The 144,179-nt window shown below is 34.8% G+C and overlaps 11 protein-coding genes and 1 long non-coding RNA gene across 13 annotated transcripts; 5 read left to right on the top strand and 7 right to left on the bottom strand.

Annotated features, from left to right (window-relative positions):
- Positions 1–2,051: 2,051 nt before the first annotated feature.
- LOC132642813 (uncharacterized) lies at positions 2,052–8,228 on the bottom strand. The gene is made up of 5 exons (XR_009583347.1): positions 7,943–8,228; positions 3,397–3,467; positions 3,234–3,304; positions 2,469–2,568; positions 2,052–2,356 (listed from the first exon to the last, which is right to left on the bottom strand). It is a non-coding gene; the product is annotated as an uncharacterized LOC132642813 (long non-coding RNA).
- A 33,533-nt stretch (positions 8,229–41,761) lies between these two features.
- On the bottom strand, positions 41,762–44,667 carry LOC132641841 (piriformospora indica-insensitive protein 2-like). Its single transcript, XM_060358933.1, has 2 exons — positions 43,742–44,667; positions 41,762–43,110 (listed from the first exon to the last, which is right to left on the bottom strand). Exons 1-2 carry the CDS (start codon positions 43,952–43,954, stop codon positions 41,899–41,901), a joined length of 1,425 nt encoding a protein of 474 aa, XP_060214916.1. The 5' UTR covers positions 43,955–44,667; the 3' UTR covers positions 41,762–41,898.
- Positions 44,668–52,134: 7,467 nt separating this feature from the next.
- On the top strand, positions 52,135–58,643 carry LOC132641840 (protein decapping 5). The gene is made up of 8 exons (XM_060358932.1): positions 52,135–52,444; positions 53,865–53,965; positions 54,861–54,932; positions 55,008–55,949; positions 56,844–56,909; positions 57,634–57,816; positions 57,922–58,032; positions 58,107–58,643. Exons 1-8 carry the CDS (start codon positions 52,276–52,278, stop codon positions 58,293–58,295), a joined length of 1,833 nt encoding a protein of 610 aa, XP_060214915.1. The 5' UTR covers positions 52,135–52,275; the 3' UTR covers positions 58,296–58,643.
- Positions 58,644–59,230: 587 nt separating this feature from the next.
- LOC132642812 (uncharacterized) lies at positions 59,231–61,595 on the bottom strand. The gene is made up of 3 exons (XM_060359841.1): positions 61,381–61,595; positions 61,169–61,282; positions 59,231–59,750 (listed from the first exon to the last, which is right to left on the bottom strand). Exons 1-3 carry the CDS (start codon positions 61,381–61,383, stop codon positions 59,589–59,591), a joined length of 279 nt encoding a protein of 92 aa, XP_060215824.1. The 5' UTR covers positions 61,384–61,595; the 3' UTR covers positions 59,231–59,588.
- Positions 61,596–61,942: 347 nt separating this feature from the next.
- On the bottom strand, positions 61,943–63,234 carry LOC132639892 (uncharacterized). The gene is made up of 2 exons (XM_060356276.1): positions 62,508–63,234; positions 61,943–62,026 (listed from the first exon to the last, which is right to left on the bottom strand). The coding sequence occupies exons 1-2, from the start codon at positions 63,099–63,101 to the stop codon at positions 61,943–61,945; spliced, it is 678 nt and encodes a 225-aa protein (XP_060212259.1). The 5' UTR covers positions 63,102–63,234.
- Positions 63,235–64,470: 1,236 nt separating this feature from the next.
- On the bottom strand, positions 64,471–67,248 carry LOC132642811 (clavaminate synthase-like protein At3g21360). Its single transcript, XM_060359840.1, has 3 exons — positions 66,654–67,248; positions 65,942–66,195; positions 64,471–65,111 (listed from the first exon to the last, which is right to left on the bottom strand). The coding sequence occupies exons 1-3, from the start codon at positions 67,017–67,019 to the stop codon at positions 64,766–64,768; spliced, it is 966 nt and encodes a 321-aa protein (XP_060215823.1). The 5' UTR covers positions 67,020–67,248; the 3' UTR covers positions 64,471–64,765.
- Positions 67,249–72,545: 5,297 nt separating this feature from the next.
- Positions 72,546–81,440, top strand: LOC132641839 (probable transmembrane ascorbate ferrireductase 4). Its single transcript, XM_060358931.1, has 4 exons — positions 72,546–72,861; positions 72,955–73,006; positions 73,456–73,652; positions 80,862–81,440. The coding sequence occupies exons 1-4, from the start codon at positions 72,709–72,711 to the stop codon at positions 81,180–81,182; spliced, it is 723 nt and encodes a 240-aa protein (XP_060214914.1). The 5' UTR covers positions 72,546–72,708; the 3' UTR covers positions 81,183–81,440.
- A 5,277-nt stretch (positions 81,441–86,717) lies between these two features.
- On the top strand, positions 86,718–96,510 carry LOC132641838 (uncharacterized). Of its 2 annotated transcripts, none has more exons than XM_060358930.1 (11): positions 86,718–87,196; positions 88,281–88,367; positions 88,733–88,906; positions 91,928–92,043; positions 92,175–92,263; positions 92,373–92,470; positions 92,788–92,890; positions 93,021–93,096; positions 93,192–93,306; positions 93,797–94,328; positions 96,130–96,510. In XM_060358930.1, the coding sequence occupies exons 1-11, from the start codon at positions 86,947–86,949 to the stop codon at positions 96,218–96,220; spliced, it is 1,731 nt and encodes a 576-aa protein (XP_060214913.1). In that variant the 5' UTR covers positions 86,718–86,946; the 3' UTR covers positions 96,221–96,510. The 2 variants fall into 2 exon arrangements, with proteins under 2 accessions (XP_060214913.1, XP_060214912.1); XM_060358929.1 differs by having other exon boundaries at positions 86,719–87,196; positions 92,367–92,470.
- Positions 96,511–99,629: 3,119 nt separating this feature from the next.
- LOC132641836 (protein CHUP1, chloroplastic) lies at positions 99,630–105,707 on the top strand. Its single transcript, XM_060358927.1, has 9 exons — positions 99,630–100,251; positions 100,441–100,532; positions 100,819–101,571; positions 102,057–103,430; positions 103,518–103,649; positions 104,106–104,287; positions 104,492–104,603; positions 105,136–105,279; positions 105,407–105,707. Exons 1-9 carry the CDS (start codon positions 100,140–100,142, stop codon positions 105,497–105,499), a joined length of 2,994 nt encoding a protein of 997 aa, XP_060214910.1. The 5' UTR covers positions 99,630–100,139; the 3' UTR covers positions 105,500–105,707.
- A 447-nt stretch (positions 105,708–106,154) lies between these two features.
- LOC132641837 (uncharacterized protein At1g26090, chloroplastic) lies at positions 106,155–111,854 on the bottom strand. The gene is made up of 7 exons (XM_060358928.1): positions 111,500–111,854; positions 109,180–109,323; positions 109,003–109,077; positions 108,713–108,906; positions 108,133–108,304; positions 107,655–108,056; positions 106,155–106,574 (listed from the first exon to the last, which is right to left on the bottom strand). Exons 1-7 carry the CDS (start codon positions 111,734–111,736, stop codon positions 106,443–106,445), a joined length of 1,356 nt encoding a protein of 451 aa, XP_060214911.1. The 5' UTR covers positions 111,737–111,854; the 3' UTR covers positions 106,155–106,442.
- A 4,749-nt stretch (positions 111,855–116,603) lies between these two features.
- Positions 116,604–117,098, top strand: LOC132639891 (uncharacterized). The gene has a single exon (XM_060356275.1). The coding sequence runs from the start codon at positions 116,604–116,606 to the stop codon at positions 117,096–117,098; it is 495 nt and encodes a 164-aa protein (XP_060212258.1).
- Positions 117,099–133,871: 16,773 nt separating this feature from the next.
- Positions 133,872–134,735, bottom strand: LOC132642809 (uncharacterized). Its single transcript, XM_060359839.1, has one exon. It carries the CDS (start codon positions 134,670–134,672, stop codon positions 134,235–134,237), a length of 438 nt encoding a protein of 145 aa, XP_060215822.1. The 5' UTR covers positions 134,673–134,735; the 3' UTR covers positions 133,872–134,234.
- Between the last annotated feature and the right edge of the window lie 9,444 nt (positions 134,736–144,179).

The following is a 144,179-nucleotide window of genomic DNA, read 5'->3' as shown; positions in this document are numbered from 1 at the left end:
TCACGATGCGACTTAAACGTGCGAAAATTCCAGGGTGTAACATTAAACCTGTGTGGATTTTAAAGTTATTTGGCGCTATTGGTGGTCTCCTTATGCTTGACTCTCCTTCAAAGTGATTTGGCCTTGCATAATCTCTAAGTATCCTACCATGTCGTGGTACCACCTCATCAAATTGTTCTTCCACTTGATACGGTGGAAGTGGGTTGTTCTCATTGTTCTCTATGTCTTTCAGTGAAGAAATTAACGATTTTTCAATTTCAGGATCGCATTTAACTAGTTCTCTTGAAGAGGAACGGGTCATACACTTCCAGAAGTTTTTTTTTCTTTTCTTAAAAGTTAAAATAATAATAATAATAATAATAATAATAATAATAATAATAATAATAATAATAATAATAACAAAAGTAAAACGGTTCTCAAATTAGTAGTAAAACAATTAATCCGCCAAAAATATGACGAGTGTCTGGCATATATAAAGTTTTAGCTCGTACTCTGTCAAATTATAGTATAAAAAGATGTCGAACCCACGGAGATTGATTTATCTATTCTACAGACGTTTCTTATACTGTTTAAGAGAACTAGAAATAGTGAGTTGTGAGAGAATTAATTAAAAATGCGAAAATAGAGCAATGAATATATATTTTGTTTTTTCACAATATAATAAAAAGTGTTGGGATCCTGACTTCTCTTGATATTTCTATTATAAAGTAAATTCCTTAATCTTCAATTTCTATTTCTCATAATTGTATAAATGCCTCTCACGATTACATTTATATATTATTACTTAAGTTGAACAATCAATTGCACTCCTTTCAGTTATACAAATTAATTATCAAAATAGTACTATTAGAGAACCAGAAATATATGTTTGAACTGAAAACATGCTCTTTATAGTAAGTCCCTTTCGGTTACCTTACTTGCTATAACTAATTATTGCACTATCCGTCTCTCTCGATTACAAAATTAGTAATACGTTAATATATAGTATAAAATAGATAAATGCTCACAAATGAAATAACATCTAACTGTAAAGCGGATAAAAAATAAATAAAAAGATTCAGCTCTAGCATGTGAAACTGAGGAATAGTATCTACTATTATATAGAAATATCAAGATCCGTCATTTTCCCAACACAAAAGAAAGTTACTCCATATTGGAGCTAGTACAACCAACGGAAATATAGATGTCCATTAAATAAGAAAATAGAAGAAATATTCAAGAAGAAGAATTCCGCTATTTAATTAAAAGCAGAAACTAGAATAATATCCTATACCGAATAACTACGAAATAGGCTAAGCAATAGAACAATGTTTTTTTAGCACTTACTCCTTTCCTCTCCGTAATTGCCCTTCAAGCAGCTGCATGTTCAATTTATAGATTCTTCCAATGCCATGTAAATCAATTTATTTTTCTTCTTTTGGCAAGTTGTCAGGTTGCCTTGAAATTGAGCTCATATCCTTTAAACAACAAATTGTCAAGTACCATTTGACTTTTCTCTTGTTTTGTCTTTCTTTTGTTTTTTTTTTTTTTTTTTTTTAAGAAACAAATGGTACATACATAGCTATTTTTACCGTGAGCTTATGTTGACATTTCTTTAAATTTCAGCATGTGGCCATTGTAGTTGTACGCTAATAGTATTTCACCAACAAATATGTTCAGTTGATACAATCTTCTTTTCCTCTTCTTTTTGCTCACATGCTGCATTAAGTTATGAGTTTTTAATATATTAATAATTTATGGTATTTCCTGCAAAGAAAATAAAACTATTAGTATTGAAACTTAAATAATAACTTAGCTTATACATGGTTTTTTTTTCCTCTTATCACACACGATTCAAATGGTATTTTTAAATATTTACACTGTAACAAATCCAAACTCCTCACCATATCAATAAGAACGGGAAACAACCCACAATACCATGACTGCATCAGTTCTTTCAAAATCAACAACCCAACCAACCAGTAGTGCACAACCCCTAAACGACCCTTTAGATATGCCCAATGGAAAAGATAAAGAACAGAATTATGCAAATCTTTTGAAGCCTCCAACAGCAGTACAAAATACACAACAGATTAATATCCCATCCAAGACTGTTATTTTTGTAGATGGTGAACCCTACATAACTTGGAATTCTAAGGAAATACACCAGATGATAATCAAAGAAGATTTACAATATGCAATCTTGGGCAAATTCTCTTATGATATCATAGACATAAAGAAACTAAGAGAAGTAATTTCAGTACAATGTGCAATCAAAGGGAATGCCACCATTGGCCTTATTGATGAAAGATACATTCTGATTCGATTGTCTCTCTTTGAAGACTATGTGAAGATGCTATCCACTCCAGCATATTACCTTAAAGTACATGAGAGATATTGTCAGATGAGACCATTAATTTGGGACCCATGGTTCAAACCAGAAGAAGAAACATCAGTGGCAATAGCTTGGATTAGCTTTCCAGACCTACCTCCAAATTTTTTTGCAAGAGAAGCTGTTTTCTCCATGGCAACTGCAGTAGGAAAGCCGTTGACAGTGGATTTGGCTACGGCAAATAGGACCAGGCCTAGCTGTGCAAAAGTGAAGGTGCAAATTGATTTATTAGCAACTCATCCTTATAGAATCAATATTGCAGAAGTAGATGAAAATACTGGAAAAAACAAATCAAAATGGATCAAGATAAATTATGACTATTTGCCAAAATATTGCAAACATTGCAAATTACAAGGGCATGGAGAAACTGAATGCAGAATTTTGAATCCAGAATTGCAAAAGAAACACAGAGAAGAGATGAAAGCTTTTCAAGCAGAGGAGTCCACAGTAGTACAACAGAAAAGGGATAACAATAACAAAGGGTGGAATTATCACGGTAAGAAGGAATGGATGCAAAGGAGAAACAATAAATACATCAAGGATAAGTCAGGGGTTATTATTGCAGAAGTGGGAAAGGAACAACATGCAGTAGAAGGAATGAAAACAAGCAATACATTTGCAGTTTTAGAAGAGAAGCATCAGGAAGACATAGCTAAAACAGAAGAAAGGGAGGAAAGCAAAAGTGATGAAAGTGTTCCAGCAAACACAAAGGAATGGATTGAGAGGGTTTTTCATTCTGATAAAAGGCAGCCAATAAGTTCATCCCTTAAGAGGTTAGAAGAAGGGGGAGATGAAAGCCATGAAGAAGATGATAGTAGCAGCCAGAAAAATATAGAAGAAGCAAAAGAAATAGATACATTACCTGATCAACAAGCAGATATAAGGGAAAAGAAAAGCTCTATCATAGGAGAGAAAACATCAGAAGATGAAAACCTGCAAGTAACAACAATAATGAGTGAATCATCACATGCTACCAATAAAGACAGGTTACAAGGTACAGAATTTAATGAAGAAAAAAGAGGTACCAATAGTTCTAATGGGGATCCACCATATAATATGGAGGACACTGGACAGAGCAAGGAGGATATACATGCACCTGTACAATATACAAGCCCAGTCAGCAGTGGTAAGAAGTCACAGCAAAATACGGAGGATGGGGATAGCAACTTAAATAAACAAGTAGACAGTCAGGGTAACATGATACAATACAGTGATGATAGAAATGATATGGATGGCCAATCACTTGAGCAGCACTATCAGTCAGCATTAACGCAAGGGGACATCTCACCAAAGTGTCTCAAAGGGGGAGGAAGAGGCAAAAAGAAGCAACAAAGAGACTCTAGTGTTCCACCTGGAACTGGTATTCAAACTAGAAGGGCACTAAGTAAGACTAATGTTTGAGTGATGAATGCAATGATATGGAACATTAGGTCAGTGAATACTATGGAAGCTTTTCCAAGGCTAACAAAAATGAACCTTAAGTACCATTTTGGTTTCATAGGGATTTTGGAGCCTTTTCAAGATCCTGATAAAATGGAAGATTATAGAAGAAGAGTGAATATGCATACTGCTGCTGCAAATACATCTGGCAAGATCTGGATCTTTGTGGATGAGATGTTTGAGATGGAAATAATTCATGATCACATGCAGCACATTACTATAAAGATCAAAGCTCAAGGAATGCAGGAAGCTTTACTCATCACTGTGGTATATGCAAAATGTACCCAAGTGGAGAGGAGGGTTCTATGGGAAAGCTTAGAAGACATTGCAGAAAATTGTAACAGTCCCTGGATGATAGGAGGGGATTTCAATGTAATTACTTCAGAGGAGGAAAAATATGGAGGACTTTCTGTCAGTTTGCAGGAGATACAAGATTTTAAGTCTTGTATTAATAATTGTGGGATGTATGATCTAGGATTTAAAGGGAGCAAATTTACTTGGTGGAATGGTCAGAGTGGGAGTGATTGTATTTTTAAAAGATTGGATAGATGTTTAGGAAATCAGTTTTTACAAACTGTTTACCCTAATATAGATATCCAACATCTGGTTAGATCAGGGTCTGACCATGCTCCTATGCTTATTTCATATGCTGGAAATTCTGAACCTATTAGAAAACCTTTTAAGTTTCTAAATTTCTGGGTGAAGCATCATACTTTTTTGGATATAGTGAAAGAGAACTGGGATGCAGATTTCATGGCTAACCCTTTTTCATTATTCCATTTTAAGTTAAAGAAGTTTAAAGCTGCTTTGGTGATTTGGAGCAAAAACACTTTTGGAAACATATTTCAGCAGATAGAGTCTCTGGAGGATATCATAAAGGCACAAGAAGTCCAGTTTGAGTTGCACCCATCTCCTCAGAATAGGGAGAATTTACACAAGGTACAGGCTGAACTAAATAGATATTTACACCTTGAGGAGGCTTTCTGGAAACAGAAAGCAGGGATGCAATGGTTTGATGATGGGGACAGGAATACCAAGTTCTTTCATACTTATGTGCAAGGTAGAAGGAAAAGATTACAGATAAGGAGGATACAGGGGCAGAATGGGGTATGGTTAGAAGAAAGAGAAGAAGTTGCAAATGAAGCCATTAGATTCTTCCAAGATCAGTTTGCAAAGGAACCAGATCCTTCTAATTTTGGCATTCTAGACCACGTACCCAGAATGGTCACAGAGGAGCAGAATGACAGAATCACAGCCCTGCCAAATAAGGAAGAAGTTAAGGAGATAGTGTTTAAACTTAATGGTGAAAGTGTTGCTGGGCCAGATGGTTTTACAGGATTATTCTATCAATTCTGTTGGGATATAATTGGGGAGGATGTAACTAACATGATGAAAAGTTTCTTTTGTGGTACAGAAATACCAAGATTTGTGACTCACACAAACTTGGTCCTCTTACCAAAAAAGGAATTGGTGAATACTTTCTCAGATATGAGACCTATAAGTCTGAGTAACTTTAGTAACAAGATCTTTTCTAGATTAATCCATGAAAGGTTGGCAGATGGGCTTCAAGGAATGATTTCTCTAAATCAGGTTGGTTTTGTTAAAGGGAGGAGTATAGTGGAAAATGTGTTGCTAACACAGGAAATTGTGTCAGATATAAGGCTAAGGACTAAAACTGCAAATGTGGTACTTAAATTGGACATGGCAAAGGCATATGATAGGGTCTCTTGATTATTTCTGACAAAAGTCATGAGACAGATGGGATACTCACACATGGTTGTGGACATGATTTTCAGAATAATCAGTAATAACTGGTATTCAATCCTAATAAATGGGCAACAACATGGTTTCTTTCAATCATCTAGGGGGGTAAAACAAGGAGACCCCTTATCCCCCACTCTGTTTATCTTGGTTGCAGAAGTTCTTTCAAGAAATCTAAATCAGTTGCACCAGATACCACATTTCAAAGGATATGGGCTTCCTAAATGGAGTCCTAGATCATTTTTGCCTCTGCTGATATCATATCCTTACAGAAAATCATGGAAGTTTTGAAAAGATATGAAGAAACATCAGGTCAGAAGGTTAACAGGGATAAAAGCTCTGTGTACATGCACCATAATGTCACAGGTGATATAAAAATAATTGTGGAGGTGATAACAGGAATTGGAAGAAAGGATTTCCCATTCACATATCTTGGTTGCCCTATTTTCTATAGTAGGAGGAAAAAGGATTACTATAATTCTATTCTGGTAAAAATAATGCACAGATTGCAATCTTGGAAAGGAAAAATGGTATCCTTTGGAGGAAGAGTTGTTTTAATAAAACATGTGTTACAAGGTATGCCCATTCATCTTTTATCTGCTTTGAACCCCCCAGATTGTGTAATTACACAAATGCACAAGCTTTTTGCACAGTTTTTCTGGAATAACACAAGTGGAGGTAAAAATAGACATTGGTCAGCATGGCATAAGTTGTGTATACCAGAAAATGAGGGGGGACTGGGTTTTAGATCACTTCATGATGTATCCATGGCTTTATATTGTAAAATATGGTGGAAGTTTAGAACTTCACCATCCCTGTGGAGTGTTTATCTCAGCAATAAATACTGTAAAAAAGAAAATGCAGTTGTGGTACAATGGAAGTATGGGTCACAAAATTGGAAGAAGATGCTTCAAGCTAGGGACTTGATAGAACAACACATTTGGTGGCAAACCAAAATGGGCAATGCTTTGTTTTGGTTTGATAATTGGACAGGTTTAGGGGCTTTATACTATGTCACAACAGGGGACACATATGATGACAAAATTCAAAATGTTTCAGAAATGGTGATTGATGGGAATTGGGATGTGGCAAGATTGGAACTAATATTACCAGGAGATGTAGTACAACACATAAGGGATACTATTAAACCACCTGTGATGGCTGAGGAGAAAGATATTCATTGGTGGCTTCTGGATAGCAAAGGGGATTTTACAGTTAAATCAGCCTGGGATTTTTTGAGATTGAGAGGACATGAGAATGAGATTTATAAATACATGTGGATAAAAGGACTACCTTTTAAGATCTCTTTTTTCATGTGGAGATGCTGGAAATTTAAGGTTCCATTGGATGATGTGTTGAAAAGAATGAATATTAACCTAGCATCTAGATGTTGGTGTTGTTCAAATCCTAAGGAGGAGACAATTCAACATCTTTTCGCTAGGTCTTTTTCTGCTAACAGGACTTGGTCCTTTTTTTCCTCTCTTGCAGGTATTAATATTGAAGGACTTCAACTACAACAAATCATAGTTAAATGGTGGCAACAACCTGTTAATAATAGGTTGAAACCAGTGTTTTATGCTGTGCCGGCTATAGTTCTGTGGGAGCTATGGAAAAGAAGAAATGCATATAAACATGGAGAGAGGAAATCAGTTGGAAGATGCATATATCAGATCTATGTTACAATTCAGAACTTGGTTAGATTCAGAAATCCTTCAATACAACAAATTCCTCACAGTTGGAAGGACATGTTACATTTTTTGGAAGGATACAGAACACAGGTGAAATACAAGAAAGTGATTTGGAAACCCCCTCTTAGGGGTTGGATTATGTGCAACACTGATGGTGCATCAAGAGGTAACCCTGGGAGAGGGTCTTTTGGTTTTTGTGTAAGGAATGAGGAGGGCAATTTAATTTTTGCCAGAGCAGCAGAGATAGGACATGTTACTAATAATGAAGCAGAAACAGTGGCAATCTTAGAAGCTATCAGGTGGTGCAACAACAATCAGTTCAATAGAATCATAATACAATCTGACTCACAATTTGTTCAAAAGATTCTAAAGGAAGGCTGGAAACCACCCTGGAGTTTAGCAAATTGGGTTGACGAAATAAAACGTATGGGAGAGGGGAAACAGGTAACATATACTCACATTTTACGCGAAGGAAATCAATTAGCTGATGCATTAGCTAACAGAGCTTTAGACAAAGGAACAACAGTATATGAACATTTCAATGAGATGGAAGTGGAGCTAAGAAAGATTCTAAACAGCGATAAATCCCAAGTTCCATACTTAAGAGTGCAAATCAAGTAATAGAAATGAAATACACAGCGTATGAGGAACGAAATAGAAAGCTTGAATTTTGGAGACATACCTGAGTTTGAAAGGTTCAAGAGTTGATTTGCAGATTCAAAGGGAGATCAATTTTCTCATAAGTCAAATTCATGATTCCAGCATATACATGAAAACAATTAGAATGTTAGCAGCTATAATGGTCAAATTCGACAGATGCGTACAAGATTCAAGAAACAAGGAAAATACCTGTGATTTCGAGGACACAATGAAGGAGTTTGAGAGCATTTGCAACCTCATTAGCACAGCAACGATGAGAAGTGATGACAAGAAGAAGAGGCGGATGTGCACCTAAAGGAAAAGCTAAGGCAAAAGTGATAAATGAGGCAACAAAAAGCAGATAGGGCAAATCATTTTTTTTGTTCTATTTGGATGTTTATTGTTGATGTGGGGCTGGGTCACTTTTGGGCTCAGCCTTTTTGGTTTTTTGGTTTTTTGCTTCATTTTAATAAAATGCCCAAACGGGCTTAATTTAAAAAAAAAAAAAAAAAAAACAGGAAACACGGTTGTGGCTTTGGTATCGTAACTGCAACATTCAAACTACTGAACTATCATGGAAAATTAATAAGTAATAAAGGATAGAGATAAGAATAGAAATGAGAATCTTAGACTCAGCGAAAAGTGACGAGGACCAATTATTTTGTCAACAACACGCATTATCGCAAAACCACCGTCCCCTGCCCTTTTTAACAGAACAGTTCTTTTTGTCAAGAAATTAACTCGGATCCCAAATCCCAAATCAACTTGGCCCTTGCTTCTTCTCGGTCCAATAGTAATTTACGTGACATCCTTTTTGGTATCCTAATTGGGATGGGGCTGATTCATAACATAACATACACACATTTCATTTAGTAAATAGCATGAGATGCGAAAAAATTCTTTATATTTTTAAACTGTATTCCCGTTAAAAGACATATAAACGAGCAGATGCCATTCAATAACAAATTCTAATATAAAAAGAGTTTTAAGTTTTATGTACTCAATGTAAAGTTTAAAAAAAACATTCTTTTAAAGTTTAAAAAAACATTTAAAAAAACATTCTTTTGCGTGGATTTCCCTTCTTTTGGGGTGATATTTAATTCTTGTCCCTCAAATTGCTGATCTTTAATTTTTGTCTTTCGCTTAAAAAGGTGGCCAAAAATACTCTGAAATTCTGGGTTCAAACCCCCGCTCAGTAAAAAAAAAAACCGCAAGGCAAGGCTTTGCAAAAAGTCTGCCGCATAACTAAAAGTCTGTCAGAGACAACAGACTTTTCCTTATAAGGTAAAACTAAAAGTCTGCCTTATAAGGCAAAGTTTTTCGTCTCCGGCAGACTTTCAGCTATGCCTTAACCAAAGTCTGCCCGCGTAAACTAGACTTTTCCTTAAGGCATAACTAAAAGTTTGCCTTATAAGGCAAAGTCTACCGTATCCGGCAGACTTTTTACAAAACCTTGCCTTGCGAATGTCTTTTTATTTTTATGACTAAGCCGAGATTCGATCCAGAACCTCGAGATATTTTAAGCGAATGGCAAAAATTAAAAACCATCAATTTTAGGGACAAAAGTTAAAGACCACCCCCAACGAATGACAATCGTGCAAATTGCCCTTAAAAAAATGAAAAGTGATAGTAGTAACTTCTGGAATATGAAAGGCTTGCAAGGGTGCTTGGGTTGTAGCCCATTAAGGCTGTAGCCCAACTACTTATAAGGCCCAGCATCAAAGAGTTCTCTATGATTTATGGTAATATGGACCTTGATAATTTCCTAAGGGGTCGTTTGGTTTAAGGTATAAGCTGAGTTATCCCAGCACTAATTGTTATACCACGTTTGGTATAAGGTATAAATTAGTGCTGGGATAAATTTATACCTTTTATCAAACATGGTATAAAAATTAATGTTGGGATAACCTAGCTTATACCTTCTTAACCCACTTATACTGGAATTATTTTATACCATCTTTTAGATGGTATAAAATAATCCTAATAGATGGGAAGAATTAGTCCCGGGATTATAATCCCGGGACTAATGAGTCCTTAAACCATACGACCCCAAAGAGAAATTTATACCATGGGTCAGGCTTATAGATTTATAAACATAATTAACACAACTTTTAATATGCAACAAAAATAGCAGATTTTAAAACTTTTTCAGTAGTTTAAGATAAATGGGTACAGTTAATAATCCCACTAAATTAGGGGTTTAGTTTTATTCTCTTGCTCTTTATTATTGTTTCTCTGTCTTCTTTAAATGATATACCCCCATTTTTCTCACTTATCTCTTCTCATTATTTTCTAGCTTCTTCTTCTTCAATCTTCAACCAATTCACCCTCATGTTTTTCTGTATTTAGAAACGCATAGAAGAGGATGAAAGACACATATTTCAATTCTGAATGTACTTTTAATTCATATTTTGTCTAGGTTGATCTATTGCTAACATTTGAAATGTAATTTTTGTTATTTTCAAAACCAAAGTTTTTCTTAACAAAAGTTTTACTTTTATATTTTTAACCCTTAATTAAAACATAATGTGCATAATTATACATATTACTAATTATACTCATAAATATATCTAATAATATTAGGAGTCTAATAATGTATAGTATTAATTGTATCAATAATTATACTGGTAATATTATAGTATAATTAGTAATATACTAATTATACTCATAATATTATTAGTATAATTAATTATAATCATAATATTATTAGTATATTATAATTATACAAATAATATTCATAGTATAATTAAACAGTAAATTATATACATGACGAGCATAATTATATCTATTACTAATTATACCAGTAATATTATGAGTATAATAATGAATATTATTAATTATTAATAAGACTAGTAATATTATAAGTCTAATAGTAATAATAACAATAAGGAAAACAATATATATATAATTAAAGGCAGAAGGCTAAGGGAAGAGAGCAAATGGTAAAATTACCATTACCAATAAAAACATGGTTTATGCTAGTGGACAAAACCATATTTTGAAAGAAAGAGAAAAGATAAGATTCACGTTGAGCATAAAATCAGGAGCTGCACGAAAGTTTTGGAAAAGAAAATACCTGATTTTCGGAGGGGATTGTGATGGGGACACGAGGATAAAAAGATAGAAATGTAAATAAAATAACTCTGCTAAGAAATTGTAAATAGTTTTAAAATTTGCACAATTATGTTTTTTTTTTCCCATTTCCTAAAATAACCATACCCATTCCCTGCAATTGTCAAGACATAAAATTGCACGTTTCCCCTTAAAATGGCCTGGTCTTTGATTTTACCCTCAAAATGGATTGGTCTTTAATTTTTACCTTACCAATAGAATTTATGCCTAGTGTCTAGTGTAGCTTTAGTACTTTAGAAACTGAAGTCATATCAAGCATAACTTATATGATATTATGATTCAATATAAATTTATGCCCTACAATTTATTGGAATGCGCGACATAAATTAAAGAACATCACAAATATATAAGTACAGAAGTGCAAATGACCCTTGTCAAGAAGGTTCCAAATGGGCGAAGTTGCAAAAATAGTTGTGTCTAGGACTCCTATTTTAAGGAGGGTAAAGTACATGTGTGTATATATATATTAAGGAGAAATATTTACGAAACGTGACGATAGTTTTCTATTAACAAAACATAACATTGCAAACCCTATACAAAACATACTTTTTAAAAATAAAATAAAAATTATTTTTTAAAATTATTTTTATTATTATTATTATTTTTAAAATATGTATATCTCACTCAAGGCTTAAAAAGTTCGCTCAAATTTTAGTGTATGAAAACAGTATGAAAAATGTATGAAATGTGTATATCTCGTTCAAGGCTTAAAAAATCCGCTCAAAATTGTGTGTATGAAATTTGTATCTCGCTCAAGGCTTAAAATTTCGCTCACATTTTCGTGTATAAAGTTCATGTTAGATTTATGTAAAATTAATAAAATTACAACAACATTGTATGCAACTTTGATACAACATTCAAGACTTAAAATAATCGCTCAAATTTTTGTGTATGAAATGTGTATATCTTGCTCAAGGCTTAAAAAGTTCGCTCAAATTTTGTGTACGAAATGTGTATATCTCAATCAAGGCTTAAACATTATGCTCAAAATTTTATGTATGAGAATGGTATGAAATGTGTATATCTCACTCAAGACTTAGAATTTCATTCACATTTTTTGTATATAAAGTTCATCCTAGGTTTTTGGAAAATTAATACGACTACAACAACATTCTAACAACTTTCGTACAATATTCAAAGCTTAAAGTTTTCGCTCACAATTTTGTGTATGAAAATTGTATTAAAAATTTCGCTCACACATACAACTTTCATACACAAAAATTTGAGGTAATTTTTTAAGCCTTTGAGCAAAAGAACAATTTTTTTTTAAAAGTTTAATTTTTTCTAAAAAAAAATAATTTTTTTAAATATATATTTTTTTTAAAAAATATTTTCTGAAAAAAAAAATGAAAAATATATGAAAATCCATCATGTTTCATAGAATATCATTATGTTTTGTAAATAAGTAAAACTATCTATATATTTTGTAATAAAGAATCTTAAGTAGGTACCTATGACATTTTCACTTTTAAGAATAGTCAAAATATATATTTTAAAAAAGTTTAGCTACCATATAATCAGCTTCAAACATGCGGATGTGAAATTGACAACACGAGTTTGAAGTTTCAAAATTCACCCTTCCAGTGTTTTTGGTCTCTATCAAACCCCAATTTTTAACCTCAAGTTTCAAGTTCAAATTCAGACTCGACTGTCTAAATTTAAATTTTAACTTTTCAAACTTTAAACCTTCGGGTATGAAATTACTCTTTAGCAGAACGCGACTCAGAGCGGGGAAATTGAAGAAGAAATAACGATAGATTCAGTCTAAAATAGCCAAAGCATGCTAAATTTTAAATAGTTTTTAAGAAATGGACATAATCCTCATGTTATATCGAGGTGCTACAAGCGGCTACTTTCTAGTTTCTGCCATGGATTATATTTTAGAGGCTTATATGCTTCTCGTGATTGATACAATAAGCTTAATTTTGTCTCTAGTGTATGTCCTTAAGGTGTCGTTTGTTTATATAATATGCGATCAATGTCCTATTTGTTTTTGTTAAGATGCGAGTGTCTGAATACAAGTATGATTATTAAGATGTTATATCTAAATCCTTACGTTGAATAACTAAAATTGCTTGTTTCTTGTCATTAAAATGTGCATAATTTATTTTTATCTAAAATTAAACTAGTAAAAAGATGATTAAAGAATTAGCAAAAACATATTTGAGAAAATAGTTAATACCATACAGCAAAAACGGTTTGTTTGATGACACACTTGCAACGAGTCCGAAGCCGGGTATAAAAATACACGGCATAAACCAAAAGGGGATAGCCAAAAATTTACATACCAAAACCCCAATTTTTTTTTTTCAATTGTCAGATCTGATCACCGAAAAATTAAAAAAAAAAATTAAAAGGTATAACGTGGACTGATCCACGTTATACAAATATCAGTCCACGTTATACCTTCATTAATTTTTTCCTAGCGTTTTACAAATACTTTGTAACGTTGCCTCTATTTAAATCATATTCGACTGTGTTTTTAATAAAAAAAAATTATTGATTTTTTTAATTTTTAAAGCATATAGTTAATTTCAGTGATTAACTCAAATAAATATTTTAACACATGCAATAATTAAATATGTGTTATATATGCGAACAGAAATAAAAAATAAAATATAAGTTAAATAAACGTCACACATTAACTGAGTAGTAAATGTTAAATTACATACTAACTATTAAATGGCACAAGATATGTTATATATTCTTGGAAGATTACATAAGGAAACAACAATCGTACAACTTAAGAAAAAACATAAAAATCAACAAGCAACAACAACTACTGATTTCTGTCGAGGCAGCGATTCTTGTTATGACCTGTTTGTTTGCACGTACTACACTTTCTAGCCATACGAGCAGGAGCTATATCCATTTCATTCCTCCTTCTAGTTGCAGTCCGCGCTCCTGAAGTTCGCTCGTATTCAGTGTTTGCAATTAAACTGAAGGGAGAAGGTGGCCAATATGCCTCATCACCCAACGGTGAAAAATTTCCACTATACGTTTTCTTGTAAAACCTGCAACTGTAGTACTTGCTAACATAGGTCTTTGGTTGAATTCCGCGGATATCACAAAATTTAATTGCATGTGAACATGGCATATGATAGTTTCTCCACTTCACACACGAACACTTTTTCCCTTCAGCAGAGACTTTATGGATATTTCCGCCCTTACCTTCGTGTGCAAATGTCAGAATCTCAAAGACCCCTTCAGTTGCATTGAATTGTTGCATGTCAGTATGCTTTAGAGAGCTCTCCCAGTATTCATCAAACTTCTTTTTAACAGCACGCGGCCAAAACTTTTTATCCGCAATCAACAAATCAGCAAGGGTGCTTCTCTCAACAAACCGATCAACAAGATTTTTAAACGTATAACGAACCATGGCAGTAACGGGCAATCCACGAGCTTTCTTCAATAAACCGTTGTAAGACTCGGAGACATCCGTTGTCATAGCCCCCCACCTATGACCGTTGTCCTTATGCAATGTCCATTTCTCCTACGGAAGAGCTTTTAACCACATATGCGCTGGAGGTGACATTGTTTTGATTTGTTTCATCCTCATTTTATACTTCTTCTTCTGGTGCTCTGTAGCCGCCAACCACATTAGCTTCTCAAGGTCACTGCTGAGGAACTTTTTATTGAAGTTGCTTTTCAAATGCCGAACGCAAAACCTATGGTGTGTGGATGGTGGTAATAACCAATCATGTGTTTGGACACATTGCAAGATGCCCTGATGACGGTCAGAAATAAGTCCAATTCCTTGTCTCTCACGAACAATATGTCTCCACAACAATATAAGGAACCACGTCCAGGACTCAAATCTCTCACGTGCAACAATAGCATATGCAAGTAGAAAAATGTTATTGTTCGCATCAATTCCAACAGCAATTAGCAGTTTCATCTCATACTTACCGTACAGATGATTACCGTCTATTGAGATGACAGGCCTGCAACTTTTGAATCCATCGATGCTTGGTTTATAAGCCCAGAACACAAACTTGAAGATGTGTTCACCTTGCATTGTAGTTGATTGGTGCTCCCACTCAACAACGGTCCCCGGATTGAAATATTTTAAGGCAGCCATGTATCGGGGCAATGTCTTGAAAGAGGTTTCAAAATCACCAAATACCATTTCAATAGATTTCTTACGCCCCTTTTGTGTTTTTCTATAACTAGGAGTAAACGTATGCAATCCTTTTATTTTTTGCTGAACTGACTTAATACTGATGTATGGATCGACCATAATATATGGTATCAACGTAGTAGAAATTAGGTGATTGTTCAAATTGGAATGATCCTTTCTGTAATCATCCGTGAGACAACTGTGGTGGAGAACCGCTTTGCCTGCCTTCCACATACCACTTGAAATTTCTCTAAAACGGATCATCCACTCACATCCCAACATATGATGCTTGCAAATAACCCTCCAAAATTTACCTTTGGACTGATCATAAATGAACTTTTTCTTTTCTTTGAGACAATATTGTCTCACTGCGCCTTTCATTTCCTGCTTGTTCTGAAATAACATACCTAATTGCATAATACAAGGAAAATTATCAACCCCTTAAAAATGGGCCAACAAATAAAAAGAATATTCATTGCCACCATACTATCCTGATCTCATAAATTCAGATTTTTTACAATCCCAAAGTGCAGATCGAACTGGACCGTCATCTCTCATGAAGGCAAAATCATCCGGGCCTTCTTCTGTGTTATCCAAATATGGAATCGCATTAGAATGGTAGCTAACGTTACCATCACTTTGAGTAGTAATGTCTTCATAAGAATGACCATCATCATCAGATGAGTGATCATCGTCTGTTTCTGTGTGATCTAATGGGATATCACTATCTGACTCATCGGAGTGATCATTAGCTACATCATTATTGCTCACAATTTGTGTGAGCTGAGTTAATACGGGGTTTTCTTCAAAATCGTTACACCTACAAACATAGGAAAATTCAAGGGGTTCAAATCTCAGAAACAATTAGTTAGAAGTCTCCTAGTTTAAGCGAAAAAAACATCGTTATATTTATCTTTCTGTAAATGACTCCACTTGAGTAGGGCGATATCGAACTATACTCCCGCCACCTAATTCACTTGTATCTGGAGCACTACTCGGTCCAGGACGCCATCTCTCTATAAGTGCAGTGATGACTGCCCAATCATATGATACACATCCTACCTCTATTACTCCCCTAAATCCACACAGGCCAAAGTAGTCAAGGATGCGAGGATGAAAAGGATGACGCCTTACGTGCTTCCAAAATTCGGTATCCGCGCGGCGAGGAAACAGGCATCCGGTCGGTCCTCTCAAGGCACCATCCCACACAACCTGTGATCGATGCTTCTCTTGGAGTGTTAACACATCGTACACTTCTGGCCCCGGATGTACGCATACCCGTGGAAACTCCATACCTTAGATAAAAAAAAATATGAAGTCCAGATCAAGCTATTTGGAGTAACTTACTATTAAAAAAATATATATTATTCCAATTTTAGCAGAACAAATATGCACTGGTTAGATAAAGCCAACTTCCATACGCCTTATTTAGAAACCACTGATAATGGACCACATTAATACCTATAAGGTATAGACAAAATAATTGTGCACCCACTTAGACTTAGGTTCCATATAATAAAACATTATCATGACATTTTAAGTATATTTTTTTTTTGGGCTACTGAGGCATCAATTAAGTTTCACTTTTCTGGCTATATAAATATCACATTAAAGGTATAATGAAAAACAATTAGTTATTCAGATCTTTTATATAACAATCCACAAAAATAACGTAACATAACAACAAATTTGTTCAAAAGTGCTACTAAACAAATCGGACCTTTTATATAATAATGTTTCTAACAATCATAGCTTAAGTTCAAATTAAAATAACACCAATAACACAAACATATATCTTATACGTATTAAAATAACACAAATAAAAAATAACAATTAAGATATATAAGACAAACAGATATCTACATCTACTATAAATATACAATATTAAATGAGTTAGAAAAAATACCTAAATTTAAATAGCAACAAAAGATAAAGATGAAGAAGTTGCTCCAAAAATTAGACTGTAATGCAGGGTTTAAAAAGAAAATAAATGGAGGAGAAGGAAAAGGAGAAGGAGATGGAGAGGTTCTGTAACTTCAAAAATGGAGGAAGAGGCGGAGGAGAAAGAGCTGAAAATTTAGGGCAACAAATGAGAGTGAGTCGTGGACAGTACCACACTTTACAAATATATATTGTAAAACGTGGACTGATCCACGTTATACAAATAATTTTGTATAACGTGGATCAGTCAACGTTTTACAATTTTTTTTTTAATTTTTCGGTGATCAGATCTGACAATTGAAAAAAATATTGGGGTATAACGTGGACCGTTTTGGTATGTAAATTTTTGGGTACCCCCTTTTGGTTTATACCGTGTATTTTTATACCCTTTAGGCTCCGGACTCCACTTATAACTATGACAGTGACGCTATGGTGTTGGCGGTCGAGGTGGTTATTGTTGGTTATTGGGGATTGGGTTCCTCTCCATTTCTCTTCTTTCCATTTTTTCCAAATTTTACTTTAGATTAGAGACACATGGCATGGGTTAGAATTAATGGCTAAGATTTAATTGACTAAAACAAAGCTCTAACCATGATTTATATAATTAATAACTTATCCATAAATATATTAAAATATCTTCTCTCTTTTCCTTTTTTAATATTCCATTTTTTTTCAATTATGACAACACTTTAATGGAGATGTTTTTCAGAATAGAGACAAACTCTTTCAGAATTATACTATTACCGATTGAACAATGGGGTCTACATTATGTGAATTAGTAAGCATCATAATTGAAAAAAAGGGAAAATATCACCAATTGAATAATGGGGTCTATTTCTGCGTAGGAAAAAAAAAAGATAAGTGGCAAAAAATAATCGAATAAATCAGAAAAGATATTTTTAAAATAGGAAGAGAGAAAATATTCTAATATATTTATGGATAAGTTATTAATTATATAAATCATGGTTAGGGCCTTGTTTTAGTCAATTAAATCTTAGCCATTAATTTTAATTCATGTCATGTGTCTCTAATCCAAGGTAAAACTTGGAAAAAATGGAGAGAAGGGAAATGGAGAGGAGCCCAATCCGGTTGTTGGAGTTAAATTTAAACCACATTTTGTTAACGCGCTGACTTTCTCAAAGTATAAAGTTTTAAAATGTTGTTTCAAGAAAATGTCAAGGAATACTATACCCTATGAAATTGCTTAATTTCACAGTTACTCGTTCAGTTAAATTGCCAGCAAAACACACAAAGCTGTTCCAAATATAATATGTTTGACTCTATTATGTTTATCTTCAGGTTGAAGTATCATAAATAACTTGTTGGCAAATTCCTAGATTTAAGGTTGACAATTTCCACCAACATGCTCCTTTGCCGACACTCGTGATTCAGAATTCATCAGATTACTATTATTCTTATAAAATAAAATAAAAACAGCTTGTAATAAACTATTTCAAGCAAGACCTGCATGCAAATTCAAGGAATGACCGATTCTGTGGAAAACATGAAAAAACCAGATCCTCCAAAAGCATGTGGTAGGTTAAATTTTCACATTGGGAATTTGAATTAGTCTATACTAAGAAAGATTATAAACCTTTTAGATATTGATAATATTTGGTTATATTTTCACGTTGAAATATATTACTATGTAAATAGATGAGGACTAATATATATGCGTGTTTAATGAAAAACTAGTTGGCTCTGATTACCTTGCAGAGTAAATACAAATTCAAATTAAAATCACAAAACTTATATTTTTAAACAAACTTTAAGATACGTAGAAAAAAATTTATATTCTATACCAGTAGATTCGTGATATTCATGTATTGGGTTATCAAATGAGACACATTAAGAAAGTTAGACCTATACATACTAAGAAAGTCAAATTTACTAAATCTTGAAATTCCATTTTATTTTAACATGAATTATGGGTACCCTTTCTTTTCCCTTTTCTTGAACCTCTTATTTTAGCAAGAAGTCTTTTTCTACTTTCCAATAGTTTGGTGTCAATTCTTTTTCTTTATGAGAAAGGCAACACCCTAAAGATTTTAAGCAGCTGTGGACAATTCTTGATTTCTCTATAGGAATGATATTTCCGAAGTAAGCGCATAATTAGAAACATAGTATCGTAAGTTCAAATTTCAATTTTTTTAACCTTTTGGAAATCCTCATTCAATTGGACCTTTCTTAATCTAACAACCAGAGTTTGTTAAATATATATTTGATGAAGACTAGAAGTGCTCAGTTTTAACAAATATAGAGGAAGAAAATTGTTGATCACGAGTATGTTTAAGGCACCATTTTGAACCAACTCCCAAACATAAGGGACCATTTTGAACCAACACTCAAACAAAATGGACCAATAATTTGGTCAAATTTTCACATGTGGACATGCTCATTTTGTCACCCTTAACTTGTAATCACAAATAAAAAGACGCCAAAAGTTTGGCTGTGACATTCTTGGGGGCTGCCACACACAAAGTGTAGAGTTTGACCAGCTAGCCTGAAAAATGTGGCATTTCCTCTGTGTGCCCGATTCCCCTCTCATAAGGGCCAAAACGGTTAGTAGGTTAAATGATAAGTTATGCTATTTTGTGTTTTGATGATTTGACAAAACTTATTCGAGGAACCAGATATGTTTACGGAGGGAATAGATGAGGGACCAGATGCGATCATGTATAGTCGTACAACAAGTCAATTCTACAACTGTAAAGCTGCTGACATTGTAGTAGTACAACAGGACATCAGCAGAGTTGCTACAGCTCGTCCAAGGCTTATGTTACGAGGGACCAGATGAGGAACCAGATACGCTTTTAGAGGGACTAGGATCAGGTCCCCTAACCGTCATACATTCAACCTTACAGTTATAAAAGCTACTGCACTGTATCGACTGGCAACAATGTAGCAACACAACTGTATTTTGCTAGAGGCCTAAGCAAACAATGAATTGTCCCTCTCACATCTCAGTTGCACAGCTGTAACATGAACTCTTTGTAACTTGTCTTAAATTACAAGTGCATTATTTAATGTTAGAATATACGAGTCCACCAAATAATGTAGAGAACTAGGTTCTCTAACTATTCCCTTAAGTAAAACGGAAAGTAAATAACATAAGATATTTATATGAAAAACTCCTTGCTCCAGGGATTGAAAGCCACGACCTACAGCAGTAGGATTTTCTCAAATTCACTATAAACAAACAACTTCAGATTACAACCTATTGCAACATACGAATTAAACTCTTAATTCCTCCCCCTTACAATAACTCTATTGCAAGACCTTTACAATAACTCTATTGCAAAGAACACAACTTGACTAACTCTAGCCAAGTGAACAAGCTCAGAATAGTTGTAGATCTGTCCTACTATTACACTTCTTGGAAGCCGTGTAAGAATACAAGTTAAGAACAAAAGACAAAGACTCAACAAACCTAAGGACTTAAGATATATTCAGAGGTTGGGAACTAGTCCTTATGTTTGTTAGAGCTTTGTTCTTGTGAGCACCTTGAGATGTATAAAATTTTATGATTTGCAAAGTGTTGGGTTAAACCTAGTAACAGGTCGTAGAGTTCATGGAAATTACACATTAAGCTTTCACTATGATTTTGGTGATAATAATCTATGGAGAAAAGAGGGCAACGACAAATCAACCAAATATCTTACTCCTCTCAGAAAGGGGCCAACAAAAGTCCCATTAATAAAATATGGGTAAACTAGTTTAGGTTGTGGCACTTAGTTCTAAAGTCAGGAGTTTAGGAAGTAGAAATAACTTGCAAGCAAAGAAAACACCACCCATTGTTTGCTTGGACAAGAAATGGAAGTTTGAAGAGACAGAAAAATAGATTGATCAACCAGTCAAGGTCAATGCCTAATGCCTAATGCCTAATACCTTTATACCAAGCCAAGCCAAGCCTGACCACAAGCTAAGGCAGATTTTATGACTATTGTTATTAAATTACTAATTCCATTGGCCTTTTTCATCAAATTATGAACCATATAATATAGGACCTTTTACACTCAACAATGACATGAAAAAGTCAACACCCATACAATACTATACTCTAAACCAAGAAGATCAAATGAATCTCTCAACGACAGAAACAGATTAAGAATTTGAAATCTATGGTTCCTACAGTGATAATAACTCGGTTTACAGTCAAATTTATAAAAATATTTAGTGAATTTCTTGATATATAATTTGGACAAAGCTACTGAATATATTCAACACCGCCAAAAAATCACTATTTTCGGATAGACATTCCGTCAGAATTAGGCTCATCACTAAGCTTACCACAGAAAAATCCATTTGTTATTATGTATATATCCGCCTCCGCCTATTGGACAAGCTGGTCTTCAAAAGGCTATGACGTGTTCTCTGTCCCGCACATCTAACCAGCTCGTGATTCATCAGCTCCACCAAATAGACCAAAATAATCATTCAAGCATCAAAGCACACAGCCAAATTCAAAAGATCATACTAGTTCAGGACTGCTGAGTCCATATTATCATTATAAACAACGTCGAAATTTACAAAAAGAAAAAAAGAAGAAGAAAGATTCCAGCATGCTCCATGAAAGACCATTCTATATATATAGTAACATATATATCAATAAACCAATGGTTATATACATTTCAAACGAAAAAATCACAAACCAAACAACCTAGACTAATGTAAACAATTGTCTATCTTTTGCAAAACCCTTTTAATCAATCCAGTCTAAGGGAGAAGGAGGGAGGGGGGAAATCTTCTATATGAAAACAAAAAAAAAAATGCGAATGAAATAGCTGCTCTCATTCCGACAAGATCAGGAATTCTTTTATCTAGTTTGGAGCCAAGCTTGGGTAGTCGGTCTTTTGCAAGCCTATACAGCTAATAGATTTCTTTTAATTTTGAGGTGAAGAGTCCACAATAGCATTGTGCCTCTTAGATGGAGCAGAAGGAGGAATTGGAACACCTTTTGGTAGCATCGTGAATATCAAATTTTCAGTCTTGTATGCATTTTCTTTTTTGTATACCTTCATATGCTGTGATGAAAATATTCTTGAATTTGCTTCTTGTTCCTCCATTATCATTCTCCCAAATCTTGCTTCTACTCCATAGCCAAGAAGAAGAGAAATGGCAAGAACCAAACAAATTAATTTCCTTGAAAGATATAGGGTTTTAGAAGAAGAAAAAGAGGAGGCCATTGAGAGGATTTTCTTAAATTTTGATCAATGTGGTTTTTTTTTGGACTTGGTTTATATTTTAAAGCTACATATGAGTTAGGTATATTTATATGTGCATGGGGAAGTGAGAGAGTTGGACAAATGGGGATTGTAAAATGTTGAGAAAGGAGTGGGGGTTAAGTAATTCACACGGCAATTGACTAAACTAAATTAATTTTTTTATAAGATGTCAACTGCTAAAGAAAAAAGAAAATACTAAAGGAGACTTTAAATGCCGGCAGAGAAAATTTTCTTCTTTTATGTTTTAATAATAAGGCCGAAATCCACTCACATACAATGTTTTAATAAATATACGGTGAATGTTTTTATATAAACTGTTGCTTCTCATTTAATCATAGTAACTTAACACACATATTGTTACCTTAATTATTTTTGTCCCTAGCCGATCGGAGCCGAGCTAGCTTGACAAAGGGGGTTCGATTGAATTCCTTCATTGAAAAATTAACAAATAGCATAAAAGGTAGTAGCTTTTTTGTGATGTATAAACTGGTGAATTCCTCTTGATGGAAAATTGTAATAAAGTGCTAACGAAAGGAGTTCAAGAATTGTTCTCGGGCACAAGTTCAAATTCCAGTATGACGACATTTTTGTTCTTTTGTATAATTCTGATTCCGCCATTACTAACCGTGAAAAATTAATATAAGTTGGTGCAACATCACAACAACAACAACATACCCAGTGGAATCCTACAATGTGAGGTCTGGGGAGGGTAAAGTGTACGCAGACCATACCCCTATCTCGGAAGACAGGGAGGCTGTTTCCGAAAGACCCTCGGCTCAAGAGAAATCACAACGAGAAAGGTTAGATAAGCACAAGCAGTTCAAAGCAGAATGCAAATGAAACTAAAGAAAGCGAATAAGTCAAAATAAAGCAGTCTGGAAAAAAAAAAAGGAATAGTAACTACCACAGATAAATAAGATAATCGAAGTCAAAATCGAAGTTGGTGCAACATCGAATGTTGATTATTTTTCCTTGTTTAAATAGTGTCTTTTCTTACCTTTTCAAGTCAATGGGAAAGAATTTCCCATCAGTTTCCCGTACGTTAGAAATTTATCGCTGTGTGTGGTTTGGTTTGAAAAAATAGGTGTTCAGAATTTGCAAGCATTTAATAGTAGTTAATTTTATATTCTGCCACATGGTGTACTTAGAATTTGTCAAATATCAGAAAACTACACTTCTAATTCTTGTCCAAGAAGTGGCAAAAAAAAAAAGGAAAAAAAAAAAGGAAATAGTATATCATGCTATATATGTTTCATCGGTGTTAGGTGTACTTGATGTTGAAATCCTAAGATGGAGTCTGCAAATTTAAATATCTCCATTTGGCTAAAAATTCCCAAGTGATTAAGAACATTGTTAAAACAGAACAAAAAAACTTTTTACTATTTAGATTAACAGACTAATAAGCTTATTGTTACGACAATCAGTACATATAGTATTTAAGAAGTGACATTGGAGTAGACGGGTAGAATTGCAGACATTAACCCTACCCAAAAGAGGTTGTTTCTGATAGACCCTCGGCTCAAGAAAAAGCAATTCGGAAAAGGAAATAACATAAATGAAGAAGCCACGGCAAAAAATTATAGAAAGCATGACAAAGCATTCTTAACAGTAACTGCAACAAAATAATATGATATTCGAAGTACAAGAAACAACATATACAAAAAACGATGGACAAGAAACTACAGGTGTAATGATGCGACTTACTAGTATGAAAGGATAAACGAGACAATGCTCTACTGCCTACTAATCTTGTACCCTAATCTGTGTCATCCACAATCTCCTATCTAAGATCTTGTCTTCGGTAAGCTAAAAAAAATTAACACGCCATGGGAAATACTATAATAATACGTAAGATATAGTAATAACATATCTAATATGAAATATAATTACAAGGAAATAGTAAAAGATGTTTATATGGTTTTGATCTAGTGACCAAAGAAAAGATATTGAGTTTAAAGGTGTACGCTCAAAACTAAATTACCATGAAATGTACTGACCAAAAACTTAAAATAAAAAAGTAGATTAGACGAGCATTCAGAGACGAATTCAGGATTTTAAATTGATGAGTTCAATCATTAGGTTTATAACACTGAATTCAGTATACTTTTGAAATTGTAATTTCATAAATATGTAACATATTTGTCAGTTTAATCCGACATATCCTATCCGTCACTACCCACTGCGAACATTTAATTTGTGGCTAATATTTACAATTGTTTATTACCAACGCTTAATTTTTAGTACCTAATGTTAATCAATAATTAATGGTCTAATCATGCTAATAATGCTTTCCTCATATCACAAAAGAATTATTCGGCCGGTGCAACAATTTTTCTACTTAAGCTAATATTGCAATTGGAGTATCTTTAGCGTGGGAAGCTAGAATAAGAAACCAATTGGTCCATTCATCTTTAATTACTTTTTCAAACGCTTTCGTCAATGATTGACATTTAAAACATAATCTCAGTGTTATTAACTAGTTGTAACATTTTTTTAATCAATAATATTTGTTCCTTCAACTCCCATAACTTAATTCGCTGGCAACTATGATACGGGGAATAAAAATAGGCTGAGTCATCGGTAGTGTATCAATGCAAAACTCTCTCTCTCATGTAGGAGGTAATCTTGGAAAAGTCTCTGAAAACACATCAGGATACTGTCGCACCACAAAACACTGTTAATAATAACAATCTTTGCACTATTGTCCCGAACTATAGCTATAAAGCCCAAACAACTCTGGCTAATCAACCTGCAAGCCTCGAAGCAAGATTTTTTTTTTCTCTCAATAATAATGAAATAATTAATCAAACCGGTTTTACTAAGTTAAAATATTTTATGATCTCACTTTAGGATGATAACTGTAGTTTATTAAACCCTTTGACTAGAGCAGTTGAAATTTGAAAAAAAAAAAAAAGCAAAAGATAAAAGTTTGCCACGTCACCTATTTGACAGAAGGTTTGTAGGACCATAGGTGTTAAGAAGTCACAAGTCAACTATTTATATAAAATCTTGACCGTATATTAAGACAACGTGGTGATGAACGGAACAAGACCGACATTGGACAATGATGGTTAATAAGATAGTTGTAAAAGTTGGACTATAAGAAATCCTATTTTAGGGAATTAGGGTTGTTGAGATTTGGAATTGGTCTTTCTTGATTATGAGTAAATTTCATATCCAATACTAACGAGGGATGTGATCGGATAAGTGAAATCCTTATACGTTTAATTAGAAATTTGGAGTTCAGTTTTCTGTAAAATATGTTTTACCTTTTAGTGGACTGTAGCGGAAACATGATTTTCACCAAGAGAATGTAACGTCTACTATATATACATAAAAAGTTCTTTGTTTTGTATACAGTGTGATTTTTCTTACGAAGGGAATTCAGATGATCCTCCTTATGTCTCTCTAGCTCCAGGTCCCTATTAGTGACCTACACGAAATGAACTTAAAAAGTGAAGCTAGTGACCTATGGATCATACCGGATGGTTAAACCGGAAAAAGATTAATATTTGATTAATATTTTCATGAATTGAAAGAAGATATTGCTTCAGAATTTTTAGAACTTTCTTCTAATTTTGGTTTCAATGGAGATTGTTTGACAATTTAAAAGCTTTACTATGACTTCGTGGTCATACGAAAATTTATAAGCTCTACCAACCCAAGATTTTTTTTTGTTTTTTTGTTTTTTTGGCAACAAAACCTTAGTCAATTATTTCATCCATATATGATGCAATTGCGTTGTATTTTGCTTCTATACTGTCACAACCTCGAAAGGGTCGTTTCCCATTCGTTTTAATTGATTACACAAATTAGTGTTCATAAGTTTTTAAAAATATTTCCTTTTAACTTTGATATGATTTTTTTTCTTGCTATTCCTATTTTCATGTGGTGTTTGAATCTCAGTTTCAAAAGTAGATACATTTTTTGCGGGTTTATCAAGTTTGCCTTCCACACAAGATTATAATTCATAGGAATTATTTAAGCTATCTTCCTCTTTCCTTTTTTTTTTTTTTTGTGAAGGCAAAAGGAGAAAAATGGAAGTCGAAAATAATTTATAATTCATGATCAGGGGTGGTAAAATTAGCCTATAAAAATATGACCCGCCCATTTTGATTATTTTTTTATTTGATATGTTATATATAATCATAATAGAGATGAGAAAATGTTATTAGGTAATTATATTAAATTAGAGAAAAACAACCATAGAAATTAAAACTTAGGTAAGTGTTTGGCAGGCTGGATTATGATCCATTGTCTAGCTCATTCTGGTTCAGTCCATTTCAACCCAATTAATTATCTCGAACGGAATTAATGATCTGCTCATTTACTAACTGAGCAATTTTGACCTGTTCAAATTCAGTCCAACAGTCCTAGCTTGCCATTTGACGTCATATCAATGACTAAAGAAAAAAAAAATCCATGCATGGACTTAGACTTGGGAGCCGTTTGGACATGGTTTGAAATCATGAGATGAAACCATGATTTGAAACCATGTTTGGACATGCAATTTGAATTTCTTAAGTTGTATTGTTTCTTATAGACATAAAAACCCTACAAGTTGTGAAAACTATCAAAATATTCTCAATTCTTATACAATCTTACCAAATGAGCAAGTCATAGTTCATAACAAAATTAATACGCTACTAGAAGGCCTTTCTAAAAAATATAACATCAATTGATCAAACTTTAGTTCAATAAAAAAGAAAATTTAACATGAATAGTAATGTAACTACTCTTTAGTATAATCCTCCCACATGGTAGACATAAATAAAATTTGGTAAATGATTAGGAGTAATTATTAAAAATATCTACTAACCTATGGGTCTTTTTTTAAAAAATATAAACTTATAGATCAAGTTTTATATTTAAATTTTTTGAAATCATGATTTAAAACTCCAAATCATATCTTTTTGAATGATTTAGGATTTGAAACCATGATTTGAAATCATGAGATAAAATATATGTCCAAATTCCAATTTCAAACCATGATTTCAAATCACATGTCCAAAGGCCTACTTGGACTTTAGAAAAAAGGGTAAAATTGAAAAAGATTACACATGGAAAAGACTTGAAGGATTCAAAGAGGATGACGGTGGTCCCTTACGATCAGCCATATCTTTGCTTCTCATGCCTCCTGATTTAGGACCTTTTTGCATATGATAAGTCAATTACTTAATTAACTACTCCACTAAATAATTTAATACGAAAAAATTTCGACTTCTAACTACTACTTTACTACTTAATCAACACCTTTGTTTGTCTTCATTCATAAAATTTATAATTGAACAACAAAAAGCTACTTTGTCAATTCTTTGTCACGTAAGCCACATATATTTCTCATTGCCTAGTCATAGTAATGTCTATCATACCATTCACATAAATTATATTTTCAGATTAATTAGCTCAACTAGTGCATTTTAGTTTAAGTAATTTTGCTACTAAAGTGTTAAGTAATAAACATGCATCAAACGGTTTTGTACAGAACAAGATATATCATACTAGTGCATAAATTGCAAATTTCATCGTGATTTCAAGTGACGAAGCTAGGACTTTCATCGAAGATGTTCAAGATTTAATATATGTATCTCTGTGCATGTGTGTAAAAAGTATTTTTTCGATGAAGTGTTCAACTGACCATATACCCTTCGGTCTATATATGTACAGCTCCACCGCTGATATCAACCCCAAACATATTTCTAGCCAAAGTAAATTAGAAGGTGTTAAAATAAAGAAATTGTTGGAATTATCTTACTATCATTTTTACCTAATCCCAATATAAATGCAATAATTTCTGTTAGTTATAGGATTTAATATCTAAAGCAACTTGATGGACTAATCCGAATTCGTGCCGGAACAAATTTAAATGCATAATATTTCAGTTTCAGCAAAGCTATTTCTCTTCTATTCTTATCAATTAGTTCAAAGGTTGAATGGTGAATTCTAATCAAAGTAATTGCATCAATTTGCTCCAATGCTGATCTTCTTCTTTAATGTCATTTATATTCAAAGTCTGCTAGGATGAGTAAACGACCTGGCATTGAAGAAATCTTTTTGATGGACGACGACGAATGTGAATTTGAATGTATCAACGGAGGCATTCAATGCCAAATATGATATCAATCCGACGTCAAATGAAAGTCATCATAGCATTCATTGGTCAATTCAATTTAAAGAAAATCATTAAAAAGATAACAGGAAAAGAAAAGCATTTTGATATGATGGTTTCTAGGGTGAGTTGAGACCAAATTAAACTCCCACGGGTCATTTAATTTGACACAAAATTTTTAAAAGGATTTTTTTTTTAAAAAAACTTATGATTTAAAACAAGTTATATACACTTGTGTAATCATAAATCTTTTCATTAAGTGTAAAATGTGCAATTTAAACTTACATTGTTTGTAAATAAAGAAGTATGATATTCTCTTTTTGACAAACAAAAAACGAAAGTATGATACTTTTTTTGGGGGGGTGGGGGGGGGGGGTGGTGGTGGATAGCCGGATTTCTTCACCATTAACCAGAGATCTTATGTTCGAGTTTTGAGAATGGAAAAAAAATTCCAAAATGCAACATTTTTCTTTAATGGGCTATACTACGACGCCTATGACGAACTCGATGAGGGCGGGTCAAAGAGAAGGATTGTCAGGCATCTAGGCTGGCATGCTTCTAATGAAAGGGTGCACGTGATATCTTAGGCTAATTCCACATCAGAATAGGAGAGGAAAGTAAAGAGTTTTATATGGATGATATTAGTTAACACGATACACACGTTTTTTTGGCTCGATCATGGCATAGCCTAAGGGCATTGGGCCAATGGAATAATACATGCCATGGACCTAGTTTATCACACTTACATGGTGCAAATTCAAATTAATCACGGCACAAAGCAGATATCTGACATCTAGTGAGCAAAAAGAAACAAAACTAGTAGAACAAGATAAGCGAGTCCGGAACCTAAATGACCCAAAAAAAGACAAAGTGAATCAAAATACCCCAACAAAAATAGAGTTACCAAAGTACCCTTAGCGCGGTAAGTTACTGCGTTATTGGACTTAACTATAACGGCTCAGTTAAGTCCAATAACCCAATAAATTACTGTGTTTTTTTTTTTTTAACTACTCTCTTTCGTTTAAATTTTCACACTTTTTCTGTACTTCGGCCATACATTAATCATGTTTCGAAACTCTGGAACTTCAATATTTTATATAGAACCCGTTTTTTTTTTGTGCAATTAATAATGTAGGCTCAATAAATGAAGGATACACAAAACTTCGGGTCGTCGCTTTAGTGGTTGAAAAGTGTTCGAAGTAAGTTTTTGTTTGAAAACTTGTTATCATTAGCTTTAGGTTTTTTATTTTTTAGGGTTTAGATTTAAGCGTGTCATTTTTTAGTTAATGCGTAACTTTTTTCGAATATTTTGCGATTTTTTTATAATTATCTTAGGATGGCACACGAGTTAGTTATAAACGATAACAAAGAGTAAAATAAGTTTTATCATTAAGAAATAGATACGCAAAAAATATAATATTCACTTAAACTATACAACTTATTACATATAGACAATCGTCAATCCGTCCCACATGTAGTAGACTTTAGAATACCTTGAGGCCTAAGCCATATATGATCCCCACCACCCTCGTCATCGTCCCCGTCCCCCTTTCTCCTCTTAATAATAGGACGCTTTACGTCATGATCATCCGCCCTTCTCTTCTTTGTGCTCTTGACGATAAAGTGCTTCTTATTGGGATCTCGTACCGCAGTACGCTCAGAACGTCCAATTAGATGGGCTCATCCTCACAAGGAGACGGGACCGCAACAGAATCATCTTCATCGGGAGACATGACTGCAGAAGCCGAAGGATGGACGTGAAAAAACATATAAAATTTAGTACTAATTTTAATTTATATTGAATACATTAACGTGTGTTAAAAATCAAACTTGTGTATCGACGGGTGCATGAGTAGGCTCCTGAGAGGGCCCCTGAGGTGGGTCTAGTGCAGAATCGGAAGTAGTCTTATGGACGGGATGCTGAGAGGCTGAAGCTAGAGCGGTGTCCTGTCAATATAATTTATTCAATATAATTAAAAAAATAATTATTTTGAATACATTAACGTTTGTTAAAAATTAAACCTGAGTACCGACGGGATTTAGCTTATCGTTCGTTATTCATTTTATGATTGTAAAGATTATGAGAATTATGTTGTACTATATATTTTTGAATAAGAACTTACTTAATTAAGTTCTTAACTATAAGTTTATTATTAACTCCTCTCTCCTCTCTGGTGTACGTTAGTGTGCTGCTATCGTGCGCCTACTGGCCAAATGGCCAGAGCGAAGCCAAGGAAGGATGCTACAGCCATGAATAACGCGATGAGAATGCGAAAAAGCAGATCGAGAAAGGGAATGGCGTTAAAACGATATCGCAAGTGGAGGGAAGCACCAAGGAGTACGCCTCTAAAACACCTCTTGGTACCGGAAATGGCACAGGGACACAACGACCAGCTGGACTGGGGCCAAAAACACCGGTCATAACCTTGGGTAATCTAGTAGGGTCCAATGATGGAAAGGGTGTTTCTAGATCTGGGTCAGTTGTTAGGGTTCAAGAGAACCCAAATCTAACTCTGGGTGAAGCATACCAGCAAATTGATAGGGTAGAGACAAGCAAGGAATTGAAACAAGTACCAGTTGAGCGACCATGGAACACACTTTTCCAAACAAATAAAATGGCTGATAAGGGTATGAGTCTCACATTTATTGCGCCTACTATCCGCGATGGGGAGAAAATTGTTATACTTGAAAAAGGAGCGGTGGATGTAGGTAGTGAAAAATGGAAGACTGTTGTTATTCTATATTTGGTGGGTGCCTCCCCCACTATTTCTAGTATATCTAGGTTTGTTGAACACAATTGGGAGTATGTGGCTAAACCCCAAATTTTCTATCATAATGATGGGTATTTTGTGTTGCGATTTGGGAGTTTGGATGATAAGAATGAGATTCTGTATTCAGGGCCTCAAATGTTGAACAACAAACCGGTTATAATTAAAGCATGGTCTGCTGATTTTGATGTTGCTGCAGAAGTTCTTAAGACAATACCTCTGTGGGTGAAGTATCCCAACCTACCACTAAATTGTTGGGAAATGAAAACACTAAGCAGGATTAGTAGTGGTTTAAAGAACCCTTTGTATGCTGATGAATGCACCACTGTTGTTGAAAGGATTTCCTATGCGAGAGTGTTGGTTGAAATGGACATTACAAGACCACTGCCAGGAAAGGTTAAGGTTCAGGACCCAAATGGAAAGGTGTTTGACCAAGTTGTCACATACGATTGGAAACCATTGTATTGTGGTACATGTTGTCAGTTAGGTCATTGAGATTGCTCCAGAGATAGATTAAAACCACCACAACAAAGCCTCGAATAAAGGAGCCACAGGAAATAAAGGATAATACTCAGCCAAAAGAGATTGTCCCTTTTCCAAAAAATAAAGAGCCAGGACAAGCACCAAAACAGAAAGAGGCTGGTCTAAAAGCTCAAGGCCAAATGAATAAGCAGGAATGGAAATCAAAGAATGAACAAGGAAAGGTGGTTGGTCAGATAGTTAGTGTTACACCTCCACCAAATGGGGTTGACTGGCCTGAAATCCAGCAGAGGATCACTGCTAGGGGGCAGATGTTTCCAGCTAGTAACAATGCAGTGGCTACAAAGAAGGGTGCGAGTGAAGTAAGTAACAACACTGAGCCGAGTAATGTGGGACCTGTTATGCAGATTGATGGCGGCCAAACAAGTACTGCCGAGGTAGACTTGGATCTAAAACCCCCCAATATTTCTCAATGAGGCTGGTTACATGGAATGTGAGGGGTTTTAATAAGCTTTATAAGCAAAGGGATCTGGTAAAGTTTGTTAGGGAGAATAATGTACACATAATAGCAATAATTGAGCATAGAGTTAATAGAAAATTTGCAGCAAAAATAGTGAAGAAAGTTTTTCCAGGGTAGACATGGGCTGATAACTATAATAGCAATGACCAAGGCAGAATCTGGCTGTTGTGGTACCCTGCTAGAGTCTCAGTAACAATAATTCAGTCTCAAGACCAATTCATACATAGCTTGGTAACTGTTGGAACCATTCAGTTCTTATTTACAGCAATATATGGTTTCCACACTGCTGCTACAAGGAAATCATTATGGTTGGAGTTAGAAAAGATACATGCGGGTGCCCAAGCCCCTTGGGTTCTCATGGGAGACTACAATGCCATAACTGAGGTTGATGACAGGGTGAATGGTACAGAAGTCCAAGAAAGTGAAGTTAGAGATTTCAGGAATTTTATTCAAAACACAGGCCTTAATGAATTGAAAACTGCAAGGTATGAATTCACATAGACCAATGGCACTGTCTCTAGCAAAATTGATAGGGCTCTGGTAAACTCAACTTGGATGATGCAGCTACATCTAACTAATGTGAGTGCCATGGAACCTCTCTTCTCAGATCATTCCCCTTTTAGCCTGTCCATAGTCGAGCAAAGAATGATTCATCATAAACCTTTCAAGTTCTACAACTACATGGCTGATCATGAAGGTTTCAAAGAGGTTGTAAGAGGTTGCTGGACTAGGAATCTATATCAACCCACGCTAAAGCAAGTCTGGAGCAAACTCATGCACGTCAAGAGTGGTTTAAAAATGCTGAGGAAAAAAGAATTTCAAGGGATAAAAGAGAAAATCGATGCTTTAAGGAAAAAACTCACTGATATTCAGCTGCTTATAGCTGATGGACAACACCAGCACCTCGTGCCTGAGGAGAAGCTAGCGAGAGCTGAATTTGAGAAATGGACAAACATTGAGGAGAGTATCTGGAGGCAAAAGTCCAGAGTTCAGTGGCTGAAGTTGTGTGACTCAAACTCAAGTTTATTTTTTGCAATCATGAAAGGCAGAGTGGCCACAAATAAGATCAATTGTTTAAGAACTGATACTGGCAGGTGGTTGTACACTTAGCAGGAAATAGAAAAGGAAATATGTGCTTTCTATAGTAGTCTGTTGGGTTCTAAAGCAAGCTCTTTGCCAGCAATTGATCCAGGAGTTATGAAAATGGGAAATGTCCTGGATAGAGCAGATCAAATGAAACTTACTAGTCCTATAACTGCTGATGAGGTTTCGCATGCATTAAGAGACATTGATGACGGGAAAGCACCTGGACATGACGGATTCAATGCTTATTTTTTCAGGAAGTCTTTGGAGATCACTGGTAAGGATATCACTGCTGCTGTTTTACTATTTATCCAAAACCATGTCCTACCTACTGAAATAAACTGCACTAGTGTCACATTAATTCCAAAAGTCAAGAACCCAGTGTCAGATAAAGAGTATAGGCCCATTTCTTGTTGTACTGTCATATACAAGCTTATCTCTAATATTATCACTAGAAGATTACAGTGTGTCATGGCAAAACTGGCGGAAAATAATCAGACTGCTTTTGTGCCTGGGCGGCTAATCAGTGATAATATTATATTAAGCCATGAATTGGTCAAAGGTTATGGTAGGAAGAACATCTCACCAAGGTGTATGTTAAAGATCGACATGCAAAAAACATATGATTCTGTGGAATGGCCCTTTCTAGAGCAAATTCTCATCAGCCTGAACTTCCCTGATCAATTTGTCAAATGGATTATGGTATGTGTTTCTACTGTCAACTATGCTATTGTGATTAATGGGAAGCTATCACAGGCCTTCCCTGCTAAAAAGGGGTTAAGGCAAGGGGATCCTTTGTCCCCTTTCCTTTTTGTGCTATGTATGGAGTATCTAAATAGAGTATTGAAGCCTCTGGGTACTGATTCTGATTTTAACCACCACTCTAAGTGTGAAAAAATGAATATTGTCCAACTTGGGCTTGTAGATGATCTACTCCTATTTTGTAGGGGTGATGAATCGTCCATCTATAAAGTGTATGAGTGTTTCCTAAAGTTTTCAGCAGCATCCGGGCTAATAGGAAACACTAGCAAAAGTTCAATCTATTTTGGAGGGGTAGACATGATAACTCAGCAAGCTGTCCTGGATAAACTGCAGTTCAGTAAAGGGAGTTTTCCTTTTAGATATTTGGGGGTGCCCCTAAGCACTAAAAGACTATCTGTTATGCAATGTATGCTCTTGATTGATAAGATGATGGGAAGAGTCACTCACTGGACTTCAAAACTGCTAACATATGTTGGCAGATTGCAGCTTATTAAAACTGTTCTTTTTGCCATACAAACCTTCTGGGCCCAAATTTTCATCCTTCCAAAAAAGGTTTTAAAAGCAGTGGAAACAATATGCAGAACATTCCTTTGGACAGGAGATACAGTTGCCTCAAAGAAGGCTTTGATAGCATGGGAGCAATTATGCTTACCCAAAGTAGCGGGTGGACTTTATATACTACATGCACAGACCTGGAATAAGGCTGTTGTCTGTAAGCTACTTTGGAATTTGTGTAGAAAGGCAGACAAACTATGGGTAAAGTGGGTACATGCATACTATATCAAGAATCAAAGTGTGTGGAACTATTTTCCACAACAGGCCTCATGGATGTTAAAAAAGATTTTTAAAGCAACTAGGACTTTGGAGTTAGCAGGAATTGACACTGAAGAATTTACGGCTGCTCCTACCTTCTCCATTAAGCAATTATACCTCAAGCTTAGAGGATGCCACCAGAAGGTAAGTTGGAGAAGGCTTATTTGCAACAATCACGGCTCCCCAAAGTGGGTATTCATACTATACTTGGCACTTAATAGAAGGCTTTACACCCGAGATAGACTAAAGAAATGGGGCATAACAAATCAGGTTGCTTGCCCGCTATGCGGAACTGAACCGGAGACGATAGACCACCTGTTCTTTCAGTACTCCTTCTCTGCAGCAATTTGGGAGAAACTACTGATGTGGCAAGGGTACCAACGAAAAGCAATGGACTGGACAAACGAGGTGCTATGGATGTGCGCACAGGTAAATGGAAAAGCTGCTCAATCTCAAGTATGTAGAATGGTGGCTGCTGGTAGTGTCTACATCCTATGGCAATAAAGAAACAACAGAGTTTTTTAGCAGAAGGAGAGGACACTAGAGATATTAATTAGGATGATAGTGCAAGAGGTGATGGTTCGAGGAAGCTTGCATCCACGGTTAGCGTACAGAATGGCCTAACTGGACTACTATCCCATATAGAGATTTGTGGTTGTAATAGTTGTTGAGCTAATATTGGACCAGGACCTTGGGACTTTGTCCATGTGACTGGATTAAAACATTTTGAGCTCTGTACATACTTGCTTTTGGTTAATAAAAATCTTATTTACCAAAAAAAAGTTTATATTAAATAGGAAATTATGTTAACTAACTAATCCTTTATCGGGAATAAATTTAACTAACTAATTTATAATTAACAATTGCTAACTAATTATTCTTCTAATTATAATTAAAGTAATAACGAACTAATTCATTTAACGAGAAATTATATGTATATTAACTAACTAATTATTCATTAATTAAATAATTAACACATAAATTAGATAACTACTTAGCACATTAACAATTAACATATGATAAACAATTTGAATAAATAAATTAGCAATTACATAATTAACAAATAATAAGAGATTAATTTTCTAATCTATATATAATATAAAACTAGGAATAGACAAGGTGATATGACACCTCTCTATGACCTCCATTAGTATTTATCTTTTTTCTCCTTTTTTTGAATTTTGTTCCTTCTCATTTTGCTCCAAAAATGTCCAATTAATTAAATTATTTTTACTATCCCCTATTAATTAAAAATGAAGTCTCCTTTATAAGATCTTAAATTTGTCAATTACCGGATGAAGACAAAGGGTCAGGATGATAGTGGTTAATTAAGGAGAATAGGTAATTATGTACACTCATTACAATTATTCAGTATAATTATGTAAACTCATTACACTTATTATAATTATTCAATATACCTTGTTTCTATTACAACTTCTCACGTTACTCTTTATTCTTTTTTTAATGTCGACTATTTACATTCATCTAGGCCATTATTGGTAATTTTTTTTAGTCAAATTTTTGACATTTTTCTTTTATATTTCCCTCAAAATATTTGATTGAAATTAAAATCATTTTGTCAATAAGTCTATAATTATCCACATTCATTGCTCAATTAAATTGATAAAGCATTTAAGAAAACTGGAATTAGAATATTTACTTTTTTTTATACTTCCTCTTATTCTTGCTTGAGTTATCCATGCTTGCCAGTTTTAAAATATATACTTTTATGACGATTAATGCATTTAATACTTATTTTGTTACAATATATAAAGGTATATAGACGTTTGTTCCTACTGCCATAACTTCATGCAATAGTTAGTGAAATAGTTGTGGTTTCATTTTTTCCTTCTTCTTTTTTTAGCTTTTTCCTTTTACTTCCTCTTATTCGTACTTGAGTTATCATGCAATAGTTAGTGAAATAGTTAAGAAATACTTTTATGACAATTAATTATGAACTTAATACAATTTTATTACAATCACTCAACATAAGTTACTCTTTATATTTGTATTACTCATAAGTTACAAATTGTATTGGTTACTATAAGTCTATAACTAATAAAGCATATCCTATTCATTGCATTTTCCTGTATTCTTCATTTAGCATTATCATTTCTTTCCTCGCATGTCAAAATCTCTGCACATGAAGATTCTTCTCTTTTTTTGTTGCCTTTTTTTTTTTTTTTTTGCCATTTTTGTTAGTTTTGCCTTTCATTTTCTTCTTAGTATTTCTATAGTTAACTCATCTACAATCGATATTATAGTGAGTTTTATCGTATAGGAATTGATTTCGTTTTTGAAAATACAATTTTTTTTTTTTGTTTTAATGTGAATGAATGATGGTTGTAGGTTGGTCGGAGGATAAATCACGGCAGAGAATAAACGTTTACAAATTGAAGGTAAGAGTATTTTGAGGTAGTTATTTTTTTTGTAATGTACATTATGGTAGAATCTATGTTAATTGTAGGTTGAGTCGGAGGGTAAATCACACGTGATACAGTGAAAATTTGCAAAATGGAGGTAACTCTTTTGAGTTAATTTTTATGATGCACATGATTGTAGAATCTTTCGAGTTTGTTTTTTGTAATGCACTTTGATGTAGAATCTCTTTTACCATTTTTGCTTTTAAGATGACATTGAGTTTTCGATAGATGTCATTAGTATGAGACGAGAAAGAAATTAATTTCTCGAGATCTCGACAGGAAAAAGATAAAAATTGTATGTATTAAATTTGTTGTTACTCTTTTAGTCTTTTTCAGACTTTTAGTTATGGTGTTAATTCATATTTAATAACTTTGCTTTTTGCTAGGCCTAATTTAAATGCCTATTTTGAATTTTAGAAGTCATTCTACCGAGTTCTCATTGAATTTGGTTATTTTTCATTGTTTAAGTAAAAAAGACGAGAGAAAGAAAATTGCAAAAATATTATTATCTCTACATGCTCCCAAAACTAACTACAACATTTGAAATTGTGATTATTTGTCTCATTGCACAAAAAAAAAAATTGAAATTTTTTACAATAGAAGAAAGAAAAAGAACCACAAAAAGGACTTAACTCCCTCAAATCTGTTAAGTGGGATTTGAGAGGTTTTAAAGAGGTTATTCCAGCAACAATTTCAAAGTTCCTATACTTCACCATGTGGTAGCGGCTATGTATTTCTCAAGTAGCGTTTTCTCTTGATTTCTCTCAATCGAATTTATACTTAAAATATATAAAAAATCATAGTGATAGGAGGAATTAAGCAAAATAGTGATTCTTGGTATTTTCAATAAGATTATTAGCAGTGAGGAGAACAAGGAATTGATTTGGTTAATCAATGAATGGTACCAATTGTCGATATTCTAAGAGAAATTAAGTGTATGAATATGAAGAAAAAAAGAAAAGTTTTTTTTCTTAGAAAAATTTGTATTATGATTTACGTGTAAACGAAATTAAAAAATGTCAAGATAATGGAAATATCAAATAAAAAACTTCTTTTTGATTCTCTTTATTTCAAAAATTAGAAAAGAAAATATTGTTTTACACAAGGAGATGTAAAACAACACTTGGATATATATTTATTAAATTTATAAAATGGTGAAACATACATTTTTAACTTAGTATTTACTAAAAATTTAAAAAATAATTGAGACGAGAGTACCAAAATTAGACATTTACAACTATCCCTTTTTAGCTGAAACTGTGTAAATTTGAAGGAAGAATATTAAATAAAAATAACTATGAAACAAATGTGACTAAATCAATAGAAGTATTATTTTTTATTTTGAGTATTAGCAAAATGACCAAGATAATGTCATTAATATTATTGAGCGAAGCGTGGATATATTCGCTAATTAATAAATTAGCATAGAATAAAAAATTAATAATTTATTAAGCAAATATTATATTTTTTGCATATCTATTTCTTAATGATAAATTTTATTTTACTATTTGTTATCGTTTATAATTAACTCGTGTGACATCCTAAATTAATTCTAAAAAAAATCGCAACATATTCTAATAAAGTTACGCAGTAACTAAAAAATAACACGCTTAAATCTAAACCCTAAAAAATAAAAAATTGAAAGCTGATGATAACAAGTTTTCAAACAAAAACTTACTTCGAGCACTTTTCAACCACTAAAACGACGACCTGAAGTTTTGCGTACCCTTGATATATTGAGCCTACATTATTAATTGCGGAAAAAAAACCTGGTTCTATATAAAATATTGAAGTTCCGGAATCTCGAAGCATGATTAATCTATGGCCAAAGTACGGAAAAAGTGGGAAAATTTAAACGAAAGAGAGTAATTAACCAAAAAAAGAAAGAAGCAAAATAACGCAGTAATTTACTGCGTTATTGGACTTATCTAAGCTGTTATAGTTAAGTCCAATAATGCAGAAAATTATTGCTCTAAGGGTACTTTGATAACTCTATTTTTTATTGGGGTATTTTGGTGTACTTTGATAGCTCTATTTTTTATTGGGATATTTTGGTTTACTTTGGTCTTTTTTTGAGTCATTTAGGTTCCGGACTCCATATAAGCCCGGATGAAGAACAGGCCGGTGGCTAAACTGACACATCTTTAAATTCATCAAACCTTGAAAAAAGTGTGTAGACGTACTCCTTCCCTTTCATCATCATCATCTTGCTCCCTTTGGCTTTAACCACAAATTTATGCTAGCTAGGACCACACTCAAAATTGTACCATGTATGCACTACATATATTGCAGACTGTTGAAAATCTACTCCATTATATTAACAAGATTGCTTGCACCTGCTAAACACCACAAATTCACTGCCACATTCTAACTTCTATAGCAGCCCTAGCTACCCTCTATTTTGTTTCCTAACATTCAATGTTCGAAAATTTACTGATCTGTAAGTTCAGTAACGAATATAAAGGTGTTAATTTCACTCCATAGTCTATTGGTCTTGTGTAATTTAGAGTGCAGCCACTTTCTTAAAAACTTTGTATCTGTAGCCGGTTAAGGGTTTTCAACATTAAAATTATTACTGTTGCAAGTTTGAAGAAGTGAGTCTTGAATTTCGAATATGAAAACTGTTAAATTAAGTAGGTGCTGTTGAAAAAGTACAAAAACATTAGCAGGGATGATGTTGGTAATTCAAACTTTAGAAAAACAACTTTCAGTTTCAGACACACATGTTTAAAATTTGACCTTGACAAGCCAAACTTCAAGCATTGTCGAAGTTAGACCTCAAACTTCAGGCAAAATGTTGAAAGTTTGGCCTTGACAAGCCAAACATACTTCATGAGTGAATTTCCGAAATTGCTAAACTCATAAATTTTATACATGAGGTTATGATTTAAATGGTGGTCTCAAAATCGGCTATTTGTGTACTTGCCCCAGTATAAAGTGCTCTCTATTAAAAGTTACATATTGTATGTTTTAAACCTGAGATGTCTGATTAGGATGGAAAAATTCTGGTAAAGCTCCTCCTATCACTTCATTGTCAAACCAATTGAAACAAAGGTTGAAAAGAAACCACAGAGCAAAAGATTACAAACTTCCAATGAAGACTAATCCAAAACTCGAGTTAACAATTTTCTGACTTATTCATTTTCCTTACCAGAAAAGTGAAGTACATATTTTGGAGCTTTGTGATGTTGGTCTGCGTTGCTAACTAGCAAGTTGCTAGAGATAGAAATGTGAACCTTTTTTTTTTTTAGGTAAAAATGTGAACAGTTACTCATTACCGTGGTTCGTTAATGTTTCGTTGTTTACCGTACTAACAAAAACAATTCTAATAAAAGATTTTACATAAGTTATTGCAACCATATTTGCTTGGTTGTACACTTGTACGATAGAGGTGGAATCATGATTTTTGCTAAGAGAATTAGAATATAAAAATTAAACACAAAAACAGTAAAGAGACTCAACATATATACACACACACATTTTTCAGCGATGAAACAATTGATATCCATTGGACATGGGTGGCCCCGACGTTGTTGCAGAATATATAAATCATTGAATAATTTAACACATCATTTGGTTGATTTTGATAAACCCCACATTACTAGTACCTACAAAATTTATGTGGGAATTTGTATACTTATTGTATTTGAAATAGAATAAGAATCAGAGTCAATAGATGAACAAAAGTATCTAAAGACCAAATAAAAAACTTAAGAAGTAATCAATCACCGTGTAATAAAGCTACATTATGCGTAACAATCCTTGTACTCTTATTCACCACATAAATAATTCCTCCAAAACTACTCATTGAACCAAATGACCACTGATTTCTTGGGTTTGGTTTTGCTCGAGGTGAAGGTGCAATTAGATCAATATCGTCACCAAACTGATGCAAGATATGTGTTTTCATATTCACTCCTATCATTTAACCGCGATTAATTAATATATATTATTATTTTATCAAAATATTAAATTATGATAAGTTGAAATTGATTTGGTTTAAACACCTGATGTAAGGATTTTCCTCTCCTGCACCTCTATTATTTTAGTAGTTGAAATGAATCCAACTAATGTTGTACAAGATGTACCCACAAGGGTGGCTCAGTTGGTTGAGCATGGAGCTTCCATAATGGAGGTCTCAGGTTCGAAACCCCTTACCTATAAAAAGCAAGAAATTTGCCTTCGGGGTTTAGCTCGTCGCATGACACTTGCCTAGTGCAGGTTATCTCTTCTGTGTGGTTTGCGAGCTATTGTATAGAAGTGGGGTTTACCCTGTGCACACCTGAAGGGTAGCGGCTACGGGTTCTCTTGTGAATAAAATTATGTACAAGATGTGAAAGTTTGTATATTTCCATAGCTTCTTGAAATTTAACCTTCCATGATTTCTGACTCATCTCTAAATTTCTAGTAATACTCATGTTATATACCTCTATTGTACAACATTGAATTGAATATCTAGTAATCTCTATTTCTTGCAAGTCCAACAAGAGTCAACTATGTACATCCATTCATTCATATGTTTAAAAGACAACGGAATACATTTGAAGAAAGAAACAAAAAATACAAAAAAAGGTTGATCACTGTTGCCAATGGCATCTTTTCTCACATCCAAATTCCCATTTTTCAATTCAACAGTAGGAGAATGACCATAAATAGCTCAACTAGAAAACATCTCCAAATCCCATTTAAAGATGCCATTGAAGAATGAGAATTCTGATCAACCACAAAATTCCCATTTGCCAACTTTGACTTTGTCTCATCAAGATGAATAATAAAATTTTCTTGCTGACATGGTTTTACCCCAAATGGGACGTATCTTGTTGACATCAAACCAAAAGGGTAACAAATATTTGGATTTCCCCATACCCCAAATCTCCTTCCCATTTTCCCATAAAACCATTCAGAGAATTTAAGTTCACCTGTCAGATCGTTACCATGTAGGTAAATAGCACTTGCATTAGGAAGATTTTCAAGACTTTTTGGTATTTGTCCATTGAGTTTATTATCATTAAGACCTAAAAATCTTAGTTTTTTTAGGTCTGCTATAGACCCTGGTATCCCACCTGTCAAGTTCATGTTTGACAGATCCAAAGTTGTTAACTTTCTCATGTTTTGCCAATCAAGACTCTCCAAGAATCCACCCATTGGATTTTTTGACAAGACTAACTCTTCCAAACATGTCATTTCTTGAAGTGACCTTGTCAATCCACCTGATAAAAAGTTGTTACTAAGGTCCAAAAGTGTCAAATCGGTCAGTTTTGCAATCTCTTCTGGAATTTTTCCCTCTATTCGGTTGTAACTCAAATCAAGTTTCAAAAGTGAAACCAACCCTCCAAATAATCCTTTAGGCAATACACCAGAAAGTGAATTTCTGCTTAAATCACATATCAAAAGTTGAGTGAACCCTCCGAAACTGTCCGGGATTTTACCATTAAGTTTGTTTCCAGCAAGAACTAGTCTCCTCAAGTTCACTAAATTCCCAAGATTTGGTGGCATTTCACCAGATAATCCATTTTCTACTAGTACTAAAGATTGGAGCTTTATGAGCCTTCCAAATGTTGTGGGGATTTGTCCAATGAGACCAGGATTTGATCGAAACTCGAGTGACTCCAAGCTACCAGCAAGAAATTCCCAGCTCTCTGTAGGGATTGGAGTTGGATGGTGGCGAGGCGAAACGAAACAATTGAAGAATGAGAGAGATTTAAGGTGCTTTAGAGTAAAGATATTGGGACTGAATTCCACATTTGGTGCACAACTTACAGAATTATCATGTATAGGTCCAATATTTAAGTCAGTAACATACCAAAAACCATCAAACAGGTCACAAGATACACCCTGCAGAGGAAATAGAAATTTAAAAATATACATATGTAAGCTAAAAGATTTGAAGGCGTCAACAAGATTACAAGAAACTAGTCATAATTATTCAAAAATATTAATAAGCTCTGTCTAGCCCTGTATTATCTTTGTGTTTTCAAGCATATTCTTTTTCTGTTGGTCTAACAAAACTGCTAAAACAAACAGGACAAGAATGTACATGCCATTATTGAAGTTGGTTCATCAAATTCTTTTTATGGCTATCATTCCAAATAACGTTAGATCTGAAAAAATGATGATAAAATAAACAACTTATTCATATTCTTGAGCATCTGTCATAGGAAAAACTTCCAGAAAATAGCAATTCCACTTCAAGCTTTAGAACAACCTTTACAATGAGAAGTCATTTCTAGTCATGTATACCACAAAATAATAAAGGACAAACAACTCACTTCCTTTCCTCTTTAGCAATATTAGAACCTTATGCACAAAGATTCTAATTTCTTTTACTTTCCATACATAAGGAATTCACTAACATGGCAGCTAAGACACAAATAGTTAGTTCCTTTTATTTACCCCTTTTCCCAAACAGAATCCATAAGACAGAAAAAGTAACTAAAAAGTGAGAACTTAATGTTTTTTTTTTTACCTGTATAGGAGTCCAACCACAAGGATCTGGATAAAGATCTGAACCATTCCACCATTTGCCCACAAATCCTTGAATAGCAGAATAAAGTGCATTTATCTCATTTTTCTCCATTGGAGCTGCCATACTTTCAGTATCACCATTGCACCAGACACCAAAATGAACGAGGTAGAAGAAAACAAACACACATAAACTTGAATTCTTGAAGCTCCTCATCTTTCTTTGAAACCAAAAAAACTCTTGAATGAGTTCACCAAGTGTTAAGAAAAAAAACTTTGTCACACAAACAGACTAAGATTCTTGAAGCTCCCCATCATTTTCTCAAGCCATAAATTCTTGAAAATGAGTTCACAAAGTCTTGAAATAAAAACATGGTCACACAAACAAACTTAAATTCTTGAAAATGAGTTCAATTCAACTTTGTCATACAAACAGACTAGATTTCTTGAAGAACCCCATCACTCTTTGAAGCCAAAAAAACTTGAAAATGAGTAGACAAAATCTTGAAAGTAATAAAATTTGACAACCATGCAAGAAAGTGTATGAGCCAAACTAGAACTTATAACTTTGAAGTCATTTACCAAGAGGGCATGTATTGAAATGCTTCATTTAATTGAAAAAATGTGTACATTTATAGTAGGGGTGGAAAATCCTAAAGAATCTAATCAAACAGGGAAATGGAGGGAACAAAGAAGTAAAGGAGGAAGGTGCTTTAAAAATGTTTATAGAAAGCTAAGGTAGAAAAGGAGGAGTAGAGTGGCAGAAAGCCAAAAGGGAAGCAGAGGACATAACACATAAGTCTAGGATGTCTCAGCAGCTAAAAGGCTATTATAGCACAGTTCCCAATGCTCCACATTAAAAGCAAATTATGGTAATGTCAATAATAAGAACTGCAAAACTGTGGTTTTTTAAAGTTTTTGAGAAAGAAAAGAGAAACTAAATTCATTCTCCTATATGAAATTCTTAAGTGTGGCATTAGAAACTAGTCTAGTAGAGTAGTGAAGTTTGTTGAAAGGGATGTACTTCCTCTATTCCATAATCTTTCCTTTTTAATCTTCAAGTGTGGCAATATATGAAATTCTTAACATGTATATGATCACAAGTTAAGGATATTTTTGGTATGTATTAAAATTCTTTCCTACTTAAATTTCATAATCAATCTAATACTGACTCAATTTTATCCCAATTATGCCGAGGAGACAATTATTTTTCACCTTGAATGGTCAAAATATGCGGAAGTTTTTGCATTTCATGGAGGATTAGGGTAAACTGGAGATATATAGTTGACTGATATTTCTCATCACTATTTAGCTATTGCAATTTTTTTCTTGCCAGGGGGTCACTATCATTTTTAAGTAAATTGATCTTATGGGTTCAACAAGTAATTAATTATAACAAATATCTAGGTTATAAATATGGAATGGAGGGCATACAAGCTTTGTAGGAAATTGTTACTCCTATTAGAGTTGGGATTTATCCAGGGGGCAGACTTATGGAGTTGGCTCAGACTCTACATTTATGGTTAAAAATTTACAAACAGGAATTTACTATTTCAAATTCTCCGTATGAATTTACCTATACTTGTAGTTAGGATTTCTTTTTTACTTTCCTTGATCTTGTTGGGGCTAGGGGACCATCATGTTAGGAAGGTGCATGTAAATACATGCAAGACAAAGGTAGTTTTTGGCTTTGGGTGAATACCTTTGTGTTGTGTTCTTCTGTTTTTGTGCTGCTGGATTTTCCCTTTTAACAGATTGAAAAGACAATGCATAATTGCATAACCTTGGAAAGTGCCATTTAGTTTGATTACTTTCTTTGGAACTTGATCTTGCGTTGACATATCTAGCTTTAGTTAAAATATTCCCAAGAAAATTGAGATTAATTTATCGTTTTACATTACCATCCCAAGTCTAAAACTTTACTCTCTATAAAACTAAAAAAGTCACTTATTTAATTCTATATCGTTTTGTCACTATTTCCGTCTACTTTCCTATTTGGTTTGTTTCAAAAGAATATCACAGTACTTCTTATTTTAAAATAATTTAATTTTAAGTTTTTTCATTTTATTTTTAATAAAATGATTTTCAACCATGTAAATCTCTATCGTATGTTCTAGACCACAAGTTTTGAATCTTTTTTTCTTTTTTTTTTAAACTTTGTGCACACCGCCCGATATAAGAACTTTTTATAGAATAATTTATTTCTATTCAAATTGTAATAATTTATTTTCATATATTTCCTCCTATTTCGTATATATATATTTAAAGTAGTCCTAATGATTTCAATGAAGTCCTTTATATTCTTTTTCCTTTCTTAAATGAAAGTAGGGCAAACGAATAAATAATGAACTTCAATTATGCAAGATAAATATATACATTAATGACCCTAAGTTAATAAATCTACTCCATTATAATACTAGCATTAGGAGTAGGACTGTAGTATGAACATAGAGTCCTCCATTTTGCCCACATGGCCCTCAGCCCAATTTGCAGTCTGGTCCCGAATAATTTTCCTTTAAAAAAAAAAGTATTGTTATTCTTTTTTCTCTTATCCATAATAAAGTGATTAACACTGGAAATAGAAGTTTAAAACTTTTACTTTGAGTATGTGCTCTTGAAAGGACAGTTATTATAGTTATTAAAGATATAGAACCCCCAATATTTTCTTCGAAATAGATCTTTCTTTTACTTATAATTTGAAAAATATCTTTTTAAAATATATATTCTCTGCCAAAAGTTAAATAATTACTTCCTTCACTTATGGACGAAAATCAATTTACTAACGAATAATCCAAACTCATTCTACATTACTTATTTAAACCAAGAGTTATTAGTCATTCACTTTTGTATCCAATCAAACGCCGGAAAAATAACTCCTTCTAAGAATGATCTGTCAGATTCTAATTTAGAAGAGTAAAATAGAAATAAGAACAAAGAAGTCTCTGATCAAAAGCATGTGAGTTTTAAATTTTATACGGGTGATCCTCATAATTTTATGGGTCGAGATGATGAGGTTGGTCCCTGAGAGGATTGATGAAATTGAGAGCATGATGCCGAATTTTAGGTAGCGATCGGAAGAGAAGCAATTGGGCTTGTGTAATCATATTAAATATTTTAACGATATCTTATGTATCTTGCTAAAAGTCGTTCGTTGTTTACCAACCATATATTGTCAAATCAAATCCCAATGATAAAAAACAACACTTTAGAAATTATTATCTAGGAAAGACGTTCTCTATTACATTAATTATGAGATATTACAAACTTGAAATTTCTTTTTTTTTTTTTATTTATTATTTTTGTATGGGTGAATTTGTCTTTATAGCTACAGGGGGAAACAGGATGAGAAGATATATAAATGTAGGATAGGAACTTGTTGGGTTAGGACCACAATATATTGTGAAGAATGGGACAGCTATATAGAGAGAGTAGCCCACACTAATTTTTGCTAGCCAGGCCTATTTAGTTGATATGTCATTTTCTCTCTTTCTCCCTCTCCTTTTCCACCATATTTGGCCTCACATAGTAGACAATGTTTTGAAGATGAATGTTGTTAGTGTTCAAAATCCCTCATTTGTACAAAAATCTCTTAAAATAACTCAACTACCTCTGTAGACTATGAGATGGTAAAAATTTATCCCCACCCAATGTATATAAGTCAATTGATCATGCATACTATGAATTTGTATATAGATTTCTATCAATCAACCATGGTTGATTGATGAGTATATATTATCACCCTATTAAGTCAATTATAATTTGGTGACAACATTGAGTATGGGTAAGTATTTATCATATAAAGACCTACATAGATTATTTGTTATGTTAGTGCTTACAAATTGGATTATTATTATAACTTCTTTCAAATTATTATTCCAAGATCTTTTTATGATCTAGAAAGTGATCATTACTTTTTTCATCCTCTCACCCATAATTTACCCCAGATTCAACTTATTTACTCCATGGAAGAAATTCTACACCTCTAAATATGAGTTCTTTTATCCTCGTGTTGGTGCAAGAAAAAGCAAGGTTGTGTTGTGGAATAAAAGAGAATTATGAGAAACAAAAAAGTATTTTATTTTGTTGAAGGAAATTGTTCTTAATATCAGAGGTTTGGACTCAACAACTTGTCTAAAGTTTGTTCTAGTCGTACGACATTACCGGATTATTATATCCTAGAGGAGACAAGTCAATATTATTACTACTGAACTGGTAAATACTGTATTGTTGTGGGTTTGAATCTCCCGGTGAGATATAGTGAGAATAGCGTTCACTAGCCACTTTTCTATTTAGCTTTGGAAAATAGTCATTATCATGGAATTTCAAATTTCACAGCGTAAACTTCATGATAATGTCCTAAAATTTAAGTTATAGAATTTAAGATATAATAAAATAAGGGAATTTTACATAAATGACTACACTTTGGGGGTTTCAAATTTGCCATAGCTACAGTTTCAATATTTACATTGCGTAGCTACAGTTTCCCCGCTGTATTCAAAAAATGGCTCGCTGTATTCATAAAACGACCTAGCGAATAAAAATTTTTCAAAAATTCTTTTCACTGTATTCAAGTCATATGTATTCAACTCAGTTGTATTCAACTTAGTTGTATTCATTTATAGCTACTTTTACATTGTATTCACTTTATTGTATTTGAAAATCAGTGGTATTCAAACAACATAAATACAAAAAAAGTTGTATTCAGCTCGCACAATTGAGTTGAATTTTCCCAAAACAATTAATGAATACACTCAAGTACTGAATACAAAAAATAAAATTTACTGTATTCAGTTGTATACACTTCAATATGTATACACTCCAATTTGAAAAAAAAAAAAAAAAAAAGCTCTGATCTGTGTGTTCGTTGATTTTTGTATCTACGTCGTTGCACGATTTTTCAAATCCGGCATCGGAATCTGACCGGAAAAGCCACCGGCGGCCAGATCTGATGAATACATAGATCTCACCGTCGTCATCGTCATCAACAGTGGATATGCAATCCAACGTCCGTCGTCACCGCCATCGTCATCAACACCGGCGAACAATAACAACAACACAACATCTTCCGAAATTTTCCAATCAAATAAATAGAAGGTTGCATTAAGAATTCAGGAGTCGTTCACAATTACCCAATAACTGATTCATCAAAACCTTAGCACCAAAAAAGTTAACAAATTAGCCTGCAGTAATTCTACAAACAAAATCAACTGTGTAAGATAAAAAAATATATATATATTTAGATGGGTAAATTCAGAAGGGTTGCTTTTTTCATGGAAGAGAGAGCAGAAGGGAGGGAGGAGAGAGAAAAATGTGGATACAAGGGTTGTTTTTTTATTTTAACCTATTTTGTATGTTTTAGTTATAGAGTGTAATTGATATACACCTTTTAACTATGAGGTGTAAATTAATTAAAGTATAGCTACTAGATAAAAATAAGGTCTAATATTAGCTACACCATGTAGCTTTCCCATAAAATAACTATTTCTTAATTACAAAACTGAAAATGGACTACTTATGAATTTTATCCCACAATACTATCGTTTGAATAGAAAGAGGCCGTGGAAATATATCTAGCCTTTCTTGGGCTCTTTTTTAGTATCATTTATGGGCTTCCATCATTTATTGGGTTCATGTAGATATGCAACGACGGCCTGATATTGTGGCCCATCGAGAAACCTTACTAGTATTATGGTCCATTTGGTACAAGGGTACTCTTCTAGGGTCATTTGCACTTTTGTCCCTCTTTTGTGGTGGTCTTTAATTTTCATTCCTCAAGGCAAACAATTTTTTTGCGAGACATAAGTTCATGTTTTCACATTATAATATTTCATAAGTTATGCCAGGACCCTAAAGAACTTATGCCCGCTTGAACATAAATTCAATTTTGAAGGACAAAATTAAAGACCAACCCATTTGAAGGACAAACCGTGCATTTTCTTTACTATTCTGCTTCAAGCGGATTTGTCAATCGAAACACAAACGTTCTCGATCAATTAACATTACTTGTCCGTTTCCACGTTGTTACACCAATATTATTAAATGCTGTTTACTATGAAGTAGAGTAGGAGTTTTGACATGGTACCTGCTAAATAAATCAGGATAAAATGATTGATTCAATGGAGAGAACGGCGAAGAAAACAAGTAAAACGATAATCAACGTACAAAAGCCTCTAATTTATTATTACAATTTCACTTTATGCTTCAATTAAGCTTATATTCACATTTGAATATTATCAATCAAGATGAATTTTTTAAGAACCAGTTGAAAACTTGATAATATTGATTTACTAAATTTGAAAATATAAATATTAAGTGTGGACTTTTCAAGTAGTCTGCAACTCTTCATTTTTTTTTGTGATGTGACACTGGATGCCTCGACGCCCATGTATTCCAAATTTCCAATCATGGCAATATACTGCTTGTTGAAATTATTGCTTTTACCAAATCATTAGAATTTGTTACTCATAAAGTTGAATATTGATGCAATTTTTCTCGGATAGTCCATATTTATCCTTATTTGGTGGGGCCATCTACCTAGTGATGCACAAGTAACTATACATTAAAACACAACAACATATTAGTGTAAGTCTCACAAGTGATTTTAGAAGAGGATAGCAAGTACAGAGATCTTATTCTTATATACAGAGATCTTATTCTTACCTTTGTGAGGTTGAGAGACTCTTTTCGATAGATACTCAGTTCAAAAGAGAAATTTTTTATGCAGAGAAAATATGATGTTATTTCATTTCTTTAGTAGGAGGTTGATTTATAATTATACTACTGCATGACCAATTTCTTCATTTACTTAATAATGATTGATCATTTTTTTCGGAGATCTTAGTAGCTCAGTTTTGGCTACCTTAACTTTCACTTATTGATGAGGGTTCGATTTCCTACCTTATAATTTACTCCCCAAATTTCCCCTTCTGCATCCCCATGTAATTAAAAAAAAGCAAAAAATTGATCATTTTATGATAAAATTACCTATTGCCCCCTCTTGGCTTTGACTCTCAAGTCCAAGATTAATTATGTGTCAGCTATTCATTGGCATTTCCATTTATTCTCCAAAACCAGCCAAAAAAAAAAAAGTAGGCGTTTGGCTGTACAAATCAAAAACTTTTTCACTTTTTTTTTTGGCTTAATACCTAGATGGACCCTTAAACTTGGCATGTTTTGTAAGATAGGCATATAAACTTATAAGGTGACCAGATAGACACTTAAACTTACTCAAAGTGTATTTTTCAAGTTTTTCAGTTGTTTTGAAAACAAAAACTATATTTTTCAAACACTCACAATTTTCATGGCCAAACAAGCCCTAAATATATCACAAAATATTTTTTTTAAAATGCAAAAATAAGGCAAACGCATATACATGAGACTACAAATGTGCACTTAAACCAATAAATACTCGCTAATCGTAATTTTGCAGCTTTCAATTAACTCGAATTTTTTTTTTACACTTGAATAATTAAAAAACAATAACTTTAACCAATAAAAATCCTTAAAAAAAGAAATTTCAAATTAAGAAATTTCTATGTTCAGTATTTCAAGTGTAAAAGAAATTTCAAATTAAGAAAATTGTAAAGCCGAGAAGAAAATCCTTAAAAAAAAGAAATTTCTTAATTTGAAATTTCTTTTTTTAAGGATTTTTATTGGTTAAAGTTATTGTTTTTTAATTATTCAAGTGTAAAAAAAAAACCGAGTTAATTGAAAGCTGCAAAATTGCGATTAACGAATATTTATTGGTTTAAGTGCACATTTATAGTCTCATGTATATGCGTTTGCCTTATTTTTGCATTTTAAAAAAAATATTTTGTGATATATTTAGGGCTTGTTTGGCCATGAAAATTGTGAATGTTTGAAAAATATAGTTTTTGTTTTCAAAACAACTGAAAAACTTGAAAAATACACTTTGAGTAAGTTTAAGTGTCTATCTGGTCACCTTATAAGTTTATATGCCTATCTTACAAAACATGCCAAGTTTAAGGGTCCATATGGGTATTAAGCCTTTTTTTTTTTTAGAATTTTGGAGTTAAAGTTGTGTTTGACCATAATTTTTACAAATAGTATTTTTTAATTGAAATGTACTTGTGTTGGCTGTGAAAAAAGAAAAAAACTTAAAAAATAAATTTTTCTTATTTTTCAAATTTCAAATACAATTTCAAATTATATTTAGAATTTTATGGCCAAATACTAATTTTTTTAAAAAGTGAATAATTCTTATGGCCAAACGGGCCCTAAGATTTCCCTATCCATTAAAAAAAGCAATATCTCTCCATTTAATAATCCTCAATAGCCAGATAAACAGAAAGTACAATCTACCTTACTCAACGTACAACACTTGACTGCTCTTAAAAAGAACCCTATATATACTAATAATTACAGCAAAAAAAAAAAAAAAAGCAAAAAAAGGAAAAAACCCTACACACAATAATCTCTTGTTTCCGCCATCATCATCATCTTCAAGCCTAGTCAACTCTTTCTCTCTCTAACATCTTCGTTCTCTCTCTAGATATATGAATTTTTAGGGTTAAAGTTATGGCGGCGGAGAGTTCATCGGCGGGTAGATCTAGTGGCGGCGGTGGATCAACAACGGCGGATTCATATATCGGTAGTTTAATTAGTTTGACTTCAAAGAGTGAGATCCGTTATGAAGGAATTCTATATAATATCAATACTGATGAGTCCAGTATCGGTCTTCGTAACGGTATACTTTATTTAATTTATTTTAGTGATTTTGAGTCCAGTTAGATCCTTGTTTATTTGATTGATGATTCAATTCTATAGCTAATTTTGTGTTATGTTACTTGCTTAGTTTTTTTTTTTTTTCAGTTTTAATAGAAAAGTTATGTTGAATTATATGCGTTAATCAAAGTTATTGAAAATTGAGATTTTTCCTGTTTAAGAGCTTATTTTGAGTATGTTCTTTAGTTAGTCACAAAGCTGGCTGGATTTTTTTTTTTTTTTTTCAGTTTTAAGATAAAAATTGAGTTGAATTATGTGCTTTATTCAAAGTTTATTGAAAATTTTACTGCAATTTTTGGTGATTTTATTGATTTTCTAAAGTTAGATCCTTGTTTATTTGATTGATGATTGACTTCTCTAGCTAATTTTTTATTTTCAGTTTTAAGAGAAAAATTGAGTCGAATTATATGCTTTGTTCGAAGGGGAGCCTTGGCGTAACTGGTAAAGTTGCTGCCATGTGATCAGGAGGTCACGGGTTCGAGCCGTGTAAACAGCCTCTTGCAGAAATGCAAGGTAAGGCTGCATACAATAGACCCTTGTGGTCCGGCCCTTCCCCGGACCCCGCGCATAGCGGGAGCTTAGTGCACCGGGCTGCCCTTATATGCTTTGTTCAAAGCTTATTGAGAATTGAGATTTTTCCTTTTGATTTTTATCTGATCTAGAGAAAACTTGAGTTGAATTATGTGCTTCGGTGTTTTACTGGGCCCTATTACTATATTAATACATGATTTGGTTTATCTCTTAATTTCATCATTTTTGATGATTCCGGATTTTTTTTTTTTTTTGAAAATTCTGATCTGTGTTTGTGTGATCCATCCATTACTGCTTGTGTGCTTAGTTCAAAGCTGGTAGAAAGTTGAGATTTTTATTGTTCGAAGAGCAACAATGATCTGAATTTGGTGCTTTGGTGTGTTTTTGAGAATTTGTATATTGCATTTTTTGAGTATGTTAGTGTAAGGATGTGCTTTTGCATGTCGAACCTTAGGTTAGATTATGGAATTTTGCTGCTGGTATCTGGTGTCAGGGCACTTGTGTCTTTGTAACAAAATTGAACTTATGATGGATGAGTTAAGATAATTCATTGCAGAATTTTTGGAAATAAGTTAACTAATTCAAAGTAGCATTGTGAAAATTGATCCCTACATAGAATCATATCTGTAGTCGTACTTCTCTACTTTGAAATTCAAGGAAAAAGTTAAGCTTTGGTCCACTAAAGCCTAAAGGAGGAGAAAGATTGATTTTTGTTGTTGTTGCAAAATTAAGTTTTGTTGTACTTGTACCATGATAGAGTTTTCTAGGTTGAGCTTTTGTTATTAATAGTGTGTTCACTGAAGTGTAAAGTAACTTATAGGATCTGGCAATTGGTTAATTTGTCATTGCAGTAAGATCATTTGGAACAGAGGGAAGAAAGAAGGATGGTCCTCAAGTACCTCCAAGCGACAAGATTTATGAATACATACTTTTTCGTGGGAGTGATATCAAGGTAATGTGCTCTGACCCTAGTCTGCTATGGACTTTTATGTTGTTTTGGTTGCCTTGTATACTGAAATGCTTTCACCTAGCTCTTGGCGTCGTATTCTTTTTGTTCTGTCAGATCTCTCTCCTGTCTGTAGATATCTTTAATGCATTTATATCTTCAAAGAGTTTCTTGTATTTTAATTGTTCAAAAGCTTATTTTAGAAGTTGGAGCATGCTTCTCTTTATATTTATTGTATTTTGGTATCCAATTTTATCCATTATATGAAGAGCCGTACTTTGGGATTCGTTTAGGAAAGAAAAAAAGCACTTAATAAAAGTCTGAACTTGTTTTCCTTTGTTTTGATATTTGTGATCAATAAACAAGTTAATTACATTATGTAGCTCCTGCATTTGGTTGTATGACCCTTAAGTCTGAGTCTCCCTTTTTTTTTTTTTTTTTTTAGCATGGTCCTTAGGTAAGAGGATAGTGTCGATATCCTTTTGATGTGATTATCTGATCAGCAAATCATGTTCTCTGGAGAAGAGAGAAGAAGAGGCCATGTGCACTGTATTCATTAAAGTCACTTCCTTTGTATCATTTTGAGTTGGCATTAGTTGACGAATTGTCTTGGCTAGATATACTTGTTGAGAAACGTGGGAATTTAAGTATAAAAACTTGGTCTCCCTACTTAAAGTGGCACCTACTAATTGAGAAACATGAGAGGAGGCAGAAGATTTTCATTGATGGAAGTTAGAATACTCAGTTATAGGGTGAGAGAAAGTTATTTTATCAAAAGAGGGTGAGGAAAATTATCAATCGTTTGTGCGTCATATTGTCATCTGTTTGCATGCCAGGTCAGTATCTTTAAATGCAGACATTTTGTGTTCCTAAAATTGATAAAATGTTTTGCTTCTTGCAGGATTTACAAGTTAAGTCTTCGCCACCTCTTCAACCTACACCAGCTATAAACAACGACCCAGCTATTATCCAGGTAAGTAGAAAGAAGTTGCACCGATGTTTAATATTATGTTTGATTGAATCCTAATTCTTCTAACCAACCTTTCAGTCTCACTATCCTCGACCACCTTCCACATCGGCAAGTTTACCTGCTGCTGTTGGTGGATCTTTGACGGATCTAAGTTCCCATTCTGCTCAGCCGGGACATCCTGGCTCAACATTCCAAAGTGGCCTGCCTTTGTATCAACCTGGAGGGAATATAGGATCTTGGGGTCCATCACCTCCTCCTCCAAATGCCGGTGCTGGTGGACTAGGTATGCCAATGTATTGGCAAGGTTTTTATGGTGCACCTAATGGACTACCACAAATGCAGCAACAAGCTTTGCTGCGTCCTCCTCCTGGACTTGCCATGCCTCCTTCCATGCAACAGCCTCCTTCCATGCCGCAAATGCAGTTTTCTGGTTTCAATTCGTCTTTGCCAACTGGAGGATCAAGTCTACAAGCGTCTAACTTGCCAGAATACCCTTCTTCATTGATGCCTACAACTACCAGTTTAACCTCTAGCTCTTTACCTACTGCTACTTTGCCTTCCAGTGTGTCTCCCCTGCAACCTGTGGTACCTGCGACTGAAACAATATCCAGCCTTTCAAAGAAGGCTTCTGTATCTGCTATCCCCGCTTCGACATTAAGTGCTAGTTTACCGACTTTACCTCCTTTGACAACAAGTCCTGATGTAAATCCTGTTGTTCCGCCAGTTTCTATTAAACCCAACCCAGTGCCTATCCCAACTTTGTCTCAATCTGTATCTACTGTTGTGGGGCCATCCAGTTCTCATTTAGTGGAGTCACCCACACCGTCGCTGGTAACTCCAGGGCAGCTGCTGCAATCTGGACCAATTGATGTTCCATCAACTCAATCTACGCAGACAGCTCAAAAGGATGTAGAAGTGGTTCAAGTATTGTCCGCACCATCTTCAGAACCTCCAGCTCCTGTTAAAGCAGAAGCTCAGCCACCAATATTACCATTACCACCTCAGACACGTCAACAGAAGGTGCTCTTTTATGATTATTCGTTTTATACTGAGTGTTCGAAAGTTTTATTTACTTATTTGTTTATTTTTATATTTTGATCTTCCTGAGTGGACAATATTAGGCTAATCATTCCTATTTCCCAGGGTATTATAAAATAGTGGATGCTTGTGACGTAAGGGGGCTATCTGTAATTAAGTTGGGCTACTTGATTAAGTGCTTAATTAGCATATATTTAGCTGCCTTTTCTGGCAAAAATTAATGAAGGCGTTTTATTCCACGGTTTATTTGCTTGTAATAATGAGAGAAGGAGATAATTCTTCAATCTCAAAAAAAATTAAAATAAGGAGACAATTCTGCGAACATCGGGTTAATCTGGCCAGATGTCGCTGTAAGGTTGCTATGCAGCCTGCTCTAGATAATAATCACGGCTGTTGTCTTTTAAATGGTGTCCTGTGCTTCAGACTTTGAAACATGATGGCAATTAACAGTGGATGGGATGATAAAAAGTTTGGTGTCAGTTTAGTTAAGCCATACTATCTACTACCTTTATGTGTATTTGACGCTTACGTTATGACTGGAGCTTGTTAATAATATTACAATGCTGCTTGGTTATGAAAATACTTTAAGGTGACCAGTCTTCTGTCAGTCTTTACATTGCAATGTTCTGAATGCCTCTTTTGCTTTCCCTCTATTGCTTCCATCTCTTCATTACGGATCTTTGGCAAGAAAATTAGACCCCTGACTTAAAAAATAAAAGGGCAGGACTCGTGATGATGTACTTCACAATGACGTGGTGGCTGACACTTGTGTCATCCTTTGCATTATACATATGCCAAAAATTTCCTAACTGATGGCAAAATCATATGATATTGATTGGGAAGCTAATAATCTCCTTTCATTTTCTTTTCTTCTAGACAAATGGAGCTCCATATCAGCCGCGTTACAACAACTACAGAGGGCGTGGTGGAAGAGGAATGGGGGTAATGGATTATGTTCATATTTAAGCCATTATTAACCTAGATCTTTTTATGGCATTGTAGTCATAGCTGTATATGATGTCTTATAGTTTAATCTATCTGTTCTTTGTAATTAGTTTCAGTCTGGAGTTATAAGTCCTTTTATGGAGGTCACAAATTCCAAATGTGGCCCTTTCAGTGATAAAAGCTTTCTTCTGTGATGAATGGCCAAAAGGGGATTAGTCCAAGATAAAAGGGGATTAGTCCAAGATTCTTGCATTCAATCTAAACCCTAATAGTAGAGTTAATAGTTGTGTATAATTCAAGCTATGCATTCATTGTAGGGTACTCTGTAGGGAGAGTATTTCTTAGAACATTGATTTGCTAATATCTGTTATTAGCATTACCAAACATTTGAGTGTGCATGAACATACAAGTTATGTAGGAAGGTTTGATACCAAAATACAAGTAATGAAGATTGGTACATGATGCCGCTTTTGTCTGACCGCTTGAGTTTCATTGTCGTTGACCCTATTTTGCAGTTCTGATAGCTGTTATAATAGTTGGACTTGTATGTTTGTTCAAGTTTCTGCCACATTTATGAACATGACAGCTAGCTCCCATATTTCTAGGATTTGCTATCAGTGTTTTGACTTCGCCGTTCAATATTTTCATTTGCTTAAATGATTAGTAGACGACCGTTTCTTGGAGTAGTCAATGATGATAGATTGATTGACTTCCTTGCCAGGTTTCAAGACCGGTAACAAAGTTTGATGAGGATTTTGATTTTATGGCCATGAACGAGAAGTTCAAGAAAGATGAAGTATGGGGTCATCTTGGCAAAAGTAACAGAGAAGGAGATGGAAATGGCAGTGATGAGGATATCTCTTACATCGACTATGAGGATGATCTTCCTAAGATTGATGTCAAGGTGTTTATTTAAATTCTCCTCAACCTCAATTTCTAATACATAGCCTTTTCCATGCATTTTGGACATATGTTTGTATTTATGCTTAATTTACCTTTTTTCCTGCAGCCTGTTTACAATAAGGATGACTTTTTCGACTCTTTGTCAAGTAATGCACTTGATCATGACTCAAATCATGGAAGGACCAGGTTTTCTGAGCAAAGGAAGATAGATGTTGAGGTATATCTGATTCTTATGCTCTCTTTCTTGACTATGAGTATTCTTCAACTAGCTAATCTGTCCTATGGGTGCAGACATTCGGAGATTTCTCAAGATACAGGGGCGGTCGTGGTGGTCGTGGTCCTGGACGCGGTGGACGTTCTCGAGGAGGATATGGAAATTATGGAAGAGGAGGATATGGAAGTGGAAACGGAAATGGATATGGATATGGTTATGGCTATGGTGGTAGGGGCAGAGGCCGTGGTGTGCCATACCGTGCTTAGTAAAAGCAGTTGGTGTATTTTCAATGTTGACTAGAAGCAAATATCTGCCTCTTGTAGGCAAGGATATTGTTAGTACTACTATCTAATCCTGTAACGTTTGTGCATTGTCTAGTTTCCGAAGAATAATTTCAGGCTGTAAAAGTATGCTCCATTTTCCTCAGGCTAGAGCTCAGTCTTCTAGCTGCAAATTTCACAATCACAATGGCTGCAGTCATTGGATGTAGTTTGCTTGTCGAGTGCAATGTGAAAATTCGACATTTCCTTTTTTCCTTCAGTAATGTTCTGTGTACAACTCCATCAACTTTGAAGAAGTTTTATGAAATAACGATATGCGTTTGAAGTTGAAAAGAGTATTCGAAAGTTGTACGTTGGGACATGAACTTCACCTGGAAACAAGGTTTATGAAAGTTGAGATTTGTGAATACTTTTATTTGACTTGAAATATTCAAATAGACATTTTACATTAAACCAGTATTTGAATTCGGCATGTGCAAAAATTGATAGTCAATACCAGTGTTTGCAAATATTCTTATATGGATACAGTATGACGTAGTGAATTTTCCTAGGGAAGCCAAATGGGTAGCATACTTTTAGCAAGTCTTAAAGTCCAAAGTTTTGAGGGATCAATTTGGTTCATCTCACTTTAACATGCCGTTCTCTCAAAAGGGCGGATTATAAAAACTTGATTAATTTTGATACCTCTAATTTGAACTTCTTTTTTCTCTAAAACTGCTTTTGGAAGTTGCATACAAAGTTAATCTGCACACCTCTAGTTTAAATAGCAAAAGATGTTTCATATTTCATAAAATCTGAGACAGCATTTCGTGAGATAAATTAATGATACATGTACAAAGTATCTTGATATATTGAAATTCTACTAGTACATTTACTTCAAAATTTATAAACGAAAGCTTAGTAGTGCATAAATTCTATGCTTAACATCAGTTCATTATATGCAAACATATCCACAAAACCCTGAATTCACAAATCCAAAAGGAATGAAACAAGTTTACAGTTTGGCTAAAAAACTGACTAAAGAAGACTGGCAGTTCTTCACTATGCAAACATATCCACAAATCTAAAAGGAATGAAACAATTTTACACATTGACTATAAGCAAACTAAAGAATACCTTTTACCAAATTGGTAAAATGAATACTGACTTAATGTAAGAATACTAAAGAATGCAGCTAACCTATACTGAATTAAATGGAAGTTAACTAGTTCTTTTATGACTAGTGAATCTAATCCAGTTAGTCCTTTTTTTCACTGAATTGACTTGAGTAACAAGGTCTCAGAAATTGGTGAGTTTATAATAGCAATTATTTCCACTTAGCAGAATCTGATAGCCTTTACCACAGGGACATTTGAAATGAAGTATCAGACAGCTTCCCATTCTCTCAACCCACACTGCTTCCTCACACAATGGTTCTCCTCCACTCTCTGTCTCATCATCCTAGTGGAAAAAAAGAAAGAAAAAAACTCATCAGCAAACAACACTAATTTTAAGTGTTTTAAAAGGTAATTCTCTTTTGCTCTATCATGAACATTAAACACAACAGCAAGAATCCCATCACAAATTCCACAGTAAACAAAATCAAGTGTTTAAAAAGTAAATCGTTTTTGCTCTATTAGTGAACATTAAACAAAACAGCAAGAACCCCATCACAGTAAACAAAACAGCAAGAACCACGTCACAGTAAACAAAACAGCAAGAACCACATCACAGTAAACAAAACTAACACTTTAAGTGTTTAAAAGGTGAATCTTTTTTGCTCTTTTATGAACAATAAACAAAACAGTAAGAACCCCATCACAGTAAACAAAAGTAATTCTAAGTGTTTGATAGGTAGATCATTTTTACTTATATATGGACATTAGACTCAACAACAAGAACCTCATCACATTAAACAAAACTAATTCCAAGGGTTTAAAAGGTAAATCTTTTTTGCACTATTATGAACATTAAACACAATAGCAAGAACCCCATCACACGAAACAAAACAAATTCTAAGCATTCAAGAGGTGGATTAAATCTTTTTTGGTCTAATATGAAATTAAACAAAACAGCAAGAACCCCATCACAGTAAACAAAACTTATTCGAAGTGTTTAGAAGGCAAATAATTTCTGCTCTGTTATGAACATTAAGCAAAACAGCAAGAACCCCATCACACTAAACAAAACAAATTCTAAGTGTTTTAGAGGTAGACTAAATATTTTTTGCTCTAGTATGAATATTAAACACAACAGCAAGAACCCCATCACGGTAAACAAAACTAATTCTAAGTGTTATAGAGGTAGAATAAATCCATTTTGCTCTATTATGAACATTAACCATAACAGCAAGAACTCCATCACAGTAAACAAAACTAATTCTGAGTGTTTTAAAGGTAGAATACATCCTTTTTGCTCTATTATGAACATTAAACACAACAGCAAGAACTCCATCACAGTAAACAAAACTAATTCTAAGTGTTTTATAGGTAGACTAAATCCTTTTTGTTCTATTATGAACATTAAACACAATACCAAGAACCCCATCACAGTAAACAAACTAACTATAGGTGATTAAAAGGTAAACTTTTTTTTGTTTTGTTGTTGCTCTATTATGAACATTAAGCACAACAGTAAAGAATCCCAACACAGTAAATAAAACTAATTCTAAGAGGTGGAGTAAATCTTTTTTGCTCTAACATGAACAATAAATAAATCAGCAGGAACTCCATCACATTCACAGTAAACAAAACTAGTTCTAAGTGACTTAAAAGGTAAATTTGTTTTTGCTCTATTACATTAAAAAGCACATCAGCAAGAACCCCAGTAACACAGAAAATGAAAATTTCAAAGGTAAAGAAGGCAAAAATGTTGAATACCTTTACAATCTTGTTTTCTTCAGGTTCAGTTTCTTCTTGAACATCTTCTTCTTGAATCATAAGGTCACACCATTGTCTCATTTCTCTCATTCCATCCTTCATTCTCTTCAGCCTCTGCAAATTACACAAACAAAACAGTAAGATCCCATCATTGAGAAAAAGAAACTGAAATTGGAAATCAGCTAAAAAATGAATAAGTTATAGAAACAAACCATTGCAGTAGGAGATTTAGGAGATTGTCCATTGTTAATAGAGACACCTAATTCTTGAACATTTGGTGACCAACTAGCTGTTCTTGTGAGACCGCAGTGATTAGGAGATTTCTGGAAATTGAAATTGAAAGAAAGAGAAATACCTCAATCTTTATAGACTAGAAATCTCAATATAAAAAACTGCACAAATACAACTATAACATAAGTTGTACCTCAAGAATTTGCATCAAACTCTAGAAAATAGACAAAATAGCAAACATGACAAAAATTGCACCTTCAAATATGAGTTATTAAAGCTAAATCTTTTTTATAAAACAACTTCCGTTTGGCATAATTTATTAAATATTTGAAGAAAATCATAAGGGATCATTTTTTGTTGTCTTTTCAAGTGTTTGCTCCTGTCATATTATTGCCAATTTAAATGCAACACCAAAAGAGTGCTAAAATACAGAAATTGGTTAGTTGAAGATGCATATTGGTGGCCACCATTGATAATAAAATCAAAAGAAAATTTAACAAATTGAAAACCCAAATATGACACAAAGAAAAATGACCCAAAGATTTAGAAACAAACCATAGTAGTTGGAGATTCCACATTTGGTGACCAACTAGCTGTTCTTGTAAGAGCACACTGATTAGGGGACTTCTGGAAATCAAAAGAGAAACACCCCAAGATAAATAGAAACAAAATTTAACAAATCGAAAACCCAAATATGAAAAAATGAAACAAACCATGATAGAAAAAGTGCGTACTACTAATATTGATAATCTTGAAAAATGCCAATATTTTGACTCAAACACGTTATACATGTACTTACTACTATGATTTATATATTTATCAACAAAATCCTTTAATGTCAGTAACTATTAAGCATTCATCACAAATAACCATTACTTCTTCATCATGCAAATGACTATGATCAACTAAGCATTCTAAGAAAGACACTATGTAATTAGTTTCTAGTAGTATGCAATTATGGGCCTAAGTGAACAAAAAAAAACGCTGTGTAAACTGTTACTAATTCAAAGATAAGGACATTAGGTATAACGACAAAACTAAAACATACATGATATTTCTAACGATTTAGAAACATACCATATTTCTAATTAAGGATTTAGAAACATACCATAGTAGTAGGAGATTCCCCATTTGGTGACCAACTAGTTGTTCTTGCAAGGGTATGGTGAGGTGGTGGTGGAGTAGGGGATTTTCTCTTGTAAGAACAAGAACCTGTCGGGTCAGAAAAAGTCCGATAAAGTGGTGGAGGTAATGGTGGCTTAGCCGGAGATGGAGTTGTTGAATTTTCGAACAGTTTGGGTTTCAAGAAAGCCTGAGATTCAAGATTATGGTGGTTTTCAAGTGGGAGTTTGATGAATCCTTGCAAATGGTCGTTGTGGTTGGATGTGGTGGAAATGGTTGGTAAAAGGGTGACAGTGGCAGTTCTTTTAGGAAAGGGTTCTTCAAGAGATGAAGAGAAACGAGTGTTTGAATATCTCTTCTTTGTCTTAGTAGTGGAGATGGGTGGTAAAAGGGTAGTTTTTTCAGGTGAGAAATGTGGTTGTTGTTGTTGTTGTTCATTCTTGAGGGAATCACAAGAATGGCATTGTTGTTCTGTGGTGGAGTTGTGGTGGTGGATGCCGGTGGTGGTGTTGAGATGGAGCATGGCTAATTGAGAATCAACTGAATGTTGTTGTTCGTCTTGTGGTTCTTGAAAATTCATTTCTATGTGGAAGAAACTGTATTAACTGAATTGATGTGAAGTGATTTAACCGCCACAGTATTATTAGGCTGTGTTTGTTTGGATATTTATACAGTAAAGTACAAGTTTTTTCGCTTATTCTACTTTTCTTCTTGGGATTTCTGTAGATTATGACCTTTTTGCTTATTCATTTTTTTAATAATCAATTTAGTTGTGGTATGTTCAATTTCTAAAAAAAAAAAAAAGATTGTTTAATCATTTTGTATTCAAAATTCATGACCCCTACTAATTCAAATTCGAGTCGCGTAGAGACAGTGGGGAGCTACATGCATCCAAGGGTGTCAACTGACACCCCTTCGCAAAAAAATTATACTGGGTAAATACGTAAAAAGAACTTTTTTAGTATGTAAATATACTATGTGTTGAACTCCCTTAATTTTGTCGTATTTTTACTTTTTTTGTATTTTGACACCCCTTAGTAAAAATTCTAATTCCGTCACTACGTAGAGACCAATTTAAAGGGAAAGCATTTTCTATTATGAATCGTTTTATTCCTTTGACTCAAATTCGAGACATCTAATTAAAGATGAAGTCCGATCAATATTGCCTTTACGTCCCTTAGTGATAATTTTCTATACCTATTTTTTCTTCTTTTGCTCCTCTTTCGATTTATTGATCCCCCGGCCCCTCCCCCGTGTATCATTTTTTACTTTTGTATATGATGCATAAGCCTATTGTTACAAGTCTTTAATTGAATAGATCAGTACCGGTTAATTAAAAGTACGAGCCAATATTGGTTGAGATAAATATAAGTTGAATGTCATGATATACCACAATTCTCCTAACTCAAGGTTAATATTTTTTCCTTTAGCCATTTTTTGTGGACCTTAAGTTTAATCCAAGGATGATGAAAAAAAAATATTTCTATAATTTAAATTCTACTCTTTGATATGCGGAATTCATTGACCCGACTAATTCAGATTTGTGTCTTGTAGGACTCATGTAAGAGCGAAATGCTCTCTGCTCATGATTTTTTCATTTTCAAGGCTCAAATTCGAGAACTCTAATTAAGGATGAATGCATGTCATCCATTCCACTGCACCCCTTAGTAGTCCTAGACAAAATTCAATCTTTATTTCGTTTTCGGATAGAGACATAAGAAACTATTATAGTCAAAATAAAGTGTAAAGAATCAACAATTGTGTAATATTATTTTGGCAAATTTTAGTCGAAAACTTTGGATTTAACTCATTTTTGACATCTGATTATCTGAAACTTAGATTATTTTTGACAATTTGAACACAGTGAGCTAATTTGGACACCTCTAGTTCGAAATACATAAACAGATACTTCATATTTCAAAATCTAGGAAGACTCAGGTGAAACAACATAACGGTACATCTCCAAATTACATTTATTATGAAATTCTACTAGTACATTTTATTTCAAACTCACAAACAAAAGCTTGATAATACATAAAACTCTAGGAAGAATCTGGTGATGTAGCAAAATGATACATCTCCAAAGTATCTACTTCCCTTATTTTCATACTCTAATAATACCAACTTAAAATGATTAACTTATTTTTCGACGCGCCTCCTCGCGTAGAAACCATCCCGATTATTTTTCATGAGCTGAACACGTGAAAATTCTCTTCTCAGCTCAGCTCAGCTCAGAAATTTAATTTACTTGCAAGTAGCAACAAGGACCTTCCTAGGTGGAAGAGAAGGCCTTCTACCATGAAGTGTAGCTAAGTTATCAAGGAAGAGAACATCATTCTTTTGCCATTTGAATTGTATGCTTTCTTCTTCAATTATCTCTTCACATCTTTTTACTATTTCCTTTGGTATTTCAGTTCCATCAAACATCATGGCTGAGCTTATATCTTTACCATACATGCCAACCAATGTGTTGAACCACATTCTTCTTCCTTTTCTTCCATCAAACACCTTTGTTAAATATCTTGGTCCCAAGATCGTCGTTACACCACCATTGGGTAGCCATTCCATCTCCATTCCAAGTGCTTTAGCCCTGGAAAAAAAATGCATCAAGATTGAAGGCATGGAGTTAAATAATGGATGTTTGCTTAACAGTTTTTATGAGTTAATTTCACGTATAATTACTGAATTGCACTCACTATAAAGTAAAGTTAGAGAACTATTTGTTGTAACATTAGAGTAATCGAACTATACTTGTGAATTGCTCAGGAAATACAGAATGACTAGAAGGTTTAAAGTCTCTTATGGTTAAACTAATTTTTTATGGTCATCTTGTATTGTTCGTGCAATTTGCACGTAATTTAGTTACTTTAATGTGATAAGGTATCATGATCTCCATGTGATCGCCACACCATAGTTTGTTCTTTTTGGATAAGAGTAGTGTTTACGCTCGTTTAATTTGCAGACACGTACATCTCGACTATTCCTCCAAATACTTGCTACCTTCTACTAGCATAAATATCGCATGACTCTACATGCCAAAACTTAGGCGGTTCACAACCATTGTTTCATAAATTTCACTAATTGTTACTTATTGATTAAGTTGGGGAAAAAAAATCATATTCATTCTTTCCTTGGGCTACTAATGAGAACTCAAGTTGATAAAGTATTGGTAAGGATATGGTGTAATTAGTGCAATATTTATGTAATATACAGTATATGTGAACAAAGGTTGTGGTAGAGAGGTAAGTGATCTTTCATCCTTAATCAAAAGTTTCGAGTGTAGGGAGTTAGCACTTTACTCTCCGGTGCGAATCTAGATTAGTCGGCCATAAAACGAGTACCGACCACCGGATAGAAACCAAAAAAATGTACCAGTATATATGTTTACCATTGGATGAGGTAGAAAAATGATTTACTTACCTTCTTTCAGCTTCAGCAGGATCAGAAGTACCAAAAGCATCCTCCCAGCCTCTGCCTCTCATGGAACCTTCGTCATTCTTACTTGGAGCACTGAATGTATATTTCAGTCCTTTCTTTTCTATTTCTTCAACAGCTTCTGGGAATTCCTCTATCATTCTTTCTGTAACTCTAAAACTTGGAACAAAGGGTGTTTCCCCACCTTCTGGTGGTGGTATTTCACAGTACAGTATCACTTTCTTTGGGAATTCCTTTATCTAAAGTATGTCATACAATAAAAAAGTTAGTTTAATCACTCAGATTTAACTTATATACTGAGTGTGTAAATATAACTTTAATATCCAGTTATCCACTGGAGCAGTCATGGATCTTTAAAGGAAAATTTCCTAATAATTTCCTCCCTATGTTAATTAATTAAGTTGGAGGATTTAGAAGAACATCAATGTTCTGGCACAATATTAGGCTTTGGCAAACTAAATTTGTTTTAAATATTTGACGTTTTATAAAAAATAAGACGCATTTAGTGTACTTTTCCCCAAATATACACCCTTATTGTTTAAGTGAGACGTTCAATGAGAGATAAAGGGCAGTTTAAATAAATATTGTTATGTGATTAAAAATCTTAAACGTCTTTTTTAAAGAGTGTGCAAATTTTTTGAAAGACAGATAATACGAGCAAAGGAGTGAAAAAATTGAGAATTAAGAAAATACTTACAAGGACCATTTCATGATGATAATATATGAATTCAGAAAGAGGTCCTTCATTAGCAGTCCATACTCTCTTGTAAATATGTGTCCTTGGTGCTGGTCCAACATATCTAATATCTTCCCAACCAAATGTTTCAACAATGTCATTGAAATTTTGTGCATTTTGCACATCAAATCCTCTTAGAAGAACAGCACTATTTTTTGTGATCATATTATCAAACCATTCCTTGTTATTGTCCAAAGCTTCAAGCAATGATTTGATGTCATTCTTGTTTGGTTCAATAGGGTTTAGAACTAATGGCATAGTTTCACCATCTACCAATTTTTCTCCTTCACATTTGCCCACCCTAAAATCCTTGCAAGTGTATTCCATTTCTCTCTTAATTTTTTTTGTGTTTATTCTTCTTGTAATTGGCTCTTTGTTTTCTTGGGTTTTTTTTGGCTATGGATTCTTGAATTGGAATGGAAAGGGGTTATGGTATTTATAGAAGAAATGAGAGGTGAATTATGGTACAAAGGGAATTAATCAAAATAATGACTTGGTGATAAATGGCCAACTTTGGTCTTGGGGTTCCTCATTTGTCTTTGTGTGGTTAGTTATTTCTAAAATGGTTCGGTGTTTTGTTTGTGCCATTTTATTAATATTGCTAGGTATTCACGTACTTTGTAAACAACTACAAGATTAGTTAGAAAAGGGGACAAAACCAAAAGAGGTAATCTTGCTAATTATATATATTCTTAATACTCCATTTGTTCCTTGTTACTTATTGTCCAACATACTAAAAATAAGTTTTTATTTTACATGTCTACTTTAGCAAATTGGGATAATTTTTTTCCCCAACTTTAAACCATTTTACAATCTAATTGGAGTATCAATAATCAAACTTAGATTTTCAAAGTATCATTAGTAAGGATAATTTCGTAAAATAAACACTTAATTAGTGTTTTTTTAAGGAGTGCAGAAAACAAATTGGATAAGTAAAAGAGAATGGAAGGAGTATTAATCTTACTACTTGCATCTCTACGACACTTATCTTGTACATATTTTGAACATTGTTGGGACTCTATAGTCATTCAACATATCTACAAAACGAGTCTCATATTAAGATTAGACAAAATCATAAATCATCACATTCGGCAAACGGGCAAGCATAGCACATATAGAAAATATAAGATAAAAGGACGTCGTTCGAGGTAAGTTTGTCATGTCCTACGTTGACAACCAGGTGCATTAATCTATAGGTGTACGTGAAACTCATAGTGAATGAAGATATTAAAGTGACAGACCGAAAATCACATGAAAGAAAGTTATCTCAAATAGTATAATCTCTTGAATTAATCCATATAGACTTAGTGAAAAATACGCCACAATAAAAACGAAGATCTATATAAGCAATACCATTGAACTGTGATTAAATTTCGCCATGTAACTATATTTTTAGGTCCAATATTTGCTAGAATTTAACAAAGCGTCACTCGTCAGTCAAAAGAAAATTATTAAGCTTATGAATAGCTGTCTCTAAAACATAAGAAACTAAGAGGACCAATTTGTCTTAATCCCGTCCTTGTAATTAGCTTGACTTTGACCTGAAAAACTCAGTAACATTGTTGACATCAAACTGTAATAAAGAAATGTGATGAGAAATCTTTGTGGTAACGAAAAAGTTCTTACATATGCTAGTTAATTATTTAATTAATTAACTTATGGAATTATGGACAACTACTAATGGGCATATGCTGCAAAATTGGGGGCATCGACAACTGAGGCACTTCATTGGAGATATAACAATGACCTCAAGAGAATCCCCGGAAAATGCTGTTACAGTCAAACCTTTTCATAACGATATCTTTTGTTTGAATATTTTTTATTGTTATATTGAAATGTTTGTTATAGAAGACATATAATATAACATAAGATAAAAAGTTCGATTCCAAATAAAACTTGAGTTGTAATGAAATGTTATTGTAAAGGAAAATTATTATAGATAGTATCTTACAATACTATCCATCTTCTCAATTGAAAGAGCTTGAATTTTATAACTGAAGCGACTATATTCATTGACATTAATATAAGAGTGTATTTGGAAAGCCACATGAGAATTGGATTTGCTGGTCATTACGAAGTACTAATTATAAGTAATTAATTACTTTCATGTTGTGGCTTGTTTGTCCAATCAACTAATTATGCGGTCAAGAATAAATTGAGTGTAAGTAATCCAAGAAGTGCACTTCTATTTTATTTTATTTTTAATTCTCAAGGGGGTTAAAAATTGGTGGTAACTATATCTCGTAATTACGTAACTATTTAGATATTCTTTTAAATGAAAAAATATTCCTTAAAACTACTCCTGGTTTGCTGAACCTTCTTAAACATCTCCTAATCTATTTTTCAGCTGTGTTTTAAAAGGTGGGGTCGTAAGACGAGACGTTTCACATATGTCTCGGCGAGGCGTAAACCCCAAGGCACAGGGCGTAAACCCTATGGGTGTGTGTGCGCGCGCTCGCTTGGTCCTCACAAAAAACTAATCAAAACAATCTATTATACGCCACTTATACCTTGCAATTATATGTCACATAATTTTACAAGTATAAACAATACAATGAAATAAAAACTATTATGAAATGCAAATCAACTTTAACATCTTAACTTTCAAACAATGAAAAAATCACAATTTCTTAAAACAATATTACTATCATATTATGCAAAGTGTGTATAATACACACAAGAGAGGCGCATGACACTATTTACCCTATTTTTTATTATTTTAATTTCTTCTCCTTCTTCTTCACCTTTTCTTCTTACCGCTGACACCGCCGCCACCGGCAAACTCTAGTCCCTCCACTACGTACGAACCACTGCTCCCTCATCTCCCCCTCTCTTCATTTTCTGTCATCTTCTCCGCCTTCACCAGAGAAGCCATCTCTGTCGAACCACAAGCAACCACGACACCACCACCACCGGCAAACTCGTCTTCCTGCTCAAACCGTCCCGCAACTAATTTCCCATCCCCCATTCCCCTCATCTCTCTCTATCTCTACCATTCTTCTTCTTCTCTCTTTTTTAATTTCTTCTTCTTCTTCTTCTTCTCTCTCCATCCCCCATTCTTCTTGCTTTGCCATCTCTCTCTATGTCGTCTTCCTTCTTTCTTTTTTAATTTTTAATCTCTACCCTTTTTAATTTGTTTTTATTCATAATCAGATCTAGATATTAAAAATCCGGCAAAGCTCCATGTTTAGGAGTGGGAGCTGGTGGAGCGGGGAGTGGGCCCGATGGAGAGGAAGAAGAGTGTTTTGGGGGAGGAGGGGGGGGGGGGGGGGGGGGTTGGAACGCAGATGATTTTTTTTCTTTTTTCTTTTTTACTTATAACTATTTTTGGACCCAATGTCACATGTCATTTTTTAATTAGTTATTTTGCCATGTCATCGCGAGTGTATCACACACACTTTATATTTTTTGCTGATTATCAAAAAGGTGCTTAATGGGTTCAAATGTGTACTGATTTAAGTGTCAAATTAGAACAAGCGTCAGTTTAGGTGATCACGAGGAATCTCAGGATAAGTTTAGGGGCCGCTTATGACTTTATCAGAAACTAATGTTGCACATTTGTTTTTTTTTTTTTTTTTTTTTCTCTCTCTTTACAAAACTACGTGACAAGAGGGGCGCATAAAAAAGAATTAGTTTCACGTAGATCCTCTAAGGTATTTCTTGAATTCAGCAATGACTTAACAGTTGTCACGAATAGTTCTACTACTGCATCCTGAAGTCAACATTATTAAAAACGCAATGGAACAATTTGATTTCTTGGTACAGAAAACGTAGATAAAAAGTGACATTAATTTGCAAGAAGTTAAGACCTTCATTAATGCAATTTAAATTACTCCACAATACACGGGTTTGAGTTTACTTGTAAATTATTGTTAGTGACATACTCCCTCCGTCCCATAATTTGACACGTTTGGCTTTTTCAAAGTCAAATTACATAAACTTTGATTAATATTTGACTCTGTTAACTAATACTTCCTCTGTTTTAATTTATGTGAACTCATTTTGACTGGACACGACATTTAAAAAAGAGGGAAGACTTTTGAAACTTGTGATTCAAAATAAGTTTTGAATATTTGTGTGGTTGTAAATCATTCATAAAGTGAATTTGTTTTCAAATTAGGAAAGAAGTCATTTATTTTGATACGGATTAAAAAGGAAATAGGTTCACATAAATTTAAATAGAGGGAGTGGTAATTAATTTTGTAATAACTCCCACCTTTCGCTGCCCCTATTCCCTCCTATTCACTTCTTGGCCCTTTATCATTCTTATCGCAAGGGACTAGAGTGAGCCGTCTAACCTTTCAAGCTAGACGCTCACCATTTTTGTCTGGGTGGAAGCTGGCGGACAGGGCTTGCTTAACCGGATACACAAAATTGGGATCTTTGTTGCATGCAAATCTTTCTATGTTCTTTCACCATATTGATATGAGAATAATTGCAATTTATAATACTTTTCTTATAGTTTTCGAATATATAAAATTTAATTTTAAAATATTAAATTAATCTAATCCAATCCAATTAAATTTAGAAAATTAATCAAATTGACTCTCAGAAAGCCACCCTAGCCCATTGAGTGCTCTACCTCAGGCTATCGACATCATATGCTTTACTGAAATAGATTTCGTGAAAAAATAGCTATATGCGATCTTGGTTGGCCTTTCACCCCCTAGCCAGAAGTAATCCCCGTATTTTTCCACATACGTGAATTCGATCCTCCAAGGCCCGTTAAAGCTCTCTTTTTGTTACAACTATTTTGAGATGAAGGGAGTGCATTTTTAAGTCGTGGTGCTCAATTGCCTTAAATTTTGAAGTACATAATACTGTGAGGATAAATTTGGATCTTTTGCTTTATTCTATTTTTGGTATAGAGTTTTATTTATTTATTTATTTAGGAAACTATTACAACAAAATATAAAAAGTGATCATCAAAAGTGTCCCGTTTAAAAGAAGGTGACCAATACATAAACTCAATGATATTAGTGATAAAAAGTAAAAAAGGAAACGAAAAAAAGGGTCAAGATGTGATTGAATGAAGGCCTAAAATAAAGTTGTAACGTCTAATTGGATCAACGCTTGTGATATTAGCCTCTTTTGTAATTTGTAGTGACATGATTTGCCCGCCCCACACACTGTTACTACTAAATAATGCCGATTTAATTTAATCCTCAGAAAGAATAAAGTTACAATTTTTGACAGTGACAACTACTGAGTGTGTTTGGTAGCTGGTTATGAGTTATATTATTCTTGTTTTAAGTCCAACATGTCAAAAATATTTATTTATTTTGAAAAATGGTTAAAAATATTTTCCGAACTTATTTGGATAAAAAGTATCCCTCCTGTCTTTAAAGTTTTTAAATATATCCCTGCCTTGACGGAAATTATTCCCCCAAATAACTCGATCTTTTTTTAAACCTGTTTCATCATTTAAATCCGACCCAACTAAATAATAACCTATAAGATTTCCTTATTCCCCCAATACGTAGGTATGAAGTTTGAGGGAATTCAGGGAATACGAGGATCTTATGGGTTATTATTTAGTTGAGTCGGGTTTAAAAAATGATTTCGGGTTATTTTGGAGGAAAATTTCCGTCAAGACAGGAGTATATTTGAAAACTTTAAGAATGAGAGGGATATTTTTTACTAAAATAAGTTCGGAGGATATTTTTAGTCCTTTTTCCAAAAGAGATAAGTATTTTTAATCTTTTTCCCTAAATAATATCATATTTAGTAGTATTTTTTTGCTATGCGTAAGTTACAAGAAAATGGCAGGATATGGAAGTATGTGAATAACTATACCTGCATAATTAATTTATGTATAATATAATAGATAAATTTCTTCACAATTAATACCCGAATAACGCTACCCAAGCTACCAAACGACTCCTATGATTATTAGCATACAAACAATTGTAATACATTAAACAATTCTATTTCTAGGCGTTGCATTGCTTTATTCAAAAGTATAAAAATCAGTGTCGGTAGCTCAGTGCAAATAGCATAAAACACTACTACTTCCATGGCTACTTCACTATCACTTTCACCATTTTCACTACTTGTCTTAGCAAGATTTTCAGCTTCCATTGTTGCTCTTCTTGTTCTTACTTGGGCTCTTCACTTCAAGACTAGCTTTCATTCTCATTCTTCTTCTCAAGAAGACCTTATTTATGCTGTAAAGTGACCTTTTCTTCCCTTTAATGTACTGCATTTGAGCTAAAATTTGTTGGTTTTGAGTTATATGATCCTTTGGTTTTTGGTTTGACAGGTGCTTCATCCATTATTAATGGTAATTGGGTTCATTCTTGTAAGTGGAGAAGGTGAGCTTAACTTCCTTTTTTTTCTTGAAGTAATTTTAGAAAGTGGGGTTTTTTTTCTTTCTTTCTTTATTTATTTTGTCAAAGCTTTAGTGCATTTTGCATAGATTACTTAACTTCTTTTTATCTGGAAGTGATTTTGGAAAGTGGGGTTTTTGTTTTCTTTCTTTATCTTGTTAAAAATTAAATCTTTTTTTTTTCTGGTATTGTAGCCATTTTAGTGCATTATGCATAGACTACTTAATTTTTTTTTCTTTTCTGGAAATGATTTTGAAAAGTGGAGGTTTTCTTTCTTTATCTTGTTAAAAATCAATTCTTTTATCTTTTTTGAGTATTGTAGTCATTTTAGTGCATAGAGGACTTTTTTTTCTGGAAGTGATTTTGGAAAGTGGGGCTTGTTCTTTCTTTCTTTATCTAGTGAAATCAATTTTTTTTTTCTCTTGGTATTGTAGCTATTTTGGTGCATAGATGGTTGCCAGGTTCAAGAAATTTGAAGAAATCAGTGCACTTGTGTCTGCAAGGGCTAGCTTTGGCTTGTGGGATTTTTGGGATATGGACAAAATTTCATAGTAGAGATGGGATTGTGGCTAATTTCTTCAGTTTGCATTCTTGGATGGGTCTCATTTGTGTTTCCCTATTTGGTGCTCAGGTATTTCTTCTTCACATTTTGTCAGCAAATTCCTTGAATTAAAGAAAAAAAATGAAGAAGTGAGGATTCATACGGTCGACCCCGACTTATTTGGGATTAAGCCGAAGTAGTTGTTGTAAAGAAAAAATGACATTGAAAAGGCAGAAAGATAGAAAGGTTCTACATAGAGTTTCAAGAATGTCATTGAAACTGATTCTGAAAGTTGCCTTATCTTTTGAGAATGTAAAAATTACTTATCATACATGATTACTGTTTATCCTATTAAATTATAGAGTATCTTATGAGGTACTCTGTTTTTACTTCCTATTTGAGTAGTTTGGTGGCATGTCACATCTTTCAAGTTAGCATTAAATCACTTATTTGTGCAATAATTGTGCATAGAGAAGCTTCGACGTGACCTAGAGATTTGATAGCTGTACTACGTGTTTATTTGAGCAAAGAGATATTTAAGGGCATTTAGAAATGGTCCTACTATTGGGGTCTTGAAAACTTGATAGTTGTGTGTTGGAATGGACAGTGAAAAGAAGGGTAACTAGAGAATATACCTACAAGGAAAGTGATCAAGCAAAGAAGGAACCAGCGGGATGACAACTAGTTCTTTTGGGCTATGTTGCTCGGATTCTTCAAAAATGCCGTTAGGTGTGTGTCGTCAGATCCGCTAGAAGTAGTGCATCTTTGGAGGATCCAACATGAATGCGGAGACATTTTTGGCGAGTCCGAGCAACATAGCATTTGGGATGCTGAGTCTCTTCTATAACTTGGTAGTGCCGGTAAATTTATTTGGTCGAATCTACATTATCTCCTGGGGCAATAGGCTTAGGATTTTAATGGACTACACATGCTTTTGGTTAGAGCATTCATGAGCTATGATGCTTGGATCCTTCAATAAATCAGATCCTCCAAAACTAATGCCAATATTGGAGGGATCCGACAGGGGTTCAGCAGTATATTTTGGTGGATCCGAGGGACATAGCTCATGAGCACATGCTTCAGGTTAGCGCAGAGAACCTTTTTGAGTAGCCAAGACCACAACAAATTTAGCACATACCTTACTGGATTCACAACTTTCTTCTGCTCTAGAGTTGAAAAAGAGTGCAATAATGGATTATGGAGTAAACTCATAGGTACATCAATCAGCTTCTAAAAGAAATTGTTCCGATATCTGTGTGCGAGATCATACACATTGTACTGTGCTCAGGAAAAGAAAAATTATGTGCTTTGTACCTGCATTGTGTAAGTGGGAGGGGGTTAATAGGGTAATCTTTCATAAGGCGCAGACTTAATTTTTTGACAGAGCAATTGGTTATATATCATTGCTACTATTCTTGTTCACATTACAAATTCACCTAGTCAAAATCCAACTCCTACAAGTTACATTTCTGCTCAAGGAGATCATAAAATAAAAATGATTAGCATGAAGTAAAGTATAATTTGGGCAGAAATTTGGGGACAACTGTTTAGTAAAATGACGCTCTTTTTATTTCTCTTGCAACTTATGGACCTTTTAGACTGCAGTCTAAAGATCCCTTTTGAGCAAACTGAAAATCTTATAAAGAAACACTAGACCACGGTTTAAAATTTTGTAGATTTTAATTAATAGTCTGATGTTGACAGTCCCAAGGGCTATATTTACACAATTTTTTAAAAGAGAGACAAAATCTAAAAGGTGGCGGTAGAAAGCACATTTGCTTAAATCACCCGGAATTTAGCGGTTTTGCACTGTAGAATTGTGCAGAATAGTTTATTTATCTGATACATGAATTAGTATAAGCAGTTGGAAATGAGTTAGTTACAGTGGAATTCCAAAAGTTAGTTGGTAGTTAGTTGAATTAGCTATTGGCAGGAAAGTTAGTTACTGTTACACTAGTTAGTTAGAGCAAGTTGTTAGAAGTTAGTTAGTTGGTTATGACTTAGATTCAGTTTAGATTAGTAATCCATTCTCTATAAAGCATTGTAATACACTACATGGGAATCATCTATGAAAATACAATACACAAATTCTATTCTACTTCTATTCCATTTTCTCTCTTTCATTTCTATAGCTGATCAACTCGAGTTATCTCTGAATAACTCCTGTATTGGCACAGAATTACTCGAATTGTATTGAATTCCTGCAATTCTACTAACATTGGTATCAAAGCAGTTAGATTCTCGGCATAAATGGCTAAGGGAACTAGATCAAATGGAGATCAAGTCCCCACTGATTCTGCCCAAGAAGGTGGAGATGTGAGGGAAATGTTGCAGAAACTGATGGCAGAAATTGGTACTCTTAATGGAGAAATGGCATCCTTGAAAAGATTGGATCAAACTGTTGCCCAATTGAAGGAACACATCGAAGGAACTAGGAGTGATGATTCACCTGTGATTAATGGAGTGGGAACTTCAAGAGAAAGGAACTCAAGGGAGAGACCAGTAAATGAAGAAGAAGTTAGGGAGAAATCAACTATGAATTACCAGAATTACCCAGGAATATCCAGGTATTCAAAGTTGGATTTTCCTAAATTCAATGGGGAAGATCTGAAGTCTTGGTTGTTCAAAGTTGATCAATTCTTTGATTTTGACAACATTGCTATGGACAAAAGAGTGGGATTGGCTGCAATTCACATGGAGGGTGAAGCAATACAGTGGCATCAGTCATTTATGAGGTACAGGCAATATACTTCTCCTCCCACCTGGAATGAGTATGTTATGGCACTAGTAGAAAGGTTTGGGGCTGATTATGATGACCCAATGGAAGAAATTAAGAAAATTAAGCAAACTGGTTCTGTGAAAGATTACCAAGCAATTTTTGAAAGTAAGTTGACTAGGGTAAATCTCTCTCAAGAAAATGCAATTAGTTGCTTTATTGGAGGCCTTAAAGATGAACTAAACCTTGCTGTGAAATTGACAAATCCAACCACCTTATCTCAGTTGTACAGAACTGCTAGGATGCAAGAAGCATTCTTAACTGCTCAAGCTAAGTTCTATAAACAGTTTCCATATCCAATAGCAAATTCTGGACCTAGTTATAAGAGAAGTAGTGATCAGAAATTCCAAAGTAAACCTTTGTTGTCAACACCTACAATTGAAAGTTCTGTAAGCAATAAAGGGTTCACCAGAAGGAGGCTTAGCATAGAAGAAATGAATGATAAGAGAGCACAAGGGTTGTGTTATTTTTGTCCAGAAAAATATGCTCCAGGCCATAAGTGTAAAAACTTAAAACAACTTTACTTACTAGAAGTAGAGGAATTGGAGGAAGAACACACCCAACAAGAAGGGGAATTGATAGGTGATGTAGGAATGGAGATGGTAAAAATGAATCAACCTTTAGAACAGATGGAGATTTCTGTTCATGCATTGAATGGGTCACTAGGGTTCAGGACTCTTAGAGTGACAGGTTATCACTCCAAGAAACCTCTGAATATTTTAGTTGACACTGGCAGTTCACATAATTTCATGGATCCTGAGCTAGCAAAGACTCTAGGATGTGCTACCAAGTCAACTACACCTCAAATGGTTACTGCAGCAAATGGTAATATGATCAGAGTGGATAAGGTGTGCCATGTCACATGGTTGCTGCAAGGAGCTGAATTTGCTGCTGATTTCTTACTATTACCATTGGGGTCTTGTGGAGTTGTGTTAGGGGTCCAATGGCTGTTAACTTTGGGTGATATCAAGATGAATTTCAATAAGTTAACTATGGAGTTTTGGTACAAAGGGAAGAAGCATTTACTCAGAGGTGCAGGGAAGCAAATCACTTCTGCTAATGCTGGCAAATTGGAGAAACATTCAGGTAATCAGTCTCAGCTATGCATGATTCAAGTAGTTCCTACCATGTGTACTGAATTATATGCTTTGGAGACTAAAGAAGAGGCAAATACAGACCCTAGAATCTTGGTAGTCATACAGGAATTTAGGGAATTATTTGCAGAACCAACTCAACTGCCACCATCTAGAGGAGTATTTGACCATAGAATTGTGTTGCATAATGGTACTGAACCTATAAACAAGAGACCTTACAGATATCCTTCTGTTAAGAAGGACATTATTGAGAATTTGGTGCAACAAATGTTGGAACAAGGTATTGTTCAACCAAGCTGCAGCCCCTTTGCATCACCAGTGGTCTTAGTTGGTAAGAAGGATGGGACTTGGAGATTGTGTGTAGACTATAGGGATCTTAACAAGCACACTGTTAAGAATAAATTTCCTATCCCCATTGTAGAAGATCTACTAGATGAACTGGGCGGTTCTACAATCTTTTCAAAAATTGACTTAAGAGCTGGTTATCACCAACTAAGGATGGCTGAAGAGGACATTCCCAAAACTGCATTCAGGACTCATTCGGGCCATTTTGAGTACTTAGTAATGCCTTTTGGTTTGTCTAATGCACCAGCTACTTTTCAAGGCTTGATGAATACTGTTTTCCAGAAGTTTTTGAGGAAATCAGTGCTTGTGTTTTTTGATGATATACTCATTTACAGTAAAACAGTAGAGGATCATTTGTTACATCTTAGAAGTGTTTTTGTTGAGATGAAGAAACACCAGCTTCTAGCCAAAGAGAGTAAATGTTTCTTTGGAGTAGCAAGGATTGAATACTTGGGCCATTTTATTACAAAGGATGGGGTTTCTACTGATCCTCAGAAGATCAGTGCTGTTCAGAAGTGGCCCTTACCTTCTACTATCAAGCAACTGAGAGGCTTTATTGGTCTGGCTGGGTACTACAGGAGATTTATTCAAGGATTTGGGATTATCAGCAAACCATTAACTGATCTTTTAAAGAAGGATAGTTTTAAATGGTCTACTCTTGCTACTTCTGCATTTGAGAAGTTGAAAGAAGCACTTACTAAGGCTCCTGTTCTGGCCCTAGCTGATGCTAATAAAACTTTTGTAGTGGAGACTGATGCTAGTGGATTTGGTATAGGTGCTGTATTAATGCAGGAAGGTCACCCTATTGCATTCATTAGTAAGACTTTATCTAATAGACATGCTGCAATGTCTGTTTATGATAGAGAATTACTGGCAATTGTTCATGCAGTTTCCAAATGGTCTCAATATTTGCTTGGCCAGAGATTCATCATAAGAACTGATCAGAAGGCCCTGAAGTTCTTAATGGAGCAAAAGTTACACACAAACTCCCAACTTATGTGGTTAACTAAGCTCATGCCTTTTGATTATGTTATTGAGTATAAAAAGGGGGTTGAGAATAAGGTTGCTGATGCTTTGTCAAGGGTAACTAGTGCTGAGTTACTCACCCTTGTAGTTTCAACAACTAGTTCTCAGCTAATGGGTGATATTGCTCACAGTTGGGAAACAGATGCTGATTTGAAGGCCATTGTTGCACAATTACAGGCTGGTCAGGGTCATACTCACTTCTCATGGGTGCAGAATCAGCTGAGAAGGAAAGGTAAACTTGTGGTTGGTAGAGTACCACAACTGAGGTTTTCCATCATTTCACTATGGCATTGCACTCCTCAAGGTGGTCACTCAGGTGTAGAGGCCACATTGAAAAGGGTTCTTACCTTGTTTTACTGGAAGGGCATAAGGAAAGATACCAAAGTGTTTGTGCAGGAGTGTGACATATGCCAAAGAAACAAAGCTGATCTTGCAGCTTATCCAGGTTTATTACAACCATTGCCTATTCCGGATGTGGTTTGGTCTCAGATTAGCATGGATTTCATTGATGGATTGCCTAAGTCCAAAAGTCATGAGGTTATTTTAGTAGTTGTGGACAGGTTGAGTAAGTATGGTCATTTCATACCTCTCAAACACCCATATTCTGCTCAAACAGTAGCCAAGGCATTTCTAGATAATATTGTCAAACTACATGGTTTTCCTGATGCTATTACTAGTGACAGAGATGTTGTTTTCCTAAGTTCTTTTTGGCAAGAGTTGTTTGCCTTACAAGGAGTGCAATTAAATACTTCTACAGCTTACCATCCTCAGTCTGATGGACAAACTGAGGTCTTGAATAGGTGCTTAGAGACCTATCTCAGATGCTCATGTAATGAGAGTGCTACTGATTGGTTTGACTGTCTTCCTATGGCTGAATACTGGTACAATACATCATTTCATAGTGCTATACAGACCACACCATATGAAGCTTTGTATGGTAGACCTCCCCCTCTACACTTGCCATACCTTCCTGGTGAGTCTGATTCAGCTGAAGTGGATAATACCTTGTTGAATAGAGAATTCAAGTTGCAGTTAATGAAGCATCATTTAATGAGGGCTCAGCTTAGAATGAAGCAACAAGCTGATTCTCATAGAAGTGACAGAAACTTTGAAGTTGGTGATTGGGTTTATTTCAAGCTTCAACCATATAGGCAGGTGTCTATTGCTACACACCCTTATCATAAACTTGCTGCTAAGTTCTATGGTCCATTTCAGGTTACTAAAAGAGTTGGTCAGGTGGCTTATACTCTCTTGTTACCAGCAACAGTCAAGATTCACCCTACAGTTCATGTGTCCCTGCTTAAGAAGTGTTATGCAGTACCTGCTCAAATTTCTATTCCACCTTCTGTTGATATTGCTGATCCTAATTGCCCTCAACCTGAAGCTATCTTACAAAGGAGGATGGTCAAGCGTGGGAACAAAGCTGTGGCTCAGGTGCTTGTTAAATGGCATGGTTTATCTGCAGACTATGCTACTTGGGAATTTTTCAATAGTCTCAAGACAAGGTTCCCTCAATTCGATCCTTGAGGTCAAGGATCTCTTGATGAGGGGAGTACTGATACATGAATTAGTATAAGCAGTTGGAAATGAGTTAGTTACAGTGGAATTCCAAAAGTTAGTTGGTAGTTAGTTGAATTAGCTATTGGCAGGAAAGTTAGTTACTGTTACACTAGTTAGTTAGAGCAAGTTGTTAGAAGTTAGTTAGTTGGTTATGACTTAGATTCAGTTTAGATTAGTAATCCATTCTCTATAAAGCATTGTAATACACTACATGGGAATCATCTATTTGAAAATACAATACACAAATTCTATTCTGCTTCTATTCCATTTTCTCTCTTTCATTTCTATAGCTGATCAACTCGAGTTATCTCTGAATAACTCCTGTATTGGCACAGAATTACTCGAATTGTATTGAATTCCTGCAATTCTACTAACATTATCAGAGAGAAATTTTGTTCTGCTCAAGAACTAGTGAAAAAGTCAAGCATAATGTTTCTGTTTGCATCTCAACTTGTTTGTTTAGATTTATTTATGTGATGCTGTTTCATGTTACTGCAGTGGTTGATGGGCTTCTTAAGCTTTTGGCACAGAGGAGAAGTGCGAATGACAAGAATACGTATTCTTCCATGGCATGTATTCCTCGGCCTGTACACATACGGCTTGGCAGTGGCAACAGCCGAGACAGGACTTCTCGAGAAGTTAACCTTCTTGCAAACAAAGGGAGCTGTGCAGAAACGTTGCACTGAGTCCATGATCGTAAATGGTATGGGGCTCGGTTTAGCTCTTCTTAGTGGCATGGTAATATTTGCTGCTGTGTTGCCAAAGCATCAAACGCCACATTCGAAGAGTGTTTACTCTAGTAATAAGTTACATTCTTAGTTTTTCATACATGGCTATACCGATAATTCTCATGTAAATACGCTCTTTGTCGGTGCTGTTTATAAATGAAGAAGGTCCAATAAGTTCCTTTTTTCAATCTTTCTGGCAATTTTGGTAGGCCAGAATCGTCTTGCTGGTTCTTCTTCAGTGTGCTTGGCATCTTCCAAGGGTTGTATTTGTGCTTTTTGCTAGGTTTTGTATATTTGATTTTAAGAAATTTGCCTAAACATAGGTCAAAAAAAGGGTTGAGTTTGCCAACTTTGCGTATGATCTAAATTTGACTATAGCTGCTGCCATTAAACCAAATTCAAGCCATTTTGGTAACGACTGTGGGTAGGAATGAGACACTTCTAACGGAGGGTAGAATTGTTTCATTTAGCATATTTTGGGAGTATTGTAGACCCTTTACCCTTTTACTTCTAGTAGGTGTTTGGACATGCGATTTCATGTCATGATTTCAAGTCATGAGATGAAATCAGCGTTTACATGCGATTTCATAAATCCCAAATCAGCCAAAAAGGCATAATTTGGGATTTCAAAATTTTTAAATGCAAAACTTGACTTATAAGTTTATATCTTGTAAAAAAATTCATAAGTTGATATATATTTTTTTAACAATTACTCCTACCAGTCATTTACTAACTTCATTAGCTTCTATCAACAATTATTTATGTTCGTATCATGTAGGAGGATTATATTAAAGAGTAGTTACATTACTATACATTTTAAATTTTTCATTTTATTGAAATAAAGTTTGATAAATTGATGTTGTATTTTTTAGAAAGGTCTTCTAGTAACGTATTAATTTTGTTATGAATTATGAATTGCTCATTGGGTAAGATTGTATAAAAATTGAGAAAGTTTTAATAGTTTTCACAACTTGTGGGATTTTTATGTCTACAAAAATAAAACTTAAGAAATCTAAATTGCATGTCGAAACATATTTTCAACTCACGGTTTCAAATCATGATTTCAAATCATGTCCAAACGGCTCCTAGTATTGTAAAACTTAGTAAAATTCTTTATCGAGTTGCGAGCTTCCTTTTTTAAAGAAGACATCATACTATAAGTTCAAGTGAAGTCCATCTTTTTTGGTTTGATAATTGCTATGTATGAGCCTTTGATGGAATTCGAACCTTGGTTATCATTCCAGTTAGTACCATCTTTTACACTTCACCATGCGATAAATTCGCGTTGGAGAAGCTTTGGCTTACAATATGCACAAGTATACACTGCATTTCAATGCCTTAAAAAAGTAAATCTGACCTACAAAAGATAAAACAACCAAACAAAAAAGGAAAAAGGGAGAGAAATAGTCTTTCCTTTCTATTACTATAAAAAATTATATCAAAATTAAAATAGATTTATAAAATTAAGGGAAAAGAAAAAGGAAAAAAAAAGAACAAGAGCATTGCACCTTTTCTTTTCATCTTTTGTTGTATTTCAAAATTGAAATCTATTGACCGATTAATCTACATTTGCATCAATAGACAAATTAAATTGTGTAAACAAATTTTAATTCAAACCTCAAACAAACTAAAAGTTTTTTTTTTTTTTGTTACTTAACCATCTGATATCCAAAATATACTAAATACGATCATAAGGTCTCATATTTAAATGACATAATATATAAACAAGTCTTCAAACTTGGCCTCAGCTGGCAAGTATGCCCTTCAACTTTGAGTGTGCACAAGTAGGCATCTTAACTTGTACAAAGTTGATGTAGCAACCCCCTAGGGAGGATACTGCTAATCGAAATTTATCCATACTAACTAAATTAAATATTCGTCATGAAAGTATTTTTGCAAAATAAAAAAAATAACTAAATTTAAGGATAAAATTTATGACAACATGTTCACGAGTAGAACAAATTAATAAATACATATGTATTCAAGTGTACCACAAAATGTAGAAGAAACAAATTTAAAACAATGACTTTATCATGTGGTAGAGGGAAATAGGCCCATATGAATAAGTTTCGAAATACGACATATCAACATAGTAGGATCTAAAAGAAACCTCTCAAAAAAAATAGAAATATCCAATCATAAAAATGGAAAACACCTATTTTGAGTTAAATCAACACTTTAGAATTCATCAAACACGTAGTGGAGGAATATTTTTCATGCTACAACATATAAGGCTCATACCAAGCATGAAATTCAACTCCAAATCTCAAAATACAAACTAGTTAAGTTCCCAGGTTCAACATAAGTACTGAATTTAAAATATTACAAGACTTGGGCATGGACACTCCCAAAATAGTCGAGTCATTCATCAAAACTAAGTTATAACATATTAGCATCATGACCCGAATTTCATTCAAAAGTGCATATCTAAGTGTATCACATGGATCACGTACAAGTCCCCAAAAGTATACAAAATGAACGTGCTCATGCAAATGTGATCTTCATCTATATTCAAAATCTCAAATATCAAGAAGCTTTCCAAAGCAAATCCAAGAAATCTCACCATTTGGTTAATTTCGCCCAACACATACATCATGCAATTACATCAAAGCATAATCAAATAACAAGAAGGACCGGAGTCCCAAATCAAGTAAGGTCGTCACCCAATAATCAAGAGAATCAAGAACCATGTTGAAAGTGGCTTCCCCATTCATACTTAAGATGGACCAAGATCCATAATTAAGATGAAATGTGAATCCAAAGTCAAGATGGGACAAGATCCGAATAATCTCAATAGGCATGCCAATATAAGTGACAAAGTCACTATCACAAGAAGGACAAAGTCCCAACGAGAATGCAATAATGCTCAAGCAATCCGTATATGTGGGCGAGTTAGTTTGTCTTACAAAAGCATTCCACATGATACCAAATGATATTCAAAGTTGCCAGTGACTCAAAGTATTCATACTCAATTAAACATAGCAAAATAAGAATTTAATTAGTAACAACCGAATAAGATAGCAAATTAAAGTAAAGACAAGTTTTACCCAAGCTTAAGATATTCAAAATACTTCAACTAAATAAAATGTGAAATTCAAGAATATGTGCAAACCTTGGAGCTTTAGAGGCACTAAAGCTCAAGAAAAACACCAAGAAGTTACAATTCCCAAAGCAACGATCAAGCAATTATATCGACTTCTTTAGCTTTTACAAGAGCCTCTTGTACATTAAATACACAATGGAATACTCACTTAAGGTCTAGAGTTTAACGATATAGAAGCTAAATCATGACGAACAAAAACGGGGCTAAATGGGTCACTATTATTGCAAATTTTTAAGTAGAAAAATTTCTGGACAGCAGCTATGTGCTGCCTTGCAGCCCATTTTTGACATAGTAAACAGAGAAATCAGAATTTTCGCAAAACACGAAAGTTGTGGGTAATTTTCTTATCTTTCCACGGCCTTTTGAATCACCAAATTCCAATTTATAGATAAAAAGTTATGGTCAAAATACTAACTGCTGCCAGCTCCAAAAACGTGATTACACTTTCTTACTTTAAGATTTCAAAATCTCTACAAAAAACTTGAATATTTCACCCAATAAAATGTGGAATAACAAGCTTACCACAAGATTGATTGAGCTTCTTCACAAACCCAAAACCTAGGATTATCAAAACAAGGCTTAACCTATTTGATTCTTGGTGGCAACCTTCCAAAATATATACAAAGAATGAAAACTAGAAGGATCTTGATGATATTTGGAGAGTAGTTTATGTAGATGAAAACTAAAAGGATCTTGATGATATTTGGAGAGTAGTTTATGTGGATTGAAGTCTCTAACGGGGGTTTAGGAGAAGAAGAAGAACAAGTAGAGAGTTTTTTTTTTTTTTGTTTTTGAAGGGTGATGAAATAGTCTTTACCCTTTTGATATAGGAAGGTAATACCCCTTTTAATCAAGTGGGTCTAAGAGCCTGTTTGGATGGGCTTAAAAAAAGCTAGGCCAAACAGGTACAATTATTTTTTGGGGCTTATTTTAAGCATAAAATGGCTTATAAGCTGGGCAGCCAAACACTCAAAAAAGCTGAAAACAACTTATAAGCTGTTGAACTTATAAGCTGTTTTCACCAACTTATAAGTTGTTTTCACCTACTTATAAGCCAATCCAAACGGGCTCTAACATATGGGCTTCATCCAATAAATATGACAAGTCTCAATTTTTTTTTTCCAAACAAAAACGGGCAATTCGCAGAATTGCCCTTCTTTTGGGGTGGTCTTTAAAATTTACCCCTCATATTTGAAATCTTTAAATTTTGCCCTTCGGCTAAAACCCATGGATTCCAGGTTCGAACTCCCATACAGTCAAAATTTTTAAAAAAAATCGCAAGACAGAGTTTAAATTTCGTTATGCCCCCACCGGCATACACTTGTGAAGGAATTATCAAAGTTATGCCGGACCCGACATACTTTTGCCATATGGGCAGACTTGGCATAAGTATGCCGGGTCTGACATAACTTTGGTAATTCCTTCATAAGTTTATGCCGGGTCCGGCATAAAAGTTTGCCCATTAAAAGTATGCCCCCACCGGCATAAACTTGTGAAGGAATTACCAAAGTTATGCCGGACTCGGCATACTTATGCCAAGTCTGCCCACAAGGCATGAGTATGCCGGGTCCGGCATAAATTTGGTAATTCCTTAACAAGAGTATGCCGGGTCCGGCATACACGCGACTCAAACCTTGCCTTGCAATTTTTTTTTTAATTTATGCTTGAGCGGGGGTTCAAACTTAGAACCTCATGATTTCTGCGTGAACGCTCAGAGTTGCAATGCGAAGGGCAAAAATTAAAGACCAGCAATATGAGGGGCATAATTTAAAGAACACAAATATGAGGAGCAAAATTTAAAGACCACCCCAAAAGAAGGGCAATTCGCGCAAAAAAATGAACAAAAACTAAAATTTTAAACTCAAAAAAAATAATAAAAGTATTTACTACAAGAGCAAGATTATTTAAATGCCAATAATAAATTTAGGGTGTTACAGTTGAACACGTAAACACAAATGTTAACGTGGCACTGACGTAACATATAAATTTTGGAGGTGTCTAGATAATCATTTTATAAGTTGGAGTGTTCAACTGACAAAGTCGAGACAAGCTGAACTGCCTACTTATGCACACTCAAAGTTGGAGGTCATACTTGCCAGCTGAGGCCAACCTTGAGGGCCTATTTATGTATTATGCCTATTTAAATTACAGTAGATGCAAACACACTAGATGATTTCTTCCCGTCAATCTTAGTTTGGTGGATAAAATTACTCGGTACATGTGTTGACCGGAGATAGCAGATATCTCTTAAAAATTTAAAATTATTCCATACCTAGTATTTATACTAATCCGATTAACATTTGACACACATCTTGAAATACAATCTTATCATTGGATTATACTTGACACATTCTCACTTTAGTTTATACCTTAATAATGATAAACTAATATAATTTGATATAAATATCACGTGTAAATAATTTTTTATCCTTACAAAATCAATAAAAATGTGCACAATTATAAAATAAATAAATAAAAAATAAAAAGGAAAAATCAGTACTCCAACTTATTCAAATTTGCATAATAGTACATCAAAAGGAACACTAAAGAAATTGAGAGCAGAGATTCCATTGATAAGAGCATCATCACAGTTAGGTGTCTGCATTGATGCTACTTCATACTCAACTCTCCTCACTTGAAGAAATGAAGAACAACTTCAAACTCCAAATCTAAACCCTAGAAAACATTACATACATAACCTAAAACCCTAATTCTATGTGCTGTTGTACATAGAGAAAAATACAGTCAAGAAATGTGTTCTTCTATAACCCCATTTTCACTTACTTTTCCACCAAAATTCCCTTTCATTAACCATCAAGATTTCATTTTTCCCTCACACCCTTTTCTCCTAAAGACTAGAAATCCTAAATTTTCACTCTCAAATTCAGTTTCAGAAAATACTGAAAAAGTTTCTTGGAATATTTCTGATCCAAATGCTTTTGATGAGTACAATGGTTGGGACTTTGTGGAACCTCCAGTTATCAAGAAAAAGAAAAAGAAAGGTAATTTTCTTAGTTACAATTTGCCCCATGTAGTTTTGGATTAAGTTGTAGCTGATTGATTGGCTTTTTTGAGGTTTGATATGAATAAAAACTTAATCTTTTGTCAAGAAGGAAAATAAAAGAAAAGTGTTTTTGTTAGTTACAATTTGCCCCATGTAGTTTGGGATTTCTTTTTGAGGTTTGATATGAATAAAAATTTAATCTTTTGTCAAGAAGAAGAAAAAGAAAGGTATATTTCTTAATTATAATTTGCCCCATGAAGTTTGGGATTAAGCTTTAGCTGATTGATTGACTTTTTGAGGTTTGATATGAATAAAAACTTAATCTTTTGTCAAGAAGGAAAATAAAAGAAAAGTGTTTTTGTTAGTTACAATTTGCCCCATGTAGTTTGGGATTTCTTTTTGAGGTTTGATATGAATAAAAATTTAATCTTTTGTCAAGAAAAAGAAGAAACAGAAAGGTATTTTTCTTAGTTACAATTTGCCCATGTAGTTTGGGATTAAGTTGTAGCTGATTGATTGGCTTTTTTGAGGTTTGCTATGAATAAAAATTGAGTCTTTTGTCAAGAAGAAGAAAAAGAAAAGTATTTTGCTTAATTAAAATTTTCCTCATGTAGTTTGGGATTAAGTTGTAGCTGATTGATTGGCTTTTTGAGGTTTGATATTAATAAAAACTTAATCTTTTGTCAAGAAGAAGGAAAAGAAAGGTATTTTTAATTGCAATTTATTTTGAGTTTTGGTGTGAAATTGGTTCGAATAGAGGGAATTAGGGAAATAGATATAGAGGATTTGTATAGCCCACCCCAACTAGTTTGGGATTAAGGTAGCTATTGGTTGGCTTTTTGAGGTTTGGTATGAGTAAAAATTTAATCTTGTGATTTCTTTGAGAATTGAGGTTTGTCGAAATTTTGGTTATATAAATGTAAATAATAGCTAAATAGATAAAATGTATTTATATAGCCCACCCTAACTAGTTTGGGATTAAGATATAATTGATTGCTTGATTTTCTGAGTTTCGGTATGAATAAACATTTAATTTTGTGATTTCTTTGAGAATTGAGGTATTTAGAAATTGGGTTTTGCAGGTTTGTCGAAATTCTTGGTTATTGGTATGTCAGTGTCTCTTGCTGCTGGACTTGGTGTTGCTTCCTACTTTTCACTATACCAGAAAGGTATGATTTTGGGATTGTTGGATTGCTTTTGTTAAGGTTGTGTTTGGTATGGAGTTTTCCATTTTTTCCATGTTCGGTTGGTCAAAACTTTTGAAAAACGTTTTCTATAGGAAAACAAGTTCCTAAAAATGAGGAAAATGACTTCCTTAGTGAAAGTAGGGATTTCCTTATATACAAATGCTTTGGATAATATTTTTCGCTTACATACCAAGCACAAGAAAACAAGTAAGAAATCCACTTATTTCTCTGAAAAACATTTTCCATGGAAAACATTTTTCCTTCGTACCGAACACACCATAAGTGGGTAGTTTATAGTGCTTTGTGGAACTGTAGTTCAATTTTTGGCTTACTTGTGCTCCTTATAGGATTCAAATTTCAATTTACTGGGCCATTCCATGGGTCGCATGATAATTTAGAACCTAATGAGGCTGCTAGTAAGGGAGAAGATGCTGAAACTGCTGCTTTGTCAATGGAAAGTGCTCAGATTTCTGAAACAGTGGAGGGAGTTTCTGATTTGGATGATACAAATGCTGTCTTGGGTAAGGTTTAGAGCTTGACAGGTTCAATGCCACCAAAATACGTTATGCTGTTTGCTTGTTTAAAATAAGCTGTGCATATGATTACTGTAATTGCATTAGTCTCAATAAAATGCTTGTAAAAGGTGTTGACTTGTTTCTTTCTTCCTTTGAACTAGTCTAATGTGAAGTGCTAGTCTTTGCATAGACTTTTTGAATCATGTAATGATACTTCTTTAGAGTGTTCTTATTTGGGTTGGGAGTAATTTGTCTATTCTGGAATTTCTTCCTTCTTTCAGAAATAATTGGCTTGTCTGCCCCCTTCCCATCCTTTGCTGTATCAATGAAAATAATTTGAAATAGAAATTATAGGAGAAGACAATTGAATAGAATTCCTCATTCAAGGCAGGCCAGCATTCACCCATGTCATGTCATTTTATTTTGAGCTCGATTCGGTGCTTACTTTTTTTTCTTTTTTTTTTGGCAATTAAAGGAAATTTTATTAATTATCAAGTGAGCAACATTACAAAACCAAGGGGGATATTCCTAATCCACCCTTCTCCAGAAAAATACCACCAGTCCACAATTCCTACAAGATAACTGAACAACCATTGCTAACAAACTATCCAGCCTAGTATGAGCCAATACATTCCTCCAATCTCCAATTTCCTCTAACCCTGATGCATGGTCCAAGTTGTATCTGCTGTGAAGAATAACAGCAATTGGTTTAGATTTGGTCTGAAATACTTGCGTTTCTCTCAATTCATATGGAGTAGATCACAACAGCAAAGCTTGCCGTCAAGATAGTGCCTCTTGCCCCTTTGCTTTTAGAGTTCTGTTTGACCCATTTCCATTCAGTTTCCCAGCTTTGTATCATCCTATGCCATTTTGCCACTCTTTAACATGGCCTTCCATAATGTTTGAGTGTAAGGACACTAAAAAAATAAGTGGTCAGCAGTTTCAGGTGCTTGAGAGCACAGCACACAAGTAGCAGGCATAGATATACCCCATTTCAACAACACATCTTTAGTTCTCAGTCTGCCCCACAGTTGCGGCCATAAAATGAAAGTCTGCTTAGGTTCAGCACAGTTGTGGCAGACCAAGTGTTTCCATTCTACATTTTGAACATCACCCCTAATTTTAGTGTAGACTTTAGAGATAAGGAATTTTCCTCCCTGAATTAAATTGGTGATATCACCAAGTGTTTGCCATATTTTCCTCATTTTCAGGATTTTTCTGACCATCCAAGAAGCTTGAGTAGGGATATTCACAGTGTCAATGGATTGCTTCTTTATATAGTAAGTATGGATCCAGGTTATCCACAGTTTCTCCTTCTTTAAACTCAATGCCCATAATAGCTTGCAAATATTAGCATGGTTCCATATCTTCAGGTCCAGTAGGTTTAAACCACCAGCTCCTCTAGGGAAGCATACATTGTCCCAGGCCACCAGTGCTCTCTCTTAGAAATTGTAGCTTCATCTATCCAGAGGTAACTTCTGCATACAGCCTCAATCATTTTCATTACCTTCTTAGGCAGTAAGAACAGTTGAACCCTGCACGGCTGGACTTCAAGTAGAACAGCTTTGATAAGTTGAACCTTCCTGCATATGAAGGTGATCTTGGCAGTTATTCTCAAAAAATGAAGGTGATCTTGGCAGTGGTTTTGTTCACCAGTGTTTTTTTTTTTTTTGATTAGCCACGGGTGTCCGAGTCTCTTTGAGCCCCGACTAATCCCTTGGGTGCACAGGCCCTCGGCAAGGAGTTTCCCGCAAGTGCACCACGGTTAATTCAGGGTTTCCCCAGTCCGATGGCCCTCAGAAATTGTTTGCACCCAGTGGGTTTCGAACTTGAGACCTTGAAAGGGAGCACCCCAAGGCTCAAGTCAATTGCCACCAGGCCAACCCCTGAGGGTTGTTCACCAGTGGTTTGTTTTGTAATATAAGTCAGTCCCTCGGTTGATAAAGGGACACCAAGGTACTTAGAAGGTAACTCACCCAACTCATACCCCAAAACATCCAAAATTCTCTGTTGTGTTGTCAAGTCTACACCCCCAAACTAGACTTGACTCTTGCTAAGATTTGCTTTCAGTCCAGCTGAAAATAGATCAAAGTTCAAACTTGCTCCTTTAATAGCTGCACAAATGTCTAATCTCCCCTTGCAAACATCAATAGATCATCCGCAAACAGAGGTGAACAATCCCCATTTTCTGGCACCTTGGATGATAATTGAAATCAGGTTCTTGTTGTAGAGTTCCCAAACATCTGGCTAGATTTCCATTACTATAACAAAAATATAAGGAGACATTGGGTCCCCTTGTCTGAGACCTGTCTTAGCTGGGATAGTTTCTGATATAGCACCATTTAGCATGAAAGTATAACTGACTGTTCTTGTGCATATCATGATCCACTGAACCATTTTACTGGGAAAACCAATCTCCCTCAACATCTGCTCAATGAAAACCCATTCAATGGAGTCATATGCTTTTTGTAAGTCCACTTTAATCATGCATCTGGGGAGATCTGTTTCCTGGTGTATCCCTTAATCAGCTCATGACTTGGGATGATATTATCAGAAATAAGCCTACCTGGTATGAAAGCTGATTGACTTTGGCCAATTTTCTCTTCCAACACTCCTTTAATTCTGTTTGAAATTATCTTTGATATCACTTTGTAGACTCTGGAGCAACATGCTATTGGTCTGAAATCTCTTACAGTTTCAGGATGAGAAGTTTTGGGCACTAGAGTAACCACTGTATTGTTGACAGCCCTCAGAAGCTTGTTGTACGGGAAAAAAATCCTGAACTGCTTTGAATGATCTTCATGAATGATATCCCTAGCCTTTTTGAAGAAATAGGCATTAAAGCCATCTATCCGTGGTGCCTTACTATTAGATGTTCTTTTTTAATTTACTTAATGTAATGGTGTGTACCAGTTTCCTTTTTTTTTTTTTTGGTTGAATTTAGAATGGTGGCTGTCCTGTTTATTAGCTCTGATTTTAATTTTATTCCTCACTGGCGTAAACCTCTGGTTCTTTGTCATTTTGAAGAGACAAGCCATGTTACAACTAAAGGAGTAACCAGAGGAGTACTTGGACGTATTACAATTCCCTTTGCTGTAGATTCTACTCAAGAAGAAGCTCTTTTTGTGTTGAAGAAACTCAAGGTATAGTTGCCTGACCATTATTCCATTTAAAGTAATAAGCTTTCCTGCTGCTATTGTTCATTTTTCATCCAGAGTTATAGTTTAGATTTGGTTCCAATCATAGTTTCACCATTATAATATAAAGTATACAGATCATTGAAGATGCTGTTAAAGCAGATGAATTATGTACAAGGAGGGAATATGCAAGATGGTTAGTAAATGCAAATATACAACTGGAAAGGTAATTTTGAATCAACAGCATTTGTTTTGGCTAGATTTTTTAGAAGGAAGCTACAATGTGAGTACCACTAACTAGATCTTTGTAACATTTTTTTGACTTGTAGGAGTAGAAAGCATCGGATAGTTCCATCAGTCGTGCTTTCTGGTTCTACAATTGCTGCCTTCGATGATGTGAGTGTTGAAGACCCTGATTTTTCCACCATTCAATGTAAGCTGGACATGTTGTTACCAAGCATAATATATACTCCCTCTGTCCCAATTTATGTGACACTTTCCTTTTTTAGTCAGTCCCAAAAAGAATGACATCTTTCTATAAATAGAAACAATTTAACTTTAAACTTTCTATTTTACCCCCCACACAAATATCTATGACTTGTTTTAGAGCACAAGTTTCAAAAGTCTTCCATTCATTCTTAAACTCCGTGCTCAGTCAAACACTTTCACATAAATTGGGACAGAGGGAGATGGAGTAGCATCATTGAAAGAGCTAATATTTTCAGTTTTTCCTTGAAAATTGTGATCCAGCCCTAGCTGAGGCTGGTATTATTCCTAGCAAGCTGTCAAATAAGGAGTTTGCTTCCACTCCAAATGTTTCAGAAGATCAGGGCGTCTGTTTTTTCCCCAATAGGTACTTCGATGTTTGTCTCCCCCTCCCTTCCCTTCCCTTTTTGTTAGTTTTTTTGCACTTCATTTCATTTCTCCCTTTGTTACCTTCGTCTATGCTTCTACTTAAGTTAATGTCTGTTTTTCTGTTTCAGTTTCTTATCTCGTCAAGATCTAATTAGTTGGAAAGCCAAAATAGAGTATGAAGTCATGCCAGGGATAGACAAAGAGGTAGGGGAAGAGCCATGCTCCGGCATTGTCTTCCAACTTTCTGAGATTTTGGCGTCCTTTATCTGCCTGAATGTCTGACTCCGTTTACAGTTCAGATATCAAGGAAGAACATAGGTTTTCTGGATGTAAGGGACATCAGTTCTGAAGCTTTGGTGGAACTTTTTGTGGATTTACGGGCTGGTGAACAGAGCATTCTTCGGAGAGTTTTTGGTCTCTTTCTTTCTCTGTTATGCACTATTACACAAAGAATTAGATTTATAGGGTGCACACTGCAAAAATCTCACTGCTTCCATGCACAAACTACTTGCATGTCGCCCAATCATTCGTTGACATGTGCAAACATCTTACCCCCTCCGTTCCAATTTATGTGACGCTCTTTCGTTTTTAGTCAGTCCAAAAAGAATGACACCTTTCTATATTTAGTGCAATTTAGCTTTAAACTTCCCATTTTATCCTTAACGACACGATTTATAGCCACATAAATATTTATGATTTTTTTAGATCCATAACCTTCACATAAATTGGGATGGAGGGAGTACTAATTTACTTAATTCAGTCAAATCTTTTTTTTTGAGGGGGTGGGGGGGTGGGGATGGAGATGAAAAAATATAGGAGGAATTTAGTGCATACAAGACAGCCTAAGTACACTAAAACTATGAATTGGGAAGTTTGTTGATTGCCTATATATAATCATTTACAGGACAGGCAAAACGATTTCAGCCTGATAAACCATCCACGAAAGCTCAGGCAGCTGTGTCACTGACAAGTGGGAGAATGCAAGAATATATACAAAGTGAACTGTCAAAACTTGAAGCAGAGAATTTATCAAGACTAATGGCAATGGAAGAAATCAAGTCTGAGCTTCTTGATAGAGGAGAAATACAGAGGATTTGGGAGAGTAAAATGGAAGTAGAAAGAAGTCGTGGTTTAGAGGTAGAGAATGCTTATCTGGATTCTGTTAGTGATTTAGAACAGGAAAAGATTCTACAAGAGAATGCTCTAGCTGAACTTCTGAGGCAAAAGGCAGCTCTAGATTGTCAGAAGCAGCTACTTTCTAGTCTGAAGGAAGAGGTTGATGAGATGTCCGAAAGGCTTGCATGTGAGAAGTTTAAGCATGTGGATGAGCAGTGTAGTTTAAGTGCTACAATTCATGATTTGGAGGTTAAGCGTGAAGCTTTGCTTGACACAAAATCTAGGCTGGAAGCTGAGGTTGAAGCTTTGCGAAAACTAAGGTACAAATATGTGTTAATTGTAGCTTTTGTTTTTTTCTGTCTTTTTTTGAAATTGGTAATAGTTGTTTTCTTTTTCTTGTTATATACTTTATGAAGTTTCAAGTCCTATGTTGCTCGGACTCTTCAAAAATATCAACGGGTGCGTGTCGGATTCACCAAAAGTAGTGTATTTTTGGAGAATCCGCCACGGGTGCAGCATCGGAAGTGAAGAGTCCGCACAACTTAGGTTTCAACATCTAGAAGTTCAGTGAATGTTAAGGGTGTGTTTGGTACGAAGAAAAATGTTTATGAAAAATTTCCTAGAAAATGTTTTCTTGGAAATTAAGCTGGTTTCTTGCTTTTTTTTTTTTTGGTAGGAAAGATTTGCTAGTGTTTGGTAAGCAGAAAAATATTACTCCAAGAGCGTTTATGTAATATAGCAAAACATTATGGGTGGGATGGGGAGGGGAGTTGGGGTGGCAGGGGGTGGAATGGTCAAGGGGGTGGGGGTTGGGGGCGTTGGGTGGGTAGAGAGGAGACAATGAACTTGGAATGTCACTTTTGAAACTTGTTTTTCCGTTAGGGAAGTCTTTATCCTCATTTTTAAGAAACTTAAGAGGAACTTATATTTTTAGAGAGAATGTCTTCCACAACATTTTGGACCAACAAACATGAGAAAATTAGAAAACATTTTCTGGAAAATGATTTCTTCCATACCAAACACACCTTAAATAGCTATAGAAGATTTTACTAATCTCGCTAAGGCATACATCTGCTGTATAGTGCATAGATTCGAGACCACATAAGAGTTATATATTTGTTGAAAAGTTGATTAAGAAGCTTAAACTAAGGGCACATTCTATTAACAAACATGATCATAGTACTTCTGAAAGACTTTTTGATGAATTACTCTTGTAACATAGTTAGAGGGATCGTCTGGAAGGAGATTAAGGGAAATATCATTTTGCATGTGCCACAATTCGTTCAGAAATTACAGTTCTTAGAAAAAGATTAATGAGTTTCACATGTTACATTTGACTTTTTTTTTTTGTCAAGCTTGATATTGTAAAGTTCAGGTTTGGTGAGGGAAACTAATTCTTTTGATCTGATGGTGTATTTTCTGTTTGTATTTACACTTGTTAGCGGAAGTAGGGGTGTCAAATTTGGCCCAAAAGGTGATGACCCGCCCAACCTTTTATGGGTTGGGCTCAAGATAATTTTATATTGGGCTGATTTCAGTCCAACCCAACATAGCTCATTTTAAAGTGATTTCCAACTTAGCCCAATACTAGCCCATTTTTAAGATTTACTTAAATTTGGGTTTGTTGCTTGAGATTTAGTTTATTTGTTTAATATATACACTTTTCTTGTATCATGTATCTTATAAGTTTGTGGTGTGTTCAATATGAAGGGAAATATTTTTTCACGGAAAATATTTTTCTCGAAAAATATTTACCACGAAAATTGTTTTCTTAAAAAATATTTTCCACGAAAAATCCGTAAACATAATTTTCAGGAAAATATTTTTCGCGAAAAATGTATTTTTAGAAAATATTTTTTTGAAAAATATTTTTCTAGAAAATAGACCCTTCAAAAAAATTGGATCAAGTTGGGCGGGTCATGACCCAACCCATTTTTAGTCCATTTCAGCCCAACCCAATTCAGCCCAAATAAATTTTGGGCCAATGTTAGCCCAACTCATTTATTACCTCAGCTCAATTTTATTGGGTCAATTTCAGCCCAACCCGCCCATTTGACACCCCTAAGCGGAAGTGACTTAAGTGGCCTGAAACGGTTGACAATGCATGTTTTGTTGAAACAGATCATGGGTCGAGGATGAAGCGAGGAAAAGTCAAGCTCGTGTTAAAGTTCTCGAGGAGGTTGAACGAAGATGGAAATGGGAGGAGCAATAGGGAGGAGGGGTCCTATAAGTTAAATAATCCAGCTGTTTTGATATACACACTTTGTCAATGTCATGATCATTTTTCCTCATTAATATTTCCTTGGTAGTACCTTGTGATCTATTAAGAGGAGTTGATCTCTTCTTTCTCTCAATTTATTTTTATGGATGAGAGTTGATCTTTGTCACTAGTAAAAGAAATTTCAAGAAATTGAAAGAGTAACTTTTTGTTGTATTTTGAAGAATGAATTGTTTTTATAAGAAATGGAAAGTAATGGAGGCACAAACACAATTTTCTTGAAAGAGTATAGTCGATGTGTGGTCAGGAGGTCATTTCAAGTCGTGGAAACATTTTTTTTGCAGATATGCAATGTAAGATTGCGTACAATAAACTTTATGTTATTTGGTTCTTTTGTGGATGCTATGTAAGATTGCGTACAATAAACTTTATGTTATTTGGTTCTTTTGTGGATGCTATGTAAGATTGTGTACAATAAACTTTATATGGCTAAAAATGGTAAAAACATTTTGTCATTGTCTAGCGGGTACGCTAAAGAACATTTTCATCTAAATTTTTCTTTATTTTATAATAAGCTCTTTTTCTATAATTGAGAATATGATTTCGTATGTTGTTAGGTACATTTATTATTACGCATGGAAAATTTCATATTGTTTTTCTTTTGTATTATACAATGTTAATGTCATTTTTTTAAAAAAATTCATAATTTAAAAAAAATCTCAAAATTAATAAATTTGTGGGGCTCGCACAAGCTTTCGACAAATATTCCCTATGCTATGTGTTTTTACCTTTTACAATAGTGGGTCAGCATTGCAAAATTATCCAAATACAGAATGCACATATGTTTTGTTCCTCTTACTTGTACATCGCATACTGGAAAGACAATTTTCAAAATAAAAAAATCATATCCAAATTTTAAGAAATAAAAATAAATTTTACAGCTGATCAATTTCCAATCTAATTGCAGGGACCTAATAGCTTTACATGGAAGCCTATATTTTTTTTGGTTTCCAATCGGTGTTCTTTATCCGTATTGGAGCTCCGATTAATGCAGATTCACACTGTGTAGGATTTTTTTTCATAGCCAGAGTTCGAATCTGCGACCTCCAGTTAAGAATGAAGAAATCCTATCCACCCTACCACAACCTTTATTAGTACATCCCAACTTATGTTTGTATGGTGTATGGTGAAGATCTTTTTGTTCTCTTACTGAGACAAAGTTTATCCAAATGTAAGACGAGTCAAAGGACTACAAATTATGCCAAAAAGAGATTGCATAAGGTAATAATGTCAAACCGTGTAAAGTTATAACTAAACTGCTTTACGTAGGCTAATATAGTCCATACACAAGGATCTATATAAGCTAAGGCTGGAATTAAATCTCAACTTTGCTCTTTTTGCTTCTGCATTGCCCCAACTGTATTATTAGGCCAACATCCAAACACTTATAAATAAATTTTTGAAAGTAGATTGAACATTTGGACCCCACCATTCATGTGGATCCCTCCTTTAATATCACATTATTTTCTTGATTGAGAGATTCAAATTGGGAAATACACTTTCCGGCTAAGAGTATATTTGACGTGATATGATTTTAGTAAAGTAACTTTTCTGTTACAAAGTAAAGAAACGTGACTTTGGTACACTATTATTAATAGTTGAGTGATCTTATTATTACAAAATTAAAAAAATATCTTTGTTACGCCGTTTTTAGTAGTTGAATAATCATATAAGCTTTCAAAACTTGCCAATATAAAAGCAGTCATATATTAAAGAGGAGTCCGGAGCCTAAAGGGTATAAAAATACATGGTTTTTATCAAAACGGAATGTCCAAAAATTATTATACCAAAAGGGGTAGATCGTGGGCAAAGCCCACGATATACCCCAAAATATTTTTTCTGTGTCAGACCACCAATTCAACGAAAAAAAAAACAATTTACTTGTATAACGTGGAGGGATCCACGTTATACAATATAAATTGTATAACGTGGATCAGTCCACGTTATACAATTATAACTTGTATAACGTGGACTGATCCACGTTATACAATTTATATTGTATCCCTCCACGTTATACAAGTTATTTTTTTTCCTTTGCAATGAAGAAGGTGATACAGAACCTTTGTTTAATTTCATTTTACTGGGTATGTTTATAGGAAAGAGACGAGCTGTTTAACCATTTCAAGATGATCTGATACTCAAAATGGCATTACCTGATCTAATGAGGCAATTTTGGGACGCGTACAAGCTGTTTCATTAATTGCAGGGACAAAGTTTTCTGGTCCAAACAGGATAGACAGTCTATAATAGACTATAGAATTGGAGTCTTCATGTATGGCAAAACTTTCAAGGATAAAATGGATATTACATATGTAAAGTTGGGAGTACCGGCTATAAGAGAAAGGATTTTTGGTACTAGAAGAAGCTATAACAGGTTGCCCTAATGGTAAAGATAGAAGAGAGAATGGAGCCTGAAATAAATTATTTGAAACTTTTGCTTCAAACAATAATGAATTTGTTATCGAGTATTTGCAAAAATATAACTTGTATAACGTGGAGGAATCCACGTTATACAAGATAAATTGTATAACGTGGATCAGTCCACGTTATACAAGTTATAATTGTATAACGTGGACTGATCCACATTATACAATTTATATTGTATAACGTGGATCCCTCCACGTTATACAAGTAATTTTTTTTTTTTTGTTTTTCGTTGAATTGGTGGTCTGACACAGAAAAAATATTTTGGGGTATATCGTGGGCTGATCCACGATATACCCCTTTTGGTATAATAATTTTTGGACATTTCGTTTTGGTAAAAACCGTGTATTTTTATACCCTTTAGGCTCCGGATTCTATTAAAGAGGCCTATCATCCTATTGACCCAACCTTCTTTCCTGTATAGAATTGACTCTTGTGGTATGTAATCTAAGTTCTACCTACATAATTGGAAACCCAATAAATTAACAAAAAGGCCACCTTATTAGCTGGATAATGGCAAAGAATAATGGGACATTATTCATGCATTAAAAGACAAAATTTTACTCCAAATTAGTACCTAAAAAGTTTTTAACTAAATTTCATAATTTTTTTTTATAATCCAGAAATCCTAAGGTTACCCACGGTCTCATGCTCGGTGGATAATAAGTCCGTCCCTCTATTTTTCTCCGCTTAAACACTAAATTGGTTCAGCCTGTAACAAAAACTTTTAAACCACACATTATTTGGTTTCTCACCTGGTGTTCGATACTCTTAGTCGGCCCTGACTAAATTCAAATTCTGATGGGGAAGTTTCACATTAGAGGCTCCCTAACAAAGATGACTCCGTATTTAAGGCTTGAAGGATGAAAGAGTACTTACGGCTCTATGTCAGAGTCTTATGACAACTAAAATTTCACAACTAGGATATACAGATCTTGAGTAAAGAATGCAGAAATCTTAGGTGGCACCAGTTCCAACTTCCAAGTTCATATTTTTACTATAACTCCAGTCCCTTTCTGCTTAAATATTCCTCTGATATCAACAAGTATACAGGTCCAGACCCACCCCAAAATTCCAAAAATGTCAATCTTCTTTGGCCAAACACTGTCCACTCAACAAACTGGTGGTTCCCTATAGTTCTATGTGTTTGTTTTTGACAGTTGTGTATCAGAATTCTACTTATCAACAACTCTTTGCATAAAAAGCCAAACTTTTTTTTTCTTTCTTGATAAGATGATAATTCTCCTTCAAGAACTACATAGGTGACCTTTTTAGACTATTTCCAATTGTGGGTACTACTTTTTTTCCATTTTTGATGAGCCCATGGTTTGAGTTTTGAGCTATGGGGTCTCAGAAAAAATGTTTGAGGATTATTTTATGTTATTAAATGAGTGGAAGCTTCAGTTTTTTCCATTGAAAATATACCTACATGATAGTCAGGGTAGGTTTAGTAGTTGCTGCTTCGATAGCTGCTTATGCAGTAAAGCAGATAAATGTAAAACCCAAAAAACCATCAGCTAAACCTCTAGCCAAAACTTCAGGTAATTTTCTTGATCAGTTGCAATATATGAAAAGATTCAATTTTTAATTAGTATTTGGTTTTGGACATTGATAGAACAGTTTCTGTAAAGTTTCAATTTTTATGGGAAAATTTATTCAGATGTGTGATTAGAGTTTGTTTTTGTGCCTAATTTGTGTTTATGTTATTGTTTTATGAACTTGGTGAATAGAAAATGGTGAACCATTGCCTGAACAACGAGGCGAGGAAGAGGTCGAAAAGAAGCAGCTCTTGTATTCGACAGATAGCCTCAAAGAAGTGGTTGTAAGTATAGAGAAAAAGTTAAAAAGTTGTGTAATCTTTATTTTTGCTTGATAGTGTTGATATCTTCTTTAGGAACAATTTGATACTGAGTTATAGTTGAACCTCTCTATAACAACGTCGTTTGTTTTGATATTTTTTGGCTGCGATAGTGAAATGTTATAGAGAAAATATAATATAAATGACATGAAAGATGGTTCCATAGACATATGCTTGTGGAAGTGAAATGTTGTTATAGAGAAGTCTGACTGTATTTGGAAATGTGTTTTTTTTGTTTGATAACTTGTAGGATGAGGAAGAGGAGAAAGAAGAAGTTAAATTAATCAATGGAATTATAAATCCAGCACAGGGTAACCAGCTTGATCTTGATGATGATCTTTTCCCTGAATTCGAAGATCTTTTATCCGGTGAGATCGAATTTCCGTTACCGAACGACAAATATGATACAGCAAGAGAAGAGAGAGAGAAGTTTTACCAAACCGAGATGGCCTACAACGCGAACGAACTGGAAAGATTACGAAACCTTGTTAAGGAACTCGAGGAAAGGGAAGTGAAGCTCGAAGGGGAGTTGCTGGAGTATTATGGTTTGAAGGAACAAGAATCGGATATTGTCGAGTTACAAAAGCAGCTCAAGATTAAGTCTGTTGAGATTGACATGCTCAATATTACTATAAATACCTTGCAGGCCGAGAAACAAAAGCTTCAAGAAGAGGTTTTCCACGGAACTACTGCTCGGAAAGATCTAGAAGCTGCTAGGAGCAAGATTAAAGAGTTGCATCGGCAGATGCAACTTGAAGCTAATCAAACAAAAGCTCAGTTGTTGTTGCTCAAACAACATGTTAGCGGACTTCAAGAAAAGGAAGAAGAAGCTTTCAAGAGAGATTCTGACGTTGACAAGAAACTTAAAATTGTGAAGGAGTTGGAAGTGGAGGTTATGGAGCTTAAGAGGAAGAACAGAGAACTTCAGCATGAAAAGAGAGAGCTTGTTATTAAATTGGATGCTGCTGAATCTAAAATAGCAAACCTATCCAATATGACAGAGGTAAATTTTAATTCTCTGATACCAGTATTTTCATGTAATTGATCAAGTTTAGGACAAAATTTCTGTGTTTCCAGCTTATAGCTCTTCTTTCTTTATGCATCTACTCCCTATTTTCAAGTCTGCAAAAATGTTTCGGAAATGTAGAGTCAACTGTGAGCAGAGGTGGAGCTAGGATTTTGAATTTATGGGTTCGGGTTTCAAGAAAGAAAACCTAAAGGGTTCTGGATAAATTATTTATACATATTAAGTGGATTTTTAAAACAAATACAGGGTCTAGGGCAAAGTTAGTGGGTTCTACCGAACCCGTTGGCAGGGTTGTAGCGCCAGTCATATTGATTTGATTAGCTGAATGTTCGCGAGAAATTTCATGTACGGAAATTAATAACTGTCACGAAACAAATGTAAAGAAATTTTAGTGATGTTGTTGGTTAGTGTGTGAACTGGTGCCATCTAATTCCTGACTTGTATTTGGCATGCTGCTGCAGAATGAAATGGTTGCCCAGGTAAGGGAAGAGGTAACTAATTTGAAGCACACAAATGAAGATCTTCTAAAACAAGTAGAAGGACTTCAGATGAACAGATTCAGTGAAGTTGAAGAGCTAGTTTATCTTCGTTGGGTCAACGCATGCTTAAGATTTGAACTACGGAACTACCAAACTCCTCAAGGAAAGGTATCGGCTCGTGATCTCAGTAAAAATCTGAGCCCGAGATCTCAGCAGAAGGCCAAACAGTTGATGCTAGAATACGCAGGATCGGAACGAGGCCAAGGAGATACGGATCTCGAAAGCAATTTCTCGCAGCCATCTTCACCCGGTAGTGAAGACTTTGATAATGTTTCTATTGACAGTTCCACTAGCAGATTTAGTAGTTTCAGTAAAAAGCCCAACTTAATCCAGAAGTTGAAGAAATGGGGCAGCCGAGGTAAAGATGATTCTAGTGTTATGTCTTCACCAGCAAGATCTCTTGGGGGAGCATCTCCTGCTAGGATGAGTATGAGCGTTAGGCCGCGGGGCCCGCTGGAATCCTTAATGCTTAGGAACGCGGGTGATGGAGTAGCCATTACTAGTTTCGGAACGGCTGAGCAGGAATATGATTCCCCTGAAATGCCAAGGCTTCCGCCGATTAGGACACAAGAGAATTCTGCTGAGGCACTGAACTCAGTTGCATCGTCCTTCTCTCTAATGTCGAAATCAGTTGAAGGAGTGTTAGATGAGAAGTATCCAGCATTCAAAGATAGACATAAGCTGGCCGTAGAACGAGAGAAGCAAATTAAGGTTAAAGCCGAGCAAGCAAGAGTAGCAAGGTTCGAGAAGTCCTTGCCTCCGAAACTTTCTCAGCTGAAAGAGAAGCCGGTGTCATTGCCAGGGTCTGTAGCAGTTTTGCCGGTGATCTCTGCCTCTGGTGACTCAGCTGAGCAGACCAGTGATAGCAAAACCGACTCTCAAGCGGTGAGCAAAATGAAACTTGTTAATATTGAGAAAAGACCTACTAGGACTCCTCGTCCACCTCCTACTCGATCAGGAGGTGGACCTGCTCCAGCTGGTAATAATGTTACAGGTGGAGCACCTGGCGGTGGGGGCCCACCCCCACCACCTCCACCACCTGGTGCTCCACCACCGCCACCGCCACCTGGCGGAGGCGCTCCTAGACCACCACCTCCTCCTGGATCTCTAATGAAAGGAGGAGCTGGTGGTGATAAGGTCCATCGTGCTCCTGAATTAGTTGAATTCTACCAATCATTGATGAAACGCGAGTCAAAGAAGGAGACATCAGCTTTAGTAACCACTACTTCAAACACATCAGACGCAAGAAGCAACATGATCGGGGAGATAGCAAACAAATCCACGTTCCTCTTAGCTGTATGTAGAACTTCTCTTTTACTCCTTTGAATAATGCATGTGCTTATTACCCTATTCTGACCCAAAGGAGAATTGTGCAAAACCCAGGTGAAAGCTGATGTGGAAAGCCAAGGTGAATTCGTCGAGTCATTGGCATCTGAAGTTCGTGCTGCTTCATTTACCAATATTGAGGATCTAGTGTCGTTTGTGAACTGGCTAGACGAAGAACTCTCCTTCTTGGTATTTCCTCTTGACAATTATACCTTCAAGTTCCCTATTCCTTAAATAGGACATGGATATCACTATATTCTTAATCATACTTCTATCTGGTGTGATGCTTAAATTTATAGGTGTTTGAACATAAAATGGGTGATATTTGGAAAGTAGTAGTATTTGAAAGTTGAAGTTGTGTTTGGACATACGTTTCACTTGAAAAAGAGTTTGAAGTTTTGTGAGTGGGAAAAAATTGAAAAACTGGTTTTCAAATTTGAAAACCTCATCTTCCGAACTAACCAAAAAATCATTCCATGCATAACCAAACAATGTTTCAATTTTTTTTTTTTTTTTTTAAAAGGGAGAAAAAGAAACTCATGTCCAAACGGGCCCTTAATCTCTCTCAAGCGACAAGACCATGCAATTTCTGCATTATATACCTTCAGCATTCATTAACAGTGTATCCCATTGATTCTTTTCAAGGTTGACGAACGAGCTGTACTCAAGCACTTTGATTGGCCTGAGGGAAAAGCAGATGCTTTCAGGGAGGCTGCCTTCGAATATCAAGATCTAATGAAACTAGAAAAGCATGTAACCACCTTTGTAGATGACCCAAATCTTCAATGTGATGCTGCTTTGAAAAAGATGTACAGGTTGCTTGAAAAGTAAGTCTCTAATGAAATTGATGCCTCTTGTCTACAAACTAGAGAATTTAGGTTATTAAACAAACTATTTTCAGACCATATTTAAACTTCCACTTATTTGGAATTGGTACCCTTTCATGTGTGGCAGTTCCTTTTTATCATTTCATTCTTGTCTATAGCTAGCTCGTTTTGTTTATCTTACCCCTTTAATTTTCTGGATTCCAGGGTGGAACAGAGTGTTTATGCACTATTGCGTACTCGTGATATGGCTGCATCACGATACAGAGAATTTGGGATTCCTACTGATTGGTTGCAAGATTCAGGTGTTGTTGGCAAGGTATGTTCTCATATAGGAACAACGCTGTGGCGTTCTTTGTGAATTTGTTGAGTACAACAATGAAAGAAAAGAAACTGGTTTGAAGAAACTTCCTTTCTCAAGGCTTTTAACCTAAGAACACAAGCTTTTCCACCAAGAACCATGCTGCAAGAAAACCTCAGAATGTGATGTTTCACTTCATTTTTCCCAAAGGCGGATCCAGGATTTGAAGTTTATGAGTTCTGAATTCTAACCCTTTTGAGTTAGTGGGTTCTAAATTGATAGTACTTTTTACATATTATGAATTTTTTTTAAAAAAAATTACCGGGTTTGGACCAAAGCTACTTTAATCTGCCAAACCTGTACCTTCTACTCTACCATCGCCTATGATTTTTCCCTAATTCGGGTTAGGCTGTGCACTTCAATGCGTTTTCACAAATTTCAAGGATTTGTCAACCTCTTTAACTAATATACAATACGATTTCACTTCATTGTACGTCCAAAAGGAAGAAAAAGTTTGCAGAGATGATCCAACTATGTTTTTCTTCTGCAGATCAAGCTTTCATCAGTACAATTGGCGAAGAAGTACATGAAACGTGTAGCATCAGAGCTTGATGCCATGGGTGGACCTGAAAAGGAACCAAACAGAGAATTTTTGATTCTACAAGGGGTTCGTTTTGCTTTCAGAGTTCATCAGGTATACACACCACACCTGCATTTTGTTCACTTAGCAAATATATACAGGTTGAAGAATTTCCAAGCTGACTTTGAAATCTTTCTTCTTCTTTTTTTTTTTTTCTTTTCTTTTTTCTCTCTCTTTTTAGTTTGCTGGAGGATTTGATGCTGAAAGCATGAAGGCATTTGAAGAACTAAGGAGCCGTGTCGCCTCACAAACAAGAGAAGAGAATACACAATAACCATGAGAATATTTGTAATTTGGTTTTGGTCATTGCATATTTCCTCATTTTCTCCAAGTATAGCAAACATACTCTATCTTGGACATTTGTACAATTCAAAAGGTTCAAGGAGAATATCAGATAACACAGATTAGTTAAAAGAAGTTGCAGGAATAACATTTTATACATCTATAAATGAAAGGAAATAAAATGCAGCAAGTTACCAAGATGTTAGTCCTTTGTTCTGCTTCAGAAACAAAAGTGAAAATCCTGTCCCCCTTCAAGGGGTAAGAGCTACAAGGCAAAAAACCTCATTTCTGTGAAATTTGAGTATATATTACCCAAAAATGAATGTGGAACACTTGGATACCTTATTCATTATAGTCCTGCAAATTTTCTAATTGATATTGTGACGCCCCTGATGGAGTGCTGGCTGACAAGGGCGGGTCAAGCACGATTGACAGGCTTCTACGCTGACAGCTTCTAAAGATGAGGTGCACATGACACCTTAGGCAAATCCCACACCAGAATGGGAGAGAAAAGTGAAGAGCTTTGTAAGGACCTTAGACGCGCTTTTGGAGCTCGATTGTGTAAGCCTAGGCTTAAAGCAGACAATAGGTGCCCTGAACTTGGGCCGTGACAAATATAACTATTGAATATAAAAGGAATTCGAGCATTTAGTTGTAACTTGAAGAAGAATGGCATCTCCAACGACGATTTGTGAATATGACCATACGAATAGTGTACAAGAAACTTGAGAATTTAATCTGTGGTGAATCAATCATCAGTATCTTTTTCTCCATTTAACATGATCAACCCCCCAGTGTAAACAAATAGAAAAAAGATTTATTGATTGACCAAGTAAAAGCTCATAAAATTAATGATGTTACAACAGCTGATATGAAGTGACTCTTTCTGCATGCTTGCAGCTAAATATGTTGTTGAAGTTTCTTGATTTCATCTGCTATCGCATTGTGATAACAAGACTTCTGTCTGTAAATTTGGCACCTCCAACCTTGCCTTGAAGTTGAGGTGGTAGACGAATGACACGTCTCTGATCACCAGCCTCCACCAACAACTCAGACCCTCCTCTAAACTGTAATAACCAGAAATTCTGATTAGTTTCACCCTATAGTTTGGTTTTCAGTAGTAAAAACTGTAAGAAGACGGAGAAAATAAAACAAATACTCTCGCAGTCTCAATTTATGTGACATTGTTTCTCTTTTAGTTAGTCTAAAAAAGAATTGACATCTTTCTATATTTAGTACCAATGTGATTTTAAACTTCCTAGTTTATTTTACCCTTAATGAAATGATTTTTAGCCACAAAAATTTCGCTTATTTTAGACCACAAGTTTCAAAAGTCTTATTTTTCTCTCTTAAACTTTGCGGCCAATCAAATACCTTCACATAAATTGGGATGGAGGGAGTTTAAAAACACCAAAAAAGGTAGCCTTTGGTGACTCTCAATTTGGATAACCTATCACAAGTTAGATGTCATAAGCACTTTTCATGTTCTATAATAACAGCAAAAATCATATCACATCTTAGAACAGGTAGCTACGGATAATCTTAATCACCTAACTACATAATATAGTGTTTCATATAAATGTAAGCATCTCTTTAATGTTTCATTAGTCAGAGTTCTTTGCAGTTTTTCCCATTTGGATAACTTGACTAGCCTTAACAAACTTCAATCTACTAGACAAGTCAAGAGACTAAACAGGTAAACTGAGTCTTAAGTCCAGGAGAAGCAGATCATTCTTGAGATATACCTCCACGTTGTTTAGCTAGAGAATAGTTTTAGAAGTTTTATCGCAAATGCTTATAGCCTATAGGAATTATCAATTAGCAAACGCTTATCCTATTCAAGAGATTTAATTCCCCTTCACTCGTGAAAACTAATATAAAAATGCTCTGTTAGACTGTTACCAAATGCTAAGTTGTGCGGACTCTTCACTTTCGTTGCCGCACCCGTGTCGGATTCTCCAAAAATGCACTACTTTTGGAGTGTCCGATACGCACCGGCAATATTTTTGAAGAGTCCGAGCAACATAGACCAAATGAACCCAATATCTAGTGAAGAATTTAATTGCATTGAAGTTCACAGGAGGATCACTATTTGGCATCATAGTATACACATAATGCAGAAAGGTGAAACAAACCAGACTACATACTTGATATAGCTTGATTTCTGATTTGTCAAAACCGGGCATGAGAAGTGTGACATTCTTTTTGGTTGGATCAAAGATAACCGGAGGAATGCTGGTCTTATGAGCTGTTACAGTCAGAAGACTCCGTGCACTCTCGCTATGACTATCCTGCATAATCTTGGTCCAATCTAAACGGGGTCCCACTGAGATATGTGGAACGAAAGCAGAAGGCAAAGGTGAGAACTCCTCAATTGTTGCCCCTAACTCTGCACTTGAATTGAGAGCAAATGCACCAGAAACCTGTGCACCAGCTTGGATTATGCAACCCCAGTAACGTAAAGCAGAAGCCAAAGACACAGGGCTGTTTCGATCCACCACAATATAGCAACCAAACGTTTTCGGTTCTGAAAATATTGTAGACCCTCTCTGCAGAATGCAAAATCATTAGAGCCTTTAGTTCAAAATAGATGGTATATTGAAAACAGATTAGTAGCTGGCATACCTCCAATACTTGTTCTAGAAGGTCCCAAATTTCTGAACTCATTTTCCCATTCAGATTAAGTTTTCTACCACTTAGAGTCATGGCTTCTTCTGCAAGTCTCAAAAGTGAGGGACTTGCCAGCCTTCCCAAATCAGTTTTTTCAGCTACATTGCGGAGATATTTTAAGTATAATCTGCATGTGGAAATAAAGATATGATATTCCACATGAGTTTTGGCATAGAGACATTTATAGCCTGTTTGGCGCAGCTTCTGGGAAACCAAAAGTGCTTATTTTAGAGAATTGAGGTATTTGACCAAGCTTTTAGGAACAAAATAAGTGTTTTTGAGTAGCAACAAAAGCTGATTTTCATAAGCTAAAAATTGTAGCTTTTCTCCGGAAGCACTTTTGGAACTTTGCCCAAGCACAAATTACAGCTCTAATATTCGCAAAGTGCTTTTGAAATTGATTAGTCAACACACAAACTGCTACTCTCCAAAAGTACTTTTTTTAAAGCACATCTTACAAAAAGCACTTTCCAAAATAAACAGTTTTTGGAAGCTTGGTCAAATATGCTATTAACGAGTCTTGAGAAGATCTAACCTTGCTTTGCTGGTCGCACCAATCATCCGAATCGTTTCTTCAGTACTCATACCATCATATATAATGATGTCAAATTTCTCTTTTTTGCTTTTTTGTTGAACCACATTTCCAAAAAATCCTACAAGCTGCTCAAGTGCTAGGGACGAAAATATGGAATCCATTCCAGGAAGTACTCCAAGCTCTTCTCCGACCACCTACTACATTTTGAAGAAAGTTTACTGAAAGAGCGACTCATCCATTTTCTGGCAAAATAACGCCAGATAAAACGCACCACTAAGTTACATACCCACCCCTTCAAGAACTCCTTGAGTCATCTTAAGACGAGCATCTGCTTGCTTCAGTTTATTGAGAGGTTCGAGGAGCATCTGCAATTACTGATGTTTGTTCAGCCTAAATGAATTGCAACCAAATGTATAATCTCAATATTGCAGGAAGACGAGTGCATTAGGGGTTAAACAAGAACAGACTTTTGTAGTTTCCAATCTAACAACTGAGAGGTTGTCATTGCATGTTATTGGCGATGTCCCAATCTTACAATTCAGAAGATATTCAGCTGTCGGATCTTGAGAATGTATCACCAAGCAGGTTTTAAGCCCTGCCATTGCATAATGCTGGTAAGAAACGTACAGAGTCAGTTAGTATACCTAACTTTATCATATTCAAGGGAGAAAAGGTTTTACAGGGGAAAAAGACAGCAGCAGATTGAGGGGTCGATGTGGATTGTCTCTATATTTATATGTGTGAGTACTAGATGAACATGCCATAACATCACAGAACATACACTGAAAATTGAAAGGGAAAAAAAATACACAAATGGTGAAAATTGAAAGGGAAAGAACATGCTGTAAAAAAAATTTAAGGCGCTCTCTTGGGAAAAAACTTCTAAACAATTCATGAGGTTTCTTCATTTCCCACCCCGTGCCCCTTACTTCTGGGTGTTTTTTACCTTTCTTTGCTCCATACCCCCAGAGTCCAAGGAAAAGAAAAAGAGTAACAATTTTTTTATTGTTGATATAAACGAGAGAGTATGAGCTTGTGACAAGAGAAAATGTGAATTTGCTAGTGTATTTGTTGCAGTATCATGAATAGAGGTATTAAAGTTAGAATTCATGCTCTTCTGATTTTGATTATGTATTAAAAGATTGGTATACCTCCTTGAAGTCAACGGTTTGTAGAGAAAAGACAGTTGAATCTTATTTAAGACAAATGAACTAAATAGTGACTTGTTCTTCTACTCTGAGCTTTGTTGAATATATCATAAACCTTATAAATCATAGCTTGACTCAGTTAAACAGATATACTTAACTCATTAGAAAAACTTAATCTTTACGTAGTTTTGGTTAAAATTCAGTTGCCTTGCTCTTTTGAAACAACTAATAGACAGCACTATTCAACTTCAAAGCTAAATATTCTATCAACAGTGAGACTATAAAGCATTTAACAGCATTAATCATGAGTGCACGAATAGCTCATTCGAGTACGCATGTTAAGCTTTACATCCTTTGACTGACATTTATAAGCAAAGAATCAGAGGAGGCTCTCGTTTGACAAGAAAATACAAAATATCCCAAACTTTTTTGCTTACACAATTCAAATATAACGCTACCATCTTTCTCTTGATTTATACACTCAAAAGTTAAGTGTAGAAATCTTCACCCAAAAATTCAACAAAAACTTGATACTTTGCTAAGTTGAGTACACCATACAGATCGGGAATCTCCTGTTTTCATCGAAAACCATAAGCCGTTCTTCAAGCAAATTTTAATACTATTATACAAGTTCTACGTAGAGCAATGAAAGCTTTCTTTATCTTACATATGTGACGGGGTTAATAACACTTTTGGTCCCTCAGTTACTAGTAAATTCTTTTTTTAGTCCCAATGATATCTGACTAAGCACATTAAACCTTTGATCAATTGAATTGTGCCCTTTTGCTTCATTTGCTTGTGAATATTCACAAATTTACCATAAGTAGTAACTGTTCCACCACTTAATTTACTCATGTATTATGTTACGTTTGAAGTGTTGCTCCAAATTTGATGGTAATACAATCTATGTTGCTCGGACTCTTCAAAAAAGTTGCCGCATCCATGTTGGATCCTCCAAAAATGCACTACTTTTGAAGGATCCAATACGCACTCAATGGAATTTTAGAAGAGTCCAGGCAACATACAACAACAACAACATACCCGGTGAAAGTGGGGTATGTCCACGCAACATAGAATACAGTTACATAAATAGTCAAATGCAACATATTTTCAATACGAAGGGACCAAAAGCATACATTTTAATTAATTGAAGGTTAAATATGCTGGTTTATATATCACAAGGACCAAAAACAGAATTTACCAATAACTTAGGGACCAAAAATGTTATTACCCTATCAAATGTACAAGCATTTCTTATCCTCTCACAGAAGCCAGGGATAGAATTTTATTACATTCAATTCAGTCCCAAATGATTCAAGAAGCATCAATACAATCCCACATTTTCAACTAAACAAACAACATTCCCATCTACTACTTATAAAAGAGAAAATGACCAGAAAGTTAGAATCTTTAGAGCAAAACTTAATACACCCTCCCTTTCGATTTGTCTGTCTTACTTCTTTTTTGGTCCGTTTAAAAAAGAATGTCACGTTCTATATTTAGTAACTCTTTACCCCAACGTCCTACGTGACATATTTAAAACAACAAGATTCAAAGGGCCCACAAAATTCAGAAGTTCACTTCATATTTTTAAGTCAAACTAAGACAAATAAATTGAAACGAGAGTTAATTGACTAACCTGAGCAGCAAATATAGCAGAAGTGGTTTTCCCAGAACCCCCTTTACCTAAAAAGGTAATTAACTTTGTGGGGTTTTCATTGTTATCTGAATTAACACTTGTCATGGCTAAAATCTCCATTCTTGATCTCCTTCTTCTTGTTTTGGCTGGATATTTTATCTTTTTTACTGGCTGGTTTAAAAAATTGGAATATGGGTAATTTTGGGTGGAGAATGTAGATGTTGTTAAGATTTGCATAGTGGAACTAGACAATTTTTCTATGGTTTAATAAGATGTATATGAGAGAGTAGCAGATTCAGTATTTAGCAACTGAGACAAGTTAGGCTTGAGAGTGTTGTTCTTTCTAGCAATTTTTTTTACTTACTTTTTCTTCCTATTTTATAGGGAAAAGGGTCAAAAAAAAAAATACCGCTCTACTTTGGAAATATTTTGTAAAAAGGATTAAAAATATTCTCCGAACTTATTTTAGGTCAAAAATATCCCTCTCATCCGTAAATTTTTCAAATATATTCCTGTCTTGAAGGAAATTATCCCCAAAATAATTCGAAATTATTTTTTAAACTCGCTCCATCATTTAAACCCAACTTAACCAAATAATAACCCATAAGATTTTCTTATTTCCCCAATACCCTCAAACTTCAAACCTATGTATTGGGGGAATAAGGGGATCTTATGGGTTATTATTTAATTGGGTCAGGTTTAAATGATGGAGCGGGTTTAAAAAATAATTTCAGGTTATTTTGGGGGATAATTTCCGTCAAGACATGGGTATATTTGAAAACTTTAAGGATGAGAGGGGTGTATTTGACCCAAAATAAATTTGGAGGATATTTTTAGCCCTTTTTCTAACGTAGAGAGGTATTTTCAATCCTTTTCCATCTTTTATACTAACTTTGTTAAGTTAAAGAGCCTGTTTGGCTTAGCTTATAAGTTGTTGCTTATAAGTTATTGAAAACAACTTATAAGCTGTTTTTTGTTTTTTTGAGTGTTTAGCTGGTCAGCTTATAAGTCATTTTGTGCTTAAAATAAGCCCAAAAAAATAAGTTGGCCCGTTTGGCTTAACTTAAAAAAAACAGCTTATAAGCTGAAGACAGCTTATAAGCCAAAAAAAAAAAAAAAAGTTGGGATAGCTCAACTTATCTGCCCCAACTTATTTTTTAAGCCCATCCAAACAGGCTCAAAGTCAATTTGTTAACTTTACATTTTGTCAATTCGAATACTATACTATTGATAAGAGTAAAAGAAATGACGATTTGGGCATTTGAAAGTATAAAGAAATTTAACCTTGTGGTGCTGGTAAAATACGGAAGCAAATTGGAAATTCAAATGATCTTTGGTCTAATATTGCTAGAAATAAATATTTGGTCTTGATTGCCTAGGCACAATGCAACCTAATTTTGAAAAGGCTTATGAAATGAGAAAATACATAAAATCACCCCTAAATTTACATAAAAAATTTACTTTAGCATTATAATTTTACGTGCGTTTTTTTTACCACCCCCAATCTCGTTCAAAGTGTAATTTATTCCCCCACTTGACGAAGAACACTTTCTTACAAGAAAAATGTGAACTTTTTGGTTTCTGGATACTTTTCAAGATTCAACATTTACATACCCAGCAATCAATTAAGCAACTAAACTGATAATCTTGGCGATAAAAATTGAAAATCGGAAACCAATATTCCGATTTAATTGAACGTTAACATGAAGCTCTAACAGAAATTGAAAAGAGGAAGAAAGGAAAGAAACAATTAGGATTTTGGGTAAGGAAAGAAACAATTAGGATTTTGGGTAAGGCTTAGAAATGAGGTTTGATTTAGGAATTAAGGGTATTTGTTTAGCGGGCAATTGGCGCGAATGCCCCTCTTTTGGGCTGGTCTTTAGATTTTGCCCCTCAAAATGGTGGTCTTTAATTATTGCCCTTCCGAGCAAAACTAACATAGTAAAAAGACATTACTATCCCTAACCGTTACATATAAAACACAACAAAAATCGTTATTCTCAAATCCTTCTATCGTTAACCTAGCCCAACTTCGTTCCCAAGCCAGATTTCTCAATTATTCAAATCGTTGTTTCAAGCCAGATTTCTCCATTGATTTTGCTGCTACAACATCAGTAAAAGGTATAAATCTTAATTCAACTCAATTTAACGATTTTATTGAGTTTAGATTGTTAATATTTGAAAAAGATCATCTTCTACGACCTGATTATTAAGAAACAGATGACATACAGCTCAGATTGAACATTACGCATGATAAAATTAATCAGCAAAATAGAATCGATTGGATTTAATGCTTTGTTCTGATTTTAATTACTTTATACCTTAATTAAATTAGTATACAATGTTTATTTACTTGAAATTGTAATTATAGTAAATTCAATTTAAATCAGGTAATGCTTATCGATTTAAACTTGAATTAAGGTAAACTGTGTGCAAATTTAGAACAAGTATGCCGGAGGAGACAAAAGTTCAATTTATAAAAGAGTAGAGTATGCCGTTAACGACAATGTTCTGAATCAATTTCATAACAAGTATGCCGGAGAAGGCAAAAGTTCTGGTTTATATAGAAGTATAAAGTAGTGCAATTGCGTCAATCCTCTAATTGGAACAACTGTTGCAGGAATTTGATTTAAATTGGATGAAGCTAGAGGAGGTTTTCATTTTTTTTTATTTTTTTTAACCAAAAACAGTTACTGCATTATCATCAGCAAAACAAAAAGTGCTTATGCCAGAGGAGGCAAAAGTTCAATTTACAAAAGAGTAGAGTATGCCGTTAACGGCAATGTTCTGAACCAATTTCATAACAAGTATGTCGGAGAAGGCAAAAGTTCTGGTTTATGTAAGTATAAATTAGTCCAGTTGCGTCAATCCTCTAATTGGAATAACTGTTGGAGGCATTTGATTTAAATTGGATGAAGGTAGAGGAGGTTTTCATTTTTTTTTAATTTTTTTTTTAACCAAAAACAGTTACTGCATTATCATCAGCAAAACAAAAAGTGCTTATGCCGGAGGAGGCAAAAGTTCAATTTACAAAAGAGTAGAGTATGTCGTTAACGGCAATGTTCTGAACCAATTTCATAACAAGTATGCCGGAGAAGGCAAAAGTACAATTTACAAAGTAGTAGAGTATGCCGTTACAGGCAAAGTTCTGAACAAACTTCTGAACAAGTATGCCGTAGAAGGCAATACTTCTGTTTAGAAGCCATTAAAGTAAAATTCTACAAACCTAAAGAAACTTACACTTCATTAACATACATTTAAATATATATATATCCACAAAACATAAAATCCTAACTTCATAAGTACCAAACTACCATCATCAGTTCTAATTTCATGTGTACCCATTCCAAATTGCCCCATCGTCAACTTGGCCAGTGTGTTGGAATAACCTCTGCCTTACAAATCGTAATTCTCTTCGCAGATCATCATTTTCTCTACTTAGAGTACCGTAAAGAGCCCTCAGAAAATCTATGTCTCTTTTGATATCAGCAATTTCATGAGTAATTTGCAAATTTGCAATATTAGGATGGATTTGGTTATGAGGATGAGCATGTTCATGTGCTTGCCCGTGGCCACCATTAACATGTACAATATGTTGATTTTGGTTCATTTTGTATGTGATTATATCTGGTTTTCAGAAGTAAAGTGTTTTTTTTTTCCTTCTTCCAAAAGTTGTGTTGGTTTATATAGAAGTATAAATTAGTCCATTTTAAATTGGAATAACTGTTGCATGGATTTGATTTAAATTGGATAAAGACAGAGGAGGTTTTTCAGTTTCATGAAAATAACTGTTGCAATTTCATTGGAATAACTGTTGCAGAAACAGTTACTCCGTTTTTGAAGAATGTTGGTAGCGGCAGAACTTCTGTTTACAAAATGGTAGAGTATGCCGTTTCAGGCATACTTCATGACTTTACATACAAAGCCTGCTGGGAAGGGCAGAACTTAAATTTTCAAAACTAACAACTTAAATACATTTCATTTTGGTTTTTTCTCAAGTGAATCTCTCTTTATGCAGAAAGTTTAACAAAAAATGACACCAAGATGCATCTACGTAGCCTTCAACGGCAAATGGGACGCCGCCTACAATTATGTTAATCATGAAACCAAACTAATACTTGTCAATGATGGTGTAAATTTTCAACAATTCACTCAACAGATATTTGCGGGGCATACACAAGATACTCAGCAAAAAGAGGCCAACATATGGTTTGACACCAGTGAGAAAACATCCAAAGGGATGCGTGTAACAAACGACATTGATCTTCACACTTGCTTGTACCTGCTCAACAACAATGACAACTTCAGGAATTCCCGTTTCATATTAGAGTTCAATTCAGCTGATGCGGAGAACAACCCATTACAAGAACATCATAATGAATCTATCCTAATGACAGAAGGACAAACCATAGAGGAAATTGACAGACAACTCTGCATTGCTTATGAAGAAGACATGTCTGAAGTTGGATTGGATGACGAACAACACAACCCTATTGGACATAACCTTGGGATTCCACATGAGCAGAGCGAAATAGTAACTCCTAACCAGACACCTCAGCAGCTACAATGGCAACCACCAAACATTGAGCAAGTTGTAAACAATGACCTTTCTCAGCATCCAACTTCAATAAATGTTGTATCACTTACTCCGAGCATGACAGTTGAAGAGACACAAACACAGCCATGCAACAAAACAAAGACACTAAAAAGGAAGAGGATACAAAATGATACACAAATTTTGACACCTAGTGCATCGATTGATCAAATAGAAGTTGGCATTTTATTCAAAGACAAAGATACCGTGAAAAAGTGCATGAATAACATTGCAATTACTCGTCATCAACAGTACAAGGTAGAAAAGTCATGCACGCAACGGTATTACATCAGATGTGTTGATCCAACCTGCATTTGGCGTTTCCACAGTTCAAGGTTCAGAGGATCAGAACTTTTCAAAGTAGTTAACTTTGAAAAGAGACATAGTTGTTCAATAAATTTCATCACCTCTGACATGAGGAATGCAACTTCAAAAGTCATAGCGAAATACATTACAGACCTAGTACGCCATACACTACAAGAGATAACACCCAAATTTGTCATTGAAGAAATGAGAAGTAGCTATGGCTTGCACATTGGTTACCACAAAGCATGGCGTTCCCTCCAACACGTTTATAATGTCATAAGAGGAAGCCCAGAAAATAACTACACACTTCTACCGCAATATCTTCACATGATGAAATTAAGAAATCGTGGAACAGTTGCTAACATCAAATGGACCGCTGACAATAAGTTTAAATATGCTTTTTTCGCGTATGGAGCATCAATTGAGGGTTGGAAACACTGCAGACCAGTAATGATGGTGGATGCAACCTTCTTGAAATCAAAATACCGCGGTGTGCTCATGGTAGCAGTAGCAAAAGATGGAAACAACAACATATTTCCTCTCGCATTTGGTATTGCAGACTCTGAGAATAATGAATCCTACAGGTGGTTCTTCAGACACGTGAAAAAGGTGTTTGGCACGCCCAAAGACCTATCAATTCTTTTCGATCGCCACTCGTCAATTGCAACTGTAATCAAAGAACTGTATCCAGATACCTAGCATGGAATATGCATCTACCACATGGAGAAGAACTTGCAGAAATATTTCCCATCCGAAGCGATCCTATCACTGTTCTACAATGCAGCAACTACCTACAAACAGGAAGAGTTTCATACCTATATGTCACAGATACAACAAATCGACCCAAAAGCTGCAGAATACATAGAAGAAGAACCACCGGAAAGATGGGCACGTTCATTCCACACCAACAGACGTTACAACATGCTCACAACAAACAATGTCGAGACAATGAATTCTGTATTGAGGAAAGCAAGGGAGTTGCCAATAATGGCATGTATTGGTTACATCCAGAACAAGCTGCAAAATTGGTTTTACCAGAGAAAATTGGACGCAACAGGACCGTCCCATGACCTAACATGTTGGGCTGAAAAGATTCTGCTTGAAAAGATAAGTAGAGGCTTCACAATGAAAGTAAGTACATTTTACCAACACATACTTCAATATTAGTTTGGTGAGCAATGCATAGTTTTATCTTAACCAAACACAAAAGTTATGCTGGATAAAGGAAGAACTATCACCCTATTTTTATACTTCGTTCTGCCGGAAGGGGCAGGCACTTATATTAACTAGCATGGAATTATGCCGGTGATGGCATAACTATGACACTGTTTTTATGCTCACAATGAAAGTAAGTAGATTTTACCAACACACACTTCAATCTTAGTTTTATGAGCAATGTACAGTTTAAAATTAACCAAACACAAAAGTTATGCTGGACAAAGGAACAACTATGACCCTAATTTATACTTAGTTCTGCCGGAAGGGGCAGACTCTTATTTTAAATGTACAGGAAGTATGCCGGAAAGGGCATAACTTCATATAATCTGAAAATTGCCACAAAAAATATCACTCATTTATATTGTCAATTTCCACAGGTAGAAAACATAACTCCCGTCAAATTTGTTGTGAAAGATGAAGGATATCAATACAATGTAGACCTGAAGAATATGACTTGTGAGTGCTTGGAGTTCCAAACTGATGAGTTACCGTGCACACATGCCATGACAATTATAGACAAAAGAAGTTTGCCAAAATTTACATACTGTGCGGACTGGTTCAAGAAACAAGTCTGCCAAGAGACATACAAAGGTGAAATACTATCAGTTGGAAATCAAGACTCATGGACTATTCCACAAAACATTATGGATATTAAAATAACGCCGCCTGATGTTAAAATAAGACCTGGAAGAAAACAAACAAAAAGATATCGCCCAAGAAGAGAATCAACAAAGTACACATACAGATGTGGTAGATGCAAGTTCGTTGGACACACTAGGGTAACCTGTAACCACGGTCCAGCTCTCTATCCATATTCAAGAAGATACAGGAAGAGAAAATTGTCATCCTAACATCACACTCTTATACATAGTTTATATGAATTTATCTTATGATTCTTGATGCATAATGCACACTCTGCCTGAAAGAAATGGCAAAACTTTGGTATTACTAAGACTGAGACTTCAAGCATCTTATCCCTCATTTATTCTTCTGTCCATTCTTTCTTTTATAATTTTCTTTTATTAAGTTGTTATCTTCTTGTTGCTGATAATAAAAGACTATATAATAGCAACAGATAAATGTCCCTACATGAAATCTACAATTCTCTACCATAAAACATTGAGGACAAAGAAAAAAAATCATCAACTTTAATTATCCAGTTTTATAATTTATGCCTCCTCTAACAGGTATAACAATTTTTGCCGGGGAAAATGGCAAAACAAAATTGGTATCTCAAAGACTACATCCTGGTAAGTTTAATAAATGTATGCCTTGGGACATAACAATATTCCTTCTCTCCGTTGTTTTCAAGTTTTACATTTATGCCGAAACTGGCATGTCTTCCGCTTACAAAATAAATAAGTATGCTGTTAGGGGCATACTTATGTGCTTTGGTGTTTATAAAATATTTTAAAATGCTGAAAAATTGGAAAAAACATTCAGCACAACACAATTAACATTAATTAAAATATTTCATTCATTCATAGTAAAATTTCATTCATACAAATTTTGGAGAGCAACAAAAAAAAAAAAACAACAACAAACATAGACTAAAAATAAAAATTCATTCATACTAAAACAAAAATTATGACCAGATCTATTCTATAACTACCATCCCCTCCTTCTTCTTAACAATAATCCCTATGCCAACATTGCACTCAACAAGCCTAAAGCATAGAGTATCTCCTTCTTGCAGCCCATTGGAATCAACAAAGTCTTTCCACCCCTGGCAAAGGCGCCAATATGCACCAACTTTGTATGTCATCTTGTAGTAATGCCGACCATAAAGCACATAGGCTTCACATTCAGAGTTCGGAAGACTGTCTGAGAAGTCATTTGGAAGGATCTGCAACGAAATAAACACACAAAATTATTACTAAAAATAAGGATGAATGGAATAAAAACCCAGATGAAAACAAAAAAAGTTTCTTGGTAACATTTACACATACAAAGTCATCGTTAAGGACATAGGACCTGCTTAACCTTTTCTCGAAATTCACATCCATTGTTATGCGGCAAAAGTTGTATAAGAAAGAGATAAAATGTGAGTGAATGTAAAAATGGTCTAATTTATAATAAGTATAGTCAAAATACATTTAATTAAAGTTAATAAATGCGTTTGACTGCCCAAAAATTTGGCCACTAATCCCAATAAAATGCATTCTGACTGGTCAAAAAAGTTAAAAGGTTTTGTCTTTGTTGCTGGTTGTGGCAACTTTTCTGAACTTAAATTATGCCGTAATGGGCAGAACTTCTATTTACAAAATGAGAAACTATGCCGACCCTGGAAAACTCCTATTACACAACCAATAAAGTTGTGATGCAAAGGGCATAACTTTGGTTTTCAACAAAATAACAACATTACGTCACAAATAATCCCCAATAAATGCATTTTGGCTGGTCAATAACTTCAAAGGGTTTGTCTTTGTTGCTGGTTTTGGCAACTTTTATGAACTTAAATTATGCCGTAATGGGCAGAACTTCTATTTACAAAATGAGAAACTATGCCGACCCCGGAAAAATTCTATCACACAACCACCATGAAGTTGTGATGGAAAGGGCATAACTTGGATTTTCAACAAAATAACAGCTTTTATGAACAGAGAAGTTGAGATTAAAAATGAACGCCATCAAATTACAAAGGGGCTTAAACTTGAAATTTATAACACAAACAAACTATACAATCTTATAGCATTTACAAAAAACACAAGTGCGCACGAAAAAAAAATTACATAGTGCAAAAACAACTAAAACAAACTATTTTTTTTCACAGATCTAGCTCAACTAAAACAAACTATTTCTTTGCTTTCTTCACAGATCTTGCTCTCTTTTTCATCTCATACTCACACTCCATATCGTTATGCTCATGATAATCGCTTCCAGCTGTATCTGGTGGCGTGTCATAACCCTTTTTCAGCTTATCTTTCGCATGACAAACCAAATTGATTGACCACTCTTTCATGTAATCCATCAAATCAGAACCATCCCAATCAGCAGGATCTTCACCACTAATCAGCATATCAGCAAACTTGATCAAAAAACGACTACAATTATAATCTCTGAAAGTCATAAAAGAGAGATGTTTTAGAACAATAGAAAAACAAAAACAATAAACAAAAATAAAAATCAACAAAAAATAATGGAAAAAGCTAAAAAAGATAAGAATGAAACGTACAATCCTTGCTTTGGACAGGCAGCCTAGGTATATGTTAGATTACTGAAGTTATTGTATGATGGCCTGAATAATTGAAAATCATTGACCTCCAACAACTTAGGGATCATACCACAGTAGGCCTCGACAATGCGAACCAAACGATCATCATTATGATTGAGTGAGTTATAAACTACCAATTTACGCTCATCAATCATGAAAACAGCAAGTACATAGTGAGAAATTGCTTTAGGATCATCAGATCCTGGGCGAATAGGAATTAATACCCTGTCGATATTCTCCCATGATATACCATATTTTCCTCTTTGCCCATACATAATATTACTCAGCAAAAATGCATCATCACTGCCGCCAGCATACCAGTGGTAATTAACCGGGTCTTGGTAGTATCTATTGATGTCAAATTGCACAAGCTGATCAAACATCATATCTACGGTTGTGTACTTAACAGCATTGGCAGCTGGAGGCTGATACATCATTTTCTTCCGCAAATAATATAGCATCACATCAATATGCTGTGTTAAGGAAAAAAAATAGCGATTCAACAATAAATAAATAAAAAGCAAGAAGCAATAACTAATAGAAAAATAAGAAAAGAAAAAGTAAAAGACAATCACAAACCTCATCATTAAGCGCATAGACATCATGGTACAACTCCAAAAAAAACATCCTATATTTTTGGCTCAACATCACCCAACTTATAAACTTCACTCAGTTGGTTCAACTTTTCAGTATACATTACCTCATCTTCTTCCCTGATTAAAGAAAAGTGAACAAATATTAGAAAAATACAAACAGAAGTTTGGTTCACAGAAAGGAAATTTTATGAATAAGGTTTGCCGGAAGAGACAAACCTTATGCTTGAAAAAGGGAAAAGTATGTCGTAAAAGGCAAGATTTAGGTTTCAAAAAGTAAAAGTATGCCGGAGTGGGCAGAAAATAACTTTCCAAAAGAGATGAGTATGCCGGAGGAGGCAGAACATGAGTTTGGAATAAAAGGGGGGATTATTCCAAGAGGGGCAAAAATACAGAGATTGTACCTAAAAGACTGAAAAGAAAAAAACATAAACCCAAAAATAAGGAAGAAAAATGCAAGAAAGCACACAATAACTAAAAACTTACCCAGTAGGTCGAAAGCTACTTGGTGGAAGATTTCGAGGATTGATAAATTTTTTCCAAAAGTTCACGCCAAGTTTCCTTTTGAAGTAATGGAATGGGCACATCCTTCTGTAATGTTCATCCCAGTCACTTTCGTCCTTCCGTGTCCCAAAAGGAAGATCGTTTCGTCCAGAATATAGCATCCATCGGGTTGCCGGGGTATCACCCACTACTTTCCTTTTCCTCTGGCCCCTTGTCTTCAAGGAAGATAGCACTTCCGCCACTTCAACAACAGGTTCTTCTACAGGAATAGGAGGGGTTTGACTAGCAGTACTCTCTTTCACAGCGGAAGAAGCGACATTTACAATATCTTCATAAGACACATATCGAAAATTGTCCTCCATTCCTTGAGAGTTCTCAACCTTTCCATCAACAACAGTGGACTCCCTTGGAGTACTGACTTGAACCTGGTCTGCATTGGCTGGTTCGCTCCTCAATGGATAAACCGCATTAATAGGCTCGGGCAGGTCTGCATTGGTTGGTTCGCTCCTCAATGGCTCAACCGCATTAATAGGCTCGGGCATAACACCAATATGAGGAACAACAGCGCGTTCATCACCCTCGTTAGAAACTTGAGCTTCATGTGTTTCACGTCTTATATGCTCAAGATTTTCAAGTGTTGTTTGCTCAAGATTTTGAGGCATATCTCATTTTGGTGGAGATACAATGGATTCTTCGCAATTGGCGTCACCACACTGTTCACCGCCCAATTGTTCCTCCACAACAACCTACATAAAGTAACAAATTAAGAAACACAACATCCGTCATCAAAGCAAAAATATTAAAATAAAAAATTAACAAATTCTGCAAGTGGTAAAAGATTGAAAATTATGTCGAAACAAGCAGAAATTAGGTTCACAAAAAGGAAAATTTATGAACAAGTTCTGAAAAATATGCCGGAAGGGGCAAACCTTATGCTTGAAAAAGGAAAAAGTATGCCGGAAGGGGCAAGATTTAAGTTTCAAAAAGTAAAAGTATGCCGGAGTGGGCAGAAAATAAATTTCCAAAAGAGATGAGTATGCCGGAGAAGACAGAACATGAGTTTGCATATAAAATGTGAAAGTATGCCGGAAGGGGCAAGAGCTAAGTTCAAAAACTGAAAGTATGCTAGTGTAGGCAGAAATGTAACTTTGCGAAAAAAGGTAGTATGCCGGAGTAGACAGAAAATGAGTTTGCAATAAAAGGGTTGATTATGCCAGGAGGGGCAACACTATCATTTGCATAAGTAAAACGGAGAAGAGCAAACAAAGTGTTAAAAACAACAAAGTATAAATGTAAATTTACCGAAGGCAATTCAGCCTCAACATTTCCAGTTGCATTTCCTTCAGCTTGAGATACAATGGATTCATCATGATGAGGCAACACTAACGTATCACCCTCTTCTATCCTATCATCTCTGGCAGGAGATAAATCTCGTTCGAGATAATCAGAAACCACCACATCGTCATCTTGAATTTGCTCAACATTTTCAAGCATATGTTCTTTCGGTGGAGATACGTTGGATTCTTCACGATTGGCATCACCAAATTGTTCACTGGCAAATTGTTCCTCCACAACAACCTACATAAAGTAACAAATTAAGAAACACAACATCCATCATCGAAGCAAAAATATTAAAATAAAAAATTAACAAATTCTGAAAGTGGTAAAAGATTGAAAATTATGTCGAAACAAGCAGAAGTTAGGTTCACAAAAAGGAAAATTTATGAACAAGTTTTGAAAAATATGCCGGAAGGGGCAAACCTTATGCTTGAAAAAGGAAAAAGTATGCCGGAAGGGGCAAGATTTAAGTTTCAAAAGTAAAAGTATGCCGGAGTGGGCAGAAAATAACTTTCCAAAAGAGATGAGTATGCTGGAGGAGGCAGAACAAGAGTTTGCACATAAAATGTGAAAGTATGCCTGAAGGGGCAAGAGCTAAGTTTCAAAAAGTAAAAGTATGCCAGTGTAGGCAGAAATATAACTTTGCGAAAAAGGTAGTATGCCGGAGTAGGCAGAACATGAGTTGCAATAAAAAAAGGGATTATGCCAGGACGGCCAAAACTATCATTTGCATATAGGAAAACAAAAAGAGCAAACAAAGTGTCAACTACCAGAAAACGCAACTTAGATTTAGAAAACAACAAAGTATAAATGTAAAATTATCGAAGGCAATTCAGCCTCAACATTTTCGGTTGCATTTAGAGATTCAACTTGGTAAACATCTGTCTCCATGGGACATGTCACATTTGCTTCGCCTTCTCCAAAAACATCTTCAAATGCCACATTTAGAGAAGCATTTGCATCTTGTAATGTTTTGCGTAATTTTCTTCTTTTGTAAAACTGGATTTTTCGTCCCAACTCTGTCTCATCAACGGTTCTTTCACTCGAACCGGCTTGCACATCTTCGATCTGAATTTCTTGATTACTTTCAGCCTCAACATTAGATAAATCAACACCGTTGTCCCCCTCATCTCTGGTGGCAGTTTCAGATTCCCAAAATTCCTGTTCAAGATCAACAATATCTTCCCCAACATCAGACTGCACCGATATTCTTCGTTGCCCAACAGAAGATTGCTCAACATTTTTACGAGGCATGGCTTGTTTAGTTTTCCTTTTAGCAGCAGCACTTTTACGAACAGATCTTGTGCTCTTGCGCCTACCCTTTTCAACATGACGAGGAGAATCAACATGTCGACGAACATTTTCAGCATGAGAAGCAGTTTGGGATTCAAAATTTAACCCTGCTTTTTGCAAAGCAGAAATCAACTGATCCATCCGGGCCTTCTCCTTCTGTTGATTATTCAAAATCCTATCCAATTTAACATCACAAACATTTTCCAGGAACTGTGAAAATAAACAAATACAGCAAAGTGTTAAACTCAAGAGAAAAAAAAAAAGGAACAAAACTTTTACACGAAAAACAGAGAGGACCCATGAGAAATACCTCAATGCGACGCTCTAGAGAAGAGCTTTCAGTGGATTTGCCAGCAATATTGGCATCTTCAGATTCACTCTATCAGCACTTGAATTGTCCGGAGATTCATCAACTACCCCTTTACCTCGCTATTGAAATAAAATCCATACAACAATAATAATAAATAATGACATCAAAACAGAAAAAGAAAAACCACATTAAAAGTTGACACGAAAAGTAAAGGGCAATAAACACCATTACCTTTCCACTCGTGTATTCTTCGGATACAAGCAATTTCTTCACTTCATTGAAATGTGGAGATTTATTGCTGACATACGACAACATCAGAGGTTCACGACAATTGCCAATAATATCAACATATTGTTTGCGATAGTCATTGAACCTAGACCAAACCCAAACACTAAAGCCAAAAACAAAACCAACAACACCATAATCAATGGTATGTCTCTTTATCCCTTGCTTATATATTGATTTGAAACACCTTAGGAGTTCGGCAAAACACAAAGACCCCCAATTAAACTGCTCGAACAATTCACTGTCCTCTATGTATACAATATGCTGCCACAACACCTTTTTTATCAATTCTCCCGCCCAATAAAACACGACCAAGAATGTATACCTCTGCTAGCATCACCGCATCAAGGTCATCTTCAAAATGTACATTTTCAGCACTCATCACATTCTTCAAATCCCTCATTTCCAAATTCCTTTTACCATCTTCAACACCAAGATATCTTCTCAAAAGACGACTGCCATTGGTTTTGTTATATTTAGCATAGAAAGATCTAGGAGGTTCAGTAATTGATAACCCAGTGACTCTCTTAAATGATTGGTCTGTAAATGTCACAAGTTTATCTTGTATATTAAAATGCATTTCATTGGTTTCAGAACACTGAACTTCCGACAACAACATAAAATTCACCAAGATACCCGACATTTCTATATTATGTAATTCCATAAATTTCCCAAAAGGACGATTCTTCAAAATTACCAACTGTTCTTTTGTAAGAAATTTCTCAACAAATTTAACAAACTTTTCATCCCCTCGCCATATAGCACTGATGCGTGTGTCCGTCCACTCTTCTGGAGGAATATAATAATCAACAACTTGTCCAAATTGTCGTCTCATGATTTAGCACACTGACATGAGCAAAACATAAAATTCAATCAGGAAAAAAAAACACATAAAAAACATTACCAACAAAAATACATTACCAAAATGCATTACCAAAAACGTAAAAAGAAAAAAAAACAAAAAACCCTATTCAAATAAAATACAGACACAAACAATTGAAGGAAATAACTTATCAACAAGTAATAAAATAGTAACTAATAACTTACAGATGAAATTGAAACCCCACTAAGAGAAATCAATGAATGATAAAGATGATATAGGAAACGTGACAAAGCAACTGCCTTCTTCAGCTTTAAGGTGAACAAACGAAAATAAAAGGTAAATTATAGGAAGAGCAGGCAAATATATATTGAACAAAAAAAAAATTAAAACTGCACACGTGCTAATCATGTGACAAAACTTATGCCGAAAGCGGCATAATGTAAGTGTGTTAGGAATAAAAGTTTGCCGTTGTAGGCATAACTGTGTGGCTTTATATAGAAGTTCAAATTAGTGCATTTTAAATTGGAATAACTGTTGAAACAATTGGATTTCAATTGAATGAGGATACAGGGAGTTTTGCAGTTTTTTCTTAAAAAAAAAAAAAAAAAAAACAGTTAGTGAAATTTGAATTGAGGTAACTGTTGCAATTATTGACAAAAATACAAAGAGTTTTTCAGTTTTTTCTTTTTTCTTTTTTTTAAAAAAAAGAATTAATACATTTTCAATTGCAAGTAAATGTAGCAATACCTATTAAAGATATTGGGAATAAGAGTCACTTTTTCATTATTTTTTTTTATTTCTAGCAAAAAAAAAAACTGTTACTACGAATTTAGAAGTATGCCGGAAGGGGCATAATTTCTGTTACCAACGGGTAAACTTATGCCGGAGGCGGCAAGATTAAAATTATTGATTTTTTTTTAAAAGCAAAAACAGTTACTCAAATTTAAATTGGAGTAACTGTCGCAACTATTGACAAAAATACAAAGAATTTTTCAGTTTTTTTTTTAAAACAAAATAATTAATACATTAATTGGAAGTAACTATCGCACTTATTCGAGATGTTTTGGAACAAGAGTCACTTTTTAATTATCTTTTTTATTTTTAGGAAAAACAGTTACTTCCATCTTAGAAGTATGTCGGAAGGGGCAGAATATCTATTAAGAAATGGCAAAAGTATGCCGGTTAAGGCAGACCACAGAACACAGTTTGAAAAAGTGAAACTTCATTATAAGTATAGAAAATGAAAGAACAATTTACATATACATCATTCGAAAAAGGGAGAAACACAATAACATAACACTTGGTGTAAATAACAACAAAAAAATCAATTCACTTTCCTAACTCTTCTGCAGTACAGTATATATCTTCAACAGCAGAACTCAATCATTTCTCAACTGGAGTACTGCTTGGTGTAAGCAAATACCAATTAGGATAACCATCATCTTCTTTGTTTCCATCTTCGCATCTCGGACGTTTTCTACTATCTTCAACGGCAGCTGCTGCTTCATTTACATTTTGTGATGCTTCATTAGAAGAAAATACATAATCTCTGCATTGAAAAACACTATTAATTGCAGCAATTTATTTAACGCGGTCTTCATTTTCTTTCACAAATTCCTTTTCAAACTGAGAAAGAGTTTGAGTTTTATCAGACGGATGACTTGATGAAGAAACAGCAGCATCACAGAGCATATCGAGCATGGGAGACGTCTCATTTTTTTAGACCTTGCTTTACAAAGCATATTCTCCTCTTTTCCAAGATGTGCATCTAACTTCACCTCATCATTCACTGAATAACCCAAATCAGGTTGTCTTTTACCAGATGCACAAGCTTTACAAGATTTGTTTTCGCTATGCAGTCGAACTAAACTTTCAACACAATGCATCACATAATCAAATTTACTTTCCAAACTGTCAAGTCTACTTTCTAAACAAGTTCTTTTAGCACTTTCAGAAGCTGCTACAGATGACTTTGTTTCATCATGTACACGAACTAAGCTATCCACAGCATTAATCGCGCCAACAAATTTTTTATCCAATTCTTCGAAACGGCTATCCAAAGACTACAAAAAAAACAAAAAAAAAAAAATTAAACAAAGAAGAAAAGAAAATGAGAATAAACAAAAACAACGAATGCAGCATGCAAAGTATACATATCATATTAACAAACTCAAAAATAAAAAAATAAAAGGCCATACCTTTACTTGATTGACAATTGTAGATCGTTCATCATCAAGTTGCTTCTTTACACTAGACAAAACACCCTGTATACCAGATCAATAAAACAACACATTACTTTTGATGTCACTAAATTAATGTTGAATAAGTATGTCGGAACCAGCAGAACTGAAGTCTGAAAATGAAAACAGTTTGCCGGTAGGGGCAGAATTCAAATATGAAAGGAGAACTGTATGCCGGAAGGGGCAGATTTTAAGTTTGCAAAACCAAAAAATATGCCTCAAAAGGCATAAACTTTCATTTCCAAAACCAAAACAGAGAAGACTGCAAAATGTGTTACCTACTAAAATTAGTCTCAAAATGAGAACATTATGCCGGTAGGGGCAGAACTGAAAATATGAAAGCAGAAATGTATGCCGGAAGGGGCAGATTCTACGTTTGCAAAACCAAATAATATGCCTCAAGGGGCATAAACTTTAATTTCCATAACCAAAACAGAAAAGACTACAAAAATGTGTCCTACTAATTTACTATACGACAAGGCCTCTAACTCAGAATTCAGTTAAACAACCAAAAACACAAAAAGCAAAGTACAACTTACATCAACTATCTGAGAAGTAACTTCAGATGGCAAAACCGCATGGGAAGAACAAGGGCCTGAATCATCAGGAAATTTAAGTGCAACTGGATAATCCAGCATCTCTTGTTCCGTACCAACAACAACAGCATGGACAATAAATTTCTTGAATCTCTATAACACAATATAAACACATCAATTTAGACAAAAACACAAAAAATAATAAGAGGGAAAAAGAACCAAGAAAAAAAAGCATCAACAAAAGGGAAACACATACTTTTTCAGCATGGAAGAAATTATCAGTAATAACTTTATAATCAACTTGCTTTGAAGGACCCCAAGACAACATACAAGGAGACTTCAGACCATGAAAACTTGAAAACCCTCGAAAGATAGGGAAAACCTCCAACAGCCACACATTTAAAGCGTAAGGGAAACCACTAATCATATAACGTGTAGATGGCATGCTCTTGAAAGTCTTCACACAACCACAAATCGACCGTACCAACCAATTAAAACTAAGAGAACCCCAAGGATAAGACACCCGAAGACTGTCATCGTCAATTATCTTCATTAGATGACCTTTAACAACACATTTCTCGTTACAACCCAACAAAACCCCCTCCAATATATAGACCTCAGCAAGTCTAACAGGATCACTAGATCTTTCCCAAAAACCACCAGTACGATTACTTGACTTGATCTGTAAGAAACTCTTGAGATCACACAACCTTATTCTATCCTGATTTGGAAAATAAAGTCTCAACAATCTATTTGGTCTGCTAGACACAACACTAAAATCGCCAACACAAGAATCCAACCCAGTAATAAGACGGAAAGACTCGGAATCAAATACACACACGATAAAAAATCTTAAACTTTAACGCACTATCATTACTAGATGAAAGTTCCGATAAGATCAAGCAATGGAAAATACTATCACTCAGGCGGACATCAACCAAATCCATAAACTGTCCAAACACACCCTTTTTCAACAACTCCAATTGAGAGACACTCAAAAAGGACAAAATCAAACTCCGAAAATGAAAATCACCACTCCACATGCCACCTCCTTCAACCCAGTGTTCAAACTTAACCAAGGGATGTTCCTCCTATAAAAGAAAAATTAATGTCAAAAGAAACCAAGAGTTTACATAAGAATAAACCAAAAATGAGAATGAAAATAATTAACATATACCATAATAAAAAATCAGCCCCTAGACTGGTACACAAATACTTGCATAATAGAAGAAAGAACCAAAACACATAAGATTGCATAAAAAGCCAATATTATTAACAAAACAACACCAAAACACATAAAGATTGCATAAAAACCAAAATTATTAACAAGACAACACCAAAAAACCAAGACACACATAAATTAACTTAATTCATGAAGTTATGCCGGAACAGGCATAACTTTATGCCGGAACCGGCATAACTTCAGTTTCAAAAAGCAACAACTATGCCGGACCCGTCATATGTTGCCTCAGACAAACACATTCTTCACAAAACCCAGATTATTAAACAAAAACAACAGCAACAACATAAAACAACTGTTCACAGGCAAAACTTCAAAGATTCAACAAAGAGAAAACCAAAACGCATATCAAAATCAACTAAAACATATTACGACATTCAAAAAACCAGAATATATACATAGGAAACGAAACTAAAGTTCAAAAAATCATACAGACACTGTAACAAAAACACTATAATCTTAAATAAAAAAGGATCAATTAAATATAAAAAACGACGAAGACAAAGATATCAATTCAACAAACAACAATTTAACATAAAAACAAATATTGAAACGAGCAAAATATACAAATTCGTACCTAAATTTTAGAACAGATAAGACAGACACAAAACAGATGAGGAACAAAGAAGCAAAAAAAGAAAAGAAAAGGGCAAATTACGAAATAGAAAGGGTTTTAATGGGGTAAGGGTAATTTCGTCAAAAAACATTCATTAAACAGGCGGCAGGGGCAAAAATTAAAGAAGGCATAAATGAAGGGCAAAATATAAAGACCAGCCCAAAAGAAGGGCACTCCGCGCAAAAAAAAGTTGTTTAGCAATGGGTCGGATTCTTTATTTGGAGTGGGCTGAGATTTATTTAATTATCTTTTAGTTAGTTTTGACGAATTTATTAAAAAAACCATTAAATGACGTGGACGAATCACAAGCGAGTGGTGAAACAACATCCAGCTCTCAACTGGTCTGGCCAAAGTAAGGTTGAACATAATTCAATTATAAGTTGTTTAGGGGGGGGGGGGGGGGAGAATTGCACGTAAAGTTTAATTTCTAAAGTGAGTTTTAATTTTGATGCAAGTTTAGGGGTGACTTTATGTACTTTCTCTATGAAAATTAAAAAACTTAAGGGGGCAAATGATATTTCGGCCATGAAAGATATAGAGGGTATTTGGATTGACTTATTTTAAGTGTTCATTGGCTTTTAAGTACTTTTCTACTTTTTATGGTGTTTGAGAAAAATAAAAAGTGATTTTAAGCACTTACTTTTAGGTCAAAAAATTACAAAAATAAGTCAAAAGCCAAAAGTTGGTATTCCCAGTTTATGACTTTAGCTTTTAACTTATAAGCTACTTTTATAAATTCAATGCAAACACCCTTATACTCCCTCTGTCCAAAATTATATGATACATTTTTCTTTTTGGTCTATCCCTAAAAGAATTTTATGTGATACACTTTTTTTTTAGTCTATTTTAAAAAAAAAATTGCATTTTTAAACTTAAAACTTCTCTGTTTACCCTTAATGAAGAGGAGTTTTTGAGAGAGTAGATATTATTGAAAGTGGTAGACATCCAAACGCTCACTGTCTTATATAGAAGCGGGTAACGAGAGGAGCTTCGGGTCGTAGGAGTATTTTGAAGGATTTGGGGTTTATCTGATTTAATTCTCTGAGCTAACAATTTGTTTTTATACTTTCTTTCGTAAACTGTTAAATTATTATCACATAAATTAAGACGGACGGAGTAATAAATTTTTGGTTTGATTACGGACCAGTGACGAGGTACTAAAGTTGCTGTTGATACTGACCACGTTGACACATCGGTTAAAGTTTCTAGTGTGTTAATGTTGGATGCAGAATGTGATATTCTTGTAGCTCATTTTCTTGATACATTTCAAATAAACACTATTTTATTTCAGATAGTGTTATTTTCAGTCAAAATCACATGGAAATTTTCTGTTCCAAATCGACATATGAGATTATTTGTGATACATAACTACCTTATATGACAGGCAATGAAATTATATATGGAAGTTTCGCATTCTTGAGAAGTTAAAATATTTTATATGGCTTGTCAAACATAATTAATTTTTGTCCAATAAACTTCGATTTACAAAGATGATAATTGAGTCATCAAAATGTGAACGATGTGGTGATAATGTGGAGGTCTCCTCACATATTATCAGGACCGGTCCAAAATCCAAACATGTATGAAACTATCGAGAATTGGTCTCGCAGAATGAGATTGGTGTTGTGAATACTAAGACAATGCTTCAATGACTCGATGATATTATAGAAAAATTAAATACCTAGCGACCCTCTTATAGTGATAATGTTATAATCTTAATTAGATGACATATTAAAAGAGCAAATAGACATTTGATTACCCACTTGTTATCAAACTTCAAGGCTACTATTACATATATTCGGAGGGAGACGAACAAATATGTACACTTTCTAGTAAATGAAGGAGACGAAGAAAATTTGATAATCTACAAAGCAAAAATTTTTACCCTTTGCTGATTCAAGCCTTTATTTAGTCTTCTTTAATGTAAGCAAAACTGAAATAGTTAAAATGAAAAGCACAAAATAAATTAGAAAGAAAGATAGAACGAGTGATTTGTAACCTCTGTTTGGATGGTTGTTTCCCGTGGTTCATTAATGTACAGTATGGTATTGTATTGTACTGTACTGTATTAATGAACACAATGTTTGGATATACTATATCGTTTGTTGTGGCTTAATAACATTTATATCATTTGGTTTGACTGTATGGTACTATATAATAACTTGTAAGTTTACTAAAATACGCTTAACTCTTAATTAGAAATTAATTTATATATATTAATAAAACTCAGGTAAAGAATAAAATAGGAACTTTAAAAAATAAGTAGGTAATGGGTGGGGGTGGGTGGTGTGAGGTGGGTGGTTGTGGGATGAGGGTGGGGGTAGTAGGTGGTAGGGTGGGGATGAGTGGTTGTGGGGGTGGGGGTGCGTGGTGGTGAGGGGTAGTGGGTGGGGGTGGTGGAGGGGTGGGTGGTTGTGGGATGAGGGTGGGGTGAGTTGTTGCGGGGTGGGGTTGGGTGGTGGTGAGGGGGTAGTGGGTGGGGTAGTGGGGGTGGGTGGTAGGGTGGGGGTGAGGTGGGGTGGGGTTGGGTGTTGGTGAGGAGGTAGTGAGTGGTGGTTGGGGTGGGGTTGGGTGTTGGTGAGGAGGTAGTGAGTGGTGGTTGGGGTGGTTGGGTGGGTGGTAGGGTGGGGGTGAGTGGTGGGGGTGGTGTGGGGTGGATGGTGGAGGGTGGGGTGGGGTGGATGGTGGAGGGTGGGGTATAATGGAGAAATGAAATACGTAACCACGGAAAAACCACCAAATCCGTGGTTACAAAAATTGAGATTTTTTATGGTTATATAACCATGGGATGAACCACGGGTTTACAATACCATACCACATAATTTTAAGAACAATGAAAACAAACATAGTTTCATAGAAAACCATACATTAATGAACCACGTGAAACCACCGTCGAAACAGGGGGTAATGGTCAGAGTATTGTAATTGTACATGTTAGTTCTACTTGTAACGCAACGTTCTCTTCTCTTATCATGTGAGGTGTCATCAGACCATACTCCATTAGTTACAGTCTTACATATTGCTGACTGAAATTATTCAATCTAAAATGATCAATACAACAAGGGGTTAAAGATAAGAAAATGAAACTTAAAAAGTAAAAGAATTAAGCTGCATTCTAAAAACAAAATTAATTTTGATACACGTCTCTTTAATAAGAAAAGTTAGATAAATGTGCTTCAAAATCACAAAACTCAAAAGCAAAAGAAGCACGTCCAAAAGTAAATCAACCCCTTAGACTGCTACGGTAAATATCATCGGATTTCAAAGTAATACGATCAATATTAGTGGAGCAAAAAACATCCAACATATTCTAATTATTATTCTAAACTGCCCAAAAATACAAAAATCACAGGTAACATCTTGCATCTTGTTAATTCAAAGAGGGAGTACATTATATCCATACAAAGAAAACACCAAAAAGAAAAAAACTCAAAGAGTAAACAAAATTTTCTATAGATAAAGTTAAATTAATAATCACGAGGTTTCAACTTCAATTTTCAGCAGAGGCAAAAATATTAAGTAATTTCTTTCCATTTCCGGTATGTGCGCTAGTGAAAAATTAATCGAGACGCGCACAAACTGATCCGAACACCACAATTATAAAGAATAAAAATAAAAAACTAAATTAGCAAGCATATCTTGACATATTACTGGCTCTTGGTGATCTTGGAAGTTCAGAAACCCTATTTCCAGAAGGATCATAAAATAAAACACCTGAAAATTGTGGTGGCTGACATTTTTCACCCATTATAATTGCTTTTTGCCACAACCCCTCTTCTCCGGCTACTTCTCCGGTCACATCTCCTGTCGGGTTGCCAGATTCTTCGTCGACTCTTTTATTGTTATTCTTGTTAGGGAGTCCTAGTGGTGACAACCTTGGAGCAATTTTGCATACATTAGTTTTGATTTTTTCATGTGTGGACATGGATGTTTTTGAAGGTTTTTTTGCATGTTTAGCACATAGCGCTACAAGGGCTAGTATTGAAAGAAATAAACCAATTGCTAATGGCATTGAAGTACATAAATATTCACCATTAATTCTTGGCAATATTGGACGAACCATTTTAACAAAAAAAGGTATTTGGATATTTGATAGTTCAAGTTGGAAGAGAAGGAGATGGAAAGAAATTAGAGGAATGGTTAAAGAAATGGAGAGTCTTGATTGTGTAGGAGTATATAAATTGGCCCGGGGGGGGGGGGGGGGGTTTGCTTATTGTATAGTATATAGATTTTATTACTCTTGTACATGATTGATAACCTTAAAAAATGGAAAGCAATCTTCTATATATGGTCAAAATAAATTGATAGTAAAAAAAAATCTTTATATATGCCTATAATTTAAACATTATTTTATTTTATGGTGCAGTGATTTCAACCCTAGTTGTAGCAGTTGCGAGGTGAGAGGAATTTTTCAACTTAAATCTTAAGTATCGGTATAATTCAGTGACTCAATCATTAAACTTATGAAGGTTTTATTGTTTTCGTATTTTATGATTAGGTAGTCAATTCCAAAAATTACAAGACAAAAGAGATCACTTTGTTTAAGAAATTATTTCATGGTTTGTTTCTTTCAAGACTTTTATCAAGTAAAGTTAAACAACTAATGAATTTTTACAAGGCCTTAAAGAAATTGATGATACAAAATAGGCCAGCTAGTAATATTTTATTTTCCTTGTAGCTGGAGGACAACGTCCTTAAGGAAAAATTAAGAAGAAAAAAGATTTAATAATTAATGCAAAACGCGGAGAAGACTTATAAATTAACTAAGCTACAACTGCAATTTTGACTAATGTGTTTATTTTGCGAGTTTATTCAAGCACTATTTTCATTTTTAGTACCCCTCAGCTCATTGAAGACGTGTGTATCAATTATTTAAGTATGGATTAGGTCAACATATGATAGATTCGTTCATTTATTAAGTGAGCAATATTCCAAATACCGTCAAAGGTCACCTACTCTCACGAAACAATTTCTAGAATATTTATTTGATTTTTAATTTCTAAATTTTACAAGCCAAATGAAGAGAAAAAGAAAAATATCCATCTCCCATTTATAGATATTGTACATCACTAGATTTTCTCAATATTCTACCGGATTACTGTGTCAAACGGTAAAATGGGCTAAACCTTCCAACTTACAAACATGTAAGTCAGCTCAGTTAATGTTGTAAATAATATAAATTTTCTATAAAAATAGTTTATTTGATATGGGATGTCTTAAGATGAGTTATATAGAGTAATATGATCAATGAAGATTTGAGACATATATAGTTCTAGAGTCAATTCCACTTTACGCCTTAACATTTAAGGGTTGGGAAATAATATCTTCTTCACATATCGAATGGAAACGGTAATCCCTTTATGCAATATTTTCAGTGAGGATTTTTTTTAATAAAGATTTTTTCCTAAATATATAATATCCTTATTCTAAGGTGTTAAGATTATTACGTTTGTTTATTGTTGTTTGCTTCTTCTTCTTCTTTTTTTTTCAAAGGTCTAAAAATAGCCATATAGGAGAAAATGTTAGTGATTGGAAGCTTTAGTCGTATCTAAAATTGTATAGCAAAATTTTATGTAGTTAATATTGGAACCTTCAACATATTTAAAAGATTAGCCTGCTCGTATTTTGAGGACGACTAAGAGCATAACGCAACCATCCCAACAAACTTTTTTTTGTTGTTAGTACTTATAAATTCACACTGAATCTATATCTGTTTCTGTAGTATGACACCTATACGTGGCATTGATAGTGATTTGCAATAGAGAGGATGGTGCTCCATGAGTGTGGACGACTAAGTAATTAGGCATTTATCATAGAAAAATCGTTGATGTAGATGAGAAAATTATTGTGTTGTATGCTTAATCTTTTCTTTTGGTTTTTAAATAGTTTAATTTAAAATATGAAGTATAGAACTGAGTTATGTGTGTTTTGATGATAAGTAACAAATGAAATGTATTTGTAAGGTAATAAATGGAACAAGTGAAGAATCAAATGTTCTCCGTGTTTCATTTTAGATGGCGATTTTGGTTTTGATTTTGGGTTCATAATAAGCTTAATATTTTGACGGTGTGCTTACATGATTAATTAAAATGTTTTTGGCACGCTCACAGAGATTTCGAATCAAACAAAAATTATTGATTTATGAGGAAGAGTTATATATTTTCGTATTTTAATATTTTTTTAAAATCTTATTTTAAAAATGAAAAATTTCACCATAAAGTATTGCATAAGGGGTTATCGTTCTCTTTCAACATGTAAAGGGAGTATTGTTTTCTAACTCTTAAATGTAAAGGGGGTAAAATGGATAACCAAAAAAGAAAAGGGGTAAAATGGAATTGACTCATAGTTTTATTCTGTACTGGCAACTAGGGACAGTAAAATTAGCATATGACAACATGATCTTCTGAGCGGTTTAATGACCCGTTTAAATTATCAACTCAGGCACATTTAACTCACTCTATTCAACTCATTTAATTGTGCTGATTTGAATTAATTAAATATGTAGTTCAAATTGACCTATGAGAAACTTTTCCTAATTGATTTTTTTTTTTTTAATATCTGATACCATATGTTAGTATACCTATTTAACGCTTCTACCGGCATCATCTCAGCAGGAGTTATATATAATGAGAGTACGCTTGAATAATGTTCAGGCTGTTGAATATTGCCATGTCACCGACAAATCATTATACATGGGAATGCAGGCAAGGTGGTCATGTATATAGTAGTTTGGTACTGGACTTTTTATTTTTCAACAATCAGATGCATATGTATATATTATTATCCAATTAATTTTTGTGCGATGATACGTGCTTCCCATGATAATTAGTAGAAATTAGCAAACATGCATTCCAATATCATCATTCCTTACAATACCCTCACCTTAAAACTATACAAATTTCTAGCAAAAATTCCGCTATGTATTCTTCCTCTTGTTTTTCTTTTTCAGATTTTTGTATGCATTTTCGATATCAACGTGTCAAAATCAGAATGTGGTGAGTCTAAGATCAACTGCATTTCTGTCTTTGTTGTTTTTCGCTTTTACCAGAAATATATCTTTTTCCCTTGCACTTTGTTTATCCTTAAAACGGAGAACAATTAAATTTGTACGTGATGCCAAAGATATGTGGCTAAATTCAATTCAAGATTAAATAGCGAGATATGTCAATAAATGAACAGAGAAGCAGATCTAACCAACTGTTAAATACGTATGGCCTCGGGTATAGAAACCGAGGTCGATACCCTTTTGTTACGAACTCTCACGAGGTATAAATAAAATGAACTTAAGAACAGATGGGAACGGATTTAATAAGATTCTTATGATTGTTGATGTAAACTATTTCTCTCCTTGCTATTGCCAAACCCCTTCATGAATGATAACCCCCTCTTTGTATAGTAGAGGAGTTTCAACCCTAGTACAATTCTAAATAAAGCAAGTAAATCTAGTTACAGCTGTATTGCTGAGATCGATGCCGGAATATCCGATTGAGGACGGATATTTCGGTCTCCCGCTGATGGCAGTCAATTGACCTTCCTTCATCGCCTCATCCCGGCCCGAACTCGAAGCCTCGTTCCCGGTGAGACGGTCATACCGCGACCGAGCATGAACATAATAACGGGAAACCGAGCGTGCACGTATCCTCGGTTTTACCCGTATACAGATAGTCCCCCCATTTCCCGAGGTACAATTATTGACGGCGGGGAATGGACCCAAATAAACTGAGCAGCCGCCTCCAATTTCCTAGGACGGGACCTTTAAGTCAAACCTCACTCTGCCCGATGCTAGGTCATTATTACCCAGCCGTCAAATCATTTTGGGGAATCCTTCTTGTATCAGAATCCTTGATACGCTACAAGATCTCTTCAATCTTTTTCTATATAAAGCCCGTGTCTTCTTTCTTGTCCATGCATCTGCACTTCTTCAAACCTCACTTTGTTCCACCTCAAAACCTACTGATATTCCTGCATTGAGCCCATAATACTCTTCGGATCTTCAATCTTCTTGTTCCAGGGTGAGAATACCTTTTGTTAAGGAGGACCTTCTACGATCATGGCTTATGTACCGTTGTTGATTCTGGGTGAAGATCAGCATTCGTTTATGCCATCGACTAGAGCCGTTAGCTCTGATAGGGAGTTAGAATCCATTGTTGCTGGTATTGTTCCGTCGGGTTTTATTTATACGAATGGCTGCAAAGTCCTTCACCATCTTGACCCAGTGGAAGATTTTGAATCTTGTATCGGTGATAGCGCCATTACTACGGTCAGGGAAGATTGCCATCTAGGCGCAGACGTCGACCTTCTCCCCGTTGGGGAGGGTGCGAAAATAAATTATCACGTTGTCGGTTACTCGTTATCATACACTTATCCCTTTGCCATAGGGTTCACTCTCCCTGTTCACAGAATAATCGAGGACTTCTGCCGTCGATATCGAATATGTATCGGGCAGATCGCCCCGCAAATTTGGAGGCTCGTGTTCTGTATTGAGAAGTTGGCCAATGCGGCCGGAGTCGTTTTTGCCCTCGATCATTTGCTTCATTTATATATACCTCAGGTGATCCGAGGGGGGATTGCTCAGTTGTTTCCCAGGGGAAGCCGAAGCCTAATCGACCCTGAAGACGATTACGATCGAGGATAGCTTAACCGGTTCGTGATGGTACACACGGTTCAGCTTCACCGTCCATCGTATGTCGATTTTCCCGAAGTGTGGAACCCTTCACCGGATCCAGTTGAGCCCACGCTCGAAACTGCTATTTTTGAATGAGTGATTACCTTTCTCCGGGTTTCTCGTAGCTTAGACCGTTCTTGGAGAAGAATGGCACCTGAAGGGTGGAAAGGCAAAGACCATGGTAACTTCTTAATCTGATCGTTTCGATCCCTATTTCCCTGTATTATATTTTAACTCAATACCTTTGGTTTCCAGGACTTCGGACGAGGAGGGCTTCCAAAGGAAAATTGGTAGCCGAGGACATAGTTCGGGGAAGAAGAACACCCGCTCCATCGAGGCCACCTAGACGCAGGGAGGCTAGAAGTTTTCCCATTGTGCATTCGGGGGTTGGATCTCGAGTTCGAACTCGACATATTATGGGGACCCGTCGGGAAATGCCTTCAGGTGAAACTACACCAGTGATTGTGCTCGATGAAGAAGATTTACCGGGATTGGATATCCCCGGGTCGTCCACCTCTGGTGCAAGTCACGGGGACATCTAATCGGTATTACCCGTCATTGCCGCATCCCGTGGATAGACTGGGAGATCTCATCCTCCGACTTATTAGGTTGAGTAAGGGTGTGGCTGCCTTACTTTTGTTTTCCAATTACTGGTCGTAGAGTAGGGTTCCTTCTGCTTTTTCTGATGTATCCGGCACAGTCGGAATTTTATGAAATGGAAAAAATCTTTAATGGAATCTTGCAAATTGGTTGTTATTAGACTTTATTGAGCATTCCATGTGTATTGTTTGTACCCAAACCTTCATATATGCCCTTATTATATTCGATTAGTAATCACTTATTCCATAATCCAAAAAAAAAAACCCTGACATGTTTTGCTACCGACCACCGTAATCGAGCATCTTGTTGTTAAACTCGGCCATGACTGGTTCGAAACAACATCCTTTGTGACATATTCGGAAGCTTTACTTGATCATGGAGGTGTTCGTTTGAGGTCCCGATCTAGGTCTCTTTGGAAGGTCGACCTGTTTAAGCACGATTTGTTGGTTGAGTGGACGCCCCGGTTCCTTCTCGCGTACACTTCCCATGATTAGATAGGATCAAGGTCACATCCATCACATTCATTTGACATCGACACGTGTCGAAGCCCCGTTGGCTCTGAAGACGGTTGCGGAAGGTAAAGCGTCTCGGTCCCACTCTATAAAAGCAAGTTTTCCCCTTCTTTTTTCACTTTTCGACTTTTACCAAAGGGAATTTTTACCTTCGTGTGTTCTGAATACGTTGATCTTCATATCTTCAAACCTTCATACCTTCATATCTTCACATCTTCATCTTAATTTCCTGTTCAATATTCAAACCTTCATTTAAAACTTTTTTATCTTCATACTTTCAAAATGACGAGCAAATTCTCAAAGGCTAAGGCCGGTGAGGCATCTTCGGTTCCTAAACCAGAGTCACTGCTGACTGACTTCATTCCTCAAGACAGTTCGACCATTCGGGACTTCAAAGTCGAGAAACCTTCTCAACAGGGGGATCGAGGCGTCGAAATATCAGCCTATTTGTGCACGATACCCCCGAATAAACTTGAGCAAGTCAAGGAAGATTGTGGGTGGAAAGGTAAAGAGGTCGTTATTCCCGACCAGGATGAAGCTATATCGACCTACGTGGAATGGTACTTAAGTGTGTTGACACCCAATTTTGTCCCGCCTCCCCTCCAAAAGATCGGTTTACGCTTCTAATATTCTTGGCAACTTTAAAAAAAAATTTATATTTTTTACTATAATTATTAACTTTATTAATACCGGCGTTTCATTATTCTATCACAGTCACTGGCTGTTATTATTTTTGTTATTTATCCTTATCTTTATTATTATTATTATTATTATTATTATTATTATTATTATTATTATTATATTTATTATTATTATTTTTGTTATTATTATTATTACCAGTGTTATCATACTTTGCATTATAATCATTTCAGCACTTTTACCATTTTATGCACACGCATTGCATTTAGTTTGCGCAGTTAAATAATAACGTTTATTTAATGATATTATCGCACGACCATTACGACGTCATATAATTTTATTTTTTATCCGAGCACTGATAATTACATATTTTTATATTAGGTAATATTTTGGCACACGTTAGCATATAGTTAATTAAAATAGGTCTTTATTTAAATTTAGAAGCCCTTTGTCACCTAAAATAATACCCAGTCCATTAATGACCAGCCCATATTTTTATCAGCTACCCGGCCGGCCCATATTTTAATTCCCTTAATTTACTACCCGATTGCCCAGCCCAAAAACGATTAGCCCAAATCACCCAGCCTGCTATCCGACCCGGCCCACTACCCGGACTCGACCCAATTCGTTCAAAACTAATGAAACCACTAGGGTTTCTATCAGCTTCACCCGCCGCACACCCTCCTTTCTCACCCCCGCTCCTCTCTCTTCCCTTTCTCTCTCTCTACAATCCTCGACCAAAAACGGTAAAATCACAGAGGTCTTTCACCTTTACCGGGCCGTGCATGGACACTACGGGAAAAACAATTAATGCTTGTCCCTTTCCCGTCAGTTTTTCAATCGTTGATGAGGGTAAAACTTTGTTTTCTTTCTCTTTCTTTTCTGCTGGCATATGAAATTCTTAATGAGCTTTGTTTTGTTCATGAACCCAAATCGATTTGTTTATGAATTCCTTTTATTTTCGGGTACGAAGGTTTTAATGATTTCTTGTCCACTTCTTCTTTTTCTGATCAAGGTCTGAGATATCGACGACAGAACCCAACATTTGATTTGAAAAAGGGTCAACTTAAATCCCGCCTAATCTTTCGTTTTAGACCCCTAGAAAAACCCTAGCTGCCTCCTATAAATGGTGGCTTATGAACTGGTTTGAGGAACAAGTTTTGAAACCCCGAAAATCTCTAAAAAAATATTAGTCTTTTAACCGCAGAAATTCCCTAAGATTAAAGTTCTTGAATCGCCAAATTTCCCTTGAAAATACAAGTCTTTAATTGTTCCAGTTCCCCTTTAAAAATATCAGCTCTTAATTTTCTTGATATTGTCTCAAATACTAAACCCTTTTCTGTTTTTCCTTTGGTATTTGGTTCGAATCCGAGTATATACAAACTCCGAGTTTGCGGTGTTTCGAGGCATATCGGAGACCCCGCCCCACTTCGCTGCACCCGAAGAAGGTAATTTCTTTCCCTTTTAATTTCTGTAGCTTTTGTATTATTTAAGTGTTAATTATATGTTTAACTTGAGTAATCAGCATGTTTTAAATTTTAGCTAAATATATGGTTTAGTTGTATACTAGTTTTGGCATCATGTGTTTTAGCTAATACTGCTAGTTTTAGAGCTTTGTTGCTGGTCCTTGTATGATTAGCGTGCACTTAGTTTGTATTCCTGCTTTAAATATATGATTTGTAGTCCTGCTAATTAGTTGTCTCTTTAGATCTTAGCCATGTAACTGATTGGTATAATGGGGAAGCTATTAATCTATCAAATGTGTTTATGTGTTCATACCTGTTTGTGATCTCGGCTGGTTTATTTTCAGATTAGCTTAGCTTAGTAGCATTATGCATACTCCTGTTTTAGTTAGTTTAGTCTTGGCTCAAAAGTTAAGATATTTTGATGTAAACGTTTAGTTCGGTTTAACTTCCAGTTTAGTAGTTGGTTATGTGTTAGTACGACAAACCTGTTCAAGCTTGGATGTGGAGTTTGTTAACTTGAGAATTTGGTGTATATGTATGAACTATACTAATATGGTATCATTAATGTCTCTATGCTAGTCCATAAGCTGGTTCTGATGGGTTTTGGTGTTGGCATGAGTTCATTTTGGTTCATATAGTCTTCAGCATGATAAAGTAGAATTTAAATGATGTTAGCGGGTCTAAATAGGATTAACAAGGGTCTGAACTCAACTTCAATCAGCTTGTAAACATATAGTGTCTCTGATTAAATGTCACTTTCTGCTTAAAAATGACTTAAATGACTATCTTGTTGCAACTAGTTTGGAATTAAGATTCATGCAAACAACCAGAGAGGTCTGACTATTAGATGAATATCATGTTAGTATATCTAGCCCAAGTTAGCTTGTAGTAATCTATACCCTGATGAACATATGAAGCCGAATACCATGTCTTCCTATGTTGCCTATTCTGAGTCATGTTCAGTTTTGTCAAAGCTTCCTGTATTTCTAAATTTAGCATGATTACTTGCCTGGTTGTCTCAAATACATTGCATGAAATTACTAAAGCCTAGCATCTTTTCTAAAAGTTGTTTAAAGTCTACCCAGTGTGGCATATGTTCCTGCCTGTATAAGTTCCTGGATTTGCTAAAATAAGATCGCATACTAGATGATTGTCCAAGTTAGTTCCTTTATTGTTTCTTTCCCAAATAATAAGTCTTTTCTCAAACATGAAGCAGTTCAGTTTTCTTTCTAAGTTCGAATTTGGATAAATTGGTTTTCTTTTATTCTCTTAAGACTTTTCTAATTGAAATCTGAGTTTTGAAATAGTTGATATCTATTCTTAAGATAACCTGACCAGACGTGTATTTGTTTCCTTCCCTTCTTTAAGTTAATCCTAACGTTTCTTTCTTTTGCGGATAATGTCCTCGAGATTCAAACTTTGTTTCGTTAGAGTCTTTAAACTGTTTTGCTGCCTTAACTTGGACATACCAATATCCCAATTAAATGGCTTCCGTATCCTGGTGGTACTTGAACCCAAATGTGTCAGCTAATTACGTAAATTCCTAAAGAAGGTTGCTGCTTGTAGTTTTTATGCTAACAGTTGGTTTAAACTTATCTTCTGCCCCAAATAATTGAACTCTTCCATGTTTGAATCACTGTCCCTAGGGAAGTCCGAAGGAGTCATTTTCTTTTATTCATATTTATGCT

Source organism: Lycium barbarum, chromosome 5, assembly GCF_019175385.1.
Source record: "Lycium barbarum isolate Lr01 chromosome 5, ASM1917538v2, whole genome shotgun sequence".
NCBI classification, from domain to species: domain Eukaryota; kingdom Viridiplantae; phylum Streptophyta; class Magnoliopsida; order Solanales; family Solanaceae; genus Lycium; species Lycium barbarum.
Note: the sequence above shows the minus strand (reverse complement) of the source record. Positions and strands in the feature narration are given on the sequence as shown.

Excerpts from the sequence above, each read along its gene's own strand:
- LOC132641841 (XM_060358933.1), bottom strand. The coding sequence starts at position 43,954 with ATGAGGAGCTTCAAGAATTCAAGTTTATGTGTGTTTGTTTTCTTCTAC. Across the intron at positions 43,111-43,741 it reads GTGGTTGGACTCCTATACAG|GGTGTATCTTGTGACCTGTT; the intron begins GTAAAAAAAAAA and ends TTTCCTCTGCAG.
- LOC132641840 (XM_060358932.1), top strand. The coding sequence starts at position 52,276 with ATGGCGGCGGAGAGTTCATCGGCGGGTAGATCTAGTGGCGGCGGTGGA. Across the intron at positions 56,910-57,633 it reads GTGGTGGAAGAGGAATGGGG|GTTTCAAGACCGGTAACAAA; the intron begins GTAATGGATTAT and ends CTTCCTTGCCAG. Across the intron at positions 57,817-57,921 it reads TTCCTAAGATTGATGTCAAG|CCTGTTTACAATAAGGATGA; the intron begins GTGTTTATTTAA and ends TTTTTCCTGCAG.
- LOC132642812 (XM_060359841.1), bottom strand. Across the intron at positions 59,751-61,168 it reads AAGAAAACAAGATTGTAAAG|GATGATGAGACAGAGAGTGG; the intron begins GTATTCAACATT and ends TTTTTCCACTAG.
- LOC132639892 (XM_060356276.1), bottom strand. The coding sequence starts at position 63,101 with ATGAATTTTCAAGAACCACAAGACGAACAACAACATTCAGTTGATTCT. Across the intron at positions 62,027-62,507 it reads GGGAATCTCCTACTACTATG|AAGTCCCCTAATCAGTGTGC; the intron begins GTATGTTTCTAA and ends TTTGATTTCCAG.
- LOC132642811 (XM_060359840.1), bottom strand. The coding sequence starts at position 67,019 with ATGGAATACACTTGCAAGGATTTTAGGGTGGGCAAATGTGAAGGAGAA. Across the intron at positions 66,196-66,653 it reads ATCATCATGAAATGGTCCTT|ATAAAGGAATTCCCAAAGAA; the intron begins GTAAGTATTTTC and ends GACATACTTTAG. Across the intron at positions 65,112-65,941 it reads CCTGCTGAAGCTGAAAGAAG|GGCTAAAGCACTTGGAATGG; the intron begins GTAAGTAAATCA and ends TTTTTTTTCCAG.
- LOC132641839 (XM_060358931.1), top strand. The coding sequence starts at position 72,709 with ATGGCTACTTCACTATCACTTTCACCATTTTCACTACTTGTCTTAGCA. Across the intron at positions 73,007-73,455 it reads CATTCTTGTAAGTGGAGAAG|CTATTTTGGTGCATAGATGG; the intron begins GTGAGCTTAACT and ends TTGGTATTGTAG. Across the intron at positions 73,653-80,861 it reads TTTCCCTATTTGGTGCTCAG|TGGTTGATGGGCTTCTTAAG; the intron begins GTATTTCTTCTT and ends ATGTTACTGCAG.
- LOC132641838 (XM_060358929.1), top strand. The coding sequence starts at position 86,947 with ATGTGTTCTTCTATAACCCCATTTTCACTTACTTTTCCACCAAAATTC. Across the intron at positions 88,907-91,927 it reads TGATACAAATGCTGTCTTGG|AGACAAGCCATGTTACAACT; the intron begins GTAAGGTTTAGA and ends GTCATTTTGAAG. Across the intron at positions 92,044-92,174 it reads TTGTGTTGAAGAAACTCAAG|ATCATTGAAGATGCTGTTAA; the intron begins GTATAGTTGCCT and ends TAAAGTATACAG.
- LOC132641836 (XM_060358927.1), top strand. The coding sequence starts at position 100,140 with ATGATAGTCAGGGTAGGTTTAGTAGTTGCTGCTTCGATAGCTGCTTAT. Across the intron at positions 100,533-100,818 it reads ATAGCCTCAAAGAAGTGGTT|GATGAGGAAGAGGAGAAAGA; the intron begins GTAAGTATAGAG and ends GATAACTTGTAG. Across the intron at positions 104,288-104,491 it reads ATGTACAGGTTGCTTGAAAA|GGTGGAACAGAGTGTTTATG; the intron begins GTAAGTCTCTAA and ends TCTGGATTCCAG.
- LOC132641837 (XM_060358928.1), bottom strand. The coding sequence starts at position 111,736 with ATGCAAATCTTAACAACATCTACATTCTCCACCCAAAATTACCCATAT. Across the intron at positions 108,305-108,712 it reads GGTGCGACCAGCAAAGCAAG|ATTATACTTAAAATATCTCC; the intron begins GTTAGATCTTCT and ends TTCCACATGCAG. Across the intron at positions 108,057-108,132 it reads TTCTAGAACAAGTATTGGAG|AGAGGGTCTACAATATTTTC; the intron begins GTATGCCAGCTA and ends TGCATTCTGCAG.
- LOC132639891 (XM_060356275.1), top strand. The coding sequence starts at position 116,604 with ATGAGAAGTAGCTATGGCTTGCACATTGGTTACCACAAAGCATGGCGT.
- LOC132642809 (XM_060359839.1), bottom strand. The coding sequence starts at position 134,672 with ATGGTTCGTCCAATATTGCCAAGAATTAATGGTGAATATTTATGTACT.